We start from the raw sequence: 126,664 nt of genomic DNA on the forward strand, positions 1-126,664 counted from the left end.
CACACAAATTTTAGTAATATTTGTTCTAGTTCTATGGAAAATGCTATTGGTATTTTGTTAGGGAGTGCATGAAATCTGTAGATTGCTTTGGGTAGTATAGACATTTTAAGAATGTTTGTTTTCATAATCCACAAACATGAAATATCTTTCCGTTTGTTTTTGTCCTCTTCAATTTCTTTTATCAGTGTTTTATAGTTTTCAGAGTAGTGGTTTTTCACCTCCTTGGTTAAGTGTATTCCTAGGTATTTTATTCTTTTTGGTACAATTGTAAAAGGGATTTTTTTCTTAATTTCTCTTTTTTATACTTAATTATTAGTGTATAAAACAAAACTGATTTTTGAGTATTAATTTTATGTCCTATAATTTTACTGAACTCATTTATTACTTCTAATAGTTTTTTTGGTGGAGTCTTTAGGGTTTTCTATGTATAATATGTCATCTGCTAACAGTGACAGTTCAACTTGTCTCTTACCAATTTGGATGCCTTTTATTTCTTATCTGATTGCTGTGGATAAGACTTGCCATACTGTATCAAATAAAAGTGGTAAGAGTGGACATCCTTGTCTTGTTCCTGATCTTAGAGGAAAAGCTCTCAGTTTTTCACCATTGAGTATGATGTTAACTATGGGTCTTTCATATATGGCCTTCATCATGTTGAAGTATGTTTCCTCCAAATCCACTTTCTTGAAAGCTTTTATTAGGAATGGAGGTTGCATGTTGTCAAATGCTTTTTCTGCATCTATTGAGATGTTCATATAATTTTTACCTTTCCTTTTGTTGATGTGGTCTATCACATTAATTGAAGTAAGAATATTGAATGAACCATCTTTGTATCCCTGAATAAATCCCACTTGATCATAGATTTTAATGCATTGTTGAAAGTTGTTTTGGTAATATTTTGTTGAGAATTTTTGCATCTATGTTCATGAGGGATATTAGCCTGTAGTTTTCTGTTTTTATAGTTTTATAGTGTCTTTTCCTGGATTTGATATCAGGGTGATGCTGGCCTCATCAAATATATTTGGAAGCTTTCCTTCTTCTGTTTTTTGGAATAGTTTGAGGAGAATAGGTATTAACTCTTTGAATGTTTGGTAGAATTCCCCTGGGAAACCATCTGGTTTCTTGTTTGGTGGAAGTTTATTGATTACTGGTAATTTTGTTACTGGCATTCTCTCTCTCAAAATAAATAAACATTTAGGGGAAGCTCAGTCACTTAGGTGTCCCACTCTTGGTTTTTGCCTCAGGTCATGATCTCCTGGTTCGGGGGTTTGAACCCTGGATGGGGCTTTGCACTGATGGCATGGAGCCTGCTTGGGATTCTCTCTTTCTCCCTCTGCCCCTCCCTCCCCCTCTCCCCCCCCCCTCTCTCTCTCTCTCTCTCTCTCTCAAAAATAAATAAACATTTTTTAAGTTTAAAAAATAAAATAAAGTAAAATATTTTTTAAAAATCTGAACAGACCAATAATGGGTAAGGAATTTGAATCAGTAATAAAAAACCTCCCAACAAAGAAAAGTCCAGGACCAGATGGCTTCATGAGTGAATTCTACGAACATTTAAGGAATTAACACCAATCCCTCTCATTCTCTTTAAAAAAAATTGAAGGAGGGTGCCTTGTGGCTCAGTCAGTTAAGCATCCAACTTCAGCTCAGGTCATGATTTCATGACTCATGAGTTTGAGCCCTGCATTGGGCTTTCTACTGACAGCTCAGAGCCTGGAGTCTTCTTTGGATTCTGTGTTCAGATTCTGTTCTCAATCTCTGTCCCTCCCCTGCTCATGCTGTGTCTCTGTCTCTCAAAAATAAATAGAAATATATATATATATAATCGAAGAGAAGAAAATGCGTCCAAGCTTATGGTAGGAGGCCAGCATTACTCTCATACCAAAGTCAGATAAGGACACTTCAAAAAAAGAAAGTGACAAACCAATACTGTAACTTGGTCTGTTTTTTTGTGACTATAGATGTAAAAACCCTCAAAAATACTAGCAAACTGAATTCAACAGCACATTAAAAGTATCACGTAAAGAGACCAAGTGGAATTTATTTCTGAAATGAAAAAATGGTTCAATATATGCAATCAATAAGCATGATACACCACATTAACAGAATGAAAGAAAAATTATATAATCATCTCAGTAGATGCAGAAAAAAAGTATTTGACAAAATCGTTGCTATTAATAATGAAAAATTTTCCATTTCTACCTGATGTTACTGTAGAGAGAGTTATGGATTTTTGTATATTCACTTTATACTCAGTCACTTATTAAATATCCCTTGATATATAAAGTTCTTTGGTAAAGTCTGTACAACTTCACAGAGAAGTAGTTTTGATTAGCAAAAGAAAGCATTTATCTCTTCTTTTTGAAAAGTTATACCAATGATTTCATTTTCTTATTGTAGCTTCTATATCCTCCAGTGATACAATAAATTATAACGCTAATAGTATTTTCTTATTTTCATGAGAATCTTGAGTCTTATTAAATATGTTTGGCATCTTTTGATGTATTTATATAATGTTCTCCTTTTTTTCATGTTGACAGATATTTTAATTTTAGACCAATTCTACTTGGTAGTGTTATGTAGAATTTTTGCACTTATGAATGAAATTGGTCTATAATTTGCTTTTCTGAACTATTTTCATCATCTTGTCTATTAAACTTAAATGCTAACCTCATGAGATTGTTGATAGTTCATGGTTAGTCTGGAATGGCTTAAATCACATTGAAATTGGTGCCAGAATCAGATGGTTTCATAGCCTTTTATTTATTTATTTTTAATTTTTTTAATTTTTATTTTTGAGAGAGAGAGACTGAGAGTGAGCAGGGGAGGGGCAGAGAGAGAGAGAGAGACAGAGACAGAGACAGAGACAGAGACAGAATCCGAAGCAGGCTCCAGGCTCTGAGCTGTCAGCACATAGCTAGACACGGGGCTTCAACTCACGAATTGTGATATCATGACCTGAGCTGAAGTCGAACTCTTAACCAAGTGAGCCCAGGCACCTCCTGGTACCTTTTATAATGAAAAATCTTTATTCTCTTTCCCATTTCTTTTATTATGATTGATCCATTCAATTTTTTAACTTATTTTTGGAATAAGTTATGCTAATTTATACTTTTTACCAAATCATTTTTCTCCAGGTTTTCATATCTGTTGCCACAGAGTTTCAGGTATTACAGTGGTATTTTAATCCCATTCATTCCTGTGCTTATTTCCTTATATTCATATTTATAATCTTGTATGATTTTGTTTTCTCTGTGCTATTTTTTCCCTCTCAGGTTCTTGAGAATATTATCTATTTCATTTTTTTAAGTTTTTACATTTATTTTCAATTTCTCCTTTTGTTCTATTCTTGTGAATTTCAGCTTTTATTTCTTGTTACCATCTTTTTAATCTTAGAATTACTTTATTGTCATTTTTTATATTTCTAAAATGGATACAAAATTCCTTTATTTTGGTATTATTTTTAATACTAAAGGTTTTTCAAGCAACAAATTATCCTCTAAACTACATTAGCTGAGTCCCACTGATGTGGGTATGAGATGTTCTCCTTTCCACTGCTTTCTAAATATCTTGTTATTTCAGTTTGAATGTCCTCTTTCATTCAAGAATTATTTAAAGGATTTTTCTTTAATTTTAAGTAAGTTTTTGTTATTTATCCTTTCTTAATTTCTAATTTCATCATGTAAGGATCAGTGTATATAGCCTGTAAAACTCTCAATTTTATTTAAGAAACATGGTTAAGACCTTCTATGTGGTCAAATGTAAAGTTTATTATTGTACAAAAAATTTATGTTGTGTTGAATTAAAAATTCCATTCCTATCTTTCAAATAAAATATTTTTTTATTTTTCTACATCCCTGTTTATTTTTGTCTAGTAGATCTATTTTATTCTGAAAAAGAAAACATTAAAATCTCTCACTATTACTGTGCTTTCATCATCTTATCCCTGCATATCTAATAGTGGTTACTTCATATATTTAGCTGCTTTGTCATTTAATGTATACAATTCATTACTGTTAAACCATTTTCATAAACTGCACTCGTTATGATGCCACAATGTCTCACCTTTTTTGATATTAATATAAGTACTCGTGTGGGGAGCATATTAAATCTGGGAAGTTTGATGAAACTATAGCAAATTAACACACAAACTATAAGACTTTTCATTTACCCAGAAGATTCATTCAATTTTTTTAGAGTAGGCCTCTCATTTTTGACCTGGGCATATATTTCTCTCTCATTTATACTTCAAGAGTTTGGGAATAGGCTTATATGGAAGATATCTTTATTGGTAAATTGTTCACTTGTCAACTTCACTTTTCATTTCTAATCTGTTACATCTTTTAAACCTGAGCCAGAATCAATATGACGTTCTGAAGGGCAGAGAGGAAGCGAGAGAAGGAGGAAGAAAATCAGTCTGAGGCCACTGGTTTGCTTAGGAAAGTTCAAGATCTGTTGTGTTTTGATATTCCTAAGGGCACAAGATTCACAGAAGACAAACAGGGGAAGATGGGAAGTTTGGCTGAAGGGCCAGAAAAATACTTTCTCTCCATAGGACCCTCATTAGAAGACTTCCATGAGATCATTAGTTGTCCCAACTCTGTTTTCTGACAACATATCTGTTCCTAGTGCAATATTAAGTCAATCAACAATGAGACATAAAGGCATATTGATTTCTATCAAGTTATAACAGTGGAAAGATGGATTCTTCTTATGGTTCCATTATTGGCTATGAGTTCCTATTCAGAAATAGAACCTAGGGGTTAAAAGCATGAGTTTGGACATAGACTTCCGTGACTCAAATCCCATTCTCATCATTTAGCAATTGTATAAACTTGGGCAAGTTACTTAACCTTTAAAGACTCCATTCCTCAATTTGCAGACAAGGGCTATAATCATTCTTCTCAAGGTTTTCATGAGTAGTGAGTGATATAATGTGCTGTGTGTAATGCAGCACCTGTCCCCCAGAAACCTCTTAATAAATAGTAGCTGTAATTGCTGCTGTTATCAATATTGCTACCTAACATCATGCTTCTGTTTTTCTCATCTTAAAATACAGTGGGTAGGAACTAATTTAATTGCCATCTCCTTAGAAATGTGTGCATGCAGATTTACTCTGTCAGCCTTCCTGGCTTAGGTTTATTCAAATCTATTTTAATTGTTAAGATTGTATAGTTCTCATTGTCTGACTTGGTATTAGTTTCATCCTACTACCAGTTCCCTGCAGTGCTCCTTGCTTAGCACTTACTAATTAGCCCACCTAACACCCCAAGAACACCACTCCCAGGGCTCTACTTCCTCAGCAGAAATACTGTGCTACACCTTTGTGAAGAGCTTAGATTGTGCTTCTGACCCTTGAAGGAGAAGAAAGTGCTGGGGGACTCATTTTTTTAGAATTAAAATTGAACTCTGAACTTTTACAAACCCCACACCAAACACATTAAAACGTTGATGGCCTTCCCTAAGAAGGTGAAAAATTAGATTTAATTTTTTATAAGAGATGAATGTGAAATATTTTGAATACTAACAGCAAGCACTTAACTGAAGCTTGTGAAGAGAGAAAGGAATGAGATTCAAATAAGTTTAAGAAAAGTTACAGCAAAAAAGACAGGGATGTGAACTTTGTATTATACTCATGCTATTTGTATTAACTTGTCAATTACTATTTTCTTTTTTAAAATGCTCATATGCATGTGAGTAATATAAATATGAAGACTGATCAAAAAAATGCATGTCTAATCAGAGTTTATTGTAGTGGGCAATAGTCATCATTCTTGTCTATACTTTTCAGAGCCCAGGGCAAACGCTTCCCTCACATGGTAAACCCAGCACCTCGTGGGAGTCCGTGTAACCAAATAAAAAGAAAACTGACTTTGGCATCATGGCTGGTTCTGAAATATGATTCTGTGTCTTATGACCTTGGTGACTTTGGGCATGTTTATACTTCTTCTCTATAAAACATCCCTAGTTACGTCATCTATAAAATATCCTAATGCCTTAAAATATCACTGCAGTGATTGGAAATAATGATTAGAAACGGCCTGGAATATGTAAGATACTTAAATGGTAGCTACTATACCCAAAGAGTAGCAACATGTCAATACTGATGTGAAGTATGTTTACATTATTATTTACATGTATATATTTTAAAGAATTTAACCTAGCTCAAAGAGAGTCTGGAAAATATCCTAACAGAAGTGTCTTTGTTTACCCGGGGGCTTTGGTACACAAAGAATTCCAACAATGTGACTTAGAATAGGGACTTTTGTTCATACAGTATTAGCTCAGCCTTCCAATGAATTGGAGAGTAAGATTAGCCATGTTGACAGCCAGCCAGGTCTAAGTGATCAATGAAGCCTCAGGACACCACAGTCTGGGTGAGCTTCCCTGGTTAGGGGCAAACATCGTTTGTCAGTAAAGTTGAAGCTATCTGAGAGTTCGGAAGAGAGCAAGCGGAAGCCCATATTTTGAACGTTCCTGGACTCTGGTCTATGCCTCTCTTCCCTTGGCTGATTTTAATGTTTCCTTTTGCCATAATAAATTGTAGCTGAGAATGTAACAGATTCCAACGAGTTTTATGAGTCCTTCTAGTGAATTATCGAAACAGAGAGTGGTCTTGGACACCTCTGAACTTGGAACTGGTGTAAGGTGAGGTGATTTTGTGTAATGTTTCCTAACTTTGCAAATTGCTTTGCAAATTCTCTATAAATATAAAATTATTCCAAATAAAAGTTTATTTAAAAACAAAACGAACAAACAAACAAAAACCCCTAGCATCACAGAACCAGCTCTGGCTGGATAAAGCAGAAAGGAGAATACCTAAATCACCTTAATATAGGATGTTACTTGAAGGATTCTTAAAGCTAAGGAGCAAAGCCTCAAACCACCTCATGAAATTTTACTAACTTGATTTTACTGCATCCACGGGTAGTTCTATCACCGGGGTGGCTTCTGCCTCAGAAACTCAACCTTGGGCAAAGTTGCAGGAAATCACCACCCCTGCTGTTCCTATCACCTGTGCCAGAAAATAAAGAGTTAAGTTAAGTTAATTAATTAATTAATTAATTAGTAAATAAATTAAAAAAAATAGAAGTCCCATTTACAGCAACCCAACAGATGTAAGTGAGTTGCAAAGGAAGCTTGGGAATTGAGTTCTGACATCTCCCTTCAGGGACGGATGACTGCCTTTGTGAGAAAAGAAAAGATGTATGACCAAGTCAATGACAGACTGAAAATAGGAAAGGGAAAAAAGAGACTGTGACTCTAACTTATTCCTTCATGGTTAGAAAGATATTAATTCCATGGAGATGTCAAATCAGCAAATATAAAAGTAATAAACACTATTATTAGTTTAGCATCTATTATGTACCAGACACTGTATATGCATCAACTCCAAACTTTGTAAGAGCCCTGGATGGCAAGTATTGTTATTCCTCGTGTTATAAAAGACAAAACTGGAGTCAGAGAAGTCAAATATGACCAATACCACACAGTAGCAGCTCTGACTGACTCCTTACCCTCTCCGTGCTATTGCTTTCAGGATGCCCCCAGACCACCTGAAGTGAAGGAAACATTTCTATGTGAATAACGTAGTAAAGTATGTTTGAATTTTGAATTTTAACTGTGTTCAGTTTTCCTTGAAGGATGGTTTTCATTCTAAAATCCCAGTCAGTGCCGTGCTCCAGGCATTGTTGTAATAGAAATGTCTAACGCTGGGTAAATGCTAGTGAACAAGGGGTCAAGAAAAGTATCCATCAGAGATGGTCACAGAGTGGGAAATGTGACAGGTGACTTCAGACATGGAAGACCAAGAGGTTCTGTGTGGCTTCAGAAACACTGTAGATGTTCACCTTCCTGAGGACGGGATGGTTGGATCAGGCCAACAGTCTGTTATTAACATCTCATCTGGCGGAAACTGCCAGAGGGCCTGATGATGATGACACACACACACACACAAAAAACGCTGCTCATTTTTTTAAACTTCCAATAAATTTATCATTAGGACATTGTATACTTTTTACCTTGGGAATTGTGATTAGGTTTTCTGCCAGAGGTTTAAAAGACCTACTTCTATGTTCTAGCTGAAATACTATTTTGGGAAGGTTATGAATTCCCAATAGAAAATTCACGTATGGGAGAATAGGAAGGTGGCAGGGTAATTTTTTTGTCTGACTTGCCACATTTAAATTTCTCTTTCTAATCATCCTTGAAGATGTCAATGATGTGGACTTGTTTTTGCATAATGTGTGTGGCATAAATGGTTCAGTACCCATGAACAATGCTTCTTTAGTATCCAAATGAAAGCATACCAGAGTGATATATTTAAAATGCAAAGTGGGTCATATGACTCCTCTGTTTAAATCCTTTCAATGGCTTTTCTTTTAGAATAAAATTCAAACTCTTTACCACAATGGAAAAGAAAAAAATGCACTTGCCTTTATTATTTCTTTTGACCTTGGTCTTAGAAGACTGAATGAATTTATCTACACAACTGCTGTAGAGACAGCAGTATAGCTCATTACAGAGATGCAGTAAATACATGCAGTTAAATAATAATCATTAAGTATCCTATGTTAAGTTTGTGGTAGATGACGGGGATACAAATTTATATAAAACATGGACAATGATGCAGTCTGGTGGGGTCACACATATGTAATTTGGCTCTCTTTCCTTCCCTATCTCACTTCTCCACCCCTCACCGTGCTTCCTCTGATCACCCCCCACATAATCCTTATCTCAGGGTCTAGGATATTAATCTATGTATTTTAGAAAAGTTAGGAGGAAAGAATTATAATCCTCATTTCATGTTCCAGAAACCAATTTTTTCCTTTTTCACACATTGTAAAATTATAGAAGATTATGAGTTAAAAATCCCAATATGTAGAGACTTGGACAGAAAACTATAGTAGAACAACCAGAACATAACTCTGGTCATCCAATGGCACTATGTGACCTTTGGGTAAAATTGTCTCTTTTTCTCACTCTGGAGATTTCTTCCCCACTTCTGAGACAAGGGGACTGCAGCTCCAGGAAATACATGACCGTTCTTTTGTCCTTGGCTTGTTGTTAGTGTCAGAGCACGCTCTTCCCCAATCTATGTGGGATTACATGACCCTCTCGGCTTCCATTCTCCCTGATTATCCTGTTATCTCAATTGGAACAAAACAGATTTTACACATTGATCAAAGCTTTACACTGTGATACATGAAGGATTCGTGATCACATACTAGCTTATAAGTAACAGGAGTGGAGTCCTTGAATGGTTTTAAGCAAGGGAATTGCACTTGAATTTTATTTTACAAAGATCACTCTGAAGCCAGACTGGAACATGGAATGAAACGGGGTAAGAATCGGGATAATAAGCAAGGAAGCCACATATAATAAACCAGGTTAGAAATTAGTAAGGCCTGAATTCAGAGAACGAAGCTAGAGACCAAGAGATAAACTACAGCAAAACCATAGTACAGGATTCTTGGAGCAGTGGCAGCAAATACAGATGCTTCTAGGTACCACAGACATTTGGTTAAGTTTTTGTTTCGCATTAGAGACTGAGTTTTACAAATGAGAAAAATATTACAGCCTACAGGACTCTATAACTACTTCAGATGGTCTCTGGGCTGAGCTATGAATGAGTTTTATAGAATCCAGGAACTACTGAAAGTATTGACGTCATTGTGTGTGTGCACTTGTGTGGAGAGACCATAGTCAAATGGTTTCCAGAGCCAAAGACGAAAGCTTTAGCCTAAGAAGGGCAAAGAGAAAACTTCATGCCGTTCCCTCTCAGAGAAGCTTGTGAGTGAACTGGGAGTGAATGTTACAAAGCTCTCTGTAACCTTGTTGAGAATGAAGAAAGACTGAGCCCTGAACAGGCAAGAAAAGTATGGATATGAAGGCAAGAAAAGTATTCAGTAACTGATGGGGAGATGCAGCATAAAGCTTTCTCAAGCTCGTGTTGATGGCTTCTGTCAGAGCTGACTGGGAAAACTCACCCAGGCCCCAGACTTTACAGAATGAGTTATTTCCAAATGGGGAGGTAAACAGAAGAAAAAGCATTAGTGGCTCAGGTATCAAAAATGACCAGAGAAAATGTTATTTTGGGGGGCTCCACCAGTTCACACCGTGCTTTATGAAGTTTATAAAGCCTCCCTGCTTCATCCAAGGGGATGCCATCTTGAGGCAGGGCTCACAGCTCCGTGGATTCTAAACCTCACACATGCCCTCAGCGGGCTTCCCTTGTAAGGGCCCCACCTGAACAACTGTACACACAGTCCCTCCTCTCACGTATACGGACATTCAGGACAGCATGTCAGCGGCCCTCCTGCCACATCCTTGCAACCTTCCCAAGCCATCCCATCACCACACACCAGCTGCCCCCTGGCCCTTCCCCCTCCCCCACCATTCCTTCCTCTCAAAGCCACCTAGATATTCCCCACACCCTTCCCATTTTCTGGAAAAAAAGCTTATTCACCCATCTTTCCCTCTCTCTGACATGCTTCTTAGAAAGGCTTACAACATCTTCCCAGCCTCACCCTTTCTCATCACCATCCCTGTTACACTGTTCTCTGTCGTCCAGACCATCCCTGATGAATCGTTAAGGCTCCCTGATCTCCCTCAGGCTTTTCTTTCCTTTTCTCAGTCTGTCATCTTCCTCCCTCACGTCACCTCCCTCTCTCTCTCTCTCCCTCTCTCTCTCTTTTGTCCTAACAAGGTGCACTTTCTTGCTCCCTCAGGACTTCTGGTTGATATTTATTGCTTTCTCTGTAGAATCAGGAGCTTAAAGTCAGACAAGTCTGGCGGTAAAGTAACGTCACTATAAACGTCGCCACTCCACAGTTGTCTGGGTCTGCCTTCCGGTGTTCTGCCAAAACTACAGAATTGCTGCTTTGTCTAATTCCTCCCGAATTATTCTGGCACCTGAAGAGAGTATCTGATGTGTGTCATGTCAAGGCCCCTTTGCTACCTGTTGAAAGCTTCTGTTGTCTTCCTCAGCTGTCCCAGCTTAGCAGGCTTTTGTTTTCTGCCATTGCTGGGACCCCCATAGCAAGGTTTGCATCATGTACCCATCACTGCTCCTACTAGCATAAGGTGGACAATGACTGAATGTCACAGGTACTGATGTCTGTCCAGAGAATGCTATCTGTCATCAGTGCCAACTCTCATGCTTGTAACACCTTAGACTCAACATCTCATCCTTTTCATTATATTCCCATACTGTTCTCAAGAATTAACTTGGTCTTCTCTTGTTATTTACCGAAGTTATTAGAATGCAAGCTGCCGACGTTTTGGTAAATTGTCAAATTAATTTTACTTAATATGAAATAACAGTGCATATTTATTATTCTAATATCTGGATCAGACCTGTGTAAAGAGTAAATGGTATTTCATTCCACTGACAATTATAAAGATGTCTGTCAATTAATTTTCATTAATTTAATAAATGTTAGAGAGTTCTAGGTGAGAGGTACTTTTATATCACTTGAGAGAATAATGAATTTCCATCTGTAGTTTTTTTTTTTTACTTTGTTTCTCTAACATTCAATTTCCAGCTGCTATTTATTAGAGTTATCTGTGATCTTAATTCTAAATCAGAATTTATCTATAAAAGGATGGCATGGAAAGACAGACCACATCCTCTGTGAAATTTCCTTTAATATCCCTACTATCTGTTAGGGGTTGAATTTGTGTCACCCACAAGACATACGTTGAATTCCTAACCTTAGTACTTCAGAATGTGGCCTTATTTAGAAATGGTTTGTTTTAGGTGTAATTGGTTAAGATGAGGTCATACTGAAGTAGGATGGGTGCTTAATCCAGTATGACTGGTGTCCCGTTTTTTTTCTTTTAAAGTTTATTTATTTTGAGGGACAGAGACAGCAGAAGTAGGGGAGGAGCAGAGAGAGAGAGAATCCCAAGCAGTCTCTGTGCTGTCAGCACAAAACCTAACACGGGGCTCAAACTCACAAAACCGTGTGATCATGGCCTGAGCAGAAACCAGGAGTTGGACGCTTAACTGACTGAGCCACCCAGGTGCCCCACTGGTGTCCTTTCAACAAGAGAGAAATTTGGAAATAGACACACAAGGAAGAGGGCCATGTGAACACTGAAGCAGAAATGGAGCTCTGCTGTCACAAGGCAAGGAATGCCTGGGACTACCAGAAGCTGAAAGAGGCAAGAATGAATTTTTCTTAGAGCAAGCAGGTCCTACTGACAGCTTTATTTCAGACTTCTAGCCTCCAGAACTGAGAGAGAATAAATGTCTCTCATTTTAAGCCACCAGTTTGGGGCACTTCATTACAGCAGCCCTAGCAACCTAATGTACCATCCAAGAAATACTTCTGCTAATACATTTAGTCAAGAACCATTTGTTAGGTATCGACTACTGTCTCCCCATGCTGAGTGCTAGGAACATGGAGATGAATGGCATGATCCCCACTTTCCAGGAACTCACGGTTCCAGGGGAGCAAGGTCCGGGGAGGCAGACCCACCAACCACCAGCACTAACCAAGGGGAATCAATGGAATAAGATGGGGATAAGTACCAAACAGGAGAGTAGACACGTGAACTATGGCTACGGTGATTGAAGAAGGCTTCACAGAAAAGGGGCTTTGAGGCTAGATCTGAGGAACAAGTAGGTATTCTATAGAAATAGGAGGAACAAACTTTTGAAACAGAAGGAATAGCATTAGGAAGGGATCCCATCATATATTTTATTGTCAAGGCCAGTTGAATTATTGTCTACATTCAAATCCACAGAAATAACCTTCTATCCATCATATACCCTTTGACTTTTGATATTACAGGCAGTTGCCCTAAGGTGTCCATTTGTTTGCTCAAAACCAATTACTCTGTTGTCAAATAGAGTCACCTGTTTAAAGGTTTAAAACACCTTTAAAAATACTATTTTAAAAATGTAGGGGTGGGGCACCTGGGTGGCTCAGTTGGTTAAGCGGCCGACTTCAGCTCAGGTCATGATCTCGCGGTCCGTGAGTTCAAGCCCTGTGTCAGGCTCTGTGCTGACAGCTCAGAGCCTGGAGCCTGTTTCAGATTCTGTGTCTCCCTCTCTCTGACCCTCCCCCGTTCATGCTCTGTCTCTCTCTGTCTCAAAAATAAATAAACGTTAAAAAAATTTAAAAATGTAGGGGTGCCTGGGTGCCTCAGTAGGTTAAGTGTCCAACTCTTGATTTTGACTCAGGTCACAATCTCACCGGGTTGGTGAGACTGAGCCCCACGTTGAGCTCCGTGCTGACATCGCAGAGCTTGTTTAGGATTCTGTTTCCTTCTCTTTCTGCCCCTCCTCCACTTGCACGCATTTGTGCATTCTCTCTCTCTCTCTCTTTCTCTCTTTCTCTCTCTCTCCCTCCCTCCTTCCCTCCCTCCCTCTCTCAAAGTAAAGAAATAAACTTTAAAATAAAGTAATAAAACATAGGTGTTATTCGGGTATCATGAGGCCAACAGATCAGGAGGCAATTAGTGAATACGTGCCTAGTTTCTTACACTTCCCAAGAGGAGGGGACACACCATTTGCTGCAGGGGCCACATGGGGAATCATCAGTGTTGGTCAAGAGACTGAGAGAGCAGGAGAAAAACATAGGCAAGGACCTTAGTTGTGGTTTCCATGGGAAACCAAGGAAGGCCAGGTAAGCAGGTTTAGGATTGACTAGTTTGGATAATTTCAGTGGGCTCTGTGGTGTATGGGCTGTCCCTAGTACCTGTCTGTGGGATGATTAGAGCAGGTAGATAATGGTCCAGAGGGAGAGCCAGCGAGAGGAGGTGAGGTGTGGGGAGGCTCTGGATTAGTTTGCACGTGAAGGGCACACTCCTGGGTTTACTGAGTTTACTGTCTGTAGGAATTGGCCAGCCCTGAAAGGGATAGACTCCCCAGGGTCAACAAGTCCTCAAGATGTCAAAGCATCAGAAATACAGAAAATAAAAAGGCACGATTAATCCAAATACCTTTCTTATAACTGAGTTCAGTGTAGATAAGGTGCGAGTCTACTTCCTAAACTTGCCACCTGAAAGAAATTATTGTAGCATTAAATATCTTCTAGAAATAATAGGATCCCAAAGATTGATGGGTGCCAGCTAACAGTTTCCATTGCTGAGACACACTGGGACTTCGAGTGCTAATAGGACTAGAAGAGGACCCTTGTGTTTCTTTCCATGTAAAAGGCAAGTCAAAATGAGTAGCTAAGGAGTCACTTGGACTAAATGAGTAGCTAACGAGTCACTTGGACTAAATGAGTTCATTTATGTCGTGTCAATCCAGCAGACTGATTCATTTGCTTTTCATGCAGAGCTCCAAGAGAACAATGCCAATTATTTCCACAAATAGAAAGGAAGAATCCAGCTATCTGAGGAGTGACTTTAGCATGCTTATTCCTTTAAGGAATAAGACATTTCTTCTTTCTTTCCTTTATTCTACTCCCTTCTTCCTTACTTCCTTACGAAAAAGAAGTGTCTTGGAAGGTAAAAGGCAAAGCTCTAACATAAGTTCAAATTCTTCCTAGGTGTTTTCTACCATTGACATTGTTAGGGATATCGATCCTTAATCTTTATCAACTACTTCTGATTTGCCAAGCACCATAGTAAGAGCTTCGTAAACAGGATCTCACTTTTTCCCCTTAATATTTCTTTGGGATAGGTTATTCTCACTCTTCTATGTTGGAAATTTTTAAAAACCCTAGGTTTAAAGATGTTAGGTAACTTGCCCACAGGGGCCCAGTTAGAAGAAAGGGTATGATAGAATGCAAAACCAGGTCCATCTGACGTCATAACCCGGGTTTCTGACAGCTGTGCTAGTTTCTTAAACTTGCCGTTCATAGATACCAAAGATCTTGAAATACATTCTGATTCAGCGTGCTTCATCAGGGACCCGTGATTCTGTATTTCCAACAAGCTCCAGCTGATTTCTAGCATGAAATTCATTTTTTTAAACGAATACACTTTACGTTTTAGAACAGTTTTTCACTTAACAGAATAATTTCACAAAAAGTATAGAATCCCATATATACCCTTTCCCACAACACATAGTTTTTCCCCTTATGGTTAATATCTTGTATTTGTATGGTGCATTTGTTACAGTCGAGGAGCCAATATTGATTATCATTAAGTAAAAGTCAACAGTTTGCATTAGGGTTACTTTTTGTGTTGTACATCCTATGTATGGGTTATGATACCAGCACCTTCAGACAGGACTCCTATGCTGGAGATCTCCACAGTCCTCACCAGATCTTTCTGTCTCCCCAGCATCTACCATTTATCATCATGTGAGCTCTTGTTTTCCTTATGAAAAAAAATTTGGGGGGGAATACTCCTACCTCTATCAAAAGGGAGAAAATGAAGTACAGACCAGAAAAAGCTTCATGTTTCCAGAAAAGTGGATGACATGTTTGTTGACTGCCCAGTCCCATTTTTTTTTTTTTTTTTTTTTTTAGTTTGAGATGCTTCAGATAGAACTCCTTTCTCCTGAAGTTTGTCCTTTATGTGTCCAGCCAGGTAGGATGGCTGCCATAAAGGAGGACAGGACACTTCAGGATTGCAGGAAACCTAGCATTTTCCAAAGCACCCAATTCTAGCTCCTCCTCTTATCCCTTTTCAACTGCTGCTCCCCTCCTTGCTAAAAATAGTACCATAGTGTCCAGTCCCTCCTGCACTATCTGGTTTTGCTTCCATGCTCTCCTGGGGCTGGCTTGGCTTTCTCTGGTATAAAATACAGCATACCCTGTTAAATTTGAATTGTGTATATTCATTGGATTCATTTAGTATGTCCTTTGGGGCTGACTAAAAATACCACACACACACAATTGTTTTTATGTGAAATTCAAATTTGACTGGCTGTCCTGTGTGTATGTGTGTTGTTGTGCTATATGTTTTGGGTTGTTGTTGTTGTTGTTGTTGTTGTTGTTGTTGTTTTTACTAAATCTGGCAACCCTACCTCTAAGATCTCTTCCCACCTGCTCAAATATCACCCCAGAGACCAAGTGTTTCATCTTTTGCTAGGACCTGCTCAGTGTTCTTTCCCAAATGGACCCACTCTCTTGAGTGTCCCTATTTTCACTCTAATTCCATAGTTGACAAATGAAATGTCTGTCCATTTTTTTTCTGGGATAACAGAAATCACAGACCTCTACTAATTTTTACTGTCTCTCCTGTCACCAAGGAACACATCAGGACAATCCTCAAACAGAAATAACTTAGTGAAGGAATGTTCTTCCTAGTTAGTTGTAGAACAATGTGATGATAGAAGCGCCATCATCTTCCAGGACACAGCCTTACCTTTTAACAGCTATACTTATAAGTCTTCTCCAGCTCTTTTTATTTTGCTATTTTTATTTGCTTCAAAATAAATAAATAATAAAACCTCACTCTTTTTATATTTTAGAGAGAGCACGAGCCAGGAAGAGGGGCAGAGGGGGAGAGAGAGAATCTTTTTTTTTTTTTTTTTAATTTTTTTTCAACGTTTTATTATTTTTGGGACAGAGAGAGACAGAGCATGAACGGGGGAGGGGCAGAGAGAGAGGGAGACACAGAATCGGAAACAGGCTCCAGGCTCTGAGCCATCAGCCCAGAGCCTGACACGGGGCTCGAACTCACGGACCGCGAGATCGTGACCTGGCTGAAGTCGGACGCTTAACCGACTGCGCCACCCAGGCGCCCGAGAGAGAGAATCTTAAACAGGCTCCATGCTCAGTGCAGAGCCTGACACGGGGCTCGATCCCATGACCCTGGGATCATGACCTGAGCTGGAATCAAGAGTTGGTCACTCAACCGACTGCACCCCCACTCTTTTGATTTGAATCAAAATCTTGAAGCACCCTTTTTTGGTCCTTCCTTTAATTCATTACAAACCAGACACTATGTGATGACAAACTTGCCATCTTTTCTGTGTTAGAACTTTTGTTACAACATTTTTCAAGCCAAAATCATAAAATATGAAATATTTGCTCAGCCTCGGGCTTGATGAAGTCATCACAGTCCAACCTCTGGTCACTTTCTGAGGGTAACATGAATAGGCCTGTGGACCTCTAGAAGGTTTGGGGATTTTTTTTTTTTTAATGTCATGGAGGTTGACACATTAAGAGATGATTTTTGTAATTGTTTTCCCCAGAGGTTGCTAAGGTTTCATGTGGCTTTTCTGGCTTCCCCCCATCTTTTCCATCCCCTGCCAATAATGGCTCTCAGACGTTTTCAGGTAAAAGCATGTACTGGTCTCTTCTATCATTGTATTGTTCTAAAACTAAGAGGAAAAAGCCAAAAGAGCTGGTGGTCATACTGAGAACTAAATAATTCAAGACCTAAACGTATATTAGTTTTGCAACTGTGAAGGTTAGGGATTAGGGGGAGCATGAAGAACTGTGAAAGCAAAAGTCGGACCACAAAATTCTCAACGTACAAGCTTTATCAGCTGTGTGTCCAGCTCCTCAACAGAACTGGGTTTCATCTGAACAGGAAATCAATCTATTTATCATGAATGTTTTGTATAATAGCTGTGTGCTGTCAGATTAATCATCCACGGTGTTTGCTACACCCATTTTCCAAACTCAATCCCACCCTCAAAGGCAGAAGGTAAGCTGCCCCCGAGAACTATCCTAAAGAACTTGCCAAAGTAAGTTTATGTTTTTAATCTCAGTTAGCCCTGTAATCTGGACTAAATGACATGACACAACACAATCCCAATTCGTTAAGGTTGTAAAAATGTGCTTAACCAACTTTGGGGCTTTTTGTTCGCCACGGCACTCAGGTGAATATCACCTGTCAGAAGGTTTTTCATTTCTAAATTAATTTTATCATAGAACCTCTCTCAGTTCTGCTTCTGTAATCATGATGCTCTTTCAATGTCTTTCTAAAGTTTATGTCATTCTAAAGAAGCAATGAAATGAATAGAACTTTACTATTCTTCTGGCAAGGATTTAAACAAATTTGTGAGGAAAGCCAAGCCAGACAGAGAGATTCCAAGGCAGTTCCTTTAGGGGTTTTGACTTAGCAGGTAATAAAATGATGCTTCTCTTTACTATGACTTTAGGTCACATTGAGGCAGTTTCATTTTTACCTTAAAAGCTGATGAATGCCACCTGACACACAATATTTTGTGTATATAAAATATATACACAATAGTATGTAGTGCTATTTTCTTTACAAAAAAGTATTCTTTTTCTGGAAATCAAATGTGTCCAGAGCAATTAAAAATAGTTAGAGATTTTAACGTTATGAAATTGAATATTATGAACATGAATTAAACCCAACTGACTTTTATATAAGCCCCATTAGCATAAGAGCAGGAAAAATACTTTAAAAATCTGAAAATAGCACAACGATGCATAAGAGCTAAGGTTCTGACGTGGGATGGAGTTTTCATTTAAAGGCCTTAATTACGCATGGCCTATTTATGTGTCCTCTGTGGCGCTAAAGCTCAGTGAATTTGGAATAGATCTGCCCCAAATTATGGAATCGTATAATGTTACAGCAAGACTAATTGCAAAAGCAATACAGTCTCCAAAAGTCTCTTGCGGCAGATAAGGAAGCTGAAAACCCAAGTGAGTATGTGACGTGTCCAGAGTCCTCACTTAGGACAGATGGTTTAGAGGCCCATCGCCAGACCCCCAGGCCTTTAGCATTTAGGCAATATGTGCACTACCGTGCTCTGGTCCACACAAAGTCTGCCCCAACTTTCTTCTTGTCTGGATTCCTGGGCCATAGATGATAGGAAAGCTGTTCCCAAACTCCCTTTCAACCAGGATTCTACATGTGACCTGGTGAAAGGAAAGAATTAATAGCTGAACTGTAAATCTTCCTCCAGCCTCAGAGATACTTGACCATGTTTAGATCTTTAGTTAAACTTCTTGGAAATATCCACTGTGGTCAGTTGAGGGAGCCAAAAATGCTCCTGAGTATGTTGTACTTAGTTGGGAAGATTGTTTGCTCTAGAACTTACACTTCATGGACACGGACTGTAGCTGCAATAGAGAGTGGGAGCTCGGCACATGACCTTTGGGGTGCTAGGTGATTAGCAAAGTGTTTAGGTTCAGGGATTCTGAACTCTGTGGATTCCCGAATATTGAGTCTGGTAATTCAATGAAGAACAAGACACAGCTTTTGCCTTGGTGGGGTTCGTGCTTATAGACCAGGCATTCTCAGGAGGGAGGAGGGAGGGAAGGAAGAGGTAATATAACCTACAAGTGGGTGAAAATTGGTTCTTGGCAGAGTGAAAAAAATCTGTTTTTAAACCTATAAAGCACAGACATACATGCAATAAATAAACAAATACACACTATGTATGTGGTGTTAAAATTTTATGGGAGGGATAGTGCTTATGAACAAAATGCCTAGAAAGGTTTTTGGGGAGAAGTGGTATTAAAAATGGGTCAAGAAACACAAGAAAATTTAACAAGAATTTTCAACACAATGTGACAAATGCTGTAATAAACCAAGTGGACTGTGAGAGCACAAAATAGAGACGCCTAACCTGGGCTCAAGGAGACGGGAAGACTACTCTGCAGACAACATCTCCACTGAGGCCAAAATGACAAGTGAGGGCTAGAAGAGGGATAGCAGGCATTCCATAAATGTGGAGCATTATGTGTAAAGTCCTAGGGTTGAGAAATAAAGCATGCCACATTAATGAAACTGCATGACGTTCACAAACTTCACAAGAAAATTCAAGTTGGAAAAGGGAAAGGCTAAGATGAGGTTTCTACTTTTACCCATACAATGTAACCCATATTACTGCCACTTTTGAGTAGGGTCCAAAGCAATAGAAGGCTCTACGGCAAGTCAACACTGTAATGCAAGCTGCTTTTGGGCCTTATAACTCAGCGGATCCAATGAGACACAAGATACCTGTGATAAATAGGGATGGTGTACGAGTCTATGATAAGCAACAAAAGGAGAATCACAGCATAGAGCTAGGGGGTTTTGAAGCAAACTCACATCCTCTTCTGCAGAAAACTACCCTTTTGAGAAACAGTTTTTGGCCTGCTACGGTACCAATAGATTAAATGCCTCACCATGAGATATCAAGTGACCATGTGAACTGAGCCAAACCTGGGTGCTGACTCACTGAGCCATAAATTGAGTGTATACAACAGCCATCTATCAGCATGTTCCATGAGTAGATGGTTCAGACTTCTTTGATACCTACTTTGATTGCATTACCTATTTTCCCCTAGTCCATACTTACAGCACCATAGGAATTCCTATGACAGTAGGTTGAAGAGAGAAAAACTCAGTCGTGGTTTACAGGTGTTTCTGCACAATATTCTAGCACCAACCAGAGGTAAATGGCTGCAGCATCACAATCCTTCTCAGCACTGGCAATGAAGGGTAGCTTAAGGGAAGATTTTCCCAGTGGGAAGTTTATTTGATTGTTCACTGCGCACCAGATGATGGGCCAATGTATGTATCTACATTGATTTATGGGCAGTTGTTAACAGTTGATCTGGATGATCAAGGACTTGGAAAGAACAATATTGGAAGACACCTGACAGTGAGGTCTGGGGAAGAAATACGAGGATTAACCATTCAGAATGGGTAGAGACTGTGAAAATATTTTTATGCCATGCTATTGGTCATCAGAAAACATCTATTGCAGTGGAAGTTCTCAGTAATCAAGTGAAATGACATGGAATGTAGATGTCAGTCAATCCCTCCCCAGTCATCCCGGGTCTTGCTCAATGGGCCCATGAACAAAGTGGCCATGGTGGCAGGAACAGAGGCTATCACTGAACTCAGTAACATTGACTTCCCCTCACCAAAGCTGACTTGGCTACCACTGTTGTTAGTGTCTAATCTGCAAACACCAGAGATTAAGCCCTCTGGTCTGCCAGTATTCCCTACAGGGACAAGATAGATATCTAGTGGCAGATTGATTACATTGGTTACACGGAAGAGACAGGAATTTATCTTTATTCAAATAGACATATTCTGGACATGAATTGACATCCCTATTTATAATGTCCTGCCAGCACCACAATTTGTGAACCTCTGAAATGCTTCATTTGTCATCACGGTATTATGCAAATATCATTTCTAATCAGGGAGTTCATTCCAGAGCAAAAGAGGTGCACAATGGGCTCATGCCAATGGAGCTCGTGAGTCTTCCAGTACCTATCACCTAGAAAGAATTAACCCAGTAGAATGGGGAAATACCCTCCTGAAGACTCAGCTCTGGTTCCGTCTGGGAAATGATATCCTGAAAGGACAGGATTCTATTTTACAGGATGCAGTTCATAATTGGAATCAGTGACCAATAAGTAAAACAGTCTCTCCCACAGTTAGACTACATGGGTCTAGAAATCAGCATATGGAATTGCATGTGGTTCCCCCCACTATTAATAATCCACATGCAGAATTTCTGCTTTCTGTCCCTACAACTTTGAGGTTTTCCAGTTTAGAAGGGGGAAATATTTCTATTAGGAGACACAATGACAGTTCTGTTGAATTAGAAATTGAGACTACAACTTGACCATTTAGAGCTCCTCGGACTACTGAGTCAATAGGTGAAGGTGGGTTTAATCCACTGGCTGAGATGATTATCCCTGATTACCAGAAGGAAACTGGTCTGCGGCTATACATTAAAACAGGGAGGACTGTATGTGAAATCCAGGGATTGGTCTGCCCAAAAAAGGCAGGTTCTTTGGAGAAGCAGACCCATCAGGAATGAAGATTTAGTCACCAATTAAAATACTTTGACCTTCTGAAGTTATAGCTGTGAGCAGAGGAAACGTGGGATGTGTAGAGGAAGAAGGAAGTTAGAATATAAACAATGGTCCGGTGGCTCATTATAGAAACAATGACTAATGGCCATCCATTTTTTTCTTCTTTGCTGATTATAGGAATGGATGTATGTTTGTGTATTTGTAAATACAAATTTATTTTTCTCTCACATTTCTTTTATTTATACAAGTTTTGTTGGCAGCTAAGTTTACAATTTAGTCGTTAGGCAATTAAGTATTCGAGTGGAATTGTGACTGAAATTGAGGAATAAGTATTATAGTTCAGAGATAAAAGGTGTGATTACTAATGAAGTTGGTTGCATTTGTTGTTGAGATTTTGATTCTCATTTTGAGAAAAGGATGAGAACATCTTCATTTGTAAAAAAGGATGGTTACCTTGTTGGTTGAAATAAGAGAGCTATTTTTGTTGTTTGAGATACAAATAGGCATAGAGAGGGTGTGCGTGCGTGTGCTAACTAGCCAAAGGGATGGGTTTTGCCAGTTATTAAGTTACTGTTGGTTATCTTCAAACCCACCCCTCTAGAGGGAGCCAGACCATAAGAGACTCTTAAAAACTGAGAATAAACTGAGGGTTGATGGGGGATGGGAGAGAGGGGAAAGTCGGTAATGGGCATTGAGGAGGCACCTGTTGGGATTAGCACTGGGTGTTGTATGGAAACCAATTTGGCAATAAATTTCGTATTAAAAAATAAATAAAAAATAAAAAACCCACCCCTCTTTACCCTGTTTGTGACATTGAGGCTGGGGCTCTACAAATCACATTTCTGCTCTGCCAAAAGGCTTTGTTAGATCCTGCCAATAGGAATGCCAAGAAAACTACATAGGAGGGAGAAGAGGCTGGTCCTTCCTGTTACTTACTGTTTGCTTCTTACTTGCTCTGTTTCTGTCAGTGATACCCCAGCCTCACCTCTTTCCTCAAGAAGTGGCAGCCCAATGTCCAACAATTGCAGACTAGCGTCCTCCTACTCCATCTCAGAGACACCAGCACCAGTGTCTGCAGAGGTCTAAGCTTCAGCCACTCAGGATACCACCTCTAAACTTCTAAACTTTTATCAATTCAACTTCTTCCCTTATTCCTCCATCCCTAGGATTAATAACCACTTCTTTCATTCTTTGCTCTACGCTATCTTAGCATTCTCTTTTTGCTTTGACAGCTCTTCAATAACTAGTTAACAATTCTTTATATTCAGTTCTCTTAGTAACAAAGACTGGTGCAGTTTCAGTCTCCTGAATGGCCACTGACTAATACATATATACATACATACATACATACATGCATGCATAAATACACACACACACACACACACACACACACACACACACAGGCTGGATTACAAAGCATCTTACGATACCCATTAAGAAGTTTGGACTTATTCTCAGTAAAATGGCATTGAATAATTTTTAAACCAAGAAAGTAGCAATCAGATTTGGACTTGAGAAAAAGTGCCCCGGCTGCACTCTGGAGAATACATTGGAGGGGTCAATCCTAGAGGCATTTAGGAAGGGATCACAGAAATCCAGATGAGATGGTGGCTTGAAGTGAAGAAGTGAAACTGATTTTAAAAATGAAGTAGGGGATCTCATTCTTCTCCTTCGGAGACTCCTGTCACAGGGAGGTGCACTGGCTCTGAGCTGCCTCTACCCTGATTGCAAAATCAATATTAAAGAGAGTTTCAGAATCAGTTTGTGGTAAAGTGAAGCATCTTTGTGATCTTTCTTAGTTATTTTTTAAAGTGAAATATCTTTGTAATCTTTCTTAGTTATTTGTTTTTAAAAAATCACATACTCCTCTGGTGGCCAACATGGCAGAGAAGTGGGAGGAATCCATACGTCCTGCGTCTCTCAAACAAAGAAGTGTAGAAGCCCAATGACTTTGAACACCAGAGCCTGGGAGGAAAAGAGACCGAATCTACTAGGAAGAAAATGGGAAAGCTGGGGAAAAGATAGGTGGGTAACTGTGAACTGGGGGAGATAAAAAAGACCACATGGGCACGGAGGGGAGGGACCCCCTTCTGCAGAGAGACGAAAGAGTGGCTAGGGAAGTGCAGGACCTTATCTGGATGGGAGAAAGTCCGCAGACTGAGACTGAGAGGGATCCGATCTGTAACTGCAGGGCTTTCTTTGGACTGGGGCCAGCTACCTGTTCGCGCACCTGGGGAGGAGGGGAGCCAGGCCTGGGTGCGGTGTTAGGTCAGAGGCTCAGTCTGCAGCTGGACAAAGTGGTTCCCTCCCTGGAGGGCTGCACGATAGTACAGAACCTGCCTGCGTCCGCCACCCCAGGGCCCAGTGGTTGGGCCAAGGCTCAGTCTGCGGGAGGATAAGGCCACCATTTCCCTGGAATGCTGTGGGAAAAGACAAAGGCTGCCTGCATCCACCACCCCAGGGAGGCTTGCGTGGAGGGTCGAGGCCCAGTCCTCTGTAGAAAAAGGCGGTCCTCCCTGAAGTGCTGCAGCACAGACAAAGCCAGCGAGCCAGGACCACATATCGTGGCACTGAGAGGTGCTTCCTCAGGGCCAGAGCGCATGGAGCGGGACTTTGAATCCTAGCCAAGCGCAGGGTCAGGGGAGTTGCTGGAGAGAGAAGGACCGCCCCGTATGCACCCGCGGCACAGTGAGGATGATTCAAACTGAGTCCACTGGTCAGGCTCCGTGGAGAAGAGACTGGAGGATCACCATTCCCCCACACCACCACCACCAAGGCAGGGCTTCAGGGATCACTCCCAGGGCCCATAGTGGAGGTGGGTTCAGATTTCACCAAACCACACCCCTTTGCGCTGGGTAACTGCATTTCCACCAGAGCAGCCCAGACCCTGCAGACAGCTACTACCGAGAAGCAATGCAGCATTGCTTCAGAAATTGTATCAGTTATCAAAAATCTCCCAACAAATAAGAGTCCAGGACCAGATGGCTTCCCAGGGGACTTCTACCAGACATTTAAAGCAGAGATAATACCTACCCGTCTCAAGCTATTCCAAAAAAAGAAAGGGAAGGAAAACTTCCAGACTCATTCTATGAAGCCAGCATTACTTTGATTCCTAAACCAGACAGAGACCCAGCAAAAAAAGAGAACTACAGGCCAATATCCCCGATGACTATGGATGCAAAAATTCTCAACAAGATACTAGCAAATCAAATTCAACAGCATATAAAAAGAATGGATGATCAAGTGGGATTCATTCCTGGGATGCAGGGCTGGTTCAACATTCACAAATCAATCAATGTGATACATCAAATTAATAAAAGATAAGAACCATATGATCCTGTCAATTGATGCAGAAAAAACATTTGACAAAATTCAGCATCCTTTCTTAATAAAAACCCTCAAGAAAGTCAGGATAGAAGGAACATACTTAAAGATCATAAAAGCCATTTGTGAAAAGCCCACAGCTGATATCATCCTCAACGGGGAAAAACTGAGAGCTTTCCCACGGAGATCAGGGACACGACAGGGATGTCCACTCTCACCACTGTTGTTTAACATAATGTTGGAAGTTCTAGCATCAGCAATCACAGCAAAAGGAAATTAAAGGTATCAAAATTGGCAAAGATGAAGTCAAGCTTTCAGTTTTTGCAGATGACATGATATTATACATGGAAAACCTGATAGACTCCACCAAAAGTCTGCTAGAACTGATACATGAATTCAACAAAGTTGCAGGATACAAAATCAATGTACAGAAATCAGTTGCATTCTTATATACTAATAATGAAGCAACAGAAAGACAAATAAAGAAACTGATCCCATTCACAATTGCACCAAGAAGCATAAAATACCTAGGAATAAATCTACCAAAGATGTACAAGATCTGTATGCTGAAAGCTATACAAAGCTTATGAAGGAAATTGAAGAAGATATAAAGAAATGGAAAAAACATTCCATGCTCATGGGTTGAAAGAATAAATATTGTTAAAATGTCAATACTACCCAAAGCTATCTGCACATTCAATGCAATCCCAATCAAAATTGCACCAGCATTCTTCTCGAAGCTAGAACAAGCAATCCTAAAATTCATATGGAACCACAAAAGGCCCCGAATAGCCAAAGTAATTTTGAAGAGGAAGACCAAAGCAGGAGGCATCACAATCCCAGACTTTAGCCTCTACTACAAAACTGTCATCATCAAGACAGCATGGAATTGGCACAAAAACAGACACATAGACAAATGGAATAGAATAGAGACTCCAGAATTGGACACACAAACATATGGCCAACTAATCTTTGACAAAGCAGGAAAGAATATCCAGTGGAAAAAAGACAGTCTCTTTAACAAATGGTGCTGGGAGAACTGGACAGCAACATGCAGAAGGATGAAACTAGACCACTTTCTTACACCATTCACAAAGATAAACTCAAAATGGATGAAGGACCTGAGTGTGAGACAGGAAACCATCAAAACCCTAGAATAGAAAGCAGGAAAAAAAGCTCTCTGACCTCAGCCACAGCAATTTCTTACTTGACACATCTCCAAAGGCAAGGGAATTAAAAGCAAAAATGAATGATTGGGACCTCATGACAATAAAAAGCTTCTGCACTGCAAAGGAAACAATCACCAAAGTAAAAGGCAACCCAAGGAATGGGAAAAGATATTTGCAAATGGCATATCAGACACAGGGCTAGTATCCAAAATCTGTAAAGAACTCACCAAACTCCACACCCAAAAAACAAATAATACAGTGATGAAATGGGCAGAAAACATGAATAGACACTTCTTTAAAGAAGACATCCAGATGGCCAACAGGCACATGAAACGATGTTCAATGTCACTCCTCATCAGGGAGATACAAATCAAAACCACACTGAGATATCACCTCACACTGGTCAGAGTGGCTAAAATGAACAAATCAGGAGACTATAGATGCTGGCGAGGATGTGGAGAAACAGGAACCCTCTTGCACTGTTGGTGGGCATGCAAACTGGTGTGGCTGCTCTGAATAACAGTGTGAAGGTTCCTCAGAAAATTAAAAATAAATCTACCCTATGACCCAGCAATAGCACTGCTAGGAACTTACCCAAGGGATACAGGAGTGCTGATGCATAGAGGCACTCGTACCCCAATGTTTATAGCAGCACTTTCAACAATAGCCAAATTATGGAAAGAGCCCAAATGTCCATCAACTGATGAATGGATAGGAAGTTGTGGTTTATATATACAATGGAATACTACGTGGCAATGAGAAAGAATGAAATCTGGCCTTTTGTAGCAATGTGGATGGAACTGTAGAACGTTATTCTAAGTGAAATAAGTCAAGCAGAGAAAGACAGATACCATATGTTTTCACTCATATGTGGATCCTGAGAAACTCAACAGAAGACCAGGGGGGACGAGAAGAGGGGGAGGTTACAGAGAGGGAAGGAGGCAAACCATAAGAGACTCTTAAATACTGAGAATAAACTGAGAGTTGATAGGGGATGGGGGGAGGGGAAAGTGGGCGATGGGCATTGAGAAGGGCACCTTTAGGGATGAACACTGGGTGTCATACAGAAACCAATTTGAAAATAATTTTCATATTAAAAAAATAATAAATAATAAAATAAATAAAAATTCTTTAAAAAAATGAAGTAGTAGCTATTAAATAGTTAGGACCAACAGAACTTGGTGTTGGATTGGATAAAGGTAGGGAAGGAGGGCAAGAAGTTTATTTCATTTGGAAGTGACAGAGGTGAAAATAAAAAGCTTCTGCACAGAGAAGGAAACAATCAGCAAAACTAAAAAGCAATGACGGAATGGGAGGAGATATTTGCAAACGACATGACAGATAAAGGGTTAGTATCCAAAATCTCTCAAGAACGTATCAAACTCAACACCAGGACAACAAATAATCCGGTGAAGAAATGGGCAAAAGACATGAATAGACATTTCTCCAAAGCAGACATCCCGATGGGCAACCGACACATGAAACAATGCTCCACATCACTCATCATCAGGGAAATACAAATCAAAACCACAATGAGATACCACCTCACACCTGTCACAATGGCTAACATGAACAACTCAGGCAACAAGAGATGTTGTCGAGGATGCAGAGAAAGAGGATCTCTTTTGCACTGCTGGTGGGAATGCAAACTAGTGCAGCCACTCCGGAAAAAAGGATGGAGGTTTCTCAAAAAATTTAAAAAAGAACTACCCTATGACCCAGTAATTGCACTACTAGGTATTTATCCAAAGGATATAGGTGTGCTGTTTTGAAAGGGCACATGCACCCCAATGTTTATAGCAGCACTATCAACAATAGCCAGAGTATGGATAGAGCCCAAATGTCCATCGATGGATGAATGGATAAAGAGGATGAGATATATACAAATACATACATATATATATATACATATATATACACACACACACACACACGCACACACATATATATATACACATACATACATACAATGGATTATTACTCGGCAATCAAAAGGAATGAAATCTTGCCATTCACAATTATGTGGATGGAACTAGAAGGTATTATGCTAAGCAAAATTAGAGAAAGACAAATATATGACTTCACTCATATGAGGACTTTAAGAGACAAAAGAGATGAATATAAGGTAAGGGAAGCAACAATAATATAAAAACAGGGAGAGGGATGAAACATAAGAGACTCTTAAATATGGAGAACAAACAGAGGGTTACTGGAAGGACTGTGGGAGAGGGCATGGGCTAAATGGGTAAGGGGCATCAAGGAATCTACTCCTGAAATCATTGTTGCATTATATGCTAACTAACTTGAATGCAAATTTAAAAAACAATAATAATAAAAAGAAAAGAAGTGACAATGAGGAAGTCAGCAAGGTTGATAGTCTCTGGTTATGACAGCTGGGTAATTTTATTCATAGAAAAGAAGCTCAAACACTGAGGGTTAATCAGGTTTAACGCAATCATATGAATTTAGTTTTGAATTGTGGTCTTTGGGCCTTCGGACATCTAGTAGTTAGATTCACAGATCTGGAGATCAAGAGAAACAGAGAGATTTGGGAATTAGCAAAATACACAGTACAGAGAGCCAAAGGAGTTGATGGAGCACCCAGAGAGAAAATGGAGTGAAAATACATCTAAGGCTAAAATCTTAACGAATATGAAGATATTTCATGTGTTTCTCAGAGTAAACAGGTGTATTTCTCTCCATTCCTGAATTTGAAAGATACTAACAACTCTGTTCAGATTTAAGGCCCATTTGTGTGACCCCTGGACCTCAGAAATTTGCCACACAGTCTCCTCCTTTTGAGATAGCTGCTATCATCTAGTGTTTACTGCCACGCCATCAGTGTCTCCTGGCATCGGGGACTCTAGTGAGGACAGCCCTATTTGTTGGCATGACTACTAGTTGGCCAGCGTGGGGCGCTCATCCAGGAGGAATTGATGCAGAGGTGCCTCAAAGCATGCTGAGAACTTTGAGCGCGAATAAGACCCTCTGAGAGAGTAAGACCACTGAAAAGCAAGTGAGTAAAGTGTCACTGGATGAGGACATGACCAATAAGTGCTGACCCAACAGGGGACCCGTCTATCACCTTTACCAACTCAATTACATTTCCCTTTGGGAGGAAGTGTAACAGTATGGTGGTTAAAGTCACAGGTGCTAGCAAACTAAAACATATGATCCCAGTCCTTGCGCTTAGCAGCTGTCTGACCTCAAGCGAATTATTTCATTTCTTGAATTTCAGATGATTCATCTATAAAATATAGAAAATAATAGCAACCCAAATTACAGAAGAGTTGGCATTTAAATGAGAGAATCCATGTAAAGCTCAGTGCCCGGCATAAAATAAACATTTTGTGTTAGCTGTATGTGCTAGAAATCAGTTTATTGCCTCTCCTTTCCAAAGTCATCCTCAATACCAGCTCTGTGCTAATGGAGATTTAAATAATTCTTCTTTGCAGTGAGCATAGTATTAAGCTTTGTCGATGGAGGGTTACTGCAAGAGGAGGGACTTCTCTCCCTGATTGCAGTGTGCCATTTTTGCTTCTTGCTCCTGTTGTATAGATGTCAGCGAGACAGAGTTTGAGATATCCAGAGATACTTTGCCCCAGCTGCACACCCAGGATATATAGCCTCTTATCAAGCTTGCAGCCTGGCCTGGGCTGGTGAACACTTCACATGGCCCTCCTGACATAGACCCTGGGCATCCCAGGCCTCATGGCACCTTGCCCACAAATAGGCTTTTGATGCCCTCACTCACTCTGTGTGCCTGCTGCCAGCCTTGGCCCTCCTGCACTCCCTATGTTGTTTCCCCGGCTCCTCCGGATATGAACAGTGCATACCCCAGGCCGCACACTGCCCTGCCAATGAACAGTATGCAGATACCCCACTTTCTCTGCAAGCCCACCTCCCAGCCCCAGCACACCCACCAGAGGGTAGCTTCCTGCTTGCCCGGCAAATATAGACTACTTCTAGCCTGGGAAAAACAACAAATATCTCTGCTTCTCCAGTGAGTTCTGAATCCCAGCCTTGGGGAGGGCCCCCCATTCCAACTGTGTCCTTCCTTGGATATTCTCCATCAGCCCTAGTGTTTCCTTTAGAGTTTTCCTTAGATCTTTTTAGTTGCTTCTCGATTGTATTTAATACTTTTTTACATTAAACCTTCTACATTCAAAGTAATGGTGATTTTGGTTTCCAGAATAGATCTTGACTGATGCACAATTTTTAGATGTCATTATTTTATTGAACACATATATATTGAATTCTTGCTGCATGCTTGGCGCTGTTCTAAATACTGATGAAACATGGAGCGCCTGGTTGGCTCAGTCGGTTGAGCATCCAACTTCAACTCACGTCATGATCTCATGGTTGGTGGATTCAAGACTCACGTTGGGTTCTGTGCTGCCAGCTCCGAGCGTGGAGCCTGCTTCGGATTCTGTGTCTCCCTCTCTGCCCCCCTCCCTGTTTCCATTCTGTCTTTCTCTCTCTCTCAAAATTAAATAAACATTAAAAAAATTAATAATAGATAATAAGTCCCGATGAAACAGCAATACATAAGATGAAATCCCTGCACTTAAGGAATTTGCATTCTTTATAGGAAGACAAATTGGAGCAACAGTTAAATGATGTGAGACGTCTCCTTGTCTCTAGAAGGCAGAAGATAACCCTCACATGTTTCATGAAGCTTGGAGATCAAATTCACATCTCCTCCCTACTTTAGAAAAGTTGGTGTAAAATACCAACTAGTACAAATCCAGTTCATTCAAGTGTTTTTACCGTGATCTTTTTTTTAACCATTTAAAAATCACATTATTTTGAGTGAGCTTGTCTTACAAGTTTATTGTAACATACATTTTAAACTTACAATTTTACCATTTTTTTTCCTAGTGCTCGCTTCTCTTTTTAGTCCTCTAGTGTGAGGGGCAGCATTCAGTAGATATGCTGTTACTCTGCGCATAGTTATTATTTTAAAGTTGCCTAGCAACAATTATTTAACATTCAGCTCCTATCAGCTTTTGCACTGAGATGTTTTGAAACCCTGAAAAGGGTGTACTATTTCAGGTATTTAGCATTCAACTCCATTACTTCTTTGCTAAAATAGCACAGTCTTAAAGTTTGTATAGAAATTATACGTTTATTAGAGCTAATAATAATTGCTAATTGAACCAGCATTTCTACATGTTTCTATGAGAATTAGAGATATCCAAAGCACAAAACTAGTTGGAATAAGTAAATTTGTGTTTGAAATTCACTAATCTTGAGAGTTAGAATGCATTTCTTGATCAAAGAAATTCTAAAAATGAAAGGGTAAAACTAGACTAGTCTAACTAGGGTTAGACTAGCTAAACTTATCAACGTCTTCAAATTCAGTAGTTTTGTATGAATCTAATTGACGTTACAAAGGTCCTATAGCCTTTTCTCTATTAGGTGTCTTGCTAAAGAGTAAATTAAAGACCAAAGAGAAAATGCAAACAATCCTCAAGTGTTCACTGCAAAACAAAGTTTACTTGAAACACATCAACATAAAATAGTGCCAAGGTCTAGAATGTAAAGAGCTTTATAAAAAATAAAAGCAACAAGTGCAAATACAAACGTAGCCCTTCTCTTTATTTTCTGTCTCAAACCAGTGTGTTCCTCTGTTACATATTGAACACATTCATAGAAATGTTATGAATAAATCAAAACTGTAGAGAGTTGGATTACACTGAAAGGGGGGAGCTACTTACATTAAATGAAAGAAAACCTGTGGTTGATCCTTAATAAAATAAAATTATTATTTTCTTACTTTATTGAATATTTAGAGTGGGCACCTGTTGTATTTTGTAAAATCCAACATCATACTTAAAAGTGAAATGACCTTTTTTTTTTTTTTTTTTTAAACAAGGCCCAATAAACCATATGTTGGGGGCGGAGAGGTCAAGAATGATGGTATACATTCATATAAACCTTACCCAATCAAAATATACAATCTTGCCACCCAGGATCCCTGAAGACCTCACGTATCCATTCCCAATCCTAACTTTTCTACTCCCCTAGACATAACCGTCCTCCTAATTTTTGTGACTATTATTTTCTTGATTTTCTTTATAGTTTTACCACTAATAGCAGCATTCCTTATAATATTGTTTCACTTTGCCTGGTTTTGAACTTGGTGCCAATGGATTCATACTGCCCATGTTTGGATTTGACTTATTTCTTTCCATTGGTATTACAGTTATGAAGAACTATAGTTCACTCAGTTTCTTTGCTGTATGATTATACGATACCTTTTTATACATTCTACAGTTTGAGGGACATTGGGATTGTTTCTGGTTTGGGGCTGCTAAAATAATTCTTATATGAGCAGTCTTGTATAGAAACCCAATCTACAAATGCACAAGATTATCTAGTGTACATACATTGGAGCGTTGTGTGGGTTGTAAAATAATATTACTAACAGTAATAGCAATAACAATGATAAAAAACACTTTATATTATTTATTACATTCCAGATACTGTTCTGAGCATTTCAGATAGATTAACTCATGTAATCCTCACAAAATAAATCCCATGAGGGCAAAATTTAGCTCTTGGGGCAGGAGTTAAGGGTAAGACAGAAAAAAATCTTACTCTTTTTATTTGTGAAGTTGTATACTCCAGGTCATAGAAATAAAAAGATGGGATTCCGATCCATGTACTTGGCAGCACTACGTCATAATGCAATAGTATTTATACAGTAGAAACATCTTCAAAGTTGTTAGAGAAGGTCAAACTGTTTTCCAAAGAAGTTATACTAAGTAACACTCTCATTAGCAGAATGAGAGCGTTTCCATTACTTCCTATCTTTTGCAATGCCTGGTATTGTCAGCTTCCTTATGTTAGTCAATCTGAAACCTGTGTGATGCAACCTCACTGTGATTTATACTTGCATTTCTCTCTTACAAATGAAGCAAAGGATTTTTTAGTTTTGTTTACTGACCATGTGAATTTCCTTATTTGTGAATTTCTCGTTCAGGTTTTCCCCCATTTTCTATTGTATTTTACATCTTTCTTATTGCTATATGGAGTTCTTTAGATGTTCTGTATACTATTTTTTTGAGCATTGTCCATGACGGAACTGTCTCTTCATACTCTGAGGTTTGCATTTGCACTCTTTATTGCTTTTGATGGAAAAAGTAACTTGTTAATGTATTTAGATATATTCACAGTTTTCCTTTATAGCCAGAGCTGGTTGTGTCTTTAAAAAATCATCTCCAATATTTTGAAGATATTCTTTATATTGTGTTCTTATAGTGCTATAATTTTGTCTTCAACATTTTGATCTTGAAGAAACATACAACCAATTCTAGGTACCCAAGATTCTTTTCCCGCTAAATGTCCCAGAGCCATTTGTTGAAAAGCAGTCCTTTCTGCCCTGTAGGATGGTACCACCATTGCCATAAGCTAATGTATAGAAGCCATGTAATAAAATGCTGCATTATCTTCATAACTGTAGTTATAATGTATTTCAATATTTGGCAGGCAGGGTGAGTTCTATTACATTCTTCTTAGTGCATTGGCTATTGTTTGCACTTCCATATAAATTTTAAAATATGCTTTTCAATTAAAAAATCATTTCGGGGTATCTGGGTGGCTTAGTCAGTTAAGCATCCGACTCTTGGTTTTGGCTGAGGTCACGATCTCATGGTTGGTGGGATCGTGACCCACGTGGGGCTTTGTTCTGCCGATGTGAACCCTGCTTAAGATTCTTTCTCTCCTTCTCTCTCTGTCCCTCCCCCATTCTCGCTCACTTTCTCTCTCTCTCTGAAAATAAGTAAACCTCAAAAAAAACCCATTTGGAATTTGGATGAAGATTGCATTGAAACTATAAAGCATTTGGGAATAATTATGATACAATTCAAAAATCTGCCAATCTTTGAGCATGGAGTGCCACTTTTTTAATAGTTCTTTATTCATAAACATGATACAAGTTTACAAAATTTACTGTATATTTCTAAATAAATCTGCAATGAGAAATTTTAAAAGAAGTAATGAAGTATGCCAATGTGAAGATGTTGATATGCTACCCATCAGGATATTTATTAATGAATTCAATAATGTATTCAAGATTTAGCCTTAGGAAAAGGAACTTCAATGTTTTAAAGAATTCTGCCTTGTCACTTGTTACCTGAGAACCTGGCAATCGGAACTTTATACAAATGTAAACAAGTGAACAAGAGAATACCACAAGAGAGGTCCACATCTTCAGTGTGTTTAAGTTAAATTTCAGAATTTTCTCTAGAGAGTTTTGAACATCTTCTGTGAAATGGCTTTGTAAATGTTTAATATTTGTTGGTATTATTTTGATAATATTTTCATAATTTTTCACATTCTGTTGCCGCTATATAGAAATGCAATTGATTTTTGAATAGCAATTTTGGCATCCAACAAACTTGTAAAACTCTTACTCATTTTAATTATTTGTAGTTTCTTTTGGATGTTCAACATATACATTAATATTATCTCGGACTAAGTTTTGACTTGAAAAGCAGTGATGACAGACATTCTTGTCTTTTTCCTAATATCAAAGAGAAAGCTTTCAAGGATTCATCATTTATGTTTGCTGCAGATGTTTGGTAGAAACCCTTTAATTAGATTGATAAAGTGCCCTTCATATCTAGTTTGTTAAGAGCATCTTTATCATGAATAGATGTTGAATGCTTGGCAAATGCTGGGTTTGTTTTTTTTTTTATAGTTTATTTATTTTGAGAGAGAGAGAGAGAGAGAGAGGGAACAGAGAAAGGGCCGAGAGGGGGAAAGAATCCCAGACAGACTCTGCACTTCAGCCTAGAGACTGATGCAGGGCGTGAACTTCCAGACTGCAAAAAAATGACCTGAGCCAAAATCAAGAATTGGACGCTTAACTGATGGAGCCATCCAGGCACCCTGCAAATTTCTTTTATACATCTAATGAGATGATCACAATACAATCTCCTTAAATTTAATTATGTGGTGGATCATAGTAATTGATTTTTTTAATGTAAAAACAACTTTGTATTTCTTAGATAAATCTGACCAGATCATGCTGCGTCATCCTTTGCTGTATTTGTTTTACTAATACTTAGTTTAGAATTGTGCACCTGTATCATAAATGAAAAAGGCCTGTAATTCCCTTTGTCATGCCATCATCTGGTGTCAGATATTTGCTGGTCTCATGAGTTACAAGCTATCCCTCTCTTTCTCTTCTCCGGAAAAGCTTGTTTAGGTCCTTGAATATTTGGCAGTACTCACCAAAGAATTATTTATTTCTGAAATATTTGTCTATACTCACCAAAGAAGGTGTTCTGGCCTGGAATTTTCTTTCAATGAATATTGATAAAATTAATTTAAGAGCTATAGAACCACTTTTTTTTTTTTTTGTCTATTTTGATAACTATATATTTCTAAAAATTAACCCATTTCTTCTCTGTTACTAATTTATTTGCTTTGGGTTGTTCAGAATGCCACATCTATTTAATGTCACAAAAGAAATGGTTATGTCCTCTTATTCACACCTGGTATCACTCCTCTTTCTTTCTCAATCCACTTTTCCAGAGACTTGTCACTGAAGAAAGTTTTTCTCAAAGAATAAACCTGATTTTTTTTATTACTTTCCACTCTAATCTTTAGATCCTTTGAGATTATTTTGTGCTGTTTTTCTAACTTACTAAAATAGATGCTAGATGCTTCGCATTAATATTCAGTCTTTCTTTCTGCTAGACACATTTAAAGCTATCACTTTCCTCCAGCTACTGTTTCTACTACAGACTATAGTTTTATCAAGTATTTCACTAGTGTTCAGTTCCACATATATTTTAAGATCCATTAGAATTTCTTTTATTTATTTATTTTTTTAATTAATTAATTTATTTATTTATTTAAATTGTAGTTAGTTAACATGCGGTGCAATATTGGTTTCAGGAGTAGACTTCAGGGAATCATCACTTCCATTCAAACCCAGTGCTCATCATAACAAGTGCCCTCGTTAATGCCCATCACCCATCTAGCTCATCCCCCACCAGCATCCCTCTGTAAACCTTCAGTTTGTTCTCTATTGTTAGGACACTCTTATGCTTTGTTTCCCTCTTTTCTCTGTTTTCCCCCCTTCCTATATGTTGAACGGTTTTGTTTCTCAAATTTCACGTATGAGTGAAATCATATGGTATTCGTCTTTCTCTGGTTGACTTATTTCACTTAACATAATACATTCTAGCTCCATCCACTTCATTGCAAATGGCAAAATTTCATTCTTTTTATGGCTGAGTAATATTCCATTATATATATTTATATTATTTGTTCTAATTCTGTGAAAAATACTATTGATATGTTGATAGGGATTACATTGAATCTGTAGATTACTTTGGGTAGTATGTATCTTTCCATTTATTTCATTTATTTGTGTTGTTTTTAGTTTATTTAGTCAATGTCTTATAGTTTTCAGAGTACAGGTCTTTCATGTCCTTGGTTAAATTTATTTCTAGGTATTTTGTTTTTTCTCACGTGATTGTAAATGGGATCGGTTTCTTAATTTCACTTTCTGCCAGCTCAATTTTAGTTTATAAAAATGCAAGAGATTTCTGTCTATAAATTTTGTATACTGCAACTTTACTGAATTCATTTATTGGTTCTAATAGTTTTTGTTGGCCTCTTTAGGGTTTTGTATATATAAAATTAAGTCATCTGCAAATAGAGATGGTTTTGCTTCCTCATTATCACTTTGGATGCCTTTTATTATTTTTTTCTTGCCTGAAAAGTCCCCTGTCTGGGACTTTTAGTTCTGTGTTAAATAAAAGTGGTGAGAATAGACATCCTTATTTTGATCCTGCTCTCAGAAAAAACAACTTTCAGCTTTTTTTTTTTTTTTTTTTGACCATTGCATATGATATTAGCTATGGGTTTTTTATACATGGCCTTTATTATGTTGAGGTAGGTTCCCTCTAAACCCACTTAGTTGAGAATTTTATCATGAATAAACATTGGATTTTGTCACATGCTTTTTCTGCATCTATTGAAATGATCATATGATTTTTATCCTTCCTTTTGTCCAAGTGATATATTATGTTGATTGATTTACAGATATTCAACCATCCTGTATTCCTGAAATAAATCTCACTTCATCATGGTGAATGATCCTCTTAATATATTTTTAAATTTGGTTTGCTAACATTTTGTTGAAGATTATTGCAGCTGTGTTCATCTGGGATATTAGTCTGTAATTTTTTTTGGGGGGGGTAGTATTTTTATCTGGCTTTGGTGTCAGGGTAATCCTAACCTCTTGGAATGAATTTGGAAGCATTCCTATCACTTCTATTTTCGGAATAAGTTGAGGATATGTATTAACTCTTCTTTAAGGTAACATTCAGCAGTAATGCTTTTAGGTCATGGACTTTTGTTTGTTGGGAGTTGATTGATTCCATTTTGTTAGCAGTAATTGATCTATTAGGGTTTGTTATTTTTTCCTGATTCATTTTTGGAAGACCGTATGTTTTTAGAAATTTACCCATTTCTTCTAAATTGTTCAATTTGTTGGCATATTGTTTTCGTTTGTTTGTTTGTTTTGTAGTAGTAGTCTCTTATACTCATTTGTATTTTTGTGGTTTCTGTTGTAACCTCCATTTCATTTTGATCTTCTTTGAGTCTTCTCTTTTTTCCTAATGAGTCTATTGAAAGGTTTATCAATTTTGTTGATCTTTTCAAAAAATCACCTCTTCATTTTGTTGATCCTTTCTGTTGATTTTTTTTAGTCTCATATTGATAACCACTACAATCTTTATAATTTCCTAACTTCTAACTTTGGGCTTTGATTTTCTTTTTCTAGTTCCTTTAGATGTAAGGTTACATTGTTTATTTGAGATTTTTCTTTCTTGAGGTAGGCCCATTACTATAAACTTCCCTCTAAAAACACTTTTGTTGTGTCCAAAACATTTTAGACTATTGTGTTTCCATTTCCGTTTGTCTACAGTTATTTTTTATATTCTCCTTGTTTTCTTCATTGACCATTGGTTGTTTTATAGCATGCTGTTTAGCCTCCATGTATTTGTGGTTTTTCCAGTTTCCTTCTTGAAATTTATTTTTAGTTATATATCAGGGTGATTGGAAAAAAATGCATATGATTTTAGTCTTCTAAAATTTGTTGAGACTTGTTTTGTGGCCTAACATATGATCCATCCTGCAGAATGTTCCATGGGCCCTTGAAAAACTGTATTCTGCTGGCTTGGGGGTGGAATGTTCTGTGTATATTGGTTAAGTCCATCTAGTGTAATGTGTCATTCAAAGCCATTGTTTTCTTACTGACTTCTGTCTGGATGACCTATTCGTTGATGTAAGTACAGTGTTAAAGTCCTCTACTATAATTGTATTATTCTCAATTTGTCCCTTGATGTCTTTCAATATTTGCTTTATGTATTTAGGTGCTCTTATTTTGTGTGCATATTTATGATGGTTAGATCCTGTTGTTGGATGATTGTTGTATCATTATGTGGTGCCCTTGTCTCTTGTTACAGCCTCAGCTTTAAAGTCTATTTCGTCTAATATAATTATTGCTACCCCAGACTTTTGTTTTTGTTTGCTTTTGTGTGGAATATCTTTTTTTATCCTTTCACTTTCAGTCCTCATGTGTCTTCAGCTCTGAAGTGAGTCTTTTTTAGGCAGCATATAGACAGGTCTTGTTTTTTTAACCATTCAATCATCCTATGTCTTTTGGTGCATTTAGACCATTTACATTTTAATTTCTAACAGGTGTTTGCCATTTTGTTAACAGTTTTCTGGTTGTTTTTGTAGTTTTTCTCTCTTCTTCTTTTGCTCTCTTCCCTTGTGATTCGATGATTTTATTTAGTGTTATGCTTGTTTTCCTTTCTCTTTATTTTTTGTGTATCAATTATAGATTTTTAGTCTGTTACCAGGAAGTTCATGTAAAACCTCCCACGTATATAGCAGTCTATATTAAGTTGATGGTGCTTAAGTTGGAACACATTCTGAAAGCACTACATTTTTACTCCCCCCTCTACTTTTTATGCATATGATGCATGTATTACATCTTTTTATTTTGTATATTCCTTGACTGATTTTTATAGATGAAATGGGTTTTCTATTTTTGTGTTTTAACTTTCAGACAAGCTTTATAAGTGATTGATCTACTACATTTACTGTAACTTTAATTATACAGTAAAAACTTTTTCCTTTTTTTAATTTTCTTCTCGTTACGGCCTTTCATTTTCCCCTTAAAGAGGGTGCTTTAACATTTCTTGTAAAGCCAGTTTAGTGGTGATGAACTTCTTAAACTTTTGCTTGTCTGGGAAACTCTCGCTCTTCTTCAATTCTTAATGCTAATCTTACTGGGTGGAGTATTCTTTATTACAGGCTTTTTTCTTTCAGCCCTTCTGGTCTGCAAAGTTTCTACTGAAAAATGGGGTTCCCCTTGTATTTAACTGTTTGCTTTTTTTCTTGCTGCTTTTAAGATTCTCTCTTTATCTTTAATTTTGCCATTTTAATTGTTATGTGTCTTGGTGTGGACCACCATGGGCTCATCTAGCTTGCGACTCTCTTTGCTCCCTGCACGTAAATTATCTATTTCCTTTCTCAGGTTAGGGAAGCTTTTTTGACTATTATTTCTTCAAATACGTTTTCTGTCCCTTTCTCTCTCTCTCCTCCTTCTGCAGTGCCTGTAATGCAAATGTTATTACAATTGATGCTATTGTAGAGGTTCCTTAACCTACCCTCATTTGTATGTATGTATGTGTGTGTGTGTGTATGTATGTAAGTGTCATTTAGTTACTTATTTACTTATTTGTTATTTTGCTGCTCAGTTTGGTTGCTGTGCACTATCCTGTTTTACAGATTAGTGATCCATGCTTCATCCTCTAATTTGCTGTTGATTCCCTCTAGCGTCTTCTTTATTTCAGTTATTGTATTTTTTTATTTTATTTTTAATTTTTTTAATGTTTATTTACTTTTGAGAGAGAGAGAGAGAAAGAGCATGAGCAAGTGGGGGAGGGGCAGAGAGAGAGGGAGACACAGAATCCAAAGGAGTCTCCAGGCTCTGAGCTGTCAGCACAGAGCCCAACACAAGGCTCAAACTCCCAAGCTGTGAGATCATGACCTGAGCTGAAGTCAGACGCTTAACCAACTGAGCCACCCAGGCACCCCAGTTATTGTATATTTAAACTCTGACTTGGTCATTTTAATATGTTCTCTCTGTTGAAGTTCTCATAGAGTTCATCTATTCTTAAGTTCAATGAGTATCTTTATGACCATTCCTTTGAACTCTTAATTAGGTAGACTTATTTCCATTTCATTAGCTCTCTTTCTAGAGTTTTGTCTTGCTATTTTGTTTGGGTTACATTCCTCTTTATGCTAATTGTGTCTGACTTTCTGTGTTTGTCACTACGTTTTAGGTAGGTCAGCCTCATCTCCTGGTCTTGAAAGCAGTAATCTTATGTAGAAACCATCCTGTGGTGTCCAGGATTGCAGTCTCACCCCGTTCACTAGAACCAAGCATTCCGGGGGTGTCCTCTGCATAGGCGATATGTGCCTTCCTGTTGTGGCTGGGCCTACGCTGCTGCAGGTGGCCAGTGGGCAAGGCTGGCCTTCAGCCCAGCTGTTAGTAACAAGCTATGACTACTGCTGGTATACTTGTGGGCAGGGCTTGCCCTGGCATGGCTGCCCGAGAGGCTCAACTGCAGCAACTTCAGGCTTGCTGGTGGGGGTTAGGCTCACTCCTGGCACAGCTCAGTGAGAGGTCCAGTTGTACCTACTGCATGTGCAGATTGTGGGGCTAGCTCTCCCCTCCCTGGAGCAGGAGTCGCTTTAGAGCAGTGCTTATCCCAAATGGGGCTGCCTGCCAGGTGTGGCAGCATGGCAGTTGCTCTGGGAGAACACTGCAGGCTGCCCACTGCGCGTGGCAGGAGAGGTAACTGCCAGGCCTGGTGGGTTGGGTGTGGTGGACCCTCAGTGAATTGCTGGTGTGGGGCAAGTGGTGCTAACAAGGTAGATAGACAGTGTTAGAATTGGGTTCCGCAAACATGTGGCTAGCTAGCCAAAGGAGGGCAAGGAAAATGGTGCCAGCCAACACCTTCATTCCTGGAGAAATCTCTTAAAGGTCCTCTACCTCTCCAGCACATGTCCTAAAATTAGTCAATAAATCTTCATGTATACCCCAGGTGCTTTTCAAATTGCTGCTTTAATGCTAGGTTTCAGGCCAAGTGATATACTCCTGTGGCCCTCTGATTCTCCCAGAGTTAAGCCCCAATGCGTTTCAAAGTCAGACATTATGGGGGCTCATCTTCTTGGTGCAGGTCCCCAGGGCCAGGGGTGTCCAATTTAAAGCTTGACCCCTTCACTCATCTACACCTACGATATTCCTCTCTTTCATGGGTCACCACTGCACCAGAAGTTTTGTTCCATACCTTGTGTTTTCCCTGCCTGCTCTTCCTGATGTAACTCTCTCTTTATGCCTAGCTGTGGAAGATCTGTTCTGCTAGTGTCAGGTCATTTTCAAGGAGTTGAATTACATGTAGTTGCCTCAGTGTGCCTGTGGGAAGATGTGAGCTCAGGATCCTCCTCTCTGCCATCTTCCCCTCTCTCCATCAGACCACCCACACTTAGAGCACATACAGCAATCACTAACCTACCAACTTATTCTTGGGTATTTTAAATCTCTCATTTTTTTAACCGTATGAAAGATCACTATTGTGATGTGAATTCATATTTACAACCATCTTGGTTTTTCTTATACTCTCTTTTATCACTCTCCTACTATATAAAGCACACCCTTAGAATTTCCTTTAGTAAAAACCTGCAGGTGGCAACCTTGCTCACATTCTGTTGCCTGAAACTATCTTTATTCCACCATGATTTTTGAAACATATTTGCTGAGTATAGAATTTTAAGTTGGAAGTTATTTTCTCTCACACATCAGTGATAGTCATTCAACAGGTTTCTGACTTCCATTATTAATGTTAAGAAATCAGCTAAAGAAAAGTCTAGGTTAACTGTGACTTTGGTTTTGGCTCCTTTGATACATTTCTGTCTTTAGTAGTCCATGGCTTCACAATGGTTTATCCAAATAAGGATTTTATATTATCCTGCTAGGGATAAATCTGTAGACTGGGATTTTTCATTGATTTGAAAAAAATCTCAGCAAATTTCACTTCAAATATTGCTTCTGCTCTGTTATCTATTTGAAACTATTATTAGCTATACATTAGATCCTTCTGGTTGATCCTCCACTCTTTCATATTTTCAAGCTCCTTTTCTATGCTACATTCTGAATTGTTATTCTGTCCTATTTTGTAGTCATTCTCTTTTCAGGCCCATCCGATCTTCTGTTAAGCCTCCCACTGATTTTTAATTTTAGTCATCCTATTCTCCATTTCTAGAACTTCTTTTTCAAATACACTAGTGAGTTTTTTTATGTTGCCGTGTTTTCTGTAGATATCTTCAAACTTTTAATTTAATTTTATTTTATTTTATTTTTCAACGTTTATTTATTTTTGGGATAGAGAGAGACAGAGCATGAACGGGGGAGGGGCAGAGAGAGAGGGAGACACAGAATCGGAAACAGGCTCCGAGCCATCAGCCCAGAGCCCGACGCGGGGCTCGAACTCACGGACCGCGAGATCGTGACCTGGCTGAAGTCGGACGCTTAACCGACTGCGCCACCCAGGCGCCCCGAAACTTTTAATTTTAAAAAACTAATATAAACATAGATGTCTGATATTATACATGTACTAATTCCAAAGTTGTTTTCTGATGGTCTTTGTTGACTTTCATTCACAGTGTTAGTCTTACTGGTGGAGTTTGTTTATTTAAACTTGAGATGTTCAAGGAAAAAAATTTGTGACTGTAGCATTCCCCAAAGATTTTACATCAACCAGGCATTCATTCTGGAGCTACTAAATTCACTTGTATTCACTTATGTGTTTTACCACTCAGATGGCTTGAATTTGGGGTAGCCTGCAACTTTGCACAAATATTGGGGCAGGTTTGTTTCTGGCTCGCTCTTCACCTCAGGTGGGCTCTCTGCTTTGTTTGCTGCACACTGGGTTCCAAAGGACCATTAAAACCAGAGCTGAAATTCACCCACAGGCCAAAGAGTCTTCAGCAATTTCACTTAGTTATTAACCTTGGAATTATTTAATCTCATAAGACATTGCCAATTTCTAGATGCTTCTCAAAAATTTTTTGTTTTGTATTCTAAGTTTTTGTTTTCAGTGAGAGAATTGCTCAGATTAATATACTATGCCACATTACAGAAAAGGCAATCTAACATCTTTGTAAAAGTGTTAGTATATTGTGTAGCATTCTTTTCTCAGTTATCAATATCAGGACATTTCTCATGTCATTAAAAATTCTTTGTAAACCTAAATTTAAATTTCTGAGTTATACATATTATCACAAATCACTTTAATCTTTCTGATGTTTATGGAATTTTTCTGTTCTTAAGTTTTCACTCTTAAATTGTTTTTTTTTTTCAACGTTTATTTATTTTTGGGACAGAGAGAGACAGAGCATGAACGGGGGAGGGGCAGAGAGAGAGGGAGACACAGAATCGGAAACAGGCTCCAGGCTCCGAGCCATCAGCCCAGAGCCTGACGCAGGGCTCGAACCCACGGACCGCGAGATCGTGACCTGGCTGAAGTCGGACACTTAACCGACTGCGCCACCCAGGCGCCCCAAGTTTTCACTCTTAAAAACCAATTCTAATAACATGTTTATATCAAAAATTTTGCCCACATTTCTGAAATTTTTTTTATGATAGAATCCTAGAAATAGAGATAATGGGTCCAAAAGGTATAATTTTTAAAGTTCTTAATACATGCCAAAGACATGACACATATAGGAAGGAAACTGCACATAGGTTACTACAGGGGCAAAAAAAAATTATAAGTGTAAAATATCAGACTAATAAGTGGAGAAAAGGGAATGGTTTTGGGTAGAGTATATCACCTTTAATTATACAACAAGACACCAAAAAACATAATGATTTTAAAGAACTACCATTTGTTTAGATAATCACTGACAATTTGGGCTGGAATTTGCTGGGCAGTTTTTTCTGGTTTTTGGCTAGACTTATTCATGTATCTGCAGTTGGCTAAGAGCTGGCTGATATAGGATTGCTTCAGTTAGAGTGGTTCACCTCCTCCACTTGATCTCTCAATCTCTAGCAGGCCAATTCGAGCTTATTCACATGGTAGATGGGTAGATTACCAATAATGCAGGCAGAGTGTACAGGGCTCTGAGTCCCAGACTGTAAGATGTCACTATCCACACTCTTCTGAGCAAATCAAGAAATAAGGCCAGTCCAGGTTTGAAGCATTGGAAAGTAGATGGAAATCTTAATGGGAGGAACTGCAAAGTCACATTGCAAAGGGCATGGGTACCAGGCAGTAGAGAACTATGGCCATTTTGCAATCCACTATATGAAACCGTCAGAATTGCTGTATAATGAGAAGGAGGTCACTAGAGTAATGGTGAAATCTAGTCTGAATTACAGAATTTTGAAGTGGTAAACTTTTTATTTGTTAATATTCATTTACTGATAAGGGAAGAAAGTTTGTTTTCTTTTAAATTTTTATTTATTTTTGAGAGAGCGTGTAAGCAGGGAAAGGACGGGGGCAGATTGGGAGGGGATGGGCAGAAATCCCAAGCAGGCTCTGCACTGTCAGTGCAGAGTCCAATGTGGGGCTTGACCTCATGAAGCATGAGATCATGACCCGAGCTGAAACCAAGAGCTGGACACTAAACCTACTGAGCCACCCAGACTCCCTGAAAGTAAGTTCGTCTTTAAATGAGTTGGAAATGCCAAATAGAATTTCAAATACAGATCTGAAGTTCAAAAATGAGATTTCGGTTGGTGTTATAGGTTTAAGAGTACAGCTAGTATTTGTAGCAATGGATGTGTGAAGAGTCCTAAAGATGAAATCTCAGAGAACATCATTATTAGAAAAGAAAAAATGAAAGAAAAATTACAACCATAAAGGAGAGTTAGGCAGTATACAAACCAAGCAGGAGTGGCTTATTAAGTTTTTACATTTCAGTATAGTTAACATGTAATGTTATTAGTTTCAGGTGTACAATATAGTGATTCAACAACTCTATACATTACTCTGTGCTCATCATAAGTGTACTCTTTAATCCCCATCATTTATTTTATCCATCCCCCCACCCACCTCTCCTCTAGTAACAGTTTGTTCTCCATAGTTAAGAGTCTGGTTTGTCTTTGCTCTTTTGTTTTCCTTCTTAAATTCCACAAATGAGTGAAATCATATGGGTATTTGTCTTCCTTGACTTATTTTGCGTAGCACTGTACTCTCTGATGAGGTTTTTTTTGGGGGGGGGTGACAGTGGGGTTTGTGAGGTCCAGAGTCAATGACCAACAAAGAATTCTTGAAGACGTCTTTGGTGCGAAAAGGTGATTTTATTGAAGCACGGGGACAGGACCCGTGGGTAGGAAGAGGTGCCTGGAGACCATGAGGAAAGACTGGTTTTATACTGTGGTGTTGGGGGGAGGTAAAGTCCAGGGGAAGTTTCCAGTGAGACTTTCATATACTAAAGACTCACAGGATACTGGAGGCCAAGCTATTGTCAAGCTAGCATTGTTTTTTCCTCTAGCAAAGCATTAGTATTAAGACATTAGGGAGTTCCTGGAGAAACGTTTTACTCTGCCAGCCTCAAATGTTTGTCAATAGGCGGCAAGTTAGAAGGAAATTTAGTTCTGCCATTTCCTTCTGCCTTTGTTTCCCACATCACTATGGAGGGATGATAGGTCCTGCAGGACTATGATCTCTATCAGTTAACCATTTGTTTTTCCCCTTTTCTTTGTTCTTGGGCAGCCAGGAGTGTCTGAGGAATATCACATATATCCCACCTGGTGGGGGGTGGGGGGAGCTGTAACCTGCCAGCTTGTCTTATGCTCCCTCATCACTCTCTAGCTCCATCTATGTTGTTGCAAGAGGCAAGATTTCATTCCTTTTTATGGCTGAGTAATATTCCTGTGTGTGTATTAACAACCACATCGTCTTTATCCATTCATCTATCAATAGGCACTTTGGCTGCTTCCACTTTGGCTGTTGTAAACAGTGCTGCAATAAACATAGGGGTACATGTATCCCTTTGAATTAGTGTTTTTGTATTGGGGTGGGGGGATACTCAGTAGTGGGATTACTGTATCGTAGGATAGTTCTATTTTTAACTTTTTGAGGAAACTCCATACTGTTTTCCACAGTGGCTGGACTACTTTGCATTCCCACCAACAGTGCAAGAACATTCCTTTTACTCCACATCCTTGCCAATACTTGTTGGTTTTTGCATTTTTTATTTTAGTCATTCTGACAGGTGTGAGGATCATATCTCATTGTAGTTCTGATTTTCCTGATGACGAGTGATGTTAACCATCTTTTCATGTGTCTGTTGGCCATCTGGATGTCATCTTTGAAGGAATGTCTGTTCATGTCTTCTGTCCATTTTATAATTGGATTATTCATTGTGGGGGTGTTGAGTTTTATCAGTTCTTTATAGATTTTAGATACTAGCTCTTTATCAGATGTCATTTGCAAATATCTTCTCCCATTCAGTAGGTTGCTTTTTAGTTTTGTTATTTCCTTCACTGTGCAGAAGGTTTTTTTTTTTTGTTAAAGGTAGTCTCAATTGTTTATTTTTGCCTTTGCTTCCCTTACCTCAAGAGTCACATCTAGGAAAATGTTGCTATAGCCAATGCCAGAGAAATTACTGCCTGTGCTCTCCTTAAGGATTTTTATGGTTTCAGGTCTTACACTTAGGTCTTCAATCCACTTTGTTTATTGTTGTGTATGGAGTAAGAAAGTGGTCCAGTTTCACATACCTGTCTGTCTTTTGCATGTAGCTGTAGTTTCTCCCCACCATTTGTTGAAGAGATTATCTTTTTTCCACTGCATATTCTTTACTCCTTTGTTATATATTAACTGACCATATGATCATGGGTTTTTTTCTGGGTTTTCTGTTCCATTGATCTGTGTCTATTTTTGTGCCAGTACCATACTGTTTTGATTGTGTAATTACATAATACAACTTGAATTCTAGAATTGTGATACCTATAGTTTTGTTTTTCAAGATTGCTTTGACTATTCAGGGTCTTCTATGTTTACCATACCAATTTTAGGATATTTTTAGTTCTACAAAAAACGCTGTTCATATTTTGACAGAGATTGCATTCAATCTATAGCTTGCTTTGAGTAGTATGAACATTTTAACAATATTCCTCCAAGCATGGAGTGTCTTTGCATGTCTTTGTGTCATCTTCAATTTCTTTTATCAGTATTTTATAGTTTTCAGAGTACACGTCTGTCACCTCTTTGTTTAGGTTTATTCCTAAGTATTTTATCATTTTTGGTGTAGCTGTAAGTGGGATTGCTTTATTTTTTTAATAATTTATTTTTTAAATTTACATCCAAGTTAGCATATAGTGCAACAATAATTTCAGGAGTAGATTCCTTAATGCCCCTTACCCATTCAGCCCATCCCCCCCCCCCCCACAACCCTTCCAGGAACCCTCTGTTCTCTATACTTAAGAGTCTCTTATGTTTTGTCCGCCTCCCTGTTTTTAGATTATTTTTGCTTCTCTTTCCTTATGTTCATCTGTTTTGTAGCTTAAATTCCTCATGAGTGAAGTCATATGATACTTGTCTTTAATTTCACTTAGAATACCCTCTAGTTCCATCCACAAAGTGCCATCCACTGGCAAATGGCAAGATTTCATCCTTTTTGGTTGCCAAGTAATACTTGTGTACACACACACACACCACATATTCTTTATCCATTCATCTGTTGATGGACATTTGTGCCCTTTCCATACTTTGGCTATTATCAATAGTGCAGCTATAAACATTGGGGTGAATATGCCCCTTCAAAATAGCACACCTGTATCCCTTGGATAAATACCTAGTAGTGCAATTGCTGGGTCGTAAGATAGTTTTATTTTTAATTTTTTGAGGAACCTCCATCCTTTTTCCCAGAGTGGCTGCACCAGTTTGCATTACCACCAGCAGTGCAAAAGAGATCCTCTTTCTCTGCATCCTTGCCAACATCTGTTGTTGCCTGAGTTGTTCATGTTAGCCATTCTGACAGGTGTGAGGTAGTATCTCAATGTGGTTTTGATTTGTATTTCCCTGATAATGAGTGAGTGATCTTGAGCATTTTTTCAAGTGTTGGTTGGCCATCTGGATGTCTTCTTTGGAGAAGTATCTATTCATGTCTTTTGCCTATTTGTTCACTGGATTATTTGTTTTTTGGATGTTGAATTTGGTAAGTTCTTTATAGATTTTGAATACTAACCCTTTACCTGATATGTCATTTGCACATATCTTCTCCCATTCTGTCGGTTGCCTTTTAGTTTTGCTGATTGTTTCCTTTGCTGTGCAGCAGACTTTTATTTTGATGAGGTTCTAATAGTTCATTTTTGCTTTTGTTTCCCTTGCCTCTGGAGACGTATTGAGTAAGAAGTTGCTGTGGCTGAGGTCAAAGAGGCTTTTGCCTGCTTTCTCCTCTAGGAGTTTGGTGGTTTCCTGTCTTATGTTTAGGTCTTTCATCCATTTTAAGTTTATTTCTGCATATGGTGTAAGAAAGTAGTCCAGGTTCATTTTTCTGCATGTCACTGTCCAGTTTTCCCAGCACCATTTGCTGAAGAGACTGTCTTTATTCCACTGGATATTCTTTCCCGCTTTGTCAAAGATGAGTTGGCTATACCTTTGTGGTTCCATTTCTGGGTTCTCTATTCTGTTCCATTGATCTATTTTTGTGCCAGTACCATGCTTTCTTGATGATTACAGCTTCGCAACACAGCTTGAAGTTTGGGATTGTGATGCCTCCAGCTTTGGATTTCTTTTTCAAGATTGCTTTGGCTGTTCAGGGTCTTTTCTGGCTCCATACAAATTTTAGGATTGTTTGTTCTAGCTCTGTGAAAAATGCTGGTGTTATTTTGATAGGGATTGCTTAATTTCTCTTTCTACTGCTTCATTATTAGAATATAGAAATGCAACAGATTTCTGTACATTGATTTTATACTCTGCAACTTTACTGAATTTACTTATCAGCTCTAGTAGTTTCTTGGTGGAGTCTTTAGTGTTTTCTATATACAGTATCATCATGTCATCCAAGCAGGAGTGATTTAAAAGCAGTAGGGAATAGTTAACACTATCAAGACTCAGGATAACACATCCGTCTTGTACTGATTAGTATCCTATTGATTTTAGCAAGTGAGTGGTTACATTGGTGAGAGCAGATGAGGTTAAAGAAAAAGGAGACAATGACATTGAGGGTACTGCTAAATGGTTGAAGGAAGTGAAAGATCACAGAAACGAGGTCAGACTGAGATAGAAATGAAGGAAGTAAAAGAACATTGAACAAACTGAATGGTCAAAACACTAATGAGTTCACAGTTAACACTGCTTTTTGCACCACTTCCCAGACTTTCTCAATTTACACACTCTTAGTGTTTTAGTATTTACACAGCATACATACAGCAAAAACTAACAGAAGCAAACAAAAAACACTGCAGTTTCATTTATTACATAGTCCAAACAACTTGGGTTTTATGCCCTAAAAATTTAGCAAACTTTGTAATCATATTGAGCATTTTACTAGTTTGTGATACTTTTACCACAGCAATCACTAAAAGCACAGCTTCTCAAATATATGTCACCCAAAAGAATGTTGCAATATAGTAGTAAAACTGTGAAATACCTCAAGGTAGTAATTTGTGTGATGGCCAATAAATATGGCTATGATTTCCCCAAAATTTTTTATGGGTGGTGAATAATGAACCATCGGACACCAATTAGGTACTAGATATGTCAGCCATATGGATTATAGTGTTAAGGTCACCAAAATGATAGCAAAACTTGAGATGGAAAAATATGAGCCAGTTGCTAAAGAAAATGAACAGGGAAGTATAACCAGAAAGAAAACACTACAAATGAAAAAGAATTCTTATGTGAGGGTAACCCAGTGATGGGTTGAAAGAGACATTAGGAGGGGATTATACATTACAGTGAATGTAAAATGACCCATAACCCCCACTTCACAAAATCTAACACCCATAATCCCCACTTCACAAAACACAGAGAAGCAGTGTCCTTATGGGTGTTAGATTCTATAAGCTAGGAAGACAAAAAAGATTGAAAGAGTTTGAGGATGTGATATATTTGTTCATGATGAAATGGTTCCTAAATGCACAGCTAGATTTTAAACTCCTGGAGGGCAAGAGCTTTTATCTTATTCATTTCTTGTATTCCTAGAGCCTATAATGTAGAACCTAGATTCATTACTGATTGACCACCTATCTTTCAATGAAAAAAGACAAGTATCAACCTCCAGACTGATTCAATGAGGAATATTAAAAAGGACTGAGGAGTCTGGCAGCCATACACAAAGAAAAAGCCCAATCCAGCAAAAGAGAGTAAGTATGAGTCAATTTTTAAGTAGTTGAATAAATGCAATAGCATCTGAAAAATGATTTCAGAATCTCAAAGTAGACATACAAAACTAAAGTTATAAGTGTGTAATTTTTATTTACTTTTTTAAACACTTATTTATGAGAGACAGAGATAGAGTGTGAGCAAGGGGTGGGGGGACAGAGAAAGAGGGAGACACAATCCAGGCTCCGAGCTGTCAGCACAGAGTGTGACACAGGGCCCGAACCCATGAACCGTGAGATCATAACCTGAGCCGAAGTTGGACACTTAACTGACTGACCCACCCAGGTGCCCCACAAGTGTGTAATTTTTAAAAAATTAAACATTTTAAACACATGAATGGGATTACCACTTGATTATTTCAGTTTATAACTTACGACAAATTTATGAAAGTGTTTTTATCTCCCCAATGATGAGGCAACAAATGAGATTCTCAAGGTAACTATAAATTACATAATTTAAGGGGTCATTTGTTACTACCAAACACTGTACAAACATTATACTATCATTTGCATGATAGATTATACAGTGTATAATACTGACTCTTTAAGCTTCTTTTTAATCTTTCATTGTATATAAATAGTGACTCAGGGAGAAGGCATATTTACATGAATAATCATACATGTATTATTAAAAGAGAAAGGAAGGAACTTTCAGGATGACAATCCATGTATGTAAATAATAACCTTGTTGGAACTCCACATCTGTCATTATCATAACATACTTGTCTGTTGAAGCTAAAGCCATGAGGCTAATGCTTGAACAAGAACAGCATTAAATTTACATACAAATTGTAAAATTGTATGTAAATTTGGCAAAATTCCACAACTTTGTCCATTTTCAAGTCATTCCTTCTTATGTACTTAAAAAATCAAATCCCATCCAGCAAGTACTGTTACTTCAATCATATAAAGCTTTACTAGCCATATTGATCTACATATTGTAGACAACATTAATAACAACCCCAAATTAAAGAATATTTCATGAACACCAGGCATTCACAAAACCTAAAAGCTGAAGAAATACATTTTTAGAAACCCAGTAAGGGGTTCTGAACTTAAAATGTGTAAGCTTTATTGTATAGACTAAAATTCTGGTTTCCTAGATTCAGGAATACTAAATTGTCTGTTAGGTTTAGTAGCTTCTTGCATCAGCTCCTGCAACTGTCCAATCTGTTCATCACGAAAGTCATTAAGTTTTTCTTCTGGTAGGGCAACTCCAAAACACACTCTTTCTGTTGAATTTTGTCTGTTTTCATTAGTTTGTTGCCATAGCACTCCTGCATACACCTAACAGAAGACAAAGAAAAATGAAGGTTATAAAGTTAAGATACATATTCACTCCTTCAATATTAGAGGACTTGAAAAATTCTAATTCCAAGTCACCTATTTTTCTCCATCACTGAAGATGCAAACAATATAGATGTGTCTTTACTACTCAGTGATAATTTCAAATGTATCTTATTTTTAGCACTTTAAGAGTTTTCATAGATTTTTAGCAAAGTTCTTAACCTGGAAATCTGGGGACTGGGAGTGGCCCGCAGATAGACTTCAAGAACATGCATAAACCACCCAAAAGTCAGATACTAAATTGTATGCACACAAGCATTGCAGATAGTTCTTGGGCTATAGTTTTTCAGAGTTATAGCTTTCAAATCTGGGACTATCAAATTTTCAAAGGTGGGTCTTATAGACTTAAATTTAAAAATGTTTATTTATTTTTGAGAGGGGGTAGTGACAGAGAGGAAGAGGGAGAGAGAATCCCATGCAGTCTCCAGCACCATCAATGTGGAGCCTGGTGCAAGGCTCAAACTCACGAACCATGAGATTATGACCTGAGACAAAATCAATAGTCAGATGCTGAACCTACTGAACTACCCAGGCGTCCCAAAATATTAATTTAAATCACACTAGAGGTAGGGGTACCTGGGTGGCTCAGCCGGCTGAGTGTCCATCTTCTGCTTGGGTCATGATCTCACGGTTGGTGAGTTCGAGCCCTGCGTTGGGCTCTGTGCTGACAGCTAGGAGCCTGGAGGCTGCTTCAGATTCTGTCTCCCTCTCTGCAACGCCCGCCGCCCCCCCCCCCCCCCCCCGCTCACACTCTGTCTCTCTCCCTCTCTCTCTCTCAAAAATAAACATTAAAAAAGAATTTAAATCAAACTAGAGAGAAAGCTTTCAAACCTTTAACTTCTCTGTATTTAATAATAATCTTTGTCAGGAAAAAATTCTACATTTTTCATGCTCTAATTTTTCTCTCATTCAATTAGCATCTTCAGCCTAAATAGTCCAGCTACTATTGTCTTGCACAAATGATACTTTTTTAAAGCAGACTCTCACTCCATAATCTTTTAATCAGACAGTAAGTAACAAAGTATTTTAGTTCATGAAGTTAAAAGATTATATGCACCTTCTGGGTTAGTAGATAAATTAGTTAACTCTATATAATGCCACTAACTCTATCTGGTTTAAGATAATTAAATTGATTATAATTGCTGGAATGCCATCATCACCACAGAAACTTCAATTCAATACACTCCAAAACTTAACCTGTATTGAAAATATTTTCTTCATGTTTTACACAACTCTATTTCATGTAACTGAAAAAAAACTTGCACATACCCCAAGCTTTATCAATCCCACCTTTAAGTATATGCCCCAGAACAGTGTTTCTCAACCCTCACAGAATTAACAAATTGGATAATTTGGACAATACTTTGTAGTGGGGTGAATGGAAGTCTGTTCTTGCATTGTAGGTAGGATGTTTTAGCAGTATCTCTAGTCTCTACCCACTAGTTTCCAGTAGCATACCTCCTCTCAGTCTTTATAATCAAAAATGTCTCCAAACATTACCAAATGTTCCCTGGAAGGCATAACTGACCCAGGTTGAAAACTATGGTCCTAAAGAAACTTTCAAACATGTGAATGAGTAGCACAAGAAGTGTGGTATTACTTGTTAAAGCAAAAATTGGAAACAATCTCATTGTACTTTTCAGTAAGAGAAAAGACAAAAACACTAAGGTTTGTTCAAGATACTTATCTTTTCAAGAACCAGCTCTTGGTTTCATTGACCTTTTCCATCGTTTGTTTAAGCCTCTATTTGATCTATTTCTGCTCTGATTTATTTCCTTCCTTCTACTAGATTTGGGCTTTGTTCTTTTTCTTGCTTCTATAGGCGTAAGGTTAGGTTCCTTTAGATTTTTCTGGTTTCTTGAGGTAGGCCTGCATGACTATAAATTTCCCTCTTAAATTGCTTTTACTGCATCTCAAAGATTTTGGACTGTTGTGCTCTCATTTTCATTTGTCTCCATGTATTTTTTAAAAATTCCTCTTGATTTCTTTGTTGACTCACTGGTTGTTTAGTAGCATGTTGTTTTGTCTCTGTGTTTGTGTTTCTTCCAGTTTCTTCTTGTGATTTATAGTTTTATGCCCTTATGGTCAGAAAAGATGCATGATTTCAATCTTCTGAAATTTTTTGACACGTGTTTTATGGCCTAACATGTAAACTATCCTGGAGAATATTCCATGTCCACTTGAAAAGAATATACATTCTTCTGGATAGAATGTTGAATATAAAAGTCCCTCTGGTCTTGAATGCAAAGCTACTGTTTCCTTATTAATTTTTTGCCTGAATGATCCATCCATTGATATAAGTGGGGTGCTAAAGTCCCCTACTATTATTATATTACTCTCAATTTCTCTCTTTATATCTGTTATTATTTGCTTTATTGTATTTAGGTCTCCAATGTTGAGTGTGTATTTATAATTGCTATACTTTCATTGGATGATCCTTCTATCATTACATGGGCCCTTCTTTGTCTCTTGTTATAGTCTTTGTTTTAAAATCTATTTTATCTGATATGAGTATTGCTACCCCAGTTTGTTTTGTTTTTTGTCCCTTTTACATGGAATGTCTTTTTCCATTCTTTCACATTCATCCTATGTGTGTCTTCAGCTCTGAAGTGAGTCTCTTGTAGACAGCATATAAATGGGTCTCATTTTTTTATCCATTCAGTCATCTAATGTCTTTTAATTGGAGCATTTAGACCATTCACATTTGAAGTAATGATTGATAGGTATGTACTTATTGTCATTTTGTTAAACTGTTTTCTGGTTGCTTTTGTAGTTCTCTGTTCATTTCCTCTCTTGCTCTTTTCCCTTGCGATTGGTGACTTTCTGTTGTGTTATGCTTGGCTTCTTTTCTCTTTATTTTCTGTGTATATCTCTTATAAATTTTTAGTTTGTGGTTCCCATGAGGTTTACATATAACATCCCAATTATAAAGCAATCTATATTAAAATGGTGGCCACTTAGGTTCAAAAAAATTCTAAAAGAATTTTTTTACTCCCACCTCCCCAGGTCATGTAAATGTTATTATATTTTACATCTTTTTATTCATAAAATTTCCCTACTTGCAATTAGGGCCTTTTTTTTTTTTTCCACTTAAAGTAGCCCCTTTAACATTTAAGGTTGGTTTACTTTAACTTTTCTTTGGGAAACTCTCTCTCTCCTTGCCAGATAGAATATTCTTGCTTGTAGGATTTTTTCCTTTCAGCTCTTTGCAGGCCCAAAGGGCATGACATTATACATTCAAAGTTTCTGCTGAAAAATAAGCAGAGGCTTTATGGGGTTTCACTTGTATATACTTTTTGCTTCTCTATTGCTGCTTTATAATTCTCTATCTTTAACCCTTGACATTTCAGTTATTATGTGTCAAGTATGTGGACCTCTCTGGGTTCATCTTGTTTGGAATTCTCTGTGATTGCTCAATCTGGATGTCTATTTTCTTCCCCTCTCTCCTTCCCTTCTGGGATCTCTATAATGTGAATGTCCACTTGATATTGTCCAAGACATCCTTTGATCTATCCTCATTTTTTAAAGTTCTTTTTGCTGTTCAGCTTGGGTGCTTTCCATTACCTTATCTTCTGCATCAGTTCTTCTGCATCCATTAATCTGTTGATTCCCTCTAGTGTATTTTTCATTTCAGTTATTGTATTCAACTCTGATTGGTTCTTTTTGGTATTTTCTATCTCTTTGTTCAAGTTCGTACTGAGTTATTCCACTCTTTCCTCCAGTCCATCTTTATGATCATTACTTTAAACTCTATCAGACATATGGCTTATCTCCATTTGGAGCATATTCTTCTGTCTCATTTTGCTTAACATTTGTTGTTTGCTTATATGAATTAGAATTCTCCTAAACTTGAAGGAAAGGTCTTGTGTATGGTCATCCCAACTGGAAGCTATGTATGCCTGGTGACTTTGGCTGGCTGGAGCTACAGCTGTCGTGGGCTGGGAGTCCCAAAGCTGTCTGTGCACAGGGCACCCTGGCAGGACAGCTAAAGGTAAAGTGAGGGAAAACTGGGGTGTCCTGGGGTACTAAATGCAGAGGGTGCCCTGGTGGGGTAGGGGATGGCCATGTGGTGGGTGGCTGGAGCCAAGGTGGGGCACACACTAGGAAGGTCCCAGGGTGCTCAGTGCAGGTAGGACCTGGGAGTTCCAGAAGCACTCTCAGCTATAGGTGCCCTAGCAAGCCCTCTGGAACCAAAGTGGTATAGGCCTAGAGTGTTCCAGGGTGCTTTCCACCTGTGTCACCTTGGTGCAATGTCTGTAACTGCAGTAAGTACTGACCATGAGCATCCTGGGTTATGTCGCTCTGAGGCTGCATTGATGGGATGGCGAGGGCTGGTGTAGGCTAGGATCCTGGGGCTCACTAGGGTGATAGGTCAGCTAGGGCACCCAGACCTTTCTCCTGTCCATGGTATCAAGGTGGAAGAAAAACATAACCATAGCTCTTGCCAGCCCCTCCCAGCAGTTCCCTTCTTGTTTGGATCCTTTGTATTAAAGTTTTTCCATCATGATAAGTGTACTCTTTAATCTTCTTCATCTATTTCACCATTCTCCTACCTACCTCCCTTCTGGTAACCATCAGTTCTCTATAGTTGAGTCTTTTTCCTGGTTTGTCTGTGTTCCCTCCATTTGCTCATTTGTTTTGTTTCTTAAATTCCAAACATGAGTGAAATAATATGGTATTTGTCTTTCTCTAACTTATTTCACACAGCATTATCTTCTCTAGTTCTATCCACATTGTTGCAAAAGGAGAGATTTTCCCTTTTTTGGCTGAGTAATATTCCATTGTATATACATACCATACTCTATCCATTCATATATCAAAGGACCCTTGGGTTGCTTCCATAGTTTGGCTATTATAAATAATGTTTCAATAAATATAGGGGTGCATATATTCCTTTGAATTAGTGTTTTTGTATTTCTGGGGCAAATACCCAATAGTGGGACTGCAGAGTAGTTCTATTTTTAACTTTTTGAGAAAACTCCATACTGTTTTGCACAATAGCTACACCAGTTTGCATTCCTACCAACAGTGCAAGAGTGTTCCTTTTTCTTCAGATACTTGCCAACACTTGTTATTTCTTGTGTTTTTTATTTTAGCTATTCTGACAGGCGTGACTTGATATCTCATTGTAGTTTTGATATGCATTTCCCTGATGATGAGTGATGTTGAGCATCTGTTCATGTGTCTATTGGCCATCTGGATGTCCTCCTTGGAGGAATGTCTATTCATGTGTTCTGCCCATTTTTTGATTATTTGGGAGTTGAGCTTTATCAGTTCTTTATATATTTTGGATACAAGTCTTTTATCGGGTATATTATTTGCAATATCTTCTTGTATTCAGTAGGTTGCTTTTTTGTTTTGTGGATTATTTCCTTTACTGTGTAAAAGCTTTTTATTTTGCTATAGTCCCAATAGTTTATTTTTGCTTTTATTTCCTTTGCCTCAGGAGACGTATCTAGAAAAATGTTGCTACCGCCACTGTTAGAGAAATTACTGTCTGTGTTATCTTCAAGGAGTTTTATGGTTTCAGATCCTATATTTAGGTCTTTAATACATCTTCAGTTGATTTTGGTGTATGGTGAAAGAAAGTGGTCCAAGTTCCATTCTTTTCCATGTGGCTATCCAGTGTTCCTGACGCCATGTGTTGAAGAAATTTTCCTATCGCATACTCATTCCTCCTTTGTCAACAATTAACCATATAATCATGAGTTCATTTCTGGGTTTCCTGTTCCATTGATCTATGTTTCTATTTTTATGTCCATACCATATTGTTTTAATTACTCCCACTTTATAATATAATTTGAAGTCTGGAATTGTAATATCTCCAGTTTTGGTGTTCTTCTAGTTGCTCTTTTAAATGGCAGCCTCAGGGCAGCTGGCACTGGTGTATGCTAGATGGCTTGCAGCTCCTTGAGGCAGCAGTCCTGTCAGGGTACCCAGCCTCTGATCTGTACTTTCAAAATGTAGAGGAAGCATAAAGTCTGGTGCTCACCAACAACTCTGCTGCCATTTGGCAGAGTTCTAGGGTTCATTCCTTTACATTCGAGTTGTCCTTTTATTTATTTTTAATCATCTTAATGTTTATTTCTGAGAGAGAGGGAGACAGAATCTGAAGCAGGCTCCAGGCTCTAAGCTGTCAGCACAGAGCCCAATGCGGGGCTCGAACTCGTGAACTGCAAGATCATGACCTGAGTAGAAGCCAGATGCTCAACTGACTGAATCACCCCTCTAGTTGCCCTTTTAAACCACAAATTTTTTTTCTGGGGCCTAGAGAAAGCATATCTGCTTACTGTCCCTCAGTACTATACCTCCCCAGTATAGTTTGCAGTGGCTGGAGGCAGGGGTTCCCTTTGCTACCACATAGAGAACAGCAAGAGAGATGGAAATTGTACAGAAACTGTTCAGTCATCCCTCTTTTTTTTTTTTTTTCCCAGGAGGAATTGGTCTATAAATAGTTGTAGATTTGGTATGTCTATGTTGGAAGCAAGGTCTTAGTGTCTCATCATCTTGGACTGGAATTTCAGATACTACTTTATAACCCATTAACAGTAAATGAACTAAATGTGTATGTATCAGCATGAATGGATGTCCACAACAGAATCTTAAAAGTGGATTTTAGAAAGTTATTCATTTGTAGAAATAGGAAAACTGACACTCAAATTCACATGGAAATGTCAGAGGCCATGAACAGCCAAAACAATCATAAAAAAAATAAATTTGGAGCATTCACAGCATTCAGCTTCAAAACTGACAAAGCTACATTAAATAATCAAAACAGTGTGGTACTGGGTTTAGGATAAACATATAAACCAAAAGAAGAGAAGTGAGAATGCAGGAATAAGCCTTACACATATGGCCAACTGATTTTCAACAAGGGTGTCAAGTTCAATGGGGGGAAACAATAGTCTTTTTAAGAGATACTTCTGGGGGCACCTGGGTGGCTCAGTTAAGTGTCTAACTTCAGTTCAGGTAATGATTTCACAGTCCATGAGTTTGAGCCCTGCGTCAGGCTCTGTGCTGACAGCTCAGAGCCTGGACCCTGCTTTGGATTCTGTATCTCACTCTCTCTCTGACCCTACCCTGTTCTCGCTGTCTCTGTCTCAAAAAGAAATAAAACATTAAAAAAAAAAAGATACTTCTGGGAAAACTAGATTTGTACCCTTCAATCATATACAAAAATTAACACAAAATCCATGAAATTTCAGACCTAAAAATAAAATTTTTTTATTTTTATTTTTGAGAGAGACCATGAGCAGGCGAGGACAGAGAGAGACACACAGAATCTGAAGCAGGCTCTAGGCTCTGAGCTGTCAGCACAGAGCCCGACGTGGGGCCCAAACCCACAAAGTGGGATCATGACCTGAGCCGAAGTTGGAAGCTTAACCAACTGAGCCACCTAGGTGCCCTGGAAATGGACTTTTAAATATGACCCCTAAACATAAGCAACAAAAGAAAAAATAAACTGGGCTTCTACAAAATTAAAAGCTTCTGTGCACCAGAAAATATTAAGAAAGTGAAAAACTACAGAATAGGAAAAAATATTCACAAACTATATAGTTGATAAAAATGTCAAGACTATATAAAAAATTCATACAACTCAACAACAAAAAGACAACAACCCAATTTAAAAAGTGGGCAAAGACTTAAGCAGACATTTCTCCAATGATGATATATAAATGGTCAACAAGCACATTCAAAGATACTAAACATCATTAGGGAAATGCAAATCAAAGCCCTGTTGTGTTGGCAAGAACCTAAAGAAAATGGAACCCTTGGACATTGCTAATGGGAACACAAAATGGTATAGCCACTGTGGAAAACAATAGGACAGATCCTCAGAAGGTTAAAGAATTACCACATGATCCAGCAATTCAACTCATACATATATACTCAAAATAAATAAAAGCATGAATTCAGATACTTCTACACCTCTGTTGATAGTAGCATTATTCACAATAGGTAATATGTGGAAACAACCCAAGTGTCCATTATGAGATGAATGGATAAACAAAACCTGGTCTAGATATACAATGAAATAATATTTATCCTTAAAAAGGAATGAAGTTGTGGTAATTCTATAACATAGACAAATCTTGAAAACATTACAGTAAGTGAAATAAGACACAAAAGAATATTATAGGATTCCACTTACACGAAATATGTAGTATAAGCAAATAGAGAGACAGAAAACAGAATAGAGGTTACCATGGGTTGGGAAAATGGGATTTATTGCTTAACATGCATAGTGTTTCTGCTTGGGTAAAAAAGGTTTTGGGTACAGATAGTGGTAAACAATGCACAACACTGTAAATGCAATTAATGTTCATGAATTATATGTGCAAAAAAGGTTGAAATGGGAAATTTTATGTTCTATATTTTTATCACATTTAAAAAAAAGGTTATGCAAGAGGTTCTGCTTCAATTAATGGTGAGGTAGCATCTATCAGAACAACTCCACAAGATAAACTCGTAAACTCTGGACAGATATAATCAAACAACAAACCCAAGACACTGGAGAACAACCAAAGCCACACAGAAAATAAGAAAGAGTTGACTCCAGAAAATGACAGAGAATACTGGATTAGGCTCCCATTTTTATGACTTTTTGTCTAAGATCCCAGTTGGTACTGAGAGGTAACTGAACAATCAGAGGACACTGTGGGATAAGCACAGCAATTGGAAAATTATAAGGGAAAATCTCAGGAAAAAAGAGCTACTGAAAGGGAACCCTGTAAATAAACTGCCAAAATCTCTGGCTAATCCCTTAACTATGAATGCTCAAGACAAGACTCAAACAGCCCAGTTAAGGCATAAAAAGAAAGGAATAGAAATTTCAGCAGCTTCTTGTCAAAGAAGACACAGAGCTTAGAATCTGAGTTCTGCCAGGTAACTGCTTAATAAAATCAATACGCTTTTTAAAAAAATAGTGGAATAATGTCTCTACAATGTATCTGTCATTCAGTGTCCAGAAAAAAAAAAAAATCCAAGATTACTAGAACCATGAAGAAACAGAAAAATGTGATCCATAATCGAGAGAAAAGACAATGTCTGAAATGATTCAGACATTATTGGAAAATAATTTTTTTTTCTCCACACCCAATGTGGGGCTCCAACTCACAACACTAACATCAAGAGTTGCATGCTCTCCTGACTGAGCCAGCCAGGTACACCCAGTGGAAAAGGATTTTAAAGCAGCTATTATGACTATGTGCAAGTAAGTAAAAATTTTGTCATAACAAATGCATAGATGACAAATCTCAAAACAAAATGAGGAATGAGTAGAACCAAATGAAAGCTCTAGAACTCAAAAATGCAGTATCTGAAATGTCAAAAACCTCACTGAATGGGCTTAATAGCATAAGGTTTTCCATATTGGAGTTGAAAGAAGAAAGATTCAATGAACGTAAAAACATCAGAAGTTATCCAATCTGAAAGAAAAAAAAAACATTAAATAAATTTAAGATCAATGTTATGTGGGATAATGTCAAAACTTTTACATATTTAGGGACGCCTGGGTGGCTCAGTAGGTTGAGCGTCTGACTTCGGCTCAGGTCTCTATCTCACAGTCCATGGGTTCGAGCCCCACAAAAGGCTCTGTGCTGACAGCTCAGAGCCTGCTTCAGATTCTGTTATCTCCTTCTCTCTCAAAAATAAAAAAAACATTAAAAAAAATCAAAATATAAATTCAAAAAATCTCTTGAGATAAAGGAAATACAACACACCAAAACTTACAGGATGCAGAAAGGCCAGTTTTAAGAGGGAAGTTCACAGTGATAAGCAACTATATTAAGAAACACCTCAAATAAAAAAAAATAAACCTAACCTTACACCTGAAGGAACCAAAGAAAATACTAGGCCCAAAGTTCATAGAAAGAGGGAAATAAAGATCAGAGCAGAAATAAATGAAGTAGAGACCAAAAAAAGACAATAGAAAAGTTCAACATAACTAAGAGCTGCATTTTTTTAAAGATAAACAAAACAAACATTTAGCTAGATTTGCCAAGAAAAAAAAAAATACATTACAACCAATACCACAGAAAATACAAAAGATAAAAGAGACTACTATGAACACTTATATGACAACAAATTGGGACAACCTACAAGATATGGATAATTTTTTAGAAACATACAACTTACGAAGACTGAATCATGAATAGAAGATGTGAACAGACCAATTACTAGTAAGAAACAGAATCAGTAAAGTCCAGGACCCAATGGCCTCACTGGTAAATTCAACCAAACATTTAAAAACACCAATCTAATTCAAACTCTTCTAAAAAATAGAAGAGAGAATATTTCCTGTTTTACTTATTTTACAAAACAGCATTACCCTGATACCAAAACCAGACAAAGACACTGCACCACCAGAAAAGTAGAGGTCAATATCGCTGATGAACACAGCTGCAAAAATCCTCAACAAAATATTACAAAGCTCAATTCAATAATACATTAAAAGGATCATACACCATAATCAAGTGGGATTTATCCCTGGGACATAGTATGGTTCAATATCCACAAATCAGTGTGATAAATCACATTAACAAGGGATAAAAATCATATCATCTCGGTAGATACAGAAAAAGCATTTGACAAAATTCAATATCCATTTATGATAAAAACTCTCAAACTGAGCATAGAAGGAATGTACCTCACCCTAATAAAGCCCATAAAGAACAAACCCACAGCTAACATCAGACTCATTGATAAAAACCTGAAATCTTTTCCACTAAGAACAAGAAACAAAACAAGGATGCCCATTCTCACCACTTATTCAACACTACTGACAGTCCTAGACAGAGCAATCAGGCAGGAAAAATAAAAGGCATCTAAATAGGAAAAAAAGTAAAACTGTCTCTTCTGGCAGGTGACATAACATTATAATAAATATAATGAAGACTCCAGCAGAAACTGTTAGTACTAATACAGTAAAATTGCAGGATACAAAATCAATATACAAAAATTAGCTGTATTTCTATACACTAATAATGAACTATCAGAGAAAGTAAGAAGACAATCCTATTTACAAATGCATCAAAAGGAGTAAAATTCTCAGGAATAAATTTAACCAAAGATGTGAAAGACCTGTATACTGACAACAATAAGACCCTGATGATAGAAACCAAAGACACAAATAAATGGAAAGGTATTCCATGCTCATGGACAAGAATTAATATTGCTAATATGTTCATACTACCCAAAGAAATCTACATTTTCAATGCAATCCCTATCAAAATTTCTGTGGTACTTTCAGAGAAGATGTGTATAGAACCACAAAGTATCCCAAATAGCTCAAATAAACTTGAGAAAAAACAAAGCAGGAGGCATTACACTTCCTGATTTCAAACTATACTGCAGAGCTACAGTAATCAAAACAGTACAGTGTTTAAAAAAAAAAAAAAAAGACACATAGATCAAAAGAACAAAATAGAGAGCCCAGAAATAAAAGCATGCCTTTATGGTCAACTTACAACAAGGGAGCCAAGACCATACAATGGAGCAAGGACAGTCTCTTCAATAAGTGGCGCTGAAAAAACCATACCCCTATCTTACTCCATACACACAAAAATCAACTCAAAATGGATTAAAGACTTGAATGTAAGATCAGAAACCATAAAACTCCTAGAAGAAAACAGGGGATAACTCCTTGACATCAGTCATGGCAATGATTTTTTGAATTTGATACCAAAAGCAAAGGCAACAAAAGCAAAAATACACAAGTGGGACTGTAGCAAAACAAGAATCTTCTGCATAGTAAAGGGAACCATCAATCAAACGAAAAGGCCACCTATGGAAAAAGAAAATATTTACAAATCATATCTGCTCAGGGGTTAATATCCAAAATCCTTTATCCAATATAAAGGAATACAACTCAATTAAAAAAAAAAAAAATCTGATTAAAAATGGGCAGAGGGCCTAAAGAGACATTGTTCCAAATAAGACATACAAGTGATCAACTGGTTCATGAAAAGGTACTCAGCATCACTAATCATCAGGGAAATGCAAAACAAAACTACAGTGAGATATTCACCTCATACCTGATAGAACAGCTGACAATGAAAAGATTAGTGTCGGGGAGGATGTAGAGAGAAAAGGGAACTCTACTGCACTGTGGTGGGAATGTAAAGTGGTGCGGCCACTGTGGAAAACAGTATCAAGTTTCTTCAAAAAATTAAAAATAGAACTACCATATGATCCAGCAATTTCACTACTAGATGTTTATTCAAAGGTCAAGAAAACATTAACTTGAAAAGATATCTGTACTCCCAAGTTCACTGAAACACTATTTACAGTAGTCAAGACATGGAAATAACCTATTTGTCAATGGACAGATAAATGGATAAAGAAAAAGTACTACGTATTCAAATCTGTTGTACATATGAAACTAACACAATATTATATGTCAATATCTCCTTTTTAAAAAAATCTGATGACTCAAACTCATGTTTGTTTAGTGAAATGAAAAGAAAAAATGATCATTCCTGAGGAATGATCACTACACATTTTGGGTGGAAAGACTATCACAAACAGAAAAAAGAACACCCCTTCTCCCAGCATTGCTTACTAGTCTGCCCCATGTATTTTCAACATTCCTTTACTGGCAGGATACAAGAAGAAAGTAAAAAATATACAGATATAGACATATCAACTTTGGGACCATAATATGGGGTATCCAGATACAGGAAGAAGCAGCAATAAAATAAGAATTTTCTAACTAGGTCCCCTGCCAAGGAAATCGGCCTCCAGGGAGGGAAGAAACTCAATAGAAAAATACACCACATGAGCTACAGCATTCCTTGGTTTCAAGTTTGGTCATACTAGCCTCTAAAAATAAAGCTATCCCAGAATTTTCCTTAAATTAGAAGACTTATGGTCTGTCGATGAAAGAAAAGAGGAAAAGGAAAAGAAAGAGGAAAAGGAATGAAAAGAAAAGAAAAAGGAAAGAAAAGAAATGCACTGTGTTTCCTCAGGGTGTTAAACCATCATGTTGTGCTGTTACAGCAGCCCCAGGAAACTAATACAGCAGTAAACTACTGAAACACGTTGGGAAAGGTCTTCTACAGAAAAAACTACCCTTCATGCTATGATAACAACTTAGGGTATAACCAAAAGGAAAATTCGGTGCAGTTTGCTAATTCCATTTCTCACTAGAGTTTCTGAAAAAGCAAAGGACCTACAGTACCAGTTTATCAGTGATAAAACAAAATTTTCTGAGACTAGTTCTGTTTTCACTATACTTTCTACTTCTCTACCTGTGTATTAAACGTGAATCCAGCTGATACCACTAAATACTGGCAACAAAGTGAAGAGAATCTGTTAGATTATGACTTTAATGTACATAAAAGATAAAAATACATTGTCAGTTTAATAAAATTACCTCTAAAGTATTAGTAAACTGACTTCTATTGCACAGGGTTTTTTGTTTTAAAGAATAAAAGTGAAATGTATGAGATTTTTTATCAGCTTTGGAAATTAATAAAACTAAAAGGATAACCTAAGAAGAGAAACCACAAGATGTACCCCTTAATGGAAATACTTATCACCTATACCAAAAATCAACCTATACCTAATAAGCCTATACATCTAACCCAACTTACAGAATGTGTTTAAACATCACTATGGAAATTCAATCGGCAAAATCCAAACAACAAAAAACTACAAAACGCACCCCAATCTAAGAGCTAATAAAGGAAAATTAATTTTAAAGAGAGAAACCAAGAAGACACCACCTTAATCAAATGATCAAGGTTAACATCACCAATAATATGTGATATTGACAGCTTGGTACCACCTGATAATACTGCCCTGAGAAGGGTATACCACCTCTGTAGTATTTCTCCTATTAACGTACAACCTCAATATAATCGTAAGAAAGCATCAGACAAAGCACAATTAAGGGACTCGTCACAAGATACCGGTAGTTTTCAAACGTTTTAATGTCATGAAGGCAAAGACTAAAGAACTGTCATAGACCAGAGGAAACCATGGCAACATGATAGCCAAATGCACTGTGGAGTACTGGATTAGGCCCAGGAATAGAAAAACAACATTAGTATAAAAACTGGTGAAGCAAAATATACTAAGTAGTTAATGATATTGTACCAATATTAATTTCTTAGTTCTTATAATTACACTATAATTATGCCAGATGTTAACATGTAGGGAAGCTGTACTATTTTTGCCACTCCCAAGTCTCCCAAGTTAACTCCAAAAGTTAAGTTTTTTTTTAGTTTCAAAAAAAGGGAGATTTAACAGATATATCAATTACAATGTATCAATTTATTTGGATTCTTATTCAAATAAAAACACTAACAGAGATGACTAGGAAATTTTAACACCTGATTGGATGTTTGAGGATATTAAGAATTACTGCTAATTTTGGAGTTATAATAATGGTATTATCACAATTTTAGAGTTTCTTTTAGAGATAAATGTTAAAATACTTGTGAATAAAATTATATGCTTGTGATTTGCTTTAAAATAATCTGAGGGTGAGGGAAGAAAGTCGATGAAGGTACAAATGAAACAAGATTGGCCATAGTTGATAAATGCTGAAAGACACATGGTAGTTTGTTATATCCTCTCTACATGTGTATGTTTGAAATTTTTTCCATTAACAAAAAAAGGTGTGTGTGTGTGTATATATATATATATATATATATATATATATACATACATATAACTTAAAAGAATAAAATCAGAGGCAAATTTAAATAAACAGAATTAGCCATGTATAAATACCATTCAACTAAAACTATTTCAATCACTCCTAAATTTCAATTATGCATTTGAAGTTCAACTTGGCTACAAAGCTTCCCAAGCACTGGAAAGCTACCTTCAGCCTAATCTAAGCACAAGCCTGTGACTCTAGAGTCTCCTCTCATACTGCTTTAACTTCTCTAACCAAAAACCATAGCTCACAATGCTTTTTCTTTCAATGAATGAGGGACATGGTGTCTTTAATGCCAAATTTAAATTAATTTCAATATTATCTGTTCTTTGCCATGTCAACTTCTAAAATAAACTTTTTTTTTTCTCATAAGAGTCATCAGCGTTCAAAGAAGAAAACTAGTTTGCTTTGACACTGTCCTTTCTTAATCCTGAGATCTTTATTTCTAATGAGGTCATGATAATTGCCTAGGTAACAAAGTTTTCTCCCTTTTAGTTCCTATTGTTAATTCATGTTGTTTTATCCTCACTCTCTCCTACTGCCAATTAACCATTTCTTTAAGTTTCTCCTTCCTCACTAGTAAGTGTTCATTAGAAAACACACTAAGGTTCTTTAATGGAAAAAAAAAAAAGCCTACATTTATCAGTTTTTCTTCTCTCTGTTTCTGGAAATATTTCTTAAATACCTTACCATTACAATAATTTCTAAGCCATACATATTTTTTTAAATCTAAGCATAACATACCAAAATAATTTTTAAATAGGTTTCACAGTTTCCTTACCAAAAGAATAGGATTTCAACTTGATACTTTAGCATATGCCTGTGAACCCTGATTAAATTCACTTAGTGTACCATTAAATTATGACTTGTATTCACAATGTGAATCACTGGATTTGCACCACCTGCCCCACAAACTAGCATCAAAGTGGAATACGATTCCTTTTACACCTGGCATAAAAAAAATTAAGACTGGTTGGTTCTTATGAACAAATCTGGGCCACAATTTTTTAAGATGCCAATAACAAACACTGTTAGTAAGAGAGTAACATTTGAACACAGGACAGTGATAGAGTCACAGAAAGCCAGGAATCAAGTACAAAAATCTATGGACTGTTGACAGCAGAGACTATTGTGAGTGATAGGAATACCAGGACAGAAGAGCTATTAGACCCATTCATATCTTTAAAAAGTCTTATATGTATATAGAAAGAGATATAAGGGTTGGTCAAATTAAATATGCTACACCTGTACTATAGCATGCAACAGTTTAAAAAAAAAAGCCCCCCAAGGAGCACCTGGGTGGCTCAGCTGGTTAGCAGTCTGACTCTTGGTATGGGTTAAGATCATGATCTCACTGTTCCTGGGACTGAGCCCCACGCTGGGCTCTATGCTGACAGCATGGAGCCCACTTGGGATTCTCTCTCTCCTCTCTGTTCCTCCCCGGCACACGCGCGCGTTCTCTCTCTCTCTCTCTAACTCAACAACAACAAAAAAGCTCCCCAAGAGATGTGAAAAAAGCAACTTGCAGAATATTATGTAAATGTCATTTGTGTATGTTTTTAAATATGTACAAATTTATATATGTAATAGAATATTTATATATTTATACATGAAAATGAAACTGAAAGGATGCCCACAAAAGTTTGAGGGGTGGTCTTTCATATTTTGTTCTGAACATTTCACCTCTGTCATGTTTTGATCTTTAAATATTATTTAATATATATTATAAAACAATTAAATGGAAGGAAAACAAAACAAAGAGAAGCTTTATAGGAGACATTCTGGAGTGGAGGAAGTTACAGCTCTGGTTTTTCATGATTTGCCCTAACAGCAGAAACCAAATCAATTTGCCATAAACATTAACGAAAACTCAAATTCTCACATTTTGTTTAATCACAGATTTACTACTTGGCCCTTGTTGTTTAAAACAAAATTGCAACTGAACAACCCAAAAGATAGTCAGAAATGTTTTAATTCTGTAAGAAATCATAATATGATAATCCAAATTGTCAAACTCTAAATTAAAAAAAAAATAACTGTTTCACAGAACAGTTTTAGAAAAGCTAAATTTAGAAAAGCATTTTTCATAGGCCCCTTCTAAAAGTGATAACAAGTGATTTAAGAAGCCTTTCTTTTTTTTTTTTTAATTTTTTTTTCCAACATTTATTTATATTTTGGGACAGAGAGAGACAGAGCATGAACGGGTGAGGGGCAGAGAGAGAGGGAGACACAGAATCGGAAACAGGCTCCAGGCTCTGAGCCATCAGCCCAGAGCCCGACGCGGGGCTCGAACTCCCGGACCGCGAGATCGTGACCTGGCTGAAGTCGGACGCTTCACCGACTGCGCCACCCAGGCGCCCCTGGAAGCCTATCTTTCTTTTGAACTACATATTATATGTATTATTAATTCCCCTTCTAAGGTAGGCATACATGGTGTTGCCATGCCCACAATTTCCTGGAAAGCTAAAATAAGTAATTTTTCAGAGTTTTGCTAAATTAAATTATTTGTACTCCTTCAATGTAAACTCCAAAAGAGAAAGACACCTACTAGATCCCTCCCAAAAATTATTTAATTACTGTAAAGCTTTATTCAGCAACATCAAACCAAAAAAGTTTAGAACATTTAGTCAAGCTTTCCCCGGAGAACTGATTAAAAATGCCATGCCTCCTGAAGGAACAAAAACAACAAAAACACCCCCCCCCCATAAGAAACCTGAAAGTTACCTGAATTACAATAATTCAAAGACACCTTAGAGATTTGAAGCACAGCTGCCCAAGTCATTAATACAGAATATTTAATATTACAGAAAAAAGGAATCTATGTTGTCAGTAATAAATTTGATTTTTTGGTTCTCTGACAGATTTTATTATTTTCATGTCAGTGATGACAGATCATTTTTATGGCACAAAACATATCAAATACCACCTGTGTTATTTCCTAACACCCAAATTGTTATAATCATCACACTGATTCACGGAATACAAACAACAAGAAAAGAAAGTAGCATCAGTGTCATGAATAACTATTTCTCAGGTGGCCATGAAGCTGGGCCCCCCTGGAATCAAGTTCCCCAGGTTCCTCTGCCCAGTGAAGGGAAATAATCTCAGGATTCACTTGTGACTCCAGGGATTAGCAAAAAAAAAAAAAAAAAAAAAAAAAAAAAAAAAAAAAAAAAAAAAAGAGAGAGAGAGAGACACTAAACACATTAACATGGAAGGTTCCTTCCTGGCTAAGGATGTAGTAAGGAAACGTAGAGAAGGTCTGGTTCACAAATGTTCTTTATACTTGTTTACGATGAATTCTGTATGTCTTTGACATTAGACACATACAAATCAAATATTTCACAATAGCAGAAATGAGAAATCAGTAAAAACTAAATACATTTCTGTTTATGTTTCATTCAAAAGTTCCTGGAAGCTTAATACTAGCATCGTACTTAAGATGAATATTTTTACACAAGGTACCTTACTTAAAAGGCAACTCTTTACCGCCTAAAAACATACACATAATATTTCAAAAAATACAAAAAATACTGCAGAATTCTCTTTGTTGGTTATGTGTCTTTGTGAACACTCTTGCCTAGAATGTTCTCACAGCCAGCTTCTTACCCTCAAGTCACACCATAAATGTCTCTTCCTCAGAAAGGCCTTCCTTACCCCTTCCTATATAACCCTGGCACTCTTTTCCTCAGTACCCTACATTTCCTGCTCAGTACTGATCCGAATCTGACCTTTTCATTTCCCCCACTAGAATGAGAAGTCCATGAAAACAGGGACACACTTATCTTTTTCACTATATTCCCTTCATCTAACACGGTGCCTATATCAAAGAAAGTGCTCAGTCATTACCATTTTAATGATAAATAATGAATGTTGTCCAAATATCTACCAGAAACTGCTCTTCCAGGGTATTAGAGATACAAAGTTAATGCCTAGTCTTCAAATATACCTACTTTAGCTAGTTTTTTTTAAAGATTCATAACTTAAGATTTGATATCTTCAGTGTATGGAAACATCCATACACACCCCAATATCTTATTTCTCACTGATGACATTTTCAAAGGTTATCTTTGCTCAACGGTTGTTAAACATTTTGGTCTCAGAACTTTATACTCTTAAATACAAGGTAAAAGTTTTTGCTTATGTAGATTATATCTACCAATATTCACCATATTAGAAATTAAAACATTTTTTTTCTTTTTTTAATTTTTTTTCAACGTTTATTCATTTTTGGGACAGAGAGAGACAGAGCATGAACGGGGGAGGGGCAGAGAGAGAGGGAGACACAGAAACGGAAACAGGCTCCAGGCTCTCAGCCATCAGCCCAGAGCCCGACGCGGGCTCGAACTCCCGGACCGCGAGATCGTGACCTGGCTGAAGTCGGACGCTTAACCGACTGCGCCACCCAGGCGCCCCAGAAATTAAAACATTTTTAAATTATTCATTAAAATGTATTATCAATAAACTCAATGTAACAGCACATTTTTATGAAAAATAACTTTTCAAAAACAAAACCTCTTAGAAGAGTAATGCTGTTTTATACTTCTGCAAATCTGGTGACTGGTTTACTCAAAAGGCAGCTACAGACTCTTTTCTGTTGTACTATGTAATTTGGATTGAAGTATTTGAAGAAAATCTAACCTCACATTGATTAATAGTTGGAAAAGGGATCCATTTTTAGTACTTTTTCTGATAATTGTGGATAATATTGAGACTACCCCAAAACTAACGAATGGTAGTTTCTGAAAGGTTGTAATATACCATATATCAATGAATTTTTCCTACTCTATTACATTGAAATTCATCATCCCATTTCACCCTTTGAATGAAGTTTTTATCCCAACGTCATTCTGTAATACCATGCACTGGTCATTTGTAAAATAGTGCTAAGTTATGCCAATCTCCCAAATGCTGACATTTTACTACACAATATTTTTAAATTACATTTATTAATGTCACCACTGATAAAATGAGAAAAATCTTTGTCTTGGGAACTGTCAAGCTTACAGTGGTAGATACAAGTTTTCCAAAATCCTAATTTTTGACCTAAAAGGTCAAATTTTATCTTTGGCAATCAATATCAGTAATTTTCCATGAAGTAATAGGCTCACTCCACTCACTTTTGAAAAAATGTCTGCAAATACCCAAGTCCAAATAATGATTACCTGCCAGTTCTTTTAGGTAAAAATTGTATACAATTTAAAAAATGAGTAATTTAACTTGCAACTCAAATATCTTTATCAGTGCTTTGACTCAAGACAATCATTATACTTTGGCATGAAGCCAAACTGTTTCATGAGTACTTCCTGTTTCTTCACACAGAATATTAAAGGACATGTACTCAAAGGTAAAGGTTTAATAAAGTAACATTTACTGTTTCGTTAGGCACATTCTTAAACAAAATTCGCTTTTAAAAAAATGCAAAGGATTTCAGGGAAGATCCAGAAGAGGATCCTGAGCTCCCTTCATCCCAGACACAACAAGATAACAGCTACATGTATACAGCTAGCTCTGAAAATGACCTGAAGACTAGCAGAAGAGACCTTCTGCAAGTAATCAGAGATAGGAGCCCACACTGAAAAGATAGGAGGGGTGGAGACTCCAGCAAGACTAAATATAAATGGGAGGACACCCCAAGCACAGAAAAGTCAGAAAATCAGACACACACTGGCAATGGTGACCCACATTGAGAAGATCAGTCCCCATAACACCTGGCTTTGAAAACAAGTGAGTCTTAACTTCAGGAGCTTTTCAAATAAGTGGGACTTAATTCCAGGCACTTTAGAATTCATTGGGCTTAATACCACAGAAAGTCAACATTGATAGGAAACTGAGTCCCTGACCTTAAAGAGTCAGCATGATAATAAACTGGGCTGGAGACACAGCACAGAAGCAGCACTTTGAAAAGTGCCTAGGAAATATGTGAATGAAGTTTATTTACTAATCTCAGAACCTGTGCTGAAAGGGCAGGGATCTTCAGGAAGTTTCTCCAAAAACAAAGTGGTAGCAGGTCCCAACCTAGATAGCCAGACATTTGTGGAAGCCAGCACTAACTGTATCTACCTTGCTAGTACCATATGCCTGGCCCCTACATTTCCCTGAGGACCCACCCATCCAGCCTGCCTGCCTTGGCTGACTTCTGTCCAAAGCAGCTCCAGCCCCACCACACCCTGCAAGCAGCCTCAGCAGGGACCATCACTCCAAAGTGACTACTGCTCTGAGGAGAGGGGTAGGTAACCATACACACCAGCATGCCCGCAGTTCTTGTGTAGCAGGGCCTCTCAGCTGGTCTGGTTGCACAGGGAGAAAGCCCTGCCTTTCAATGCACCTTCAAGTGTGGCTGAGGGGTTAACTGCAGGTACCTAGTCTGACTGCTGGCCCCACCCACCTGCAGGCTTGTGGTGGCCCAGAGAAGCCTCTCAATAGCACAGGGACCAAACCTTGCCAGGTACACCCACAGCAAGCTAAGCAGATCATTGCAGCTGGCTGGGCTGAAACCAAACACAGTCACAACAGTAGGGTACATGCAGTCCACACAGAAGGTACCCTGGAGCACCTGGTTCTGATGACCAAAGGGGACTGGGCTCCAGGGCACCACAGGATCTTCTGTACACAAAGCCTCTGCTGTCAAGACCAGGAGATGGAACCGACTTCTCTAATACATAGGAACAAACACAAGTGTTAGACAAAATCAGGAGACAGAGGAATATGTCCTAAATGAAAAAAGAGGACAAAATGACAAAAAAAAAAAAAAAAAAAAAAAAGGATGAAATAAAATGGAGACAAGCAAAATGTCTGATAAATAATGCAAAGTAATAATCATAGATACCCACTGGACTTGAGAAAGGAGTGTTAAGAACTGAGAACTCAGGGGCGCCTGGGTGGCGCAGTCGGTGAAGCGTCCGACTTCAGCCAGGTCACGATCTCGCGGTCCGGGAGTTCGAGCCCCGCGTCAGGCTCTGGGCTGATGGCTCAGAGCCTGGAGCCTGTTTCCGATTCTGTGTCTCCCTCTCTCTCTGCCCCTCCCCCGTTCATGCTCTGTCTCTCTCTGTCCCAAAAATAAATAAAAACGTTGAAAAAAAAATTAAAAAAAAAAGAACTGAGAACTCAGAGAATATAAAAAAATCATAGAGCTGAAGAATTCAAGAAATGAAAGAAATACACTAGAGGGAATCCACAGATTAGAGGATGCATTAGAAGGGATCAGCAATTTGGAAGACAGGATAATGGAAAGCAACTAAGATGAACAGCAAAAAGAAAAAAATAGTAATAAAAAATAAGAATAGGTTAAGGGAATTCAGTGCCACTATCAAGTGTAATAATATTTGTATTATAGGGATTCCTAAAAGAGAAGTGAGAGAGAAGGAGACAGAAATGTGTTTGAAGAAATAATAGCTGAAAACTTCCCCAATTTGGGGAAGAAAACAGACAACCAGATTCAGGAAGCACAGAAATCCCCTAAACCAAGATTAACCCCAGGAGGTCCACACCAAGACATATAATAATTGAGATGGCAAAAAGCAATGATAAAAATTTCTAAGAGCAGCTAGAGAAAATAAAAGAGGTATATAGAAGAGTTACAAAGAAACTTCATAAGATTATCGTAAGACTGTCAGCTGATTTATCAGCAGAAACTTTGCTAGTATATTCAAATTCCTAAGAGGAAAAAAACCTGCAACAAAGAATACTCTACCCAGCAAAGTTATCACTAAGAATAGAATGAAAAATAAAGAGTTTCCCAGACAAACAAGAGTTAAAGGAGTTCATCACCACTAAACCAGCCTAAGAAATGTTAGAGGGGCTTAAAGTGAAAAGTCTATAACCAAAAGGAAATTATAAAAGCAAATATATAGTAAAGGAAATGTAGTAGATTAATCACTTATAAAGCTGGTATGGAAATTAAAATACAAAAGTAGTAAAATGAATTATGTCGATAAAATTAGTCAAGAGACACTAAATAAAAAGATGTAAAATATGCAATCATATACACAAAATATGGAGGGGAGGTAAAAATGGAGCACTTTTAGAATGTATTTGAACTTAAGTGACCATCAACTTAATATAGACAGATATACACATGTATACCACTCCAATGTAACAACAAATACAAAACCTATTATACACACAAACAAAGCCATCAAACACAGGCAAAGAGAGCAAAAAAAGAGGAACCAAAAGAACTATAAAAACAACCAGAAAACAGTTAACAAAATGGCAATAAGTACATACCTAACAAAAATTACTCTAAGTGTAAATGGACTAAATGCTCCACTAATAAGACATATGAGACTGAATAGATTAAAAAAAAAAAAAGATCCATCTATATGCTGTCTATAAGAGACTTGCTTTGGACCTGAAGATACATACAGGTTAAAAGGGGGAAAAAATGGAAAACATAGATCATGCAAATGAAAAAAAAAAAAAAAAAAAAAACTTGGTAGCAATAATTATATCAGAAAAAATACATTTTATTTTATTATTTTTTTAATGTTCATTTATATTTGAGAGAGAGAGAGAGCTCAAGTGGGGAAGGGGCAAAGAGGGAGACACAGAATCTGAAGCAGGCTCCAGGCTCCGAGCTGTCAGCACAGAGCCCAACATGGGGCTCAAACTCATGAACCACGAGATCATGACCTGAGCTGAAGTCAGACGCTTAACCAACTGAGCCACCCAGGCACCCCAGACAAAATAGATTTTATAACACAGACTATAAAAAGTCAACGAAGTGTACTATGCAATAGAGGGAACTATCAAACAAAAAGACATAACAAGTGTCAATATCTAAGCACCCAACATTGCAACATGTAGATAGATAAAGCAACCATTAACATAGAGGGAGAAATTGACAACAATATAACAATAGTAGGGAATTTTAACATCCACTTACATCAATAAATAGATCAGACAGAAAGTCAAAAGGAAACAATGGCTCTGAACAACACAACAGACCAGATGAACCAGATATATAGAACATTCCATCCCAAAACAGCAGAATATACATTATTTTCAAGTACAAATAGACTATTCTCCAGGATAGATCATATGTTAGGCCACAAAATAACTCTCAATAAATTACTCAAGAGACACAAAAAGATATAAAATACGAAGTCATATACATAAAACGTAGAGGGGAAAGTAGAGTTAAGAAGATTGAAATGTCATGCATCTTTTCCAACCACAATGATATAAAATTAGAAGTTTGAAAAATCTAGAAAGGACACAAATGCCTAGAGGGTAAGCAACATGCTACTAAATAATGAATGGGTTAACCAAGAAAGCAAGGAAGAAATAAAAAAAATACATGGAGACAAGTAAAAATGAAAACACACAATCCAAAATTTTTGGGACACAGCAAAAACAGTTCATAGCAATACAGACCACCTCAACAAAATAAAAAATCTTAAAGAAAAAGAATAAAACAAAGCCTAAACTAGTAGAAGAAAGGAAATTATAATAGAGATTAAAGCATAAATAAACGAAAGAGACTAATACGCACAACACACACACACACACACACACACACACACACACACACACACGGAAAGATTAATGAAACCAAGAGCTGGTTCTCTGAAAAGATAAAATTGATAAACCTTTAGCCAGACTCATCAAGAAAAAGAGGACTCAAAATCAGAAATGAAGAAAGAGAAATAATAATTGACACCATAGAAATACAAAGAACTATAAGAAAATATGAAAATGAATATGCCAACAAATTGGACAATTTAGGAGAAATGGGTAAATTCCTAGAAATATACATCCTTCAAAAACTAAATGAGGAAAAAAATAAAATCTGAACAAATCAATTGCTAGTAACAAAACTGAACCACAAATCACGAAACTCCAAACAGAAGTCCAGGACCAGATGACTTCACAGATGAATTCTACCAAATATTTAAAGAAGAGTTAATACCTACTCTTCTCAAACTATTCCAAAAAATAAAAAGGGGCACCTGGGTGGCTCAGTCAGTTAAGTGTCCAACTTTGGTTCAGGTCATGATCTCACAGTTCGTGAGTTTGAGCCCTGCGACAGGCTCTGCACTGACAGCTCAGAGCCTGGAACCCACTTCAGATACTGTGTTCCCTCTCTCTTCCCCCTCCTGCTTACAATCAATCAATCTCTCTCTCTCTCTCTCTCTCTCTCTCTCTCTCTCTCTCTCTCTCACACACACACACACACACACACACAAATAAATAAAAACATTAAATTTTTTTTAAATATAAAAAGAAAAAAGAAAAAGGGAAAGGAAAACTTCTACAAGACCAGCATTACCCTGTACCAAAACCCAACAAAGACACTATAAAAAAAGAAAACCGTAGGCCAATACCCCTGGTGTGTGTAGATGCAGAAATCCTCAACTAAACAAACCAAATTCAAAAATACATTTAAAATACCATTCACTATGATCAAGTAGGATTTATTCCAGGGATGCAAGGGTGGTTTAATATTCACATTCAGTGTGATACACCAAAATCACAAGTATAAAACCATATGATCATCTCAACAGATGCAGAAAAAGCATGTGACAGCAGAAAAAGCACAACCATCCATTCATGATAATAGCCCTGAGCAAAGTGGATTTAAAGGGAACATACCTCAACATAATAAAAGTCATATATGAATAACTCACAGCTAACATCATACTCAATGGTGAAAAACAGAAAGCTTTTCCTCTAAGATCAGAAACAAGGCAAGGATGTCCACTCTCACCACTTCTATTTAACATAGTACTGGAAGTCCTGGCTACCAGCAAATAAGAAAAAGAAATAAAAGGCATCCAAATTGGTTAGGAAGAAGCAAAACTGTCACTATTTGCAGATGACATACTATATAGTTATTAGAATGAATGAATTCAGTAAAGTTGCAAGATACAAAATTAACATACAGAAACCAGTTGCATTTCTATAAAGTAATAATGAAGTAGCAGAAAGAGAAAATAAAAAAAAAAAAACAATCCTAATTACAACTGCACCAAAAAGAACATAACTAGAAATAAATTTAACTGAGGAGGTTAAAGATCTATACTCTGAAATTTGCAAGACATTTATAAAAGAAATTGAAGATGACAAAAGGAAATGTATACCATGTTCATAGACTGGAGGAATATTGTTAAAATGTCCAAACTACCCAAAGCAATCTACACATTCAATGTAATCCCTATAAAAATACCAGTGTTTTCAAAATACCAATGTTCTTCACAGAACTGGATCAAATAATACTAAAACTTGTATGGAACCACAGAAGACCCTGAATAGCCACAGTAATTTTGAAAGAGGAAAACAAAACTGGGGATATAACAACGCAAGATTTCATGATATACTACAAACTACAGTAATCAAAACAGTATGTTACTGACAAAAAAAAAAGACATATAGGTCAACAGAGCAGTAGAGAGAGCCCAGAAATAAATCCATGGCTATATCACCAATTAATCTATGACAAAAGAGTCAAGACTATACAGTGGAAAAAAGATATTTTTTTTTTTAACATTTACTCATTTTTTGAGAGAGAGGGAGAGAGCACAAGTGGAGGAGGGGCAGAGAGAGAGGGAGACACAGAATCTGAAGCAGGCTCCAGGCTTTGAACTGACAGCACAGAGACTGACATGGGGCTCGAACCTATGGACTGTGAGATCATGACCCGAGCCGAAGTCGGACACTTAACTGACTGAACCACCCATGCACCCCAATAGTATTTTCAATAAATGGTGCTGGGAAAACTGGACAGCTATATGGAAAAAAAATGAAACCAAACCCCTTTCTTATACCATATACAAAAATAAACTCAAAATTGATTAAAAACCTAAATGTGAAACCTGAAATCCTAAAACTCCTAAAGAAAACATAGGCAGTAATCTCTTGGACATTACCACTAACAATGTATTTATGGAGAGGTCTCCTTGGGCAAGGGAAACAAAGCAAAAAATAAGCCACTGGAACTACACCACAATAAAATGCTTTTGCACAGGAAAGGAAACCATCAACAAAGCAAAAAAGCAATCCAGTGAATGGAAGAAGTCATATTTGCAAATGATATACCTGATTAGGGTCTAATATCCAAAATATATTAAAAAACCCCTACAACTCAACACCAAACAAATAAACAAACAATCCAATTCAAAAATGGGCAGAGGACCTGAACAGACATTTCTCCAAAGAAGACATACAGATGGCCATTAGGCACATGAAAAACTGCTCAACATCACTAATCATCAGGGAAATGCAAACCAAAATCACAGTGAAATATCACCTCACATCAATCAGAATGGCTAGTATCAAAAAAAAAAAAAAAAGTGTTGGTAAAGACGTGGAGAAAGGGAATACTTATGCACTGTTGGTGGGAATGTAAACTGGTGCAACCAGTGTGGAAAACAGTATGGAGGTTCCTAAAAAAATTAAAAATAGAAATACCATGTGATCCAGTAATTCCACTACTGGGTATTTATGCAAAGAAAACAAAAACTCTAATTCAAAAACATACATAACCCCATATTTACAACAGCCAAGATCCAAAAGCAACTCAAGTGTCCACTGGTAGATGAAAGAATGGAGACAGGATACACATACACACACGCAAATGCAAACACACACACACACACATATACACACACAATGTAATATTTCTGGGCCACGAAAAAGAATGAGATCTTGCCATTTTCAACTACATGAATGGACAGAGGGGTATTACACTAAGTGAAATAAGTCATATAGGGAAAGACAAATCCCATATGATTTCACTTTTATTTGGAATCTAGAGAACAAAACGAACAAAGGGGAAAAAAAAACTTCTTAAATACAAAGAACTTATAGTTGCCAAATGGGAGATGGGGTTAGGGTGGGGAGGGATACAAATGGGTGAACTGATCAAGGGGATTAAGAGGTACAAACTTAGTTATGAAATAAGTAAGTCATGAGATTAAAAGTACAGCATAGGGAACATAGTCAATAATATTGTAATAATGTTACACGGTGACAGATGGTGACTACACTATTGTGGTAAGCACTAAGTAATGTATAGAACTGTCAAATCAGTGCTGTACACTGGAAACCAATATGACATTATTAACTATATACTTCAATAAAAAAAGAAAACTGCAGGGGACCCTGTGTGGCTCAGTCGGTTAAGCGTCCGACTTTGGCTCAGGTCATGATGTCACGGTTCATGGGTTCGAGCCCTGCATCGGGATCTGTGCTGACAGCTCAGAGCCTGGACCCTGCTTTGTGTCTCCCTCTCTCTCTGCTCCTCCCTCACTATGCTCTCTCTCTCTGAAAAATTAAAAAAAAAAAAAAAAACCTGCAGGGGCGCCTGGGTGGCTTAGTGGGTTAAGTGTCCCACTCTTGATTTCAGCTCAGGTCATGATCTCATTGTTTGGTTCTTGAGCTCAAGTCCTGTGTCAGGCTCTTCTTTGACAGTGCAGAGACTGGGATTCTCTCTCTCTCCCTCACTCTCTGTCCCTCCCCTGCTTGCTTGCTTGCTTGCTTGCTCTCTCTCTCAGAATAATTTTTTTTTAAGTGAGGAAAAGAAAACTGCAAGTGCAAAGCAGTAAGGAATACAATTTTACCTGTGCCCTGGCCTCAATTTGTGCCCAAGTGCCATTAATTTTACCCATCACTAGTTCTGAACCATTAGTTGCACTTTTATTTTTTTAATGTTTTCTAATGTTTATTTATTTTTGAAAGAGAGAGGGACAGAGGGTGAGCAGGAGAGGGGCAGAGAGAGAGGGATACACAGAATCTGAAGCAGGTTCCAGGCTCTGAGCTGTCAGCACAGAGTCCGATGTGGGGCTCAAACTCACGAACCATGAGATCATAATCTGAGCTGAAGTCAGATACTCAACCGAGCCACCCAAGCACCCCTAAACATTATTCTAATGAACCAAGTAAGAAAATGTAGCATTATCATTGTCACAATGATATTATATGAACTACCCAGAAACCACTTATCTATAACCAAAAAAAACCCCAAATAATCACTAAAAGAGACTATACGATTAAGCGTATAAAAAATGAACTTAGGGGGCGCCTGGGTGGCTCAGTCGGTTAAGCGTCCGACTTCGGTTCAGGTCATGATCTCGCGGTCCATGAGTTCGAGCCCCGCATTGGGCTCTGTGCTGACAGCTCAGAGCCTGGAGCCTGTTTCAGATTCTGTGTCTCCCTCTCTTTCTCTGACCCTCCCCCGTTCATGCATGCTCTGTCTCTCTCTGTCTCAAAAATAAACGTTAAAAAAAAAATTTTTTTTAAATGAACTTAGGATATTTACTGGTAGGTTCAAAAAGAAATAACAGGAAGAGAAAACAAAAATTTGTTTATAAAACAACACAATAAAAAACTAAAAGGCATGAGGAAAACACAAAGCTGAAGTGTATAACCATTCTTAACACTCCTCTTTAAATGCCTTGGCATGAAAAACAGCACTACATTTTATAAAATGTTATCAAGCATTTTCAAGTGACAGAGTAACTGGATCAAATGAGTATTTTGATCCCCTAAGTGTGACGTTATGGTGGAGAAAGTTCTACCATTACAAAAACTTAGTTATAAAAGCCCATACACGTCACTCAGTATGTGTAATTATTTTTGGACTTGCCATTTCTTCAAATTCCAAGGATGGTGACTATTATTTCTACTATTCTACAAGATCCTTCATCATCTGGCCCCCGCTTATGTCACCAGCCTCATTACAAACTCCCTACAGTTCCCAAATACATCCCATTCTCATTCCTGCATCAACAGCAGGCATATATTGCCTCTATTTGGAATGTCCTTACTCATTTGGCATAAGACTTCAAGATTCAGCTCATGTGTCACTTTCTTCTCCATTACATCTGTACCCATACCCCATTTGCCTCTGGTGCTCCCCTGACACTCTGCATACATTCTTTAGAGCACACATCTTACAGCAGGTTATTTATGTTATGTTCTTCATGTAAGACTTCGAAGGCAAAGACCTGGAGGCGAAGGAGCAGGCCTAGACACTCACGCCTCCAGAGTCCAGCATTACAAAGTTTTAATATATGTTTATTAAAGAAAACAAGCAGGGAAAAGGAATAAAATGTGCTGGCCACCTAAAACCCACGTTCTCAATTCACCTGACAAACTTTGTCTCACAAGGGAAATCACTAATTTAGCATTACAGTCTGTATATTACCTCTTACATTTCACAAAACACACAACTTGACAAATTTAAATGGATGAACTTGCAAATCTAAGTACCAGAATTCAGATCCTGATTTGTCCCAATGAAATGAAGATACTCCGTATTAATAAAAATGTGATTATCTGGGGGTGGTTTTCATTTCTCCTTTATTGTGTTTCACAAAATCTCCTCTAAGATTTTTTGTAGTTTTTTTTAATTAAAAAAAAATAGTAAAAGGCAGGAAAGTCTCTTTAATCCTATATTTGAGTCAAATGTTAATTTTTAAATAAACAAAATACTTTAAAAACCATATAAAGAAATACTAAATAGTAACAAAAATGAAGAAAAGCAACAAAACAAAAACAGGAAAATTTATTTCAGATATGCTAATCTTAAGCCAAGAAATTTATTTTACCAGTATATAAATACAAGTATACCCTGGTTTCTTAAAACTAAACTTCAAAGCAGTTCCAAGGATGTCCATGCCTTCCTCTCTTCCCTCCTCTATGTAAAACCTGCATCACTAAACATAATAGTCTCAGTAGATACTCACATCAGTTTCCTTTAGCTTTTAATTTTTATTTATTTTTTTTTAATTTTTTTTTTCAACGTTTATTTATTTTTGGGACAGAGAGAGACAGAGCATGAACGGGGGAGGGGCAGAGAGAGAGGAAGACACAGAATCGGAAACAGGCTCCCCAGGCTCTGAGCCATCAGCCCAGAGCCTGACGCGGGGCTCGAACTCACGGACCGCAAGATCGTGACCTGGCTGAAGTCGGACGCTTAACCGACTGCGCCACCCAGGCGCCCCAGCTTTTAATTTTTATTTAAAGGCTAAAATGTATCCATTATATATGTATAAACTTTCTCAAATGATGATAGATTTTAAACCTGCTTAACAAAAAACAGTTTTCAGAGGATGATTCTCATTGAGATACCATCTCTTTGCTTTTCAACCAGCTACAGCTTAATCTTTTAAAAAGTGAGTTACTCCTTCACTGATCAAAGAACTCCAAGCTACTGTTTTCCATTAGAGTTTCCTCATAGCCATGGTAACATTTCAACTATGTTCCTAATATATTTATTTTGCCACTCTTATTGTAGTTTAAGTTCACTACACAATTGCTTTATATGACAATAGTATATGGCTTCAGTGTGCAGAAAATTATGAGAAATTATGTTAGTCTGTCCTCCCTCCATCCCCAAATTGGTAGACTGGTTTTACTCCAAAACTTCACTCTTAGTTAATTCAAACAATTCATCAAAAGGACTACCAGCATAACTGTCACAGCTATATAAAAGAACCATGAATCAGCACACCTTAAGTTTAGTTTGGGGATAATTATCACTATACATTCAGAAACAATGACATTAAATACAGTCATTCTCTTACATTAGAAACCACATCGGTGTCCTATTTCTCACTGGATCAAATTTAAATTCTATCAACCAACCAAATTATTTTCAACTTAAATAGGTATTCCCTACTCCTAGTAGGTATATCCTACTGTGTATGTATATGTGCCTATCTATCTATACACACATATATGTATCTCCAGCTCTACACCAGCATGTACCAGTTTTTTAAATTTCTTATTTATATATCTATCACAGCCACTAGATCTAAAGCTATTTGGAACGAAGATGTTTTATTCTATAATAGACAATGAAAGATGAATTAAGAAAATAAATATCAAATCACCTTTCTCATTAGATCCATTTCTAAGTCCACTTTTTCCTGCTTCTAAACTTCTACTCCAGCTATTCTTACCATTTGAAATGCCCTCCCTTTTCTCATTTATCAGTCTAAAACCAACATTGAAACTATAGCTATAGAAGCTCTTTATAGCTTAAGATTTGCATAAAAAAAAGTACAACAGACTGAGTAAAGTCAGTATCAATGATATTTTACATATCAATATAGTTTACTCAATTCTACTTATTTGCACATTAGAAATGTTTATGCTTTCCCTTTCCTGTACTTCAAGTAGATGCATATAAATTTGTTTTGTATAGGTAAAATGCATACACTAAAAAGGCATGTTTGTGTGAGATCAGTTGCACATCAAATCACGTGACTTAAGAATAAGTGATTGCCCTGGGGCACCTGGGTGGCTCAGTCCATTAAGCATCCAACTCTTGATTTTGGCTCAGATCACGATCTCAGGATAGTGAGATCAAGCCCCACATCAGCTCTGGGCTCCATGCTGACAGCATGGAGCCTGCTTGGGATTCTCTCTCCCTCTTTCTCTGCCCCTACCCTCCCCCTCCAAAAAAAAAAAAAAAAAAAGCGATTACCTGTAGGAAGCAAAAAAAAAAAAAAAGCAAGAATGGGGAGAAATGGCATAGGGCAGTAATGTTTTTATTATAAATGTTTTGGTGCCACTTGAATTTTGAAACTGTGTAAACTTACAGCTTTGAAAAAATAAAAAGAATGATGATTATGTTCTTTTGGCAGGTGATATAGGTGTTGCTTAACTAGATCCAGTTTTTCCATGACCCTATACCCTAATTGCTTCTTAGATTTCCAACCTGCCTTCATTTCCTAAAGCAAAGTCTTTCTTCTGATTTTTCGGTCAGCCTCATTTGTCTTAAATCTCTAAGACAGAAAGAGTCAGCATTAGCATCATCTGAAACTTGTTAAATATGTAAATTTCTAGTCTCATCCTAGATCTACAGAATCAGAAACTTCAAGTAGGATCCAACAATCTGTGTTTTAAGAAGCCCTCCAGATGATTCTTATGTACCCTGAAGTTTGAGAACCACTACTATTAATGGTTTAACATTCTCTTTTCCTGACTCCTTCCTTAACAAAGGCTGCATCCTATCAATTTCCATACAAATATATATACATATATATATGTGTGTATACATATATATATATATGTATACACACACACACACACACACACACACACACAGCCCATGCAAAAAATTGGTTCTACTTAACATAAACATCCGGGGAATAGGAGACAATTATCATAAACACTGCTTTTTATTCAGCCCTCTAATATCCAGAAGCTGGTATGATAGATGTTTAATAACAAATTTGAAATGTTTTAAGTGTTAATGAAAGGAAATAGTATGGAAGAGATGCCCTGAAGACCTTTTCACCAAATAAAAGTCTCTTTCTTAACTATAAATTACAACAAAATAAATATTATAACATTAAAAAGAGAAAGATGTACTGGGTGGCTCAGTCAGCTGAACATCTGACTCTTGACTTCAGCTCAGGTCATGATCTCACAGTTGATAACATCAAGCCCCAGTGGGGCTCTGCACTGACAGCATGGAGCCGGCTTGGGATTCTCTCTCTCCATCTCTGCCCCTTCCCCACTCATGCTCTCCCTCTCTCTCTCCCTTCCTCCCTCTCAAAATAAGTAACTTTAAAAAAAAAAAGTACTTTACAATATCACACTTTTTACCACTTTGACTCATCCTCTTTTTTTTTTTAACGTTTATTTATTTTTGAGACAGAGAGAGACAGAGCATGAAGGGGGGAGGGGCAGAGAGAGAAGGAGACACAGAATCGGAAGCAGGCTCCAGGCTCTGAGCCATCAGCCCAGAGCCTGACGCGGGGCTCAAACTCACGGACCGCAAGATCGTGACCTGAGCTAAGTCGGACGCTTAACCGACTGCGCCACCCACGTGCCCCATCCTCTCTTAATTCTTAATCAAAACCACAGAATGTGTTCTATAGCACATGTCCATAAATGCTAATAAACCAAACAAAGCTTCTAAGGACTATTTTTAAATTAAATTTTAAACAATTTTTAGTAGCCAGGAAGACATCTTAAGATTTAATAAAGGATTCAAATAAAAGTACTAGTATTTTTTAATGTTATATAGTGTGTTCAATTCTTCATAGCAATATATAAATTGCAATTGTTATTGTGATTCTAATGATGAAAAGCTAACATGGACCCTAGAACAAAACTGAAATCAACTGAATGTCCATTAGAGAAGAAATTAATATGGTTAAATGGAGCTTAGCTTAGTACCAAAGTAAATTTCAATGGAAGCAATCATAATTTGTAGCTAGTTTTAGTTTCTGTAAAAATTAATCAGTATTAAAATTAAACTGACTATAAAGGTCAGAGTCTTAGCAAGATTTTTTGTTATTTTATTCTACTTTGGTATATCTTAAACTTCAAGCACTTTTTTTTTTTTTTCAACGTTTATTTATTTTTGGGACAGAGAGAGACAGAGCATGAACGGGGGAGGGGCAGAGAGAGAGGGAGACACAGAATCGGAAACAGGCTCCAGGCTCTGAGCCATCAGCCCAGAGCCTGACGCGGGGCTCGAACTCACGGACCGCGAGATCGTGACCTGGTTGAAGTCGGATGCTTAACCGACTGCGCCACCCAGGTGCCCCTCAAGCACTTTTAAATAAACACAAATAATATATTCAGGTCGTATGAGCCTGGAGGAGGGTTACTTTCCTCAATAAAACCTTTATTCATTATATTAAAATGGAAATTTACTGTATTCAATTTGATCTCAGGATGAAAATAACAGACCTACAATTGATTAACTTAAGAAAAATATTATGCAAAAAAAAAAAAAAACAGTTTTATACATATCACGTAGTTAGCAATGTAAAGTTTCTGGGAAATTTCATCTACCTAAACATGTTAATCCTGTATTTACCAGAGACAAGAGATCCATATTGTGTTACATATGGCAAATAATTTCACCTTAAGTAAGAATTCTAGACTGTAATCAAAATAAAGAAAACTTAGACACATTTCTATGATGGCCAATCCCTAAAATGACTCAAAATGCAAACTATGAAGATACAATTTCTGATCACTTATAATGCATCTGGCTACGTAGTATGTCCAACTCTAAGCTCTGGCATATTTCTCTTATATATTATACCTATTGTAGTAAGTCCAACTGTAAACTCTGGTTTATTTCTCAATGTTACACCATAGTAGAATCACCTTAAGAAAAATAATTCTCTTTTACAAAACAAATTTATCATTTCAAATACAATCTTACCCACTCTTTTTAAATAAAATAACTCCTCAAACAGAAATAGGAGTCAATTTTTAAAAGGCTCTTAAATACAACCACAAAATCAATAAAATGAAAAAAATTATTAATTTCCATAACAAATAGTCTTAACAGTCATAAGAGTGAAGAGATAAAATAATGAAGATAATACAAGTCACGCATGGTTAAATTTGATGTATACTCCACTCAGCTGAACTGGACTTTAGACAATTTTTCCAAAAACACTGTGACCTGCCTGACTATAGTTTTAAACAAGCGGGTATCAGACACTGCAGTTACTAAGAACCTTAATCACTGCAGGTTTCCAGGAATGAGACAGTGACTGAGTACATTGGACCCTTCTCCCACACTGCCTACTGAGTAAAGGGGAACTCGGCCAGCATGCTCTACTTCTGGTAAGGTCATATTCAAACAGTCAGAAAATGCAAAGAAATGGAGATGCTGCACTCCGTGGGATTTATGCTCCTATCTCTCTTAACAAGTTTCCTCATTTCACAGAGCTAGGCCCTGGACTTATAATGAGACCAGCTTCCAAAGCGTGTACATAATCTCCAATGTACAAAAATAAGTTTTTATGCTAAATTCATACAATGATAGAACAAGAATATTTTAAAGAATACATTTTCACAAAATTGAATATTCAACCCTAAACAGAATCTCCTTAAAATCTCTACATTTCAATGGTAGATACACAAATTGTTATCTAAGCCATTATGCTAGGGAAAATGCTTTTGACGTTTCTACTTTTTTTTTTTAATTTTTTTTTTTTAACGTTTATTTTTGAGACAGAGAGAGACAGAGCATGACGGGGGAGGGTCAGAGAGAGGAAGACACAGAATCTGAAGCAGGCTCCAGGCTCTCAGCTGTCAGCACAGAGCCCAACACGGGGCTCGAACTCACAGACTGCGAGATCACGACCTGAGCTGAAGTTGGCCGCTTAACTGACTGAGCCACCTAGGCGCCCCGATGCTTCTACTTTCAATAACACAGTCTATAGTATACTGTCCTCCTTTCCCAATTAAAAAAAAAAAAATGTTACTACTTTGGTAAAATACACTAAGGGAGCAATTAAAACTTTCATGATAGATTCTTCCCTTTCCAGTCTAATTATGGATTGATTTTTAAAAGACAAATAACCTACAAGTCACTAGAGAGAAATTATTTTGAAATTCCCAAGAGGCTATGATTCAGTCAATATTGTATTTATGAACTACACTTTTGAAATTTAATGGGTTTTTTTTTGGCAGCTCCAAATAATTAAAACCTCTGGTATTTATTCCACCCTGGAAATTGGCAAAGTATATTGGAATTTTTGACAGATTTCGTCTCATTGCCTTTTCTTAAATGCCTGCAGGCTTGTAACAGTGTTAAATATGAGAAAAGGGGAGGGAGAAGAATAAAACAGGATAAGATCAGTTTGATTACTTGAAAGACAGGATGGTAGAAAGTATTTGTTAAATTGGTTGTTCAAAGTAGATTCAGCAGAGATTTAAAAGCCCTTGTATCAATAGTAACTAGAAATAAGCTACCTGAATTTTGGAAGGAAGAAGGAATTTGGCAAAGTGAAAAAAAGGTAACAAAAATAAAGGCACTATTTAGGTCTTTCTTATTTAGTACAAATTAGTGATCCTCTGATTAGAAACTAAGCAGAGAAACACTGCTATTGTAATCATTTCTTCTTCCAATCCCAACCAACAGCAGCTAATTATTAACTGGAGACCACACTCTAGTTATTCTTTTAAGAGATGACAAAGGCCCTACATTCACTGCAGCATTGTTTACAGTAGCCAAGAGGTGGAAGCAGCTTAAGTGTCCAATGACAGACGAATGGATAAAGAAGTGGGGGGAGGGAGAATGATAATGAAATATTACTCAGCCATTAAAAAATAATGAAATCCTGCCATTTATGACAACATGAATCCACCTAGAGAGTACCGTGCTAAGTGAAATAAGTCAGACAAAAACACGTTATAAGATTTCACTTCGATGTGGAATCTAAAAGAAACCAACCAAACAAAATAGAAACATACTCGAAGATCCAGGAGACAAACTATTGGTTACCAGAGCAGGGAGAGGTTGGGAGGGTTAAATCAGTTGAAGGGGGTTAAAGAGATAAACTTCCAGTTATAAAATAAATAAGTCATGGGGATGTAATGTAAAGCATAGGAAATACAGTCAATAATATTGTAATAACTATGTATGGTGACAGATGGTAACTATACTTATTGTGGGGATTTCATAATGTATAAAAATATTGAATCATTGGGATGTTAAACCTGAAACTAATAGGATAATGAATAAATGATATTTCAATAAATAAATTTCAAAAATAAATAATAAAGATGACAAACGGTGTTAGTTTATACCAAATTCCAAAAATAATTTTCCCATTCAAAAAAAAGTTCTACTATACCAGTTACACAGGTTTCCTTTTATACAATGACTGTGTACAGTTCTCCAAAACAAAAGCCTCAGCAGCCCTTGGCTATTTTTTCTACAAATTCACTTCTAAATTCCAGAGGTTCAACATTACCAAATCCAAAATCTAATCTCAAACCTTGACACCTCTGCCTTTCACTATAATCCTGTATTTACAACTGCCTAGAGCTCATCTCCATTTGATACTTTTCCATCAGCACTCAGTGGGTAACATGTCCTTGTCTTTCCCAACATCCTCAGAATCAAACCATTCACAAACATTATAAATCATACAAAGAGATGTCACCAAATATGGCAGAGTAGGAAACTCCAACAGTTCATCCCCCCACAAAAGCAATAAATTTCCTAGCAAAAATGGTCAAAACCAACTTTTTCAGAACTCTGGAAATTAATGGAAAGCTTGTAGCAATCAAGTAAATGGTTAGCCAAGAAAAACAGTCAAATCTTGGTCAGAGAGCTCTGTGGTATTTTAACTCATTCTGGTCCCATCCCATGTTATCCAACTGGGCAGTGGTTGAGGACAAAAGTTCATGTTCCCAATACAGGTATCCAGTATCAGAGGGAACAGAACAGACCTTATTCTGAAACAATTGGGATTTTTTTTTGTTGTTGAGATCTGTTTGGTGACTCCTTACAGGAGCAGCTCAAAGGCCTTGCTTTAATTCCTCCTCTCAGAACGCCCCCAGTGCTAGGGGACCACCCAGGGACATTTGTCAAAAACCTGTAAGGCAGGTTATTGATGCCTGGGGCAAGAGATAACAGTTAAGACAAATAAAAGACTAACCAAAGAACCTGGAATAAAGGCTAATGAATGAGATGCTTTGCAAAGTAAAGGTTTTAAAAAGCACCCACATATTTCTGGGAATTTAAAAGGTCACATGCAGGGCCATATATCTAAAATGTTGAAGAAGTTTAGACTCTGTGCCACTGCTTAGAGGAGAGCCCTTGGGGAGGGCTGCCTGAACAGGTACATCCACACACACTTTTCAAGAGCAAGACGTAAATTTTTATCGTAAGCCACTGAGACTTTGGGATTATTTGTTACAGAAATTGGCATTAATTATATGAATAATACAGACCTAGAATCTAAGGAACCTAAAAGACATGTGTGTTATTTTGCTGTAAAGTGAAGAATTTGCTTAAAGAAAAGTGACTTTTTATACTACGTTCTGTTCACTTTGGCTATCAACAAATATATTTTCTTTATATTGCTGAATTACTAACAAAAACATTAACAAGAAAAACGTAAAAATAGTCTGCTTTCCTATGTGTATATAGGCGTATTCTTCTATAAGCTCATGGCAGCTACCCCCCCACCATATCTTAAATTACATAAAACATATTGTTATGTAAATGGAATTACATACACTCAAATTTAACTTTGCTAGAATACATCTATCTTATAAGGTGAGTTTCACCACATTCAGAGAATTTTAGCATTAACATGTGGGACCAAGAACTGAAAATAACAACTATGAACTACTTTCAAGCTAAAAATGAAAAGTAATAGAGTCAATACAAATCTATTCAAATTGTATTCAAATCAATGCAATTATTCTTATGAATAATAATGCTTCAGATGAGAAATATATGACAAAGAATAGCTATGAATAATAAGAGAATCACTTGAAGCTGTGGACAGCAAAGAAACAAATGAAAAACATGCAATTGTGCATGGTTTACCTGGAATGACCAAAGCCCCAAACCTGTATTCATCTTGAATTCATATTTTTAACAAAAAAGTAACAATAGTTTTATAAAATGCTCCAAAAATACACAGAAAAAATTTCAGAAACTGCATCTGAAAAAATATCATATACACATAAAATACTAACTTCCTTGAGCATGTTGCCATATGCCATATTTAAAAGTATCATGAATTTCTTTTCCTTATTTGGAAAATATCTTATTTGGTATTTGGATGTGTTGGCTTGGTAAGCCAATTAAATAGGTTTTCCATTTATATTATCAAGTTTAATTAAACTCATCCATAAAATGGACAGGTGGCTTTAAAAGATGCCTATAAAGAATCTTCTGGTTGAACACAGTATTAATAACACATGCACCAGCAAAGAAAATAACAGAGAAGAGACACTTTTCCTACTGCTATACCATATACCAAACATATACTCCAAACACCATACACCAGAAACAGATGTAGAGGTTATAGGGAGAGGTCTCTGTCAGTTTGGGTGGCCTGGAAGTATTGGAGAACTAACCTCATTTACTGAATGAATCCTACAAGATCCTGTCACACAGTTAGGAGGATGCCAGTGACAACCTGTAATTTAAATACCAATAGACCAAAATGTCCCATATTTTTTCAATGAGAACCTTATAGAAATTCTGACTATCTTCTTGCCTTACCCTGGGGGATTGCCTTGCTGTAACCATGCCAGTACATCATGCTAATAGTACATGTACTACTAGTATCTCGACCAGATTAATGAAGTAAAAATAATGGTAAAAATGTACCCTTGATATGTGATGAGAATCGAATTTGCTTCTGTGGTCTTCCTCCCCAAAACTGATAACCCCAGTTTATTCATGAGGAAAACATCAGACAAGTCCAAGTTGGAAGACATTCTACAAAATACCCAACTTGCACCCCTCAAAACGGTTAAGGTCATCAAAAACTGAGAAAATCGGAGAAACTTTCCTAGTCTAGAAGAGGCTCAGGAAACATGACAACTAAATGCAATGTGGTCTCCTAGGTGGAATCTTGAAACAGAAAAAGGTCATTAGGTAAAAATTAGGCAAATATGAATAAAGGATGAACTTTGTTAGTAACAGTGTAACAATACTGGTTCATTGGTTGTGACAAATATGCCATACGTTTTGAAAAATGGCAATATAATCAAGTCTAAAAAACTCAGCCCAAAATTTTCAAAAGCAACAAGACTTGAAATACAAATTTACATTCACAACTGTTAATGATGAACACTTTGCCTTAAATGCATATTGTGATTTAAATGTTAGCTAATGGTAAGACATACTCAGAATTTATAAAACAGTAAGTATATATAAATCTATGCCCCAAAAGCATAAAAACCACAATTCTAGAAAATTATGAGTAGATTAATTAGATGTGATACACATTAAACATCAGGTGCTAGAGATACAAGGATAATCATACAATTTGATTCAAAGTAGCTTATAATTTAGTGATCAGACAAGTGAAAAGGTAATTAGCACACAATGTAATAAAAAACAGTAAGAAAACACCTGCCAAAAATAGAAATGAATACAGAGTTCAATGGGAGCACTTGGGCTGAGAAATGAGACATGAGGCAGAGAATGTGCCTGGAACAAGGTGCCATCTAAGATGACACTCAAGGGATAAGAAGGTGGTCAGCTAAATAGGAGGAAGTTGTCCCAGAAAGAGGGACGAGCATGTACAGAAGTCTAGAGCTATGTTGTCCAAGAGTAGAGCCATAAGCCAACATGAGTATTGAACGCTTGAAATAGGACTACTGAGAACCTGAATTCTTAATTTTATTTCATTTAAGACTGAAGCAGTTCAACATAGTAAAGAGATCAATTCTCCAAGTTTAACACAATTCCTATCAAAATCCCAGAAATGCTTTTTGTAGGCATAGACAAGCTTATCCTAAAATGTATATATGGAAAAAAGGGTCTTAGAATAGTTAAAACAATTTTGGAAAAGAAAAATAAAATGGGAGGAGTCACCCTTCTTGATGTTAAGACTTACTATATCGCTACAGCAAACAAGACAGTGTGATGGAGGGACAGCCATACAGATCAATGGAACAAATTAGAGAACCAAGGAACAGACTCACCCAAACATGCCTAAATGATTTTTTAACAAGGTGCAAAAGCAATTCAATGGAAGAGAAATAGTCTTTTCAACAAATGTTGCTGAAGCAATTGGACATCCATAGGCCAAAAAAATATGAACCCTGAGCTAAACCTTACAGTGCATGTATAATTCAAGATGGATCACTGGCTTAAATGTTAAACATAACTATAAAACTTCCAGAAAACAAACAAACAAACAAACATAGGAGCAAATCTTCAGGACCTAGGAGTAGGTGAAGACTTTTTGACTTGACTCGAAAAATATAGTCCATAAAAGGAAAAAATGATAAACTAGACTTCAAAATTTAAAACCTCTGCTCTGGGGGCACCTGGATGGCTCAGTTAGTTAAGCGGCCAACTCTTGACTTCGGCTGAGGTCATGATCTCACAGGTTTGTGAGTTTGAGCCCCACATCCGGCTCTGTGCTTACAGCTCCAGGGCCTGCTTCAGATAGTCTGTCTCCCTCTCTCCTCCCCTCCCTAACTCACATGCAAGCATACTGTCTCTCTCTCTCTCTCAAAAATAAATGTTATAAAAAATTAAAAAACAAAAAACAATCTCTGCTCTGAAAAAGACTGTTACAAGAATGAACAACAAATTATAGACTAGAGGAAATTTTTGCAAACCACATATCTGACAAAAGACTGGTATCTAGAATACATATAAAGAATTCTCAAAACACAACACAAAAAAAATCCGATTAGAAAATGGGCAAAAGGCATGCACAGACATTTCAAGGACAATATACAGGTGGCAAATAAGCACATGAAAAGATGTTCACCATCGTAAGTCACTAGAAAAATGCAAATTAAAACACAGTGAGAGATCACTACACAACTATCAAAATGGCCACACACACACACACAAACTAGCCAATTATACATTACAGGTAGGTATATAAAATGGTACAGTCACTCTGGAATATAGTTTGACAATTCCTTTCGAATGGGTTTGCACTGCAAGTCCAGCAACTGCTCTCTTGGGGATTCCTCCCAGAAAAATTACAACATTTTCATACAGGAGCTTATATGCAAATGTTCACAACAGTTTTATTCGTAATAGCCAAGAAATGCAAATTATGCAAATGTCCTTCAATGGACAATGGTTTCACAATGGTTAAGCCATCTGTGGAACCATGCGTACCACAGAATACTACTCAGCAATTAAAAAGAACAAATTATTGACACACAAAGCAATTTGGATGAACCTCAAGGGAATTATGCTATGTGAAAAAGCAAATCTCAAAAAGTTCCACACTTTATGATTATTTATACAACATTCCTGAATAGCAAAATTACACAGGTGGAGAAGAGATTAGTAGTCCCCAGGGATTAGGGATGGGGAAGGGATGGGGCGAGTGTGGCTACAAAGGGGTGGCCCAAGCCTTGTGATGATAGTACAGATCTGTATCATCATTGTGGTGGTGCTTACACAGACTTCCCATATAAAATTGCATAGATCAACATACACAGCCACAAGTGCATTTATAACTGCAGAAATAAAAATAATCCATCTGGGGTATAAACAATGTAAATTAGATCTGATAATGTACTACAGTTATACAAATGTTAACACTGGGCAAAGGTAGCTTAACACCCCCCCCTCCCCGGTACGTATCTTTGCAACTTCTTATAAATCTATAACGAATTCAAAATAAAGTTAAAAAAAAAAAAAAAAACCTGAACCAGCAAAAAATATTTTCCCAGTAAACACAAACTTCTTGTTTTGATAGGAAACATTTTACTTTAACAACTGCATTGTGTAAGATATTACTGTGTTGTACTAGGGGAGGAAAGTGCAAGCATTACTTGTAGCACTACACACAGGCACACAGCTAATCTAGTTAGTGTCCACAGACCGATTCAGTTCAAGTGATCTTTAATGTCATGCACATTAGAATACTTGATGCAAGACAGCATGACTTACAGTATAACTATCGATTGGTAATTAAGTCAAAATACCTCTTTTAAAAATTATATATAATTACATTTGTTTCAGCTTAAAACTCTAGTATGGACAACTTTAAATTTAAAAGAAAGACAAATTAATGCAGAATTATACAGAATTGAATAGATCCAAAAGCCAGAAGAACTGGAAGAAGCTATTACAAATTTCATGATGAATGGAAAATGTAATTTACTAGAGCAGAGCAAAATGAGAAAGCTGTTTGGTTTTGTGCCAATTATTAATTTATAGCCGCTCTGCTCCAAATTCACCAAAAGCCTACTTTGTGAAATGGACCTGGGCCCTTTAAATACTTTCCTTCTGCCTGCTGGCGCAGTGCTACACTTTGTCAGTAGAGGGCACAGGGGAGACACTGCCTGGGTAAAGGGCTCTGCCTCCTGGCGCTTGATCTAGCAGGGCGCCTCCAGAACTCTCAGCTCACACAGTGCCTGGTGGCCAAACCACCAGTAGCCAACAGCTCCCCTCTTCAGTGAGGCATCTCCCTGTATACAGCTTGGGTGCTAATTTCCGGCAAGTTCCAAATGACAGATTTCTAGCAAGGTCTGCCAGCACGGCACCACGGCAACTTCTCTGTCATCCAGTGAGTTATAGCTGTGCCCCCTCCAGCAAGGTCTGGATCTAAGCTCTTACTTAAGCTTAGTGGAACATTTTCATGGGTATTTCTTAGGAGTGCTGTTGGCAGCCCTAACTTTTCACGTTATGTGGCCAATAATTCTTTTAGGTTTAGATTTCTATAAGATCCAAATATCTTGCCAGGTCTAATGTGTACTTTCTAGCAAAATGGGTCTAAAGCAAATATTCTTTTTATTTGGAAGATGGAGAAAGTAAAGAATAAACTCTGAAACATAACAAAGGTGATAGAGCAAATCAGTGGACAGAGTCCAAAACTAAAAAAATCTTGACTAAATTCAGTACTTTATTCATAAAACTACAGTATACACTTCCCTACCAAAACCATCACCTGATAAACTTTAAGTGGATAAAAGTATAACAACCACACATTCTGGTTGGTTAGAGGATCATCCTGGTTCATTACCACTGTTCTCACATTTCATCCAGTTTAAAATGTGTCCTGAATTTTGTCACTTTTTACCAAAATATTAGCAGTTGCATTAAGACAGCTGGGGTGGTATTGGCATACCTCCATTTTGTACTTCCGACTTCAGCCAGTCGAGTCTAGTAGTGACAGAGATGCAACAAAGATAAGCTCTCAGTTTAAGTGGTTAAATCTGGAAGATGACTATTAATAATTCACAACTCTTGCCTGACCCTTTCCTGATGCAGTATAAGTAACATATTCTTTTTGAAGATGGCATGCAAGGCCTGACTGATAAGCAAGTGCACTCAGACACAAACGCTCCAGATTCATAACTTCCTGGTCCAGAGTAGACCGAAATTCACTCTCTTGGAGGTAAAATATCTGACATTATTGTCAGTGCTACTCAAATTCTGTTAAAAAGCTCAACATCATTTTTACAGTGATAATACAAGTATGTTTTGGTGTAGTGCCAAAGAAACAGAGATTATTAAATTTACAGACTCTTAGAGAAGGAATGTACGGTATTTGTAATTAGTTGTGGTGCGTATGTAATTTATAACTGTGCCCAAACTGTGATATTCTAATCAGAACAGTACCTGTTGTTAAAACTAACACTTCTTACGAATCTGTAGTTTCACAGTAAAAGTAATCCACAAAATTCTGTAACAAGGCTGACGCTGAATGGAATGCTTCAGCACAGTTGTATCAACTTTCTGTTTGTGCTGCCTATTATCTACAGATGTAAAGGCGTGCCTGGGTGGCACAGTCGGTTAAGCGTCCGACTTCAGCTCGGTCATGATCTTGGGGTCCCTGAGTTTGAGCCCCACATCGGGCTCTGTGCTGACAACTCAGAGCCTGGAGTGTGCTTTGGATTCTGTCTTCCTCTCTCTCTGCCCCTCCCCTGCTCACACTCTGTCTCTCTCAGAGATAAACATTAAAAATTTTAAAAATATTGGAACTTTAAAAAAACTAACTTGTACATCAACGTAAGAGTTCTACAATAATATTGAACATTTTTGTAAACAAGTTTTTAAATTCTGGTTGCATTTTGTTCAAATCAGTAGGAATTCTTTATGAGACAAAGAAGCAAAAAGTTTAAGCTTTTAACTTACAATAAATGGCATTTTTAAAAAACAAAGTTTGTAAACAAGAAGATTGAAATTCGTTGCTACTAAAAGAAACATTAAATTTTAAAAGCACAAACAGCAAATAAGATTTAATTCTGAAATTCCATCATTACATATCTATTACAACTTTTGACAGCCATCTTTTAAAGGAGCTATTTATAAATGGATATATTTATACTCACACTAAAATGGATAAAAATTGAAAAGGCCTATGATTTTCGAGCATCTAAATTTGGCAAAACATTCAAAATAATCATAAACAACTTGTCTGACAAGGTCTGTCTTGTAAAAATATTTGTCAAAGAAAGTTACTCTAAATGGAGATTAAAAGATAGTACCTGTTAAAATATTTGGGCTTAAATAGTGATACCTTAAAGTACAAAAAAAAAAAAAAGGTTAATTTGAGAAATCCTCCATTGAGCAGAATTACCTTTAGCTCCTTTGATATCTCAGTACCTACAGAAAGATGTTTTTCTCAAAGAAGTCAACAATTCAAAGCTGTTAATGATAAAATGTAATTTTGAAAAGGCTTGCAGGCAATTTTAAGGAAAAATTTTAAATAACAAAACAATATTGCCAAAATTGTGTTCTTCAGGAAAAAAGTGACACAGTATTATAGACAGAAACAGCTAAAAAGAAAGGATATTACTATATCCCAAGAGTTATTATCCTACTTATGTTCTTTTTGTATTGTTCATATAATCACTATAAAGGGGGGGAGGTGCGTTAAAGTAAACAGATACATATAATTTTTATATTTTGAAAATTTATTTTTGGAAAGTTTTCATAAAGAACTATTGTATAGGTCTATCAATAAAAGCCAAATTTGTAGGTCAATAAATATACCTTTTATATATGCGTATGTGTGTTGTACAATTTTACTTTAATGCTTTACACCCAGGTGTCCCACTTTTGACAAATTATACAATACAAAAAAAAACACTTGCACATTGAAAAAGGCCATAATGTTTCTAGCCACAGGTAAAAAATGCCATGCCATTCCCTTTTTTCAAACTAGATAATCATCTAATGTTCAAAACAAAATTTCCACAAACTTTCCAAATTTTTACTTTGATCTTTTTCAGGTCAAATGATGACCTTTAAAATTTTTATTAAAAGTACACTGTTTTAGTAAGAATCACAAATATTAACTCAAAAACAATAATGTATTTTGGTAGCTATCTGCCTTGAAAGATTGTCAACTCCAGAAAACAAAGATTATACCTGGTGAAATTTTTTATGATTATGAATTATCAGTGTCTACAGTGGTATATGAAACATGGCAAGCATTAATATTTACAGAATGAAATGAATTTCTTAAATTAAGACAAGGGCACTTCCACAGAAGATCTGACAATGATAGTGAAAACAGTAAGCCTGAGACAACCATTCAAAATTCTAAGCAAGTTAACATAAAAGAATGTATGTTGCATCAATACCTTAATTTCTAAAATAAAGTCAAATAAAAGTCCACATACTGGGTTTGATACATTTATAAATAGTAAACAACCAAGCGAAATTTCCCCTAAACTGACTAATCAAGAAAAAATACACTTACCAAAAAAATTATTTTAAACACTATTCAGGGGAAACCCATAAAACCTTCAAAAATGGATTAAACCTGTATACAAGAAAATAGAAAAAAAGTTCTACTTTAAAATTAGTGAAAACATTTAAAATCCTTTAAATGGCAAGAACATTTGATATAGATATACATATTTATATGAGACAATACAAACAGGAAAATTACTAGCTGCAACATGAAAAGAAAAAACACTATTTCAGATAAAAAATTTTTTTAGTTTTTTTAATATATATTTTTTTAACGTTTATTCACTTTTTGAGAGACAGAGACAGTGTGTGAGCAGGGCAGGGGCAGAGAGAGAGGGAGACACAGAATCCGAAGCAGGCTCCCGGCTCTGAGCTGTCAGAACAGAACCCGACACGGCCCGACACGGCCCAACACGGCCCAACACGGCCACCCGACACACCGACACGGGGCTTGAACTCAGGAGCCATGAGATCATGACCCGAGCCGAAGTCAGATGCTTAACTGACTGAGCCACCCAGGCGCCCCTATTTCTGATAAAATTGAAATAAACTTTTCTGAAATTCATTCAACAGCCTTTCCAGATATAAGGATCTTCTGCCATCATGTGGAAACTTCTGAAATTACACTTCACAAAAAATACCAGTATCTCTTCTGATACTGGAAAATTCCAGTGTCTCGGTAGAGGATTTGTTTCCCAATATTAGAATCCAGTTATAAACAAGATACATATTCTTAGAAGAATTTAGTGAAAATGATTATGCACAGTTGCTCTTAGCTCCTCTCTTCTTCCTGAGAGAAGATGGTGTTGACTGCAGCTTAAGGAAACTGCATGACGGACACTCAACCTCTTTTTTGTTTCCAAGATTCTTAGCAATTATGGCTATCCTAGGTCTCTTGCAGTTCATGATCTTAAATTCCTTAAATATTTGTTCCTCACCTCTTCCCCACTTTAGGCACTTTAAAAACTATCTTCAATGGAAAAGGAAACAGGAATATAAAACTACTTTAACTTGTCCTGAGTAATTAAGAACCACACATGTTGGTTATAAATTTTATAAAGACCAAAAGCTTAGTAACAGCTACACAGCAACAACAACAACACAATTATAAACTGTACCTACATTCATATGCCTAGTGACTGATCAATATATCTAGACAAAAACATGAATTAAACTGCTTGGACTAAGCCTAGTACCCTATGAAATTTAACACTGAATTCTTATGTATTTATGAAATACAATTTAAGAATTCTTGTATCAGGGTAAAAAACTGTGCATAACTCTTAATCTTTATAAAGGCTACACACATTCAACTGATTAATTTTTTAATCTAACTATGGCTATTAGTATGTTTGGTCTTCATCTGAAATATAATCACACAAATTTTCTTTTGGGAAAAAAAAGACAAGATTCACTGAACATCTTTTATAAGCAAAACACTGTCCCAGGAGCTTTAAAAAGTACACAAAGATAGGTAAAACAGAATTTTTGTCCTCAAGGGATTTACCATCTACTAGTGCCAAAAGAACGTGCATAAATAACTATACTGCAATGTTGAAACATTATCAAAACAAAAATGCCAAAAAAAGAATGTTTTGGGAAATTAGAAGATAGAGTTTTGCTATATACTGAAGAATTAATTAAGAAAGAGTAGATATGAAAGTACTGAAGCTGTTGAAAAGATATTTTAGGATTTGGCCATATAGAAAAAGGAAAACATTTAGACCAAATGAATAGTGAAAGTCAAAACAACTTCAAGTCACATTTAGAGAACAACAGTCAGTCAAATGTGACTGGATCGTAGGCTACATGGTAGAGAATATTGAGATGGAAGGAAAAATATATTCAAGCCAGATTTTGCAGTTTCAAACTCTAGGTTAAAGAGAGGCCAATGGGAAAACAATGACGATTTTTGACAAAAGCAATGATACGGTCAAAGTTGTGTTTTATAAGCTGACAATTAAAAGAGATGAGGCAAGATTATTTATGATATTGCTATAAACATCTAGAGGTAATGAGAATGCAAATAGGTCAGGGTTCTGATATGGTAATAGGAAACAAAATCAACAGAATTTAGCAACTAATTGGATATAGAAGATAAGAGAGAAAGAAGAATTTTTTTTTTTTATAAACTTTTTTTTTTTCAACGTTTATTTATTTTTGGGACAGAGAGAGACAGAGCATGAACGGGGGAGGGGCAGAGAGAGAGAGGGAGACACAGAATCGGAAGCCAGCTCCAGGCTCTGAGCCATCAGCCCAGAGCCCGACACGGGGCTCGAACTCACGGACCGCGAGATCGTGACCTGGCTGAAGTCGGACGCTTAACCGACTGCGCCACCCAGGCGCCCCAAGAGAAAGAAGAATTAAGAAAAATGAAATCACAAAATTTGTTTTTAGCACCGTCAACAAATCTTGCCTCCTTCCTACCCCACACCAGAGGTTAAGTAGCTAGCATTTATTGAGAACTAATTATGGCTCAAGGCAACCGTTGTGAATACATTATCTTACTGACTCCTTAACCTCAGAGGTAACTACTGCTGGAATTCCCATTTTACTGATGAGGAAACAGGCTTGGAGTGGTTAATCAAATTATCCAAGGTCACAGGGTATGTGACTGGACTAGTCAATGTCAGATAATCATTAAAGTGTTACTGATAACAGTTTACAATGGAATCTCCCACAGGGAGATTTTTAATGTTTGTGAGAGAGAGACAGAGCGAGCAGGGGAAGGGCAGAGAGAGGGAGACACAGAACCCAAAGCAGACACCAGGCTCTGAACTGTCAGCACGGAGACCAACACAGGGCTCCAACTCACGGACCACCAGATTGTGACCTAAGCAAAGTCGGACACTTAACCTACTGAGCCACCCAGGTGCCCCGGGGTAAAAGAAACTCAAAGATAAAAAGATCTTTAGAATACAACAGAATGGATCCCTATGAAGGAACATCAAGAGACAAGGTAGATACAGTGAGTAGAAAACTGCCTAATCATTGATGCAATTGGCTGAAGGAGTTTTCCTCCTGTACTCATACAGGTTTTTGCCCTACTGCCCAAAGACCAACATTTCCAGCTGCTATTCTTTAAGGTACAATGTGTCTCATACTATCTTACACAGTCTTGTAGCCAACTTAATAAACTCCCTAAAGATACTGACCATGTATTAATCTCTGAATCCCCTGAAAATGAGTAGGCATTGAATGAATGAGTGAACCAATAAACTCAGATGGGCTGCTTCCATCTAGTCCTCCCTGACATCGTGTGACCAACATCCTCACGCAATTCAAGGCCCATATTTGGAACAATTTCTGATTCTTTACTTCCCTTCCAGTTTTTGACCTTAATAATGTCCTCTGGACTATCCCTCAATACACTCAATTTGTAAAGACCATAGAAAAACAAATGTTTGGCTCTATTTTTGTACAAAATGCTTTTCTCCTAAATCCCAGGACATTTCCAAAGGTTCCCTAACCCACTGACTACTCCTCCAGTTGTCAAGGAAAGGCTTTACTTTCCAAGGGACCCAACAGTACCCATGTTCAATCGAGAGAGGATTTTCCTTTGACTGACTATCCAGTAGGCTGTGCAAAGGATCTAAAAGATGCAGCCAAGTTCCCAACGCTCTCAGCTTTGATTTGTGTATAACTTTCCCAGAGAAACAATGTAACAAATAGTAGTTAGGCTCCCCAGACAGCCTTGCAGAAAAAGTCTATTTAACCACACAGCAGTTAGAATATTACACAACAGCAAATACATTTTATGTTTTCACTATAAATATACCATGTTTATGCTATATTATGGACTAAAGAGATGTTTACGGCTAATTCTGGTTAACACCATTTTAAAATCCACAAAAGGAGGACACATTATCATTAGTATCTTCCAAGTATTAAGCAGAGCAATAAACTACTGGGAATCAAACTACAGAGAGTAGAAAGCTAACAAACATAACTAAAAAGCAACGTATACATCTACTACTATGACTACAAAGATAAAACAAAAAGAAAAACAAAATATTAGGATTTGGGATACAGTTTGCTTTTAAGATAGAAAAAAACTAAATAACTTTTTAAACTTTGGATAACTTCACACTAGCCCAGTGAATATTTAAGAAAATATAGTTTAAAAATATACTGTAGTTCAATCTTACTATATGAAAACACTGCCACCTCCTTAATTTAGGGTGTAGAGCACATTTTGATAGCATTTAGTTGAAAAGAATAGAACTAAAATAATCTGGTGTGTCTCACTCATCAAAAGTGCCAAATCTGAATTTGTTCTTCACATCAAACAGAAATTAAATTTTATTCTTTTTAGACACATGCCATCGACATGTGTAGACACACCCTATTTAAAACAATTTTGATGTATGCAAATGCAGGTTTACACAAAGAAACAAATTATGGGCTGATTATTCACCACAAAAGGATTCCCAAAGAATTCCCTTACTTAATAGTAAGTTTGCCAGTATATTTAAAGTATAGTTACATTAAAAAAAATCGATTTATAAACAACTTTTCAAAAATATAGTATAAAAGTAGTTACAAAAGTATCAAGCTTCAGAAACTTCTATCACTACAATCTTTGTCCCCAAAGCTTGACAAATCTAGAAGATGAAACTGATAGATTAAATACAATAGCTGAAAATGGCATAGAAATATATATTTTTAAATAGTTCTTAATTATATACTTTTGTAACTATCCTAATAATAATCATTAAACTACCAAATTCTTCTTTAAAACTATACGCAGAGGCTGGCATAGTTAATATGGCTAAAGGTGGCCCAGAGCAAACAGTCCAGCTGCCTTCTTTATGCAGGTAAAGCAGCATCTGTACAAAAGAAGAAAAATCCAGAGGTCCCAATAAGCATCGTAGTTTTTGCTTTGTTTTCCTTTGCAGTGTTCTAAGTGCCCTGAGATATAGAAGACAATATGTAGGGAAAGGAAATCCAAATTTGATGATCCAAAAATGGAGCATTTTGGACCATTTGGGGAAGCAGGAAAGATCCTAACGCCCCCAAATGGCCATTACTGGCTAATTTCTTCTGTTCTGTTCAGAGTGCACCCTAAGATCAAAGCCAAAAGCCTTAGCATCTCCACTGAAGACCAAACAGATGTTGAGTAATCTGACAGCAAAAAAAAAAAACAGCCTCACAATAAGGTAGTGAGGCTAAAAAAAAGAAAAAGAATTTAGCCAGTAGGGAAAACTTGATGGTACAAAGGAGATAGCTTGTTGCCTAAAAAAGAAAAAAAGAGGAAGAGGAAGAAAGTGAAGAGGATGACAGGAGGAGGGGGAGATGGAGGGGTTTGAGGATGAGCAGAGGACAGAGAAAACTGAGTATCTCCACATGAATTCCAGAGTGAAGAAAACGTGGTATAGACCTCTCTGTCTCTATCCTCATTAGATTTAATTACAAAATTAGAACAGAATCATACTGCACTTTCTAAAAGCATCCTGGAAGTATTAACTGATTTACATGAATGAAGTAGCCAAGGGTTTTAGAGCACTCAGACACGATTATCAAAGTTATACATGTCTCCAGATTTTTTAAAATAAGTTTTTCTCACTCTGCACATCTTGCTCTTAGCTTTGTAAAGGCATTTAAAGATGTTCATGGTATTTTTTATAAGCAGTATTAACTGGGGTCATTGGCTAGGAATCCTGAGCTATCAGTGTATGTATCCATTTTTTATGAAATGGCTAAGTAACATACACAAACTATCACGGCCCATGCTGGGAAGTGTGAGGCAGTGAACAAGATGCCTTTTGGAGGAGTCATGGTTTAGAATGTGTGCTATGAAACTAGGCCCACTGATGCTACATGCTGACGTTGTTGTGGTTGTTTTGGGGTAAATGTATATATGTATTTGCCTTGCCATCTACTGCCAATCTTAGTTTGGAAGGGGGAAAGTCTCTATGAGAAGTGTATGTATTTTTTTATTCAATGGGATAGTTTTTAAACAAGCTGTAGGTCTCCTCACCTTCAGCAAAATGAAGAGTCACTGCATCAAAGTCCAGAAACCTTTGTTACTTAAACATACAGCATATAATACTCTATTTTTATTTGTTTATAATAATGAAATCTTTTTGAAGGAAAATAAAACATTTATGTGTGTATTTAAGTTCTATTCAAATAAAGCATAAATACTTATTTTTTGAGACCACAGAAGTCAAAATGCAGTTTATTTTGGAAATGCTTCCAAGCTCTAGTGATTTACAAGTTGAGAAGAGCAAAAACTTGTAAATAAGAGAAATATGATCCTCCCTTGGGAATCAAGCTAATTAAATCAACACACAATGGGAAATATCTGCATTCTCTCAGGCCCAGATGACAAATTACGTAGCTGAATCTATTAGCACATTAATAGCAATAATAATAATAAAGCTTTGACAGAAATAAAGTGCTTACAATGAAAATAATAAAATAATAAACTATTCAGAGGGGACAAACTTGCTGATATGCGTTCAGCACTATCCAGGAAAAAAAAAGCAGTGAAGCAATAGAACCCACGATGTTTTCTGCTGCAGATACAGTGAGGCCTGATGAAAAATTTCTCATGCCTACCCACTTCCCATTATTTTAATTCCATGTTTACCAGGCAACCTTCTAAATACTAATTCAGTTTCCCAGAAAGCTTAATAGAGGTCCACAATCCTGCACTTACAATTCTGATGTCAAAAAAGTTTCAAAAAAACAAAAGCTTTTTCAGAACTTATCAGGCAACAAATCTTAACCTAAATGGACATGAGCCCTTTATTTATTCTATTTAATATTAACTGTCAAATATTTTACTATAGAAATATTAACATATTTGATTACAGGTACGATCCCAGATTCCACTGGAGTATTTCATAAAATTCAGTCATACCCCTTATTACCTTTCTAAAAAATCTAAAAATTTCTGAATTCTGAGATCTCTGTAAAAGAGATCCCTGGGTCGGGGCACCTGGGTGGCTCAGTCGGTTAAGCGTCCAACTTCGGCTCGGTCACGATCTCGCAGTACGTGAGTTCGAGCCCCGCATCAGGCTCTGTGCTTGTGGTGACAGCTCAGAGCCTGGAGCCTGTTTCAGATTCTGTGTCTCCCTCTCTCTCTGACCCTCCCCCGTTCATGCTCTGTCTCTCTCTGTCTTAAAAATAAATAAACGTTAAAAAAAAATAAAAAAAAAAATAAAAAAGAGAGAGATCCCTGGGTCTAAATATAAATATTCTGACTCCTGGAAAAGAAGAGCCCCCTTCACCAGTCCCCATTCCCCCACCCACAGAAATGAATATTCTGGTTTATACTTCAATCATCATTCTGATTCATACTTCAATATTTATAAATTTAGTTAGTATGAGTCTGATGCCAACATCTCTGATCCTCTCTGGGTATATTGGTATGTTGGTACACAAAGTCCAATTCCAGACCTACAAGATCAATCACCAGGAATTATAATCACAATCTTGGGGAGCACATTCCTACCTGGAATCTCTGTCCTAAACCTACTTACTGGCTTCCAAGCCACCAAGTTAGCCCACTCACCAGTCTTCATCCTCTCTGACTGACCTACTAGCAGACAAACCAACAGTTAACCAATCTCTCCTCTCAGTCCTGTCAGCCTGGTACAACTTCTACAATACTTGGAAAAAAGAAAATGTGAAAAATTAAAATACAATAGATTTTTAACAGTTATTAAGTAGCAACTGAATTTTGATCAAATTAAGTTACTGGAGAATCAATGAATAGTTAAGTATGATCTCTAGGAAATTAAGCAGGAGACTATTCTTCAAGTTGTTTTAAGAAAAAAAAAAACTTTATGCCAGAAAATGGCCCTGATGATTCTTTTCTGATCTCAGTTTAGAGCACTAACAATTCTAAAATAGGTCTTCTAGTGGTTAGTAACTAGATAAGGTTTAATTTTGAGCCTACATATTTTTTTTTTACAATATTTGATAGTTTTCAGTGTACAGGTTTGTATATCTTTTGTCTGAATTATCTCTGAGTATTTAATATTTTTTATGGTAAGCAGTATTTTTAAATCTTAATTTCCAAGTTTGCATTGCTAGTATATAAAAATACAGTTAATTTTTGTGTATTGATCATGTTATCATACAATCTTGTTAAACTGACTTACTAATTCCAGATTTTTTTGTAGATTCCATCAGACTTTCTACATAATCATATTGTCTGTGAATAAACACAGTTTTCTTCCTTTTTTCCAATCCAGATACCTTTTATTTCTTCTATCTTATTTCATTGGCCATTTACAATGTTGAATAGTTTTTTTCATTGCATTTACAAAACTGGATCTGGAATCTGGAAAATATGAGGTTCAAGGAAGAAAAGTATAATCATCCTTAACCATGACACCAAAAGATAAACACTGTTTCTGTTTAATTATATCATGAACAGGTTTCCATGCCGTTAATGCTTCTGAAATGCTATTGCTAGCTGCATACTAACCCATCCATCATATGGCTATGCTATCATTTCATTCTTCCTCCATCATTGAATATCTACACTGCTTTAGATTTTTCATTATTACCATATACATGCAGCACAATTAACATCCTTGTATATAAATCATAGAATGATCTCATATTAGAGTCCCTTTTACCCATTATTTTATTAAAGCTGTTAGTGTTTTCACTATCCAAGCTAATAAGTGTTTTATATTAATGCTGTTAATCATATATCACATTAATTCCAAATATATTCCATTTGCCTTTTTAACTTTCTAAAACTAAGAAGTTCTTAATTTTATATTAATTTTAACTGTATTACAAAAACAAAATGTACCATTTGCAACTACATGGATGGAACTAGAGGGTATTATGCTAAACAAAATTAGTCAGAGAAAGACAAGTATCATATGACTTCACTCATCTGAGGAATTTAAGATACAAAACAGATGAACATAAGGGAAGGGAAGCAAAAATAATATAAACACAGGGAGGAGGACAAAACATAAGAGACTCTTAAATATAGGGAACAAACAAAGATTGCTGGAGGGGTTGGAGGAGTGGGGATGGGCTAAATGGGTAAGGAGCATTCAGGAATCTACTCCTGAAATCACTGTTGCACTATATGTTAACTAACTTGGATGTAAATTAAAAAATAATTTAAAAACATTAAAAACATTAAATATTAAAAAAAAACAAATACAATGTTTTTGTTTTGTTTTTTTCTTACCCATTCTATTACTATAAAAACATATTACCCTAAAACCAACAGAAAAGATTAGACAGAAAAATCAGTGTTACCATAAAAGTGTAAATAAGTTAAGCCAATTTGATACAGTTTTAACTCATCTAATATAAGCATATCTTAGAGGTAAAAAAATGTATTGGTCCATCCCTATCTTCAAGGATAAAATACTATTCTTACTGAGACCACTGAGGCCTAAATAAACCTTCCAAAAATTACAGAAAAATGTATGTGCCCAACTTTAACAACAGTTTAACAGATGTATCATAGCAACTTCCATTCTCATTTCATTACTGAAAAAAATTTTGAGAAAGAAATGTGTGGCAACTAGCATCTTGGGCTAATAAACTTAAAAATAAATCATTATGTAACAATAATTAAACTTTTATTTATTATGCTAGAGGTGTAGAAGATAAAAATATGATTAAGAAGCTTCTCTTTCCCTTAGGAAAAATACAAAAACTGGAGGAAGAATCAAATATACAAATAAACTGTTGCAAGCAAACAAGCAGAATTCAAAGGAAAAACACCAATAAACATTTTATGTTGCAAAAGTTTAATATTTTTTCGAAACATTAATTTCATGAGGTAAGAGCACAAGATTTTTGTCCTATCTAGCTGTGTGATACCAAATAGGTCATTTTACTTCTGTAAGCCTTAGTTACTTTATCTTTAAAAATGAAAGAATGGAGGTTCCAGTTTAAGATGGCAGACTGGAGAAATCCTAGCAGCAGCAGCAGCAGCGTATTTCTTATTTCCTCCCCTTCAAAACCTCCTTAACCTGATAGTAAAGAATTTCTAGAAGGAGTAATCCATAATGACTAAAGAACAATGGAGCCATTACCAGCCAAGAGATTTCAATACATTTCTCATGACAGAAAGCAGGTAGCAGAGTATAGCTCATAAAACAGTGCAGATACAGGGAGCCAAAGCTTAGAATACAGAGCAGAGAATATAGCTGAAGATGAAGCCAAACCACCAGAACCAACTGAACACAAATACAGGTAGGTAAAGAAACTAGGAGTGAGAAGCAAATCTAAGGGAGATTAATTGAAAGTCTAACCCTGAAAGTAAGTTTCCAATCAACAAGCCTATCTGTATGCAGAATTCTGTTTCTTACTGCTTTATTTGTAAAAAAGGACAGATGACCAAAATTCACACGGTATTTGAGAAATAATGAAATAAAATGAAAAACGTTCAATTACAGAGATAAATAAGGAATAAAAAATATTGTTTATTATAACCGTACTATACTAATTTTTAACCATGTGCGTACATTACCTTGACTTTTTTTAAGTGCATTAACTGAAAATAAAAAATGAATTTATTTTAGCAATCCAAAGCTCCCTTTCAGTCAATTCTAATACTCTCTATGTAAAATTTCAGACATTTATTCTTCTTAAGCAACTGTAAAATATATTTCAAAAAAATAAATAGTATGTTAAACCAGTAAACCTATGCATATACAATCCTTTATCTTCTTAAATTCTGTGCAAACATTTATTTTAAATTTTTAAGATTGTGTGTTATGTATACACACATACAGATCTATTTTCTTTTCTTTATTTTTTTAGGGTGCCTGACTGGCTCACCCAGTAAAACACCTGACTCTTGATCTTGGGGTCGTGAGCTCAAGCTCCACATTGGGTATAGAGATGTATTTTAAAACCATAACCACTAGCATATTAATATTATTATACTACCATTATTTTAAGCCTGAAAAATCAAATAAATTTTAAATCATTTAAATAAAAGAAATACACCTCTATGTTTCAGTAATGTCAATACATGCAATATTGATCAAATTGGGATTTTTAAAATACCTTTAGCTATTTATAACACAAGCATTGTTATAACACATCTCGTGACAACAATAAAAGTTAAATATTCCTAAATAAAAACAACATCTTAAAAGCATCACTACAAAGCCAAATACCTCAGAAAGGGGAAAAAAATTTATGTTCCAAAGATAGACAGTTTCATATCCTCTCCTTTATCCCCTCTTCCACATTAGAGAAGGATCACAATATGGCTAAAAATTTTTAAAAGGTAAAGCTTAATGAAGAAAACATACATCACCGTTCAATAAACCATCACCATCCAATAAACCATCACAAAAACACTATATTGAGGAACTTGCTGAATGAACAGCACAACTGAGAAGTTCACAAATGATTCTCTCTTACTTCGTAGATGCATCCCCCAACATCTACGATCCATCTATGGAACAGAGGATTCCTTTTCTTCTGCAAGCTCAAACACAAACCACAAATCGGGATGTTAATAAGCGACAAAATGAGGTCCCCAAATCAGGTAAGAAAGGCATACAATTATAAAAACTGCAAAATACCCATTCAAGCCTAATTATCCTAAGTTAGGGAAACTCTAAATATAGGTGACATGCAACTTAATCATACATTTTTTATCTGATGATCTACTTCAAAGTTTTAAGACAAGGATATTGTGAGTTACAAATGGATGGTTACATGAACTCTGAAGCACATCCTCTTCTCAAATACAACAAAATAAAACAAAAAAGCAAATGTTACATAATATCTAGACCATCATACAAATCTACACAATTAAACATAAGGACAAAAGTACATTCCTGTGCAGAAGAGGCCAGAACCAACCAACTGCAGAAGAAAAGAACTAAACAGTTCCAGCACTATACTACTACCTTCTTTCTCTTAACTCCTAAATGTTAGTGGTCTATTTCTGCCTACCTTCGCCCAGGTTTTACCCAACCTGGGCACTTTCAACCATACCTTTGAACGACCAGCTAACTACAGATAATGAATTCCAATTCTCTATCTCCAGCCACAACCTGTCTGCTAAGTATGAGACTTATACCTCAGAACATTTCCACCTGACTGTCCCACCAAAATGCTTAACACAAAATGTACCATACTGTACTCATTCTTCATCTGCCCTTTCTACAGACCTACTCTGGTTACTGGTATCATGTTCGAAAACCTGAGAGGTATCCATTCTATTTCCTCTTCTTTCATTAATCCTCCATCAGTCACCAAGTCAAGTCCCATTCTACATTATAAAGGATAACACTTAAATCCATACTCCCCATTCTCAACACCTGTCTTTGTTCGGGCACATATATATTTGGGATTACAACATCTCTCCTAATAATACTCCCTACCTTCAATCTGACTCATCCTTCATCATTCCTTTATATTGCTGCAAAAGTGATCTTTCTAGAATATAATTCGAATCATTTCACCACTGCTTAAAATCTTTCAGGAATTCCAAATAATCCTAAAATTCAGGGACTCCTAAAATCCTTAGGAGAATATCCTGGCTCTTGCTACCTCTCTAACTTTATCTCTTCCTAATCTCTCATATACGACACTAAATTCTAAATACATCGCTGCAAATCCTAGAAAAAGTCATACTGTTTCTGACCTCAATACCTCTGTATATGTTATTCCCACTTTTGAGAAAGTCTTTTTCTTGACATGGTAACTTTGACTTGCTCAAGACTCAACTAGACATTATATGTGGCCCTCAACCGTCTCCACTCCCTACTTGCTCCCATCGCATTTAACACTTTCATACTGTATTAGAATTTTTTTAATGTTTATTTATTTTTGAGAGACAGAGTGAGCAGGGGAGGGGCAGAGAAGGGGGAGACAGAGGATCTGAAGCGCATTCTGTGCTTACAGCAGTGAGCCTGATGCAGGGCTCAAACCCACTTTAGCTCATGACCTGAGCTAAAGTCAGATGCTCAACCGACTGAGCCACTGAGGCGCCCCTCTACTGTATTACAATTGTCTAATATACGCTACTAAATTTTGGACACCATGAAAATAAAATACAATTATTATTCATTTTTGTGTGCCACAATGCCTAGCACTTTGCCTGGCAATAATAAGATCGATATCATGATCGATAATGTGATCGATAACTACTTATAGAATGTGTAAGCAAAAAGAAACAACTTCTTTCCAGAAATAACCTCTACTATAAACATATCCCAACAGACTCAGAGCAAAACAGCTACTTAGGAAAAACAAAGAAACCTGACAAGAAAACAATGTACATAAACAAATGGGGCAGAAAAGGAAAAATTAAACACACAGAGTCTGTTCAGAGTGAGTCCTGACAGCAGTTTATCACTCTTCATCTCACATTCTATAACAACCATGTTTTACTTGCTATTTAATCTTCAACGTTTATTCTGATTTCCCAGAAAATAAGTGGTGAATAGTCCTTCTCGCCACAACAGGGCAGACAGAGAGGGGGGAAAAAAGGAAAGTATTACCTAAATCAATTATTCTTCAAAACTGAGCAGTTACAACTTTAAAAATGCAATAATAAGTAAGACCCCTCATCTACCCAGCCCCAATTCCACTGCTAAGAGTTGCCTCCTAAAAGATCTGAGGTAAGATTACAACACACATTCTCCCTAACAGATTCCCAACAACTCTTCCTGAACCTACATTTTTTTTTCTCTTATGGTAAGATATTATATAAATTCACTATTTTCTCTGTATGTAAGCATATATATTTTTATCCTTAGAAAACATGAAATACTTTCCTACCTTCCCCTAAGTGGTCCTTGAACAGAAAGTTCCCCAGCTGAATTCGCTCTATCATTTGCCAGTTTTCCATGATTACAAACGAAAGGAACAGAGAACTTTCCTCCTAATGCTGGGACCTCTAATATGCCTGATCCTTCCTTTCTCTTTTCCCCAGTGGTACCCATACCCAAGTTTACCCTTTAAAGTAAAGCAAATTCAGAATACATTCAAGTTCTTAAGTAATTTTAGAAATATATGAGAGAATATCAAAATCCAAAGTCCACAAAGGACAGTAAGTCTACAACTGTGTTACTCTTAATTAGCTTGACATAAACATAAGCATCAAGCTAGTAATACTTATGCATGCCAAATATGTAATCATCATTAACCAAAACAACAGAAACCCATGCCATAAATAGTAGCATCATATATAACATAATCATAAATCAGATATTTTGAAGAACACATAGGAGAGAAAAAAAGCCCAGAAGGCTGAAGGATATCACTTGTTGGTATCACTGTGCTAGCCAAGTTCTATTCCCCTCCAAGTCATTAGAATCTTCTCTAGTCTTCATCCTTGGAAAAGAAAAACTACCTCTCTTGGCAGAATCCACCCTACCCCCCTTCTAACTCCCAGACTTGAGAAAGACTGAGCTGCCTTGAAACTGTGAGAATTATTACTTTACCCAAATAGTTAGATCACTAGGTTTAAACTAATCTTTACCCAGCTGCGAACACATTAATTACAGGGCCCTAGCCACATTAAAATACACTTTTCTTCATTCCAAAAAAATAAATGAAAATGCTAGATCAATAATGGGGAAGAAGGGACAAGGCTTACCCACAGAAACATTCCAAGAAATAAATTCAGAGGGAATGAGGGCAATAGAAAATCACAACGAGAACTCAATGGCAAGATCCATCGATGAATGCTAAACTAACTGGCAAACTTTAAGGAGAAACAAAATATTTGTATATCTTCAGAGTATCCCCCAATAGATACAGTAATTTCAAAAGGGAAAATAATAACTTTACAGTGGAGAAACTTGGCAGATAATCACTTTAACCAAGCGACCACAGTTAACATCACAAACAATAAGTCATGTTGGTATGACGTGCCCTCTGATATGATGTGTTGAGGAAAACTCATCACTGTTATGGTATCACCCTCCCACTAATGCACAACATCAATCTAATCATGAGGGGGAAAAAATCAGGCAAACCCAGACTGAGAGATATTCTACAAAACAACTTACCAACATTTTTCAAAAAAGTGTCAAACACATGAAAGGTAAAAGATTGAAGAACTGTCACAGACGAGAGAAAATTAAGGAGACAGGATGACTAAATGCAATGTGGGATCCTGGATTGGATCCTGCAACAGAACAAGAGCATTAGGGGATATACTGGCAAAATGTGAATAAGGCCTGTAGTTAACATCACTGTGGCAATGTTAATTTCCTTATTTTTTTAACGTTACATTCTTATTTTTGATAACTGCACCATGGTTATGTACAATGTTAATTTAATGTAAGGGGAAGCTGGATATAGAATATATGGGAACTCAGTACTGTCTCTGAAACTCTTCTGTAAGCCTAAGATTATTTCGAAAGGTTTTTTTTTTAAAAAAGGCTGAATTCCTGATACCAAGCCTCGTAGGTTGATCAACACATTTTTTATTTACCTGGTTGTTTCTATTTTTATGCCTCTCTCCTCCAGCCTATTATCAATTTATTCTGAGTTTTTACTCTTGCTAAAAAACTTCCAAGTTCTTACACTTTAGGACCTCTCAAAGTGCCCTTATATCTTCTCAGCACAGTGCTAGATTCTCCTTTCTGTCCTGTCACAAACTGACTTAGCTTTAAAAATGTCACTTAAACACCCTAATTTCTTACAGATTCACTGCAATTAGCAATTTAAAAAAGTGCTTATAAATAAATTTACAGACATTAATTTAGAGGCGCATAAATACTGTTATTATTTTACAGATAAGAAAATAAGACTAGGAAAAATTAAGCGATGTGAAATTTAATAAATTCCAGAACCTGAATCTGAATCCAGTTCTGGCTCCAAGACCAAGTTACCATATTAAAAGAAAGCAATTTGCATTTAAGATTCAACTTCCCTGGCTCCATGCAGTCTAATTACCTCCAACACACATGATTTTTATAAAAGTTCTAAATTTCACCATTGTCTAAATAACCATCTTGCAAACTACAATCAAGAATTCTGAGTCAGTGAAAACGTTCTGTGTTCACTCAAACCATAATCTTTATAATTAAAAAAAAAAAAAACCCGACATCAATTTGGCCATCAACTTTTTAAGCTTTCAAAGAATCACTTACCTCTGTTCTTTTACTAACACTGTTTCATGCTTTCAAATACTTGAGATGACACTCTAACTCCCAATCCATTCATTTATTGATATTTGCAAATCATAACTAAGGCAGTTATGCTAGGCCCCTAACTCCACGAAATATTCTAAATAGCCTTACTCTAAAAAAGGGATGGGAAGTCAAAGGGCTAATCCCCAATGCACGTGTCTGAGATTTAATGCAATGGTACAGTACAGCATGCAACAAAGTAACGAAACTTGAAATTCCCGAGAAATCAACTTTCACCTGACTTAACTCTGAGCATTTTTCTCCTCCACTGCTTGCAGTTGTATCCGGTATCTGCTATCAGTCAACTGAGAACATTATTAAGACCCGAGAAAGGGCACGGACATTTAGAAAACAGTATGGAAACAAGCCTCTAAGTCTGAAAACTACGTTACGAGAAAACCATTAATTTATTAATAAGCGCTTGCTACGTGCAAGGTACTGGAGAGGCAACAAGCTGCTTGACGGTGATTTATTCAATTTTGTAACCTCCCATCCTCATTCCTCCAGAGCCTGGCATGGGAATGAGCTCAAGACGAATTGTTTTGGAGACGCTGATATAACGGGATCTGCTCCTGCCAGGAACCGGTGGCAGAAATAGACCCGCAGGTGATGTAACTTTGGGAAGTACTGTTTGAACAGCTTTGCGCTGTTTAATTCAAACGCAAGAGGCTGCTGCTGTTCGATCCTGCGTGGAGCCCGCGGGAAACCAGCAGGGACAGGAGGTCTCTCACGGGGACAAACCGGGACACCTTTGAGGGTCTGGGGCAAAGAAAAGGTGGCATTCACTTGCCTCCCATTCCTGCAAGAAACGCTGGGCCTCGTCAGAACCAACGGTCTTATGCCTCCTAAACTCGTCCTTCACGTACTGGTCACCAAGGGCTTTAAGGTCTGGGGGCAGACCCCGGTGCAGCAGCAAGATGCGCCGATACAAGGCGCGGACCCGCGAGACGTGCCCTGCCGGCATAGAGGCGAGCGTGGACCTCACACCGCGCGCCTGCGCAAAAGGACGACGCGTACCCACCCCACTTAGAAGAGGGGTCTTTGTGAACCGGCACACGGGAGGAAGAGGGCGCGCGACCTTCATCCGGTTTGGTCCGCTCTAAAATCAGGACCTTCCGGAAACCTGAGCCGCAGTGGCGGACGGGGAAATGGGCGGGTCCTTGCCTGGAGGAGGCGTGGCCTTAGTGGAGATACACCTTTGGCGCGGTTACTGAAGCCCAATTTGTTCCCGGGAGGATGGCAGCCAACCGGAGTTCTGGCGTGGGCCTTTTGTTACCCCTCAGTCACGCCACACTCCCTTTTCTATTCTTCTTACCCTCGGATACAGGCCTGGGAAAGCTTTTTTCAAAGTCGGGCCCCTCCAGGAAGCCTTCCGTGGTTGGATCGACCCACTTCAGGTGTCTTCGAGTGTTTCTCTTCTCCGAGAGGGATCAGAGAGGGATATGTACATTCACGAGACCACCTACCCACATACTTTGCACAGCAATGTGCTCGCAATTTGTGCCCTGAATGTAGCCTCTTTCAAGTGAGCCCTAAACCACCAGGTTTCATTAGCTCCAGTCAAATTGGCTGAAAAATCACAGAAAAACATTTAAGTGTATTAATTACAGGGCCACGATCCTGGAGATGCTGAATAGATAGTCTGAGATGAAAACATAAAATCAGGACGTTTAAAAATCTCCACCTTTTGCAAAGATGATACTGAGAATGTGACTGGTTTCCAAAGCTGGCAGCAACTTGGCCTCATTCAGACCCATCACACCTTTGATTCTTCAGCAAATCCTGGTAACTCCACCAACAAAATGTGTGCCAAATTCGACCATTTCTCACAATACTCTCCATTACAACCGTCTCTCTCTCCAGTCAATACCTCCTAACATTGTGGTAGCTTCTTGTATTCCTGCTTCTGGCCATTATCAACTTTGGTCATGATCCACCTAAACTGTAAATTAGATCATGTTACTCCTCTGCTCAACAAAATACTCCAGAAAAACCCAAAGTCTCTCCGCTTCTTAGCTCTCTAAATTTTCTCCTACTGCTCTCTCCCTAGTTGGCCAGTTCCAGCCATACTGGTCATTTACCTCCTAGTTCATCTTTGAATAGGCCAGGCACATGCCTAACTGAGGGCCTTGGCACTTGGTGTTTCCTGTGCCAGAAATGCTCTCCCCTATAGATGTCTTCTTGTCTAACATCTTCATTTCACTCAGCTCATTACTTCAGGTCCCCTTCTAAGACCCTCCCTGGCGTCTGTATTTGAAATTGCAACATTACCATGCCAAGAACTCCCTAAGCCCCTCTCTGTTTTTCTCTAAAACACAAATTTTGCTTATTTGCTTATTGTCTTTTCCCCCCTACACATACCCCAGAATACAAATTCCATGAGGGCAGGCATTTTCTGATTTTGAGGGTGTCAAGGGACTCATATGACCTAGTGATGAAGGGGCAGTGTAGGAATTTGTGTGATTCCCTCACAGACTTTTTTCTGTGCAAAGACATTTTGAAAGACAAAGAAGACATGCACAGGCTAACAATGGCAAGGACTTATTCATTTTAGAATCCTTTTCAGGGCCGACCACAGTGCCTGACGAATAGTAAGTACTCTAATATTGATTACCTTGAATGGACGTTTTCCTTCTGCTTAAAATTTAGAAAAAAAAAATATTTGTTTAAAAGAGCACAGAACATTTTTAAAAAATGGATTTAATTTGGTATTATGACAAACCACATTAATGGCAAGGATTGAATGGCAGTGTGGTTATTTTACTTCAGGAATTTTTTTTAACCATACTTCATCTGTTAATATCCCTATAAATTGAAAATTAATTTCTTGTTCCAGTTTGCTTTTTTTCTGGTTTCCTTTGGGGCTAAATTACATGTATAATAAATACTTCTTTCAGAGCCAAAGCTCTTATTAGAGTGTGGAAAAAACATTCTGCCAATGAATTAATAAAAAATAACAATAAAAGATTTAATTCAGCCTAAAGGGAGCGGAAAAGGTCCACAGAACATTGGGCAATCAATACTCAGAAATGGCAAATGATGGGTGAAAAAGAAGCCAAGACATAGTGGTTAGGCCTTGGGAAGAGGAATCAAGCAATAACATCTATAATGATAGAGGACCTTTTTTTAATTATTATTATTTTTCTACAAAGAGCTGGACAGTGAGGTATGTTTTGAGGACAAAACTTTCTCTGTTTCCTTGACCTTCCAATTTAGGCTGACCAGTTTTCCTCTTGTGGTCAAAATAGCCATGAATTGAAAGTAAGATCTGAGTTGTATTCCTGGTCACTAATCCAGATCAGAACACATGCAGGCCTTTCCTTTATCCTTTCTCCATGTGTTTCTTTTTCCTGTGTGTTGTTTTTTTTTTTAATTTTTTTTTAACGTTTATTTATTTTTGAGACAGAGAGAGACAGAGCATGAACGGGGGAGGGTCAGAGAGAGGGAGACACAGAATCTGAAACAGGCTCCAGACTGTCAGCACAGAGCCCGATGCGGGGCTCAAACTCACGGACCGCGAGATGGTGACCTGAGCCCAAGTTGGCCGCTCAACTGCCTGAGCCACCCAGGTGCCCCATTTCCTGTGTGTTTTTAAGCAAGTCACACAACCACTCTGTGCCTGGATTTTCTTACATGTCAAATGCTGGGTTAGGCAATTTTCAGTACTTTCCAAATCTATGACCTAATCATGATTTCTCCCGGATTCCCTTCAAAATTTTTTTGTGCAGGTAGAAGTAGACACATAATTCATTCTGGAATAATTGCTTTGAAAAGACTTTTAAGAGAAAGGGGAAACTCCTCAAAACTCTATGTGGAACACATCCCCTAAGCCTTCCAGGGTACACAAACTATAACAACCACAGTATACCCAGCAATTGAAGTATGCAGTGTGGAATTTGTACAGAACTCCCACACAAAAAAAGATAGAAGAAGCTGCTAGAGAAGTTTTTTGACAAACAGACAACTGTGAGGACAAAGGAGGTAGGGAAAAATCAATGAATAAGAAAAAATTAACTGAAAGAAGGAGAAAGAAAACACCTGTGAGGAGCATACTGCATTATTACTTTGTAGTGTGCCCCAGTCTTTACCTTGACATGTTGAAAATAATTCTTACTTGTAAATAATGTTAAACCCTTTTCCTCTACAGCAGAATGAGAAAGGGTTGGTGAATCGGAGAGGCTAGTGAGAAAAGATTTGGAAACTGCTTTATGCCATTAGGTGTGGAAACACGACCTCAGGCTTGGATTTGGTTGCACATGTGGCTCAGTTTTTAATTTATGGCTACTAAATGCCAAATTTTCAATCTTCAAAAATAATGAAAAGTTAAATGCCTGGAACAAGATATATCTTTGGTCCAAACAACTTTCATATGCTTAGAGGCCTGGAGAGATGAACAAGCTAGATTTAACAGTGGTAATTACCTATAGTCCCCCAAACAACATCAGAAATGTTCTCTCATTTTCTGCTTTACCTTCGAGTCCCTAATAGGAACATCACTACGTGGAGGAGAAAATGTAAGAGGAAAGACTTCTTTAAACATTTTTACTTGGTAGCTGAGTATCTCTACTGAAATGCAATGGTAACGAAGCAGATCATCTTGAAAGCCAAACTTTCAAACTTAAACATAACAGTTCAGGAATGAGAGAAGCAAATAAATTCATGGAAAGTCTATTCTTTGAAAGTCACTTTGGAAAACATGTTAGTCTTCATTTGCTATATTTCTAAGTTTCTGAAACATGTTACACAAGAAATATCAAAGAGGAACTAAATGTGTTTATACCTGGAGAGAAAGATCTAACTATAAGGAATGTTTTAAATGTTTACAATTATTGATAAATAAGGATGGAAAATCAACCAAAGTTGAGATAAATTGTCATGTAAAATAATTTAAGGTACTAACGATACTAATTTTTTCTAAGGAGAAAAAAACTGACCATTGCCACAGAAGCTGGAAAAAATTTGACAAATTCAACACCCATTTCTGATTTTAAAATAATAATAAAAAAAGAAATCAATGGATTTCTCAACACAAAATCCAATACCTTAGCTAATAGGAAAACATCTGATACAGTAGGCAAGATTTTTGCATAAAAGAGAATGGAAAAAGAACATATATAATATTTCCCTCATTGTGCAAAAAGATAAACCAAAGACTGATTTTTTTTTTTTTTAAGTTACCTACAGGGATGAGTTTGGGTGAGGAGCAGGCAGAGAGATAGGAATGGAAGTGACATGTTCCTAAGTTTATACTTTGCTATCGTTTTGAGCAGTGAAAATATCTTACACAGAAAAAAAATAATAATAAACTTTTTATTTTATTTTTTTTTAATGTTTATTTACTTTTGAGTAAACTTTTGAGTTTATTTACTTTTGAGAGAGACACAGAGCATGAGCAAGGAAGGGGCAGAGAGAGAGGGAAACACAGAATCCAAAGCAGGCCCCAGGCTCTGAGCTGCCAGCACAGAGCCTGATGCAGGGCTTGAACCCACAAACTGTGAGACCATGACCTCAGCCGAAGTCGGACACTTAACCGACTAAGCCACCCAGGTGCCCCACATGAAATTTTTTAAAAGCTAATGCTAATATAGAAAGCAAACCTTAAGAATGATTGCTGCTTTGGCCATACACTGTGAGTTTCATATGCAATAGTTCATCACTTACACATATTTCCTCCTTTCCCAAAAGCTATTTAGTTGATGTAAAAATTGATTTTTGCCTCTCTTTCATAACTGTTGTCTGATTTTACTGCATTATAGTCAATGAATCAGTTGTAATTTATCAACTTATAGAGAAAAGGAATTTCTTCAAATTTCCTGGGGGCCTTCCACACAATTTTTTGAGGTTCTGAGTATGCTTAAAACAATATGTTGTTTTCACAAGAAATAATAAGTGTTGGCGAGGATGTGGAGATAACTCTCATGCACTGTTGGTGGGAATGCAAACTGATGCAGCCACTGTGGAAAACAGTATGGAGGTTCCTCAAAAAGTTAAAAATCGATCTACCCTATAATTCAGTAGTCCCACTACTGGGTATCTACCCAAAGAATACAAAAACACTAATTCAAAGGGATATGCACAGCCCTGTTTATTGCAGTCTTGTTTAACAAGAGCCAAATTATGAAAGCAGCCCCAGTGTCCATCAGTAGATTAATAAAGAAGATGTGGTACACACACACACACACACACACACACACACACACACTGGAATATTACCTAGCCATTAAAAAAGAATGAAATCTTGGGGCACCCGGATGGCTCAGTCAATTGAATGTCCAGCTCTTGGTTTTGTTCAAGTCATGATCTCACGGTTCGTGAGTTCAAGCCTGGCATCAGGTTCTGCACTGACAGTGGATTCTCTCTCTTTCTCTTTCTCTCTTTCACTCTCTCAAAATAAATAAATAAACTTAAAAAAAAAAAAGAATGAAACTTTGCAACAACACAGATGAACCTGGAGAGTAAAATTCTAAGCAAACTAAGACAATCAGAGAAAGACAAATACCATATGATTTCACTCATATGTGGAATTTAAGAAAAAAAAAATGAGCAAAGGAAAAGAAGAGAGAGACAAACCAAGAGACAGACTCTTAACTAAAGAGAATAAACGGGTGGTTACCAGAAGTGGGAGGGGAGTGCGGGATGAGTGAAATAGATGAAGAGAACTAAAGAGTACACTTATCATGATGAGCACTGAGAAATATACAGAATCGCTGAATCACTATATTGTACTCCTGAACCTGATATAACACTGTATGTTAACTATACTGGAAGTAAAATTAAAAACTTAATAAAAAAATAAAAAGTAAATTGAAAAAAGAGTATGTTGTTTCTATTTTGTAGGTACAAAATGTATATGTGAAATATATTTCAGAACAAGCTTAATTACATTATTTGAATTCTCTATTTTTTAAGTTTTTGCCTACTTTATCTTTCAGTTTCAAAAAGCAGAGCATCGGAGTTGCCCAGTATGATTGTGGATTTGTTGGTTTGTCTATCTGGTTATATCTGTTTTTCCTTTCTATATTTTAAATGTTAGATTACATATAACAGTTGGTTTGAGAGACACCTGGATGGCTCAGTTGATTAACTGTCCAGCTCTTGATTTCGGCTCAGGTCACCATCTCAGGGTTCATGGGATCGTGCCCCGTGTTGGACTCTGCACTGGCAGCACAGAGCCCGCTTGGGATTCACTCTCTCCCTCTCTCTCTCTGCCACTCCCCTGCCCTTGCTCTCTCTCAAAATAAACAAATAAACTTTTAAAAAAAGTTAGTTTTAAAGTCAGTTATGTCTGACATACTAAGATTTATGATTGTTATATCTTCTTGTACCTTTTAGAAATGAGTTCCTCTGGACCCTTTAAATATTTTTGTCTTAATTCTATTTTGTCTGATATTAATGTATAGTTACAATTGCTTTCCTTTTGTTACCATTTGCTTCAGGTACCTTTTTATTGTCAACCATCATCTGTCATTTTCTTTTGTCCCCTCTTCATTATTTGTAGCTAGATTTTACGTTTATAGTCCACTCTCAGTAGATGAGTTTAGCCTATTCATATTGATTGTGTTTAATGGTCCTTTTTGAACTAGTCCCTGCTGTCATATTTTTTTTTCTACTTACCACAATTTCCAGATTATTTCTACTGTGTTTCCTTTTATTGAACTACTAACTGGAAAAATTTACATTCTATATCTGTGTTTCTGGTTATGACTCTTGAATTTTTAACCCATACCCATAATGTTACATTGTTCCAACAACATGTAAAGTTAATCAGTAGCTATGTCCTCCTCTAAATAAGATCAGAACATTGGCATGATTCTATTTCTTTCCCTGCCTACCTTCTGCAAAGTCCTCTGTTGTTATCAGCTGGAATTGTGGGTTCAATTAAAAGTACTCTTAAAAGTACTTTTTCTTAACAATCAATACATATTTAAATTTAACATTAATTTTTATTAGTTTCTTGCCTCACCACCACTTTTGTACTTCATTTCTTCTTCCTCAGTTCCTTTCAGGATCTGGGAATAAGCTTTTGGTAGTTTGGGTTTATTTGATTTGCTTTGGTTTAATTTTGATTCATTTCAAAATGAGGGCACATGACTTTTTTTTTTTTAACTCTGGGACAGTCTACACTATTGTTTTTCTTTAAAATTTACCTCCCCTCTCTTATCTCCACTATTGCCTTCTGGAATTTATACTGGATGGATGCCAAAATGTTACTTATCTCTACTTTCCATATTTATAGCCCCTGGTTCTCTGTTCTAGAAGAATTTCTTGACTTTCCAGATGTGTTCATCTGCCTTCAGCTCATTCATTAAGTTTTTTGTCCCATTCACTATTCTTGGTTAATGATGCACTATCCTCTCTTCTCTTCTTGAATACTCCTATCCAAAAGTCTACTTATTCTAAAGCTCTGTTCTGCTTGTCTGTTAACTGTTTCCTGAGATGTAGGTCCTTCAGTTAAAGTTCATTATCTTTCCTGATGTTGGTTCTCCTCAAATGTGGATGATTCTGACTGGGGATTTACTTTCATATTCAGATGCCTTATTAGTGTTTCTATTCCTTCTGCTTTATTCAAGGGAAAAGCCAGATAAGCTACTAAGTACTTAATGCCCGCCTATTTTCGGTAGGAGTGGGCGCGTGGAAAGGATGTGCCACTAGGCTGTCATGCCAGTTTGTGTATCTCAGTGGGCAGTCTTCAACTTGTAGAAATTCCTTTCTCCTTGGGTCCTTGTCAAGCCACAGAAGGGCACTCACCTCTCTCTGTGATCCAAGCTCTCGTACTCACTGCCCTCACCTGCAGATAGACACCTGGCTGTTCCTGCTGTAGCACCCTAACTAATCACACAGCTAAGAAGCTGCGGGGACCCTCCCTGCATGCCTTGTATCTCCCCAGGAGTGGCCGTTCTTGGAATCACTCTCATCTGTTGCTGGCACTACTCTTCTGCATACCTTTTGGGCTGAATTTTCTTTTTAAAGGAGATTCCAGCTACTCTCCTTTTCTCAGGGATTCCTCACAGTTTCTAGAACATCATGCATCCCTTTATTTTTCTAATCCAGTTGCAGCTTTTTTTTTAAATATGAAATTTATTGTCAAATTGGTTTCCATACAACACCCAGTGCTCATTCCAACAGGTGCCCTCCTCAATGCCCATCACCCACCCTCCCTTTCGAAGCTTTTTAAAATATATCTTTTGGGGCACCTGGGTGGTGCAGTCGGTTAAGCGTCCGACTTCAGCCAGGTCACGATCTCGCGGTCCGGGAGTTCGAGCCCCGCGTCAGGCTCTGGGCTGATGGCTCGGAGCCTGGAGCCTGTTTCCGATTCTGTGTCTCCCTCTCTCTCTGCCCCTCCCCCGTTCATGCTCTGTCTCTCTCTGTCCCAAAAATAAATAAACGTTGAAAAAAAATTTATAAAAAAATATATCTTTTATCACATTTCTAAGGATTAACAGGAACAAATGACTATACTGTTTTTCTGGTCTTTATCTTAACATTTGAAGTACAAAGCATTATTTATAATTGTAAAAAAACGGAATCAAATCTAAATGTCCGACATCAGGAAACTGATTAAGTAAATTATGATATATTTACACAATGGAATGTTTAATATGCTTTTAAAAACAGTGCCCATGTTGATATTTAGTGTGAGAAAGTACATCTTAATTGTTGTTAGGCATCAAAAGCAGGAGATTAGATTGATGAGTAGATACATAGATAGATAAGATAGTAATTTTTTTTAACTAAAAGGAAACCTAGAAATTAATACTTAAAATATTAACAGTGCTGTTGTTTCTGGTAGGATTATTGACGTACTTTCCAATTTTGAACAAGCTCTATCTCTTTTATATAAAAAATACATTTTACATTACTGTTTTAAAAGCTGTTGAGAGGCACCTGAGTGGCTTGGTCAGTTGAACATCTGACTCTTGATTTTGGCTCAGGCGGTTTGATCTCGTGGTTGTGGAATAGAGCCCCACATCAGGCTCTGCCCTGACAGTGCAGACTCTGCTTGGGATTCTCTCTCTCCCTTTCTGTCTCTCTGCCCCCTCCCCCGTGCGTGCACTCACTCTCTCGCTCTGCTAAACTTTAAAGAATAATAATAAATGATAAAAGCAGTTGAAAAGAGAGTTTATATTATTTTCAAGTTTGCATGAAATCTCTACAAAAACTGATCAAAAACTAGATCGTATCATAAAGAAAATCTCCAAAGAATTTTTTAAACAGCAGGAAATTCACAGACCTTATTCTCTGACCACACCACACATGAAATTAGAAAATCATAACAAAAGTTTACATGAGAAAAATACAACCATTTGGAAGTTTAAAAATATTCTCTCATGTAAATGTTAGAGCAAAGAAAAGGAACGTAACAGAGTATTTAAAAAATATCAAGAAGAGGCACTGAAGGACTGGGAAGGACATGAAACAACATGAATTTCATTTTGCATGTATCATTTTCATGATGCATATACTCAGTTGCTCTTCTAAGAAGAGATTATAGATGAGTGGAATTTAAGCCGGGCCTGGAATGACAGATACAATATGGAAGGGTTAAGGAAAGATGGAGTGCTCTTTGAAAGAGAAAAACAACATGAGAAGCAGCACTGAACTTGTGTCATAAAAACAGTGAAGAAACCAAGCTGATTAGAGTTGTGAATTATCTGGATGGTAGAAGAAAATTGTCTTAAAAAATAAAACATGTGGAGCTTAAAGAATATCCATGTGTTTTAATATATACCTATAATACCTGTATTTTATACATATATTTTATACATAATTATAATTATATATATAGTTATACATATGTATTTCTTAATGTCTCATTTTAAACAATTGGTGAAACTGGGACCAAAGAAGTGACTTTGCAATTGAATAGATTTAGAATATAGAGGGCACCTGGGTGGCGCAGTCGGTTAAGCGTCCGACTTCAGCCAGGTCACGATCTCGCGGTCCGTGAGTTCGAGCCCCGCTTCGGGCTCTGGGCTGATGGCTCAGAGCCTGGAGCCTGTTTCCGATTCTGTGTCTCCCTCTCTCTCTGCCCCTCCCCCGTTCATGCTCTGTCTCTCTCTGTCCCAAAAATAAATAAACGTTGAAAAAAAAATTTTAAAAAAGAATATAGAGAGGGACACCTGGCTCATTGATTGAGCATCCAACTTCAGCTTAGGTCATGATCTCATGGCTGTGACCTGGAGCCCCACATCGGTCTCTGTGCTGACAGCTCAGAGCCTGGAGCCTGCCTCGGATTCAGTGTCTCCCTCTCTCTCTGCCCCTCCCCCACTCACGCTCTGTCTCTCTCTCCTTCAAAAATAAGTAAAGTTAAAAAAATTTTAAAAAAATAAAATGATTAGAATATGGATAGCCTTAAAAGGCAACTCATGCACCATTTTTTTAAAGTAAGCTCAGTGTCCAAAGTGGGGCTTGAACCCCAAACCTGAGATCAAGAGTCAAGTGCTCTACCAACTGAGCCAGCCAGTTGCCCCCACAGTTCACCATTTAGAGGGTAAGAAATAAAAAATTACTAGAAATTTTGAGCCAGGAGGACATGGTGAGAGCAGTGCTTAAAAAAGGAAAAGCTGGCAGCCATGTGCAAAATAGTCTGCTAAAAGAATAAATGAGGGGTGCCCAGGTGGCTCAGTCGGTTAAGCGTCTGATTCTTCATTTCAGCCCAGGTCATGATCTCACAGTTCATGGGATGGAGCCCTGCGTCAGGGACTGTGCTAATAGCAGGGAGCCTTCTTGGGACTCTCTCTCTCTGTCCTTCCTCTGCTCATGCATGCTTGCTCTCTTTCTCTCAAAATAAGCAAATGTCTAAAAAAGAAAGAAAGAAAGAAAGAAAGAAAGAAAGAAAGAAAGAAAGAAAGAAAGAAAG

General features: G+C 37.2%; 1 protein-coding gene across 1 annotated transcript; it reads right to left on the reverse strand.

Moving 5' to 3' along the window:
- Positions 1-50,984: 50,984 nt before the first annotated feature.
- SDHAF3 (succinate dehydrogenase complex assembly factor 3) lies at positions 50,985-115,887 on the reverse strand. Its single transcript, XM_040472595.1, has 2 exons — positions 115,595-115,887; positions 50,985-51,872 (listed from the first exon to the last, which is right to left on the reverse strand). Exons 1-2 carry the CDS (start codon positions 115,766-115,768, stop codon positions 51,669-51,671), a joined length of 378 nt encoding a protein of 125 aa, XP_040328529.1. The 5' UTR covers positions 115,769-115,887; the 3' UTR covers positions 50,985-51,668.
- Positions 115,888-126,664: the final 10,777 nt, after the last annotated feature.

Source organism: Herpailurus yagouaroundi, unplaced genomic scaffold (genome assembly GCF_014898765.1).
Source record: "Herpailurus yagouaroundi ecotype Mexico unplaced genomic scaffold, PumYag 100, whole genome shotgun sequence".
Lineage (NCBI taxonomy): Eukaryota > Metazoa > Chordata > Mammalia > Carnivora > Felidae > Herpailurus > Herpailurus yagouaroundi.

Bases quoted from the DNA above. Each gene is read 5' to 3' on its own strand.
- SDHAF3 (XM_040472595.1), bottom strand. From the start codon at position 115,768: ATGCCGGCAGGGCACGTCTCGCGGGTCCGCGCCTTGTATCGGCGCATC. The intron at 51,873-115,594 runs GCAAGTGAATGC...GTCTTCTGTTAG, and splicing joins GTTTCTTGCAGGAATGGGAG to GTGTATGCAGGAGTGCTATG.